Below are 133,902 nucleotides of genomic sequence, written 5' to 3' on the forward strand. Positions count from 1 at the left end.
ATTTCTTTTAGTACCCATGTGGGTGACCTCGCACTTTTCTTTGTTTAGTGCTAATTTCCACTTTTCACACCATGCAGATATTCTCTCTAGATCATTTTGTAATTGGAATTGATCATCTGATGATTTTACTAGATGGTAAATTACAGTCATCTTCAAACAATCTAAGGGGTCTGCTCAGATTATCACCTAGATCATTTGTATAAATCAGGAACAGCAGAGGGCCTGTGACACTACCCTGCAGAATGCCAGATACCACTTCTGTTCTACTCGATGATTTACCATCTATCACTATGATCTGTGACCTCTCTGAGAGGAAATCACGAATCCAGTCACACAACTGAGACGATACCCCATATACACGCAATTTGATTAATAGTCGCTTGTGAGGTATCAAAAACCCTCTGGAAATCCAGGAATATGGAATCGATCTCAGATCCCTTGTCACCAGCACTATTACTCCATGGGAATAAATAGCTAGGTGTGCTGCACAAGAACGATATTTTCTGAATACGGGTTGGTTATGTATAAATAATTCATTTTTTTTCAAGGTGATTCATAATGTTCGAGTACAGTATATGCTCCAAAATCCTACTGCAAATTAAGGTCAGTGATATAGGTCTGTAATTCAATGGGTTACTCCTATCTCCTTTTTTGAACACTGGTGGGACCCGTGCTATCTTCAAATCTTCAGGAAGAGACCCTTTGTCAAGTGAGCGGTAGTAGATGATTGCTAAGAAAGGCGCTATAGTGTCTGCATACTCTGAAAGGAGGCTGATTGGTATACCATCTGGACCAGAAGACTTGCCTTTCTTAAGTGATTTGAGTTGTTTCGCAACACCTAAAGTATCTACTTTTATGCCACTCATGCTAACAGCTGTTCTGGTTTCGAATTCTGGAATATTTACTTTGTCTTCTTTCGTGAAGGAATTACGGAAAACTGTATTTAGTAACTCCGCTTTAGAGGCACCATCATCAGTAATATTTCCATCGCTATTGCGCAGTGATGGTATTGACTGTTTTTTGCCACTGGTGTACTTCACATACGACCAGAATCTTTTTGGGTTTTCTACCATATTTTGAGACAATACTTCATTGTGGAAACTATTAAAAGCACCTTGCATTGACGTCCGCACTAAATTTCGAGCTTCCGTGAAACTTCATCAGTCTTGGGGACTTTGCTTTCTTCTGAATTTGGCATGCTTTTTCGTTGCTTCTGCAACAATGTTCTGACGTGTTTCGTGTACCATGGTGGATCAGTTCCGTCTCTTATTAACTTATGTGGTATGAATATATTTATTGCTGCCATATCTGGTCTACACTTACATAATTAGCTTGGAAGGAATGTTGACTCTCTCTTAGGAAGGAATCAAGCGAATATTTATCTGCTGTTTTAAATAGATATATTTTGCCTTTATTTTTAGTGGTTTTGGTTGAAATGGTTTTGAGCCTCGCTACAATGACCTTGTGTTCACTAATCCCTGTATCCGTCATGACGCTCTCTATTAGATCAGGATTATTTATGGCTAAGAGGTCAAGTGTGTTTCCACAACCATTTACAAAAATGGTTCAAATGGCTCTGAGCACTATGGGACTTAACTTCTAAGGTCATCAGTCCCCTAGAACTTAGAACTACTTAAACCTAATTAACCTAAGGACATCACACACATCCACGCCCGAGGCAGGATTCAAACCTGCGACTGTAGCGGTCACGCGGTTCCACACTGTAGCGCCTAGAACCATTTACAATTCATGTGGGCTCATGAACTAATTGTTCAAAGTAACTCTCAGAGAAAGCATTTGGTACAATTTCGGAAGATGTTTTCTGTCTACCACCCATTTTGAACATGTATTTTCGCCAAAAAATCGGAGGTACATTGAAGTCTCCACCAATTATAGCTGTATGAGTGGGGTACTTATTTGTAATGAGATTCAAGTTTTCTTTGAAGCGTTTAGCGATTATATCATTAGAGTCGGGGGGTCGGTAGAAGGAGCCAATTATTATTTTGGTATGGCTGTTGAGTATATCCTCTACCCATAGTAATTCGCAGGAACTATCTATTTCAACTTCACTACAAGATAAACTACTACCAACAGACGCAAACACACCACCACCTACTTTATTTAAACTATGCTTTCTGATCACTGTTTGTGCCTCTGTAAAATTTAGGCAGAATTTATCTCTGGCTTTAGCCAGCTTTCTGTTCCTATAACGATTTCAACTTCAGTGCTTTCTATCAGCGCGTGAAGCTCTGGTACTTTTACAACACAGATTTGACAATTTACAACTACTGTTGAGTGGTACTTAAGTAAATAAATTAGTGAAATCAAAGTGAAGTAGAAATTAGAATATAAATGAAAAACTTGGTTTAGTTTAGACAGTTACATACTGGCATTCAGCGGGCAGAACAGCAGAACAGAGGAGACAATGGCCGTGAAGTCAGCAAGTTCCACATAAGCGGGCACTGTCGATTCAGCCGTGAGGGCATTGCCCGACAGGCTCACGTGTTTCTCAGTTGTTGCATGTGAGCAAAGGCCCTCGCCTACATCCCAAGAGCCAATGACCGACGTTAAGAAGATTCTTTGAGAAGCTTTTCAACGTGACAGAAGAGGCAATGACCGGCTCACGTGTTTCTCAGTTGTCACATGCGACCAAAGGCCCTCGCCTACATTCCAAGAGCCAACGACCGACATTAAGAAGATTCTTCGAGAAGCTTTTCAACGTGACAGAAGAGGCAATGACCGTGAAGTCGTTCACCTCCAGTAAACTGAAGTGAATAAATACATGAGACGCAGTGGGCCCGACAGATGGAGACGAAGACGAAGACGAAGATGAAGACGGAGGCGGAGACGGAGACGGAGACGAGAGACGAAGAAGACGAAGAAGTGAAGAAGCGTGGCAGTAGTTTTCAGTTAGTTTCGGTGCTGAAGACTGTCATGCAAGAAGAGACTGCATCATGCACAGACGCACCAAGTCCGCCGTTGTAATGGAATAGCAAGCAGCAGCCTCGGCGCCAGAAGACAGAAGTTAAAAGGTATTTGAAGTCTGATTTTTACGTACCCGGGTGACTCGTGAGGACGGGAAGGAGACGGCCTCACATCAGCAGTCACCTGTGAGCTGGGGTGAAGATCTGACAGCCGAAGACTGGCAAGCGGGAGTCCGTTGTTCGACTCCAGGACACTGGCCTTCCCTCGCCGCGCCGCTCCGCTGGCCGACGCACACCACACGCGGCCGCTTAGAGAAGAGAAACACTGGGACGCCACACCCAAGGTATCATCCGATGCACGACTTCGCTCACAATAATTAAACCGGCCACCTCACGCTGCGCGTCTCCAGTCAGCTGGGCGAGACGGCGACACGAGATACACACCGCTATGCGTAATCAGACGCCGCTGCCGCCGCCGCTGCCGCAGCAGAAGGCTACGCAAACGACACAGCTGCCGTTCTCCGAACCAGAACATTCAGTAAGATACAGTTGTACGAAACTTTCAATAAAAGTTATCTTATGTAAAAATGCTGTTTCATTCTACCTCATACCCGAGCCAAGGAAGAACCCACCCTGCCCACATGTTGTTAAGAGAGAAAAGTTAATTTATTTAATATTTTCACTCTGACAGAATGCTTTAGAATGCTCATCCTGACAATTGACAGCATCAAAAGAGAAAACCCAGTTACATTTAGTGACAGAAGTGTTACATTTAGTATCAGAACTGTTACATTTGGTGTCAGAGAAAAAACCCTTGGCTCAATATGAGGTGTGAATGACAGTCACTAAAGGTCCACAGTTAGTATTGTTTAATGTGTGTAAGGATAGAGGTTTGCATAGCAGTCGTAATATTTTCTTTATTTAGAAGTGTATTTTCTCTCATGATTTTAAGAGTTTGTCGAAAATATTTAAACATCCTTTTCATTCAGTGTTGTAAGATTGTGTAACTAACAGTTTGTAAAATGATGACACGAAATCGTACAAAGTCAGAGTCAGCACCACAAGCGGTTTCTACTGATGAAGCTATTCAGAGCTTAGTTAATCAAATAGCACAGCTTAAAAGTGATAATAATGCATTATTTAAACAGTTGTGTAAGGTTAGGCAAACCAGTTCAATCCCTCCCACCCTAGATTCCTCAGCAGCAGCCTTAGTAACTCCTTTTTCAGGTAAACCTGGCGAGGACATAACAGCCTTTTTTGATGATTTAGTAGCAGCTTCAAAGTTAGGATCATGGTCAGATGAACAGCTCTTACAAATGACAAAGTTAAGATTGCTAGGAGAGGCTAAAGCACACGTATTATACCATGAAAAATTACGGAATGCTACAACATTTGAGGAATTGAAGAAAGGATTACTTAAACGTTTTCAAAAACAGAACAGCTGTAGATTTTATAGGGAACAGGTAAACACTATCACTCAGAGGCAAAACGAGTCGTTAAAAAGTTTTGTAGATAGGATTAGAAAAGTTAATATTAACACCTATCAGTTGACAACCAATGATGAAGCAAATAAAGTTATTTTACAAGAGACAGAAAATAGACATCTGGATACATTTTTACGTGGGTTACCACCTGCAACATGCTGTCGTGTCAGGGCAGAGTTTCCTAAAAATTTAGCAGAAGCTGTATCTGTGGCAACGGCTTTCGAAGAAATAGACATTGCCACCAGTTACAAGCAAAAGCGACTTGTATTTTCAGCAGGAGTACGATGTTTTAGGTGGGATCGACAGGGACATGTAGCAAAAAACTGCAGACAACCTCAATGCACTAATTGTCAAAGAATAGGTCACACATTCAAGGAATGTAGGTCTAAGAAAGTTTTTGGAAATAGAAATCAGTTAAACTCAAACGGGAATGTCGGAGCCGCCGCCAGGCGTTCCCAATAAAATTTCATGCCATTAAGGCGAATGTGAAGGCGGAATGCTGGTTATCTGCTACCATACAGGATAAAGAGGCAAGGATACTGGTGGATACAGGCGCAAACGTATCAATAGTAAGTAATGAATGTATTGGAGAAAAGAAATATGACCCTCCAAGGTATAGATTGAGTGGGGTAGGAGGAGGTACAGTGAAGTCATTAGGATGTACATCATTCATTTTCTATATTCACAGTGTACAATTTCAGGAAGATGTAGAAGTTGTAACAAAGGTAACTGACGGGTACGACGCGATCCTAGGGTTGGATTTCCTGAATAGACATCACGCTAAAATCGACCTCAGACAGCAAACTGTAGAACTTGGCGGAATAGTGTTTCAGCTAGGTGACACCGCTGCAAAGGGCCCGCTGCCGCAAGATTTCCCCAACTGGAAGGCGAAATCAACTATACTGCGTGCAACGTCCTTGAAGGTTGATTCGCGGGATCAGATACCATATGGCTCAGGAAAACTTCTCTGGATGGCCGTTGACCCCGAGGTACCTACAGATACAATATGTCTAATAGAGCCATTAGAGGAAAATGAGGAATTAGATGTATCGCATTGTTTTGTACGTAGCAGTGTTGTACGGGTTCAAGACGTTGAAGGAGAAAGAAAAGTACCGGTACATATTGACAATTTCGGAGTGGAGGACAAAGAGTTGCGTAAGGGAATATTAGTAGCTACAGTCAGTACTTTTGAAGAAGAAGATTTCATTTGGTCAGATATTAATGATGGTCAGAAACCAGACGCCTATAAAACCGCATTACGCCAGAAGATTGAGCATTTGCAAGAAAAGGATAGAGACACGATAGAAGCAGTTTTAGTTGAGTTCCAAGATTTATTTAATGCAGAAGGTCCACTGCCAGCAACAGATATCACACAGCATAGGATCCCAACAGGAAATAGCCCCCTAGTTTATAGGAAGCCTTATAGAGTTCCGCATCACTTACAGCCAGTACTGGATGAATTTTTAGAACAGCATATAAAAGATGGAATTATAGAATATTCTGATTCGCCTTATAATTCAAATATCGTAATTATTCCAAAGAAGTCTCCCGACGGTACGAAACGATATAGATTTTGTTGCGACTGCAGACACCTTAACAAACAGACTATCTCAGATGTTTATCCTCTTCCCAACATTACAGATATCATTAACAGTTTAGGTAACAGTAAATACTTTTCAACAATCGATCTACGTAGCGGATATCAACAATTGGAAGTCGCTCCTGAAGATAGGCATAAAACAGCATTTTATACCCCTGGAGGCCACTGGCAATTTAAAAGAATGCCTTTCGGTTTGAAAAATGCACCAGCAACTTTTCGAAGACTACTCGATGGAGTATAGCGAGGACTCAAAACTCAGCAATGTTGTGTATATCTGGACGATATTATTGTATTCTCCAAAGACATTAATGAACATGCTGTGCGTCTGCGTAACGTTTTTCAGAGACTTAGAAAAGCTAAATTAACATTAAATATGGAAAAATGTAGTTTTGCATTGACAGAGGTTACATACCTTGGGCATGTCATTAGTGAAAAAGGAATTAAAACAGATCCTCGATTAATTTCGGCAGTTAAGGACTTCCCAACACCACAACGCATTAAGGAAGTACAAAGTTTCATTGGTCTCGCATCGTATTACCGAAAATATGTTCAAAATTTTGCTGAGATTGCCTGACCCTTAACCCAATTATGGAAAAAGGGTGCAAAATTTCATTGGTCTGAAGAGTGTGAATCTGCATTTCAAACCCTTAAAGATAAGTTAACACACAGTCCAGTATTAGCCTACCCAGATCATAATAAAGAATTTTTTTTATCCTGTGACGCAAGTGGTCATTCAGTAGGAGTTGTTTTGAGTCAGAATATTAATGGCGTGGGACACCCCATAGCCTATGCTTCGAGACAACTAACAACGGCAGAAAGAAATTATTCCACAATGGAGAAAGAATTGTTAAGTGTTATTTATGGTATCAAATACTTTAAATGATACTTGTATGGTAGGAAATTCAAGGTTATTACATACCACGCAGCTTTAAAATGGTTGCTTGGATTAAAGGATCCATCTAGTCGTCTTGCCCGTGTGGCCCTATGTCTTTCCGAAATGGATTTCGAAGTTATCCATAAACCAGGCAAAAAACATACGAATGCAGACTGTCTAAGTCGGAAAATAGCACTTTTGGAAGCAACAGGCCGAGATACTGAGGACTGGAGAAAGGCACAAGATGAGGATACAGAATGCAAAAAATACGCAACTCAAAAACAATTTTGCTTTGAAGATGGTGTATTATGCCGTAAAACAAAACTTGAACCGCGAATTGTTGTTCCCCAACACCTTAGACAAGAAATAATGGCAGAGGCCCACGATCATATCCTTGCAGGACACGGGGGACAGCGGACAACAGAAAGACGAGTAGCAGAGCGATTTTGGTGGCAAACCAGAAAGCAGGATGTTGCGCAGTACGTTCGTAATTGCATTGCGTGCGCACAAGGAGCTGAACTTTCTCGTTCAAAAATACCCTTACAGAGGCTCCCCGAGGTTTCATGTCCATTTCAAATCTGTGGACTGGATCTCTACGGGCCATTTCATAAAACACCTGCTGGTAATAAGTATGTTCTTACAATTATAGATCACTTTTCACGCTACCTAGCCATGGTGAGTCTCCCAGATCAGCAAGCAAATACAGTTGCCCAAGCTTTAGTTAACAACTGGATACTTAAATTTGGCGTACCTGAAGCTATTATCACAGATCAGGGATCTAATTTTATGTCTGAATTAATGTAACAGTTCTGATACTAAATGTAACACTTCTGTCACTAAATGTAACTGGGTTTTCTCTTTTGATGCTGTCAATTGTCAGGATGAGCATTCTAAAGCATTCTGTCAGAGTGAAAATATTAAATAAATTAACTTTTCTCTCTTAACAACATGTGGGCAGGGTGGGTTCTTCCTTGGCTCGGGTATGAGGTAGAATGAAACAGCATTTTTACATAAGATAACTTTTATTGAAAGTTTCGTACAACTGTATCTTACTGAATGTTCTGGTTCGGAGAACGGCAGCTGTGTCGTTTGCGTAGCCTTCTGCTGCGGCAGCGGTGGCGGCAGCGGCGTCTGATTACGCATAGCGGTGTGTATCTCGTGTCGCCGTCTCGCCCAGCTGACTGGAGACGCGCAGCGTGAGGTGGCCGGTTTAATTATTGCGAGCGAAGTCGTGCATCGGATGATACCTTGGGTGTGGCGTCCCAGTGTTTCCCTTCTCTAAGCGGCCGCGTGTGTTGTGCGTCGGTCAGCGGAGCGGCGCGGCGAGGGAAGGCCAGTGTCCCGGACTCGAACAACGGACTCCCGCTTGCCAGTCTTCGGCTGTCAGATCTTCACCCCAGCTCACAGGTGACTGCTGATGTGAGGCCGTCTCCTTCCCGTCCTCACGAGTCACCCGGGTACGTAAAAATCAGACTTCAAATACCTTTTAACTTCTGTCTTCTGGCGCCGATGCTGCTGCTTGCTATTCCATTACAGCGGCGGACTTGGTGCATCTGTGCATGATGCAGTCTCTTCTTGCATGACAGTCTTCAGCACCGAAACTGACTGAAAACTACTGCTACGCTTCTTCACTTCTTCGTCTTCTTCGTCTCTCGTCTCCATCTCCGTCTCCGTCTCCATCTTCATCTTCATCTTCGTCCCCGTCTGTCGGGCCCACTGCGTCTCGCGTATTTATTCACTTCAGTTTACTGGAGGTGAACGACTTCACAGTCATTGCCTCTTCTGTCACGTTGAAAAGCTTCTCGAAGAATCTGCTTAACGTCGGTCGTTGGCTCTTGGAATGTAGGCGAGGGCCTTTGGTCACATGTGACAACCGAGAAACACGTGAGCCGGTCATTGCCTCTTCTGTCACGTTGAAAAGCTTCTCGAAGAATCTTCTTAACGTCGGTCATTGGCTCTTGGGATGTAGGCGAGGGCCTTTGCTCACATGCGACAACTGAGAAACACGTGAGCCGGTCGGGCGATGCCCTGACGGCTGAATCGACAGTGCCCGCTTATGTGGAACTTGCTGACTTCACGGTCATTGTCTCTTCTGTTCTGCTGTTCTGCCTGCTGAATGCCAGTATGTAACTGTCTAAACTAAACCAAGTTTTTCATTTATATTCTAATTTCTACTTCACTTTGATTTCACTAATTTATTTACTTAAGTACCACTCAACACTACAGTACCGACTGTTGCTTGGTCGATTCTCTTTGTTTCTTTGCCCTGCACCCTTTGAGACTAGAGCCTTTTTTGATCTTTCCAAAGACTGTCTAAACTAAAAAACCGCCCACTCCACGCCACATGGCCCCTGCTACCTGTGTAGCCGCTTCCCATGTGTAGTGGACACCTGACCTATTTAGCAGAACCCGAAACCCCCCCCCCCCCCCCCATGGCGCAAGTCGAGGACTCTGCAGCCTCCACGGTCGCAGAACCTTCTGAGCCTCTGATTCAGACCCTCCACTCAGCTCTGTACCAAAGGTCCGCAGTCGGTCCTGTCAACGATACTGCAGATGGTGAACTTTGCCTTCATCTCGCTAGCAAGACTGGAAGTCTTCACCAACTCAGATAGCCGCCGGAAACCAGAGAGAATCTCTTCCGATCCATAGCGACACACAACATTAGTGCTGACATTGGCCTCCACCTGCTGTTGGCTGCACCCTGTACCCTTCATGGCATCTGGAAGGACCGTTTCCACATCTTGGATGAATCCCCCCCTGTATGCACAAAGAGAGCACATTGGCTTTCTTCCTGTTAGCTGCCATATCCCTAAGGGGCTCCATCACCTGCCTGACATTGGAGCTCCCAATGACAAGCAATCCCACCCTCTGCACTTGTCTGGACCTCTCAGGAAGACCGGCCACTGCCGCAACAGGTGAGACCGCCCTTGGTGACTCAGAAGTACTTTCAGCAGTGGGCAGCACCTGGAACCTGTTACGGAGGCGTATTGGTACAGCCTTGTAGCCAGCACCAACTTTCGCCTTCTGCCCAGGGATTTACGGGCGCCACGGTTCGCCAATCACCATCAGGCAAGTGTCGACCAGCAGGGACATCCGAATCCGTGGGCGCAGTGACATCAGAGATCCCAGGTGGTGCTACTTTCATTTTTTCAGGATTGGTGATGCAGATGGAGTGAACAGACACAATGAGGATGAGCAGTCTGAAACAGGGTTATTTAAAGCTAGATATCACGTGATTGTAGCAGGTTAGCCGCTCACCTGCTCTGTTTGCAACAGAACTGTCGGTGGTCCAGTTCAAACTTTGATGTCTCAAGTACTGAGAGTTTTCCCTGCCTCTGCTTTTGTCGTCAGTTCTAGCACACCTCGGAGTGGTGAGACTTGGATGTTGCATATTATTTCTCCGTATTGTAGAGTTTCAGTACGATGTGCTAGGTGCTGTAGATCTGCAGTGTTTGCGTTCCTTGCTATAGCTCTGCTTCCTATGTAACAACAAGGTAAAGGCGTTGCCATGCTTTTGCAATACTGGCACTCTTTCTGTGCCCTAGATTACGATTGTGACACATGGTCTGAGTTGGATATAATTCATTAATGCTGTGTTCCTTCAACAGGATATTCGCCCTAAGTTTGGGGTTACTGTAATCCTAGAACAACTTCATACACATAGGCCATATTTGCAAAAGGTTTACATTTGGTAATTATTGTGTAACAACTCATGGGAATGGGTTTACTGCTCATTACCACTCCATCCCTTAAAATGTAGTTTTAGATTACTACTCGCAGGAGAGCTTCTGTAAAGTTTGGAAGGTAGGAGACGAGGTACTGGCAGAAGTAAAGCTGTGAGAATGGGGTGTCAGTCGTGCTTGGGTAGCTCAGTTGATAGAGCACTTGCCTGTGACAGGCAAAGGTCCTGAGTTCGAGTCTCGATCCAGTACACAGTTTTAATCCACCAGGAAGTTTCAATTTCTGGTTCTTGTTATATCCATTTATCAAAAGAAATTAAAGATAAAAAAGCAGTAATTAACAACAAAATAGAGAAAAAAAGTTTTATTTATTTAATAAAATTGGCATCATATCTAGGAGATCATGATTTGCAGAGCGTTAAAAACATGAAAAAATATATTAGAATCAGTTAAATTTTGGAAAAGAAAAATCAATTTCCTAGTTCAATTAACAGATATTTGCAAGTTTTGAAAAATCAAATATTTCCATTAATGTTTTCCACTTATGATGAAATTTTATTGTATATCCTACTTATCACACAAAAATATAAACAAGAAAATACATTAATCTTCTTTTAATTTCATACAAAAATAATTCGCATTATTTTTGGCTAAAAGATTTTTGAAAATTAGTTCATAATCAACTAAAAATGGTAATCAAATGTATCCTTGTGACAGACATATAAGATAATTTTATTCACAAAAAATTAAACAATAATGAAAGTAAGTGTAAAGAGCATGAAAAAGAAAAATAGTTACAATCATAAAAGGTGAAGAAATTGAGTTTGAAAATCATAATCACTCATTATGAGTACCTTTTTCAATTTTTAGAATCTCCTTTAAACCATGGTAGTACTTGTCAACCAATTCCTGAAAAATCATATATTCATAAATATCAAAAACATTTACCAGTTTCTTTCAGTATTTATATAAAATAATCTTATGGTGATTATAAGCACCTGCAGAGTATACTGGTATTGACCGACAGAGCACAAAAATTTGTGGAAATGTAAAAGGAAGGATCTCAAAAAATTAGACAAATATATGATCGAGAATGAGATTTTTCACTCTGTAGCGGAGCGTGCACTAATATGAAACTTAATGGCAGGTTAAAACTGTGTGCCAGACTGGGACTCGAACTTGGCATTTGAGTTTGAGTCTCGGTCCGGCACACAGTTTTAATCTGCCAGGAACTTAAATATATGATCGAAAAGTATAAATAATAATAACCAAAGAAGATAATTAAATTTTAAAAATTCAAAGTATTGTTTTATTTGTAGAATTGAGAATATTAAAGGATCAAAACTATAAGAGATAATTGGCATTTAATGGGAAAATTAATAGAAGATGTACACAAAGTTGTAATCTCAATTAAAACATCTTACTTTTACTTCTGTTATCTTTCATGATTTAACAAATTACGATTTTGATTTGTTTATCCAGAAATTGGCAATATAAACTCAAAATGCTAACACTATTCCAAACAATGAACAGAAATATATTTAATTCACTATGAAGGTTGAAGATGGATTAACATTTTTGGATGCATTTAAATTTATGGCATCGAGTTTTGTTAAATTGTCTTCTATTCTTACAAAGAACAACTGAGAGACACAGTAAAATATTTTTAAGCTGAATAATTATATTTAATGAATAAACAAGGATTTTATCCATATGAATATATGTATCCCGAAGAAAAATTAAAAGAAACAAAAATACCTAACAAAAATATGTTTTTTCAAAATTTAATATGTGTGATGTGAAAGCTATACATTATTAATGTGAAAAATTGGTTTGGAAGAAAGCATATAATAAACTGAGATGTTTTAATACTAGCTGAAATTTTTGAAAGTTTTAGAGGACATGTATTACATCTTATAAATTCGATTCTACTGCACGTGGATTATCTTGGATGTTCTATGTTAAAAATGACAAAAATCAGATTACTTTATTAAACGATTACGACATAATTACATTTCTTGAAAACAATTCGAGGAGGAATAGCACAAAGTATTAAAAGATATGCTAAATCAAATAATAAATATAAGAAAAATTTTGATCTAGAAAAACAATTGGGTATGCTACATATTTAGATGCAATTAATTTATATGAATGAACCATATATCAATTTTTACCATCTAAGAATTTCGGGTGGTAACATTCAATACATTTTAATTTTGAAAAAAATGATTATAAATATGGATATATTTTAGAATCCAATTTAGAGTATCAAAAAAACAATTCATTATTTACACAAGCACTTACCAGTAGCACCACAAGCAGGAAATAAATTAACAACATTAAATAATAGAGAAAAATATGTTTTACATTATAGAAATCTTGGACAATGTTTAAATCTTGGAGTCAAATTAATGAAAGGCATAGAATCTTGTAACTTGATCAATGGGATTGGTTGAAAAATTTCATTGGTTTTAACACATATATGAGAAAAAAATGCAGCTATCGAATTTGAAAAAGAATTTTGTAAACTAATATAAAACTATTTATGGTAAAACGATGGAAAATATTAGAAATGTACAATATATTAAAATAGTAACAAATGAAACAATACATATATAATATTTCAAAACCAAATTATGAACATACTACAGTATTCTTAGAAAAACTAGTTGTAGTTCATATGAAAAGAATAGTAAATTCAATAAATCAACTGACACTGGAATGAGTGGTCTAGATATTTCGGAAATATGTTTCCATGATAATGTCATGAAACGAAAATATGGTGAAAATAATGATTTTACTTCTTTGGACAGAGATTCTTTTATGTAAGACATAACAACTGAAGATTTGATAAAGATGTGATATACAATGATAAACGAATTTAACACAACCGATTATTCAAAAATGAACATTTATAAAATTTCTCGAATAAACAAGAATGTTACAGGAACTATGGAACATGAAAATGAAGGAAAAATAATGTTAGAGCCTTTTAGTTTATAAAGTAGAAAATGGAGACTATAAAAAATGTAGAGGAGACAAGAAACCTCTTGTACAAAGGAAAATTGCTTTTGATGATTATGAAAATTATGAAGTAAAAACATAAAACAACACAGGAAGATGAAGTTAATCGCATGATTTAAATACAAAGTTCATAATATGATAAACATATTATATTACAAGATGGAATAGGTATTAACCATACAGTCACTATAAAATAAAAATTAAATGTATATACATATGTGTTTTCAATATATTTGACAAGCTAATATTCCTCAAAAACATTTAACCTTTTAATAATAATTTTTTTCTTTCTTTCTTTTTTTTTTGATAATCAAACGCTGGTTTCTCTTCTTTCAGTATATTAGTTTTAGAAATACATTACTAAATTTTTTATCTTCTTTTTTCCTCATTTCACAAGTAAATATTTTGTTATTCCAGTTATTTGTCAATTCTTTTGTATGTTCTGATTAATTTTGTCTCTATTCTCTTTGTTCCTTCTGTATACAATATATCCACCCATTTCTTGAAGGTGTAATTTTATTTGTTATTTTTGTTTCTTTAATAATTTCTTTTTCTTGCTAGCACAACCAGAACATCATTACATTTTCACTTTCCATTGACAAAGAAAAAAAATTATTAGAAATTAAAACATAATAAATTTAATAATATCTTGATATATAAATGGACTCATTTTTAGAAATTAAAAATAACAAACTTATATATAACAACAAGCAAGTTTCAATAGTTTCTGATGAAAAAATAATTTTTGATTTATGCCAAACAAGTCAATGAAATTTTTGATGTAACCATACATGAGATTTTGTAAACTTTATATTAAAGAAAAACATTGTTAAACATATGAATACTTCAGTTATGGTAAGACTTTGATATCAATAAATATTCTTTCTCATACAAAATTTACTAACGATCTTGGTTTATGTTATTGAATTATGAGTTTCAAAGTTTTACTACCAGTTCGAAAGAATCATGAATATACAATTACTTGATTAAAATATGTATTGAGGTGAAGTTACAGAGGTGAAATTACACACTTAGAAAATCTGAATAAAATGTAACATGATGGAATTAAAATAAAAAATGATCATACAGACTATTTAATTGATACAATCGTTCTGGCTTATAAATAATAACACACAAAAACAATATAATCAATGAAATGACTCCCCATGTATTTACTGAAGTAGCTGATGAAAATTTAACACTTGTTTATGTTATTTTAAAAATAAATTGTTATAATTTTGATTGTTATTATGTTTTTCATGTTTTTGTTGATCTGGTCTTCAGTCCCGAGACTGGTTTGATGCAGCTCCCCACACTACTCTATCCTGTGCAAGCGTCTTCATCTCCCAGTACCTCCTGCATCCTACATCCTTCTGAATCTGCTTGGTGTATTCATCTCTTGGTCTCCCTCTACGCTACACAATTTAAAAATGTTCAAAATCAGATAAATGGTTTCATAAATTGACATTCATATTGTGAAGAATTTTTAAGAATTAATTATGTACCTCATTCAGTAAATTCATTCCAGAGAAGGAAAGATATTGTTTGTTACTGAAATTATTGCAACATTAGGGATATTTATTCACGAGAATAATTGTATGCTGATGTATTTAACCTACAGAACGTTTCTTAGAATATAAAACTGAATTTACAAGCACTTTTTTCATAATTTAATTTCATGTAACATTTATAATAATTATGATATACATCATATGAACAATAACTATTAAAACCAGTTGCATAAATTAATTCAGTTTTGAAATTCTCAAATAATTCCGAAATAAGGTCGTCTTATTAACTTGTATTTTATATCAAAATATACTATTACACTTTAAAAAAGCAATAACCATAATGTATATTATATTCACTATGAAACATGTTTAAATTTTCCATAACTAACTTCATTTGTGTATAGTATATTTTGTAGGTTAATTTTATTTTGTGGTAGCTAGAGCAGCTTTATAAAATGACTGTCTTTATCGATCCAATTATTATGTGTGTTATCAAATCCTAACCCTAAACTCTATTATCTTTCTTTTTCAAAAGTTTTTCAAGAGGAAAAATTCGTTTTCAGTAGTTCTTGTTCCTAAAAATTTCCTGTTATTTCATCATTTAAGTGCTTTTATTTATGTGTGATTAGATTAGAAAGTGTAACATCTTCAATTTCAAAAAATTCTGTTGACAGATTTGCTATATATTCTTTTTTGAAAATTCTTTTAATTTACTTATTCTTACTTTCTCACCAAATATATATTTGGCATTAGTATCTAACAAAATTATACGTAAGAATTTTCAAATAGTTTTTCATTTTCTTTGTTTATCTTTTGGTTTCAATTATTATTGTTGAATGTTATGTGTTATTATATTCATCAACAAGATTTTCAACTGTTTAACCCATTTATATCTCCTTGTAAATAAAATTTAAATACATCATTTCCTTAAGTGTTTTATTAAATCTATCAACAAGCGATGCTTTTAATTCAGAATATGTTGTATAATGATTAATATTATATTTTTCATTATTTCTTAAAAATCCTCACTATAAAATTCCTTGCCATTATCTGTTTCTAAATTTTTTGGTAATCGCTTTTTGAAAGGAATCGACTGTATTGTTAGACTGCTTTATTTTTAAATTGTGTAGCCTTGTTTTAAAAGACATCTATAACAGTTAATAAATTGTTATCTCATTTATTTATATCTGATATTCCTTTTAAATTTGTAGGATCCGTTTTGAATAAAGCAGCTTGCCATAAATCATCTATTCCAAAAAAATTACATTTTGTATTATAAAATATTTTCTCATTGGTTTATGTAATTCATAGATAATTTATTCACAAATGCTAAAGATTTTTCTCCATCACCTACTTTATTATAGAAAGTTACTTTTTTTAGTGTTACAAATTGAACAACTATCTTCAGGTCTTTGTTTACCATTTTTAGTTGTTACTGTGTGGTAATCGTTCATTTACATAGAATAAAAATTATAATAATGAATTTAAATTATTCCACCAAATATAATTACTTTTATATCTACAGGCACAGTTTTAACTCTACCATTTGATCTCATAGTTAGAAAAGTTGATTTGTTGCAATTATTGATTAATTATTATTATTTCCTATAGTTTGTCAAATACACTTACTGTAATATCAAAATCATCAAATTTCATATCTTTTTTGTCTTGTTACGAACAAGAATTATTCTTTTAAATGGACAATAGTATTCGAAATTATGCATTCTCTGTTCCTTTTCAGTCATAAAAGTGAATTAAGTTATTTCCTTATTGCATACTTTAAGATTACTTAACTCTTTTAATAGAGGGTTAAATTTGCTTCTGATAACTAACCTGAAAAAACCTTCTTAGTTTCCTTTAATTAAGGCAATTTGGTACTTGGTTTTATTAAGTTTATTAAATTAACCTTTTGTGATAATGTTTTTAAATTATCTACACTGACATACTTATTGAAATGTTTTAAAATACTTATTTACTAAAATTTTGTAGCAAGATCTTTTATTTCTTTTTCTAAGTATCTTATAAATGGTTGGATCACTCACATTAACTATTCTTCGTCCAATAAAACTAGCATAACTCTTAGTTAAAACCATATTTAATTCGTTGTGAAACTGTTTTTAACATAATTTCTACGTTCAGATTTATTAATGAGTGAACATTTAAAATTTTTGTTTCTAAAAACTCTGTTTTTTTATTTTTGTTTCTAACAACTCTAAGGAAGTTTTTATTTTTGATACCATTGACGATTGAAATCCTTTGATTGCTGATTAAAAATCTTCAAATTTTGAAGTCAATTGCTTTTTAATTTTTTCTGATGTTTGAATATTTTATATTTTGATTCTAATATGTTTATCATCTTACTAAGGTTAGCAAATTCGTAATTAGTTTTTGGTTCTAGTGATTTTCTTTTGGACTGAATTTATTTCCAAAAATGTCAGTTTATTATATTTAAAATATCTTGGAATTTATAGTTGCCTAAAAACACTTTAAAACACAAATGAAACGATCATGTGACATTGTTGGCTGGGAGGCCGCATTTGGGGAAGTTTGGTTGCTGAGTGCATGTCTTATTTCAGCTACACCACAATGGGCGACATGTGTGCCAGTGAGGAGGATGAAATGGTAATGACACAGCCTATGAGTGGAGAAAATATCCATCCTGTAGAAACATGTAGTAGGGTGATCAAAGACATTCCTCAGCTTGTTCAAAGCCCCTCTATCCCTCTCAGACGGACTGGGCGCCTTCATATCATATAGGAACGAAACGATGATGGCCTTGCCTTCAACTACCTACTTTCAGCTACTTTTCAAGGTCATCCAACTACCCACGTCCCATAGATGCAGCTCACTGTTAGTATGAATCCTTTTTTTTGGCCTCTTGATGGGGTAGAGAGAATGTGAAAATATATATTCTTGTACAAAATCTTTTTCACTGTCAGTATATACATGTGTATACAGAAAACAACTGTTTCTTTATTTTTGATTGGTGTGTTTTTAATAATGCCCACCTTAATTTTTATCTTACAATTTAAATTTACATTGAACTCTTCTAATTCTTTCTACAGCTAGTAATTTGGCAGATACAAAGAAGGTATGTTCTTAAATTCCAATACACATCTACGTTTTTCCCTGTAAACTATCTCTTTTATGGATTTAACAATTATCTCTGTTCCTTGCATCAGTTCTTCTATACAAGAGCGTTCAATGATTTTAATCTTACCTCTTATTTCTTTGTATAGCCCTCCACATCTGCCTGGGAGTGTGGCAACAGCTCGTGTGCTGCACATTCCTGTGGAATTTCCATACAGAACTTCATGTTTACAACTTTTGCAAATGAGTGTTCATTAAATTGGCTATGCCATTGCTTTTGAGCTCTGCAAACTGTTGTTTTGTTGCTACATGCACAACATCCAGTCCAGCATTCTTAAATACAGTGTAACCATTTTTTCAAACAGATCCAGTTGAGAATGAGGCTTTGTAAGCAGGTTTTTCCTGTGTCCTTTAATGCAGTAAACATGCTCCAATACTTCCTTTTCGGCCATAACTCCAACTTATAGCCACTTATCAGCGTTGTTAACAGTAAATGCAGATATTTTATATTCCCCAGTGGTAGCCAGATTTCGTCAAACACTGCAATTGCTTCTTCCTTTTCCAACTTCTGTTTACATTCTCCTTTATGACAGCCGCTTTCGCCATATATTCCTGTTCGTTTTTTGGCTTCAATCTCTTCCATTTCCAGTTTTCTTTTTTGTACACACAACACAGTAATGGCATTTAAGAGTGTAATTTCTTCAATGGGGAATGGCTTAAGTATGTATGAGACATGTACTCTTTTTCTTAGGACTTGTGGAACAACATTGTTTGTGGATGCCAGTCTAAATTTGCCGATATCCATATCCAATGGCATTGTGGAGAACAATGTCCTGAATTGAAAGAAATATGTTTCTCCTGTCCCAATACAGTGTTTCTGCATGATACTTGTGTTGTCTTTGTTGGAGTTAGCGTTAAGAAGATACATGTATTTTACAGGTATATAACTATACAGACAGAGCATAACTTATAAACCTTTCTTCGTCTGGAGAGTCTGATAGACTCACTCACACACCAGTCAAGTTTCTGGTATTCATAGTACCTCAGTAGACAAAGTCCAGAATATCGTTAAATACCACACAACATGTGTTCTCTAAATTATTAGTTAGCTGGCACTACATGGATTTGATTGACACACACTACAGTGGAACACTTAGCAAATGCTGTTGGTTAGGGTTCAAAGCACTTAACACTAGAATGGCAGAGTTTCTGACATTTCTAAATTGGCAGAAAGGGGCCATTTTGCACCCACATAAAATACTTTCATATTTAAATTAAACAAGTACTTCGTTTTAGAGTTGTTTAATCCATATATTTCCATATATTTTCTCTATCATAGTAATTATTTAATGTAATAATTAATAATTACTTTTTTATTTCAACAAGAAAATATCTTTCAGATTTATTATTGTTAATGCTTACAAGTTTCCTAAACCATAGATACTCATTTACTAACTATTTGTAGAATCTTCTAGACACATTTAGTATATTTGCTCCATATTACATTTACATATGTTCTACATATGGGTTTGTGTTGCTTTTCACTCAAGTCACTGGAATGTGATAGGTGTCCTTAGCAAGGGTGATTTGTATTTTATGTACACATGTTCTGCAGTCCACTTTGCGGCACTTTACATAGTTTTCGATTTTTTGCATTGCAGAGGCTTCTATGGCACTTCCTCAGTTTTCTAGGTGCTAGGTGATTTCAATGTTGTATCATTTTCCTCTGCATGATGTTCTTGCTCTTTCTTTCTCTTGCACTCATTTGCCAGCTGAAGTATGAGCCTCTTCATTTCCATTATACTGTTCGTTACTATTTTGTGGATGATCCATTGCTGCCACACCGAAGATGTTGGTCATCTCCTACGTGCAACTTTTGTACTATATTTATGGGTTGTTTTATCAACCACATCCAAAAAAACATACATTCCATTCTGTATTTGTATACTATGGCCTCCAGTCTGGCAATACCGTGTTCCTTAGCCAAGGAGGATGTAAAAGTTTCTTGTAATCACATCTCTGGACATTTTATAAAATCTATAAGATGGTTACCGATAGCTCTGTTCACACCTGGGCTTATTATTTGACATATAAATTTGTTATATATCTTTGCTGTACAACTGGAGGACGTCCACCTTAAAAAGCCTATTACAACCGTCTTATCTTTGTCCACAATCAAACTGCTGCTTCCCCGGCGTTCTCCTTCCATGCAGAAGTTGTGGTTTGATATTACATAGTCGCTTATCTCCATTTTATTAAAAAATCTAGCAAAGCCTTGTATTATGTCCAAATCCGAAAGACGATTGTCGTCTACATGTAGCTGCTGCAATATTACAAGCATCTCTCCTATTAGAACATCCAATTTAAACGTCGCATAATTCTATTTTATATGGCGTAGCTACAGGATGATTATATTTCCTCGAAATGGTTTCCAGGGCTTTCTTTCTGATTTTATAGAATATTTCTCTTGCTGTCATAGTGCCGTTCTTCTGTGGGAGAAATGGTGGCTTTGCCTTGACATCGTAACTTGCAATGACAAACTTGGAGAATTTAGTATGTAGATAATAGTTAAATGAGTGACATATCTCCTTCTTTAACCTTATGGATCGTTCCTTCTTTAATGATTCCGACAATCTGCTTGATCACAGATTTTAATTACCATAATTTTATCGCAAAACGGATCTGTAACAGGAGTACGCACATTTAATTTCTTCTTGCTAAGGAGTGAACCCCCACCCCCATGAACCATGGACCTTGCTATTGGTGGGGAGGCTTGCGTGCCTCAGTGATACAAATAGCCGTACCATAGGCGAAACCACAATGGAGGGGTATCTATTGAGAGGCCAGACAAATATGTGGTTCCTGAAGAGGGGCAGCAGCCTTTTCAGTAGTTTCAGGGGCAAAAGTCTGGATGATTCACATCAAACAAAATGGCCTTGCTGTGCTGGTACTGCGAACAGCTGAAAGCAAGGGGAAACTACAGCTGTAATTTTTCCCAAGGACATGCAGCTTTACTGTATGGTTAAATGATGATGGCGTCCTCTTGGGTAAAACATTTCAGAGGCAAAATAGTCTCCATTCGGATCTCCAGGTGGGGACTACTCAGCAGAAACAAAACTGACGTCCTACAGATCAGAGTGTGAAATGTCAGATCCCTTAATCGGACAGGTAGATTAGAAAATTTGAAAAAGGAAATGGGTGGGTTAAAGTTAGAGATAGTGGGAATTAGTGAAGATTAGAGGCAGGAGGAACAAGACTTCCGGGCAAGTGAATACAACCTCGAATAATGGTAATGTAGGAGTTGCTTTAATAATGAATAAGAAAACTAGGAACTTGGATAAGTTACTATGAACAGCATAGTAAACATATTATTGTAGCCAAGATAGACATGAAGCCCATCCCTAGGACAGTATTAGAAGTTTATATGCCAACTAGCTCTGCAGATGATGGAGAGATTGAAGAAATGTATGGTGTGATAAAAGAAATTATTCAGTTAGTTAGGGGAGACGAAAATGTAATGGTTAAGGGGGACTGGAATTTGATAGTAGGAAAAGGAACAGATGGAAAAGTAGTAGGTGAATATAGACTGGGGGTAAGGAATGAAAGAGGAAGCCACCTGGTAGAATTTTGCACAGAACATAACTTAATCATAGCTAACACTTGGCTTAAGAATCATGAAAGAAGGTTGTATATGTGGAAGAGGACTGGAGGCAATGGAAGGTTTCAGATAGATTATATAATGCTAAGACAGAGATTTAGGAACCATATTTTAAACTGAAAAACATTTCCAGGGGCAAATGTAGACTCTGACCAAAATTTATTGGTTATGAACTGTAGATTAAAACTGAAGAAACTGCAAAAAGGTAGGAATTTAAGGAGATGGGATCTGGATAAACCGAAAGAACCAGGGGCTTAGAGAGTTTCAGAGAGAGCATTAGGGAAAGATTGACAAGAACAGGGGAAAGAAATACAGTAGTCGGCTGCTGTGGGCAAGTGGTTCTAGGCGCTTCAGTTCAGATCCGCGCTGCTGCTATGGTCGCAGGTTCGAATCCTGCCTCGGGCATGGATGTTTGTGATGTCCTTAGATTAGTTAGGTTTAACCAGTTCTAAGTCTAGGGGACTGATGACCTCAGATGTTAAGTCCAATAGTGCTTAGAGCCATTTTTTGAGATGCAGTAGAAGATTAATGGTTAGCTGAGAGATGAAATAGTGGAGGCAGCAGAGGATCAAATAGGTAAAAAGACGAGGGATGATAGAAATCCAAACCTAACAGGAGAGATATTGAATTTAATTGATGAAAGGAGGATAAATAAAAATGCAGTAAATGAAGCAGGCGAAAAGGAATACAAAATGAGATCGACAGGAAGTGCAAAATGGTTATGCAGGTATGGCTAGAGGACAAATGCAAGGATGTAGAAGCACGTATCACTAGGGGTAAGATAGATACCGCATACAGTAAAATTAAAGAGACCTTTGGAGAAAAGAGAACCACCTGTATTAATATCAAGAGCTCAGATGGAAAAGGCGTCCTAAGAAAAGAAGGTCTATACAAGAGCGATGTATTTGAGGGCAGTATTATGAAAATGGAAGAGGATGTAGATGAAGATCAAATGGGAGGTATGATATTGCGTGAAGTATATGACAGAGCATTGAAAGGCCTAAGTCTAAACAAGGCCCTGGGACAACATTCCACTAGAACTATTGATAGCCTTGGGTTAGCCAGTCATGACAAAAATCTTCCTTCTGGTGAGGAAGATGCATCAGACAGGCGAAATACCCTCAGACTTCAAGAAGAATATAATAATTCCAGTCCCAAAGACAGCAGGTGCTGACAGGTGTGTAAATTACCGAACTATCAGTTTAATAATTCGCGGCTGCAAAATACTAACATGAATTCTTTACAGACGAATGGAGAAACTTTTTACAATTTATACAGAAACCAGATGGCACTCATAAGAATCGAGGGGCGTTAAAGGGAAGCAGTGGTAGAGAATGGAGTGAGACACTGTTGTAGCCTTTCGCAGATGTCATTTAATCGGCATAATGTCCAAGAAGTAAAGGAAATGAAAGAAAAATTAAATCCCATAGAGAAGATATAAAAACTTCGAGGTTTTCCGACGACATTGTAGTTCTGACAGAGGCAGCAAAGGACCTGGAAGAGCAGAAAACTGATGTGTAGACACGCTCAGTACTCGTAAACTGTTGGAGTGTAGGATGTATGATATTCAACTTTACCATCTTCTAGACGACCGAATAGCGAACTAAGTATGTGCTAGGCGGCTTTCATGCGCAAGTGTAACTTTGAGAAGATGGTACGCTTGTGGTGGAGCATTATTCCCTCCCATGTAAATTGTTCAGTCGACTGCTTCTGCACATTTGGTGCCTTCATTTAGTTGAGGAAATATCGATTGTGGTGTGTTGGACACACGTTTGCCTGTTATCTATGCGTGGAAAAGACCCTAGTTGGTTCGCAAAAAGTATTGATCATCTGGAATGTGTTACATCACCGACTTCGGTATTTGAGAGTGCAAATATCATTTACTCTATTTGTTTCTAGTTAGTCAATGGTTTACAGCACACTGCACCTTGTTAAAGTTTGTTGTTTGTCGAGAAATAATTTACAGTCTATGTCTTGTGCTTTATGTTGGGTTAGCGATCGGGAAGCTACTGCTGTGTGCTTGATATCGAAAAGTATAGGGAAAACTGTATAATATTATGGCGAAAATACGGTTGTTCTTTTAATCAACGAGTCTGGAGATGTCTGTAGAAATGCGAGCACGAAAGGGAAAACAGTAACGCGTCTGTGCCGGGGGGAAACGAGTCTGTCTTTCACATCAGTTCTGAGAGAGTGAGTTCGGTTTGCTGATGTAAAGGGGATGATTTGGTATGGTGGGGGACATGAATTGCATGTTTACTAGATCGAGACAGTACTCGGTGATATATTCCCTGGTTGGAGATCAGTTTGACGCTCCAATATTCTTGCGAGTATCGTATGTATTTGATGACCTGTAGACAACTTTGCGATGTTTAGTTGTCAGTGCAAAATGGTGATCAGCGTAAAACAGTTTATTACCACTGAATGTAGAGTCTGTAGAAAGAAAGAACAGGGTGGGGGTGTATAGATTGAGGGAATTGTCAGTGCAATTTAGCAATCTTTATAAAATAACGACAGAAAGCCTCAGAAAGAAAATGCTTGATTGGTTGTTGTGGGATATAGGAATGGTGAGAACATTTGCGTATGTTAAGAGCAGGTAGGCTATCACGTTATGTCCGGGAGGAAGACTGGATTCGGCGATATTTTGATAAACAGGTTCTGTTAGGGCAGGAATTTTGGCGCATACAAGCTGAGACAACAATAAAGCGAGCGTTAACTATTTTTGGGGGGCTATGGAATTTAGTAGAGTTAGACTTGGTTATTATTGTAGATACGAGGGCTATCCACAAAGTACATTACGTTTTGGAATTAAAAATAAATAAGGTATTGGAAAAATTTTCTATTATTTACAGATGAAAGCCACACTTACATACTACTTTTCTACATAGTTGCCATTTAAGTTAAGGTACTTATCGTAGCAAAGGACGAGCTTGGAAATTCCTTCGTCGTAAAATTCGGCCGCCTGCGCCTTCAACGACGTGGCGACTGTCTTTTGGGACAGAAAAGGTGTGATTTTTTGGATTTCCTGGAAAGAGGCACTACAATATACTCTCAAAGGTATTGCCAAACTCTGCACAACCTCAGAAGAGCAATACAAAACAAGCGCAGGGGAAAGTTGGGCTCAAAGATCTTGCTGATTCACGACAACGCCCGGGCCCACACGGCAAATGCCACTCGTGAAGTTCTCGAATCTTTTAAGTGGGAGTTGTTTCCTCATCCGCCGTACAGTCCCGTCCCTGGCACCGAGCGACTTCTACTTATTCCCAGCAATGAAGAAGTGGTTGGCTATGCAGCGTTTTGATGACGACGCACAGCTTCAAGAAGAGGTAACCACGTGGTTGAAGGCGCAGGCGGCCGAATTTTACGACGAAGGAATTTCCAAGCTCGTTCATCGCTACGATAAGTGCCTTAATTTAAATGGCAACTATGTAGAGAAGTAGTATTTAAGTGTGGCTTTCATCTGTATATAATATAAAATTTTTCCAATACTTTATTTATTTTTAATTCCAAAACGTAATGTACTTTGTGGATAGCCCTCGTAGCAATGTGACTTGTGTATAAGATTGATAACATTGCTAGATGCGTTTGCAATGGGATGTAGCTACGCGCAGTGAAATGCAAGTCAAATGTGACATATGGTCTGCTAGAATCGCTAAGGAGAAAGCAGGTTCTGCTATTGTGGAACAGAATTCTGCAGCGTCTTAGCCGGACCACAGTTAGAGTGAGGGTAGCGAGGAACGCCGAACACGCGTGGCTCTGCTTGGAGTGCGCACCCTGTAAATAAGCCCCCGGTCATTAACGGCGCCTACAAACAACTTCGGCCTGCATTCGGCTGCAGCTCGCGGTTGTGCTCCTGCCCGATCACGTCAGCACGTATGGGTAGGTGAACACGTATTTGGATAGGAATTTCTCAGGTGTTACGTATGAATGGGGGTGCCACCACCTCATGGTTGCGAGATCCTGGCGTGGGGCCTGTGTGGTTTGACTGCTGATGGCTTTGTCGACTGTACGTGTGATTGCATCGTTATCGGTGTATAGCAGATAGGAATTTCTCATGTGTTGAGTATGAATGGAGATGCCGCCACCTCATGCTTGCGGAAGCCGAGCAGGGGCTGTGCGCCATTTGACATGTGATGGATGTGTGACTTATCGCTATCTCCTGTGTACTCTACTGGACAGGGGGCGGTGGACTGTGCTTGCACGTGTTGATTGCATTATTTCGCGAGTGGCTCTGTAGGCTCTGCTATGCACTATTTGGGCAGCTTATGAGTATTGAGCGCGTCTACACATCAGTGTGAAGAATTATTTAGGAGCAGTTTGCTATTGTGCACTGAAATTACGAGTTGGTTGCATGTCTGTGGGCTATGCAACATGACCCCAGGCACATCAGGGTGGATGTCATGTACGAGTGTGATAGATATACTCTATCCTTAAATAAGTTGTTTGAAAATAAATAGAGTGCACTCTATCCTTACTCTCCCCAGCAGCCCAGAGCAGGCTGAGTCGTTTTCCCACCATTTTCCCTCGTCATCTTGGTTTACATCACAAAAAGGACGACAGCGTCCTCTGCTGGTGGTACTGAGTACTAGACCTCATGGAGAACACACTGTTTCCTGCCATCATGGATAACTGTACTTGCGTCATCAGCTGGTGTCACGGAGGCGTCCTCTGACGACGCCGACATGTACTAAGACAGCTGGGGTCTACAGCTTGTGGTGAACCCACTAGGTGGTGGCATCTTAGATTACAGCACTTGCATCATCACCTGACATCACTACCGCATCCTCTAGTGGCATCAGTATGAACTACGTCAGTTGAGCTCTGGACTCTGTAGCGAATACACTGGGTGGTGGTGCTGCGTCTAATCCTTTAAATAAAGGCTGGTGTATCATTTCGACAGTTGACGTTTAGCAAGCAGAGTGTTTTAGATGGATTATTATATTGACAATTTTCGGGTTGTTTGGTTATCTTGACGTAAATGCATTGCATTATTTACGAGTGGTTCGCATGTCTGTAGGCTGTGCAGTGCATTATTTTTAACAGTTTACAATATGCTGTGGGGGCATGTCAGAGCATGTGTTCTGTGATACATGTACTCCATCTGTAAATAAATTCCCCCCCCCCCCCCAAATAAATAAAGTACACTCCTTCCTCTCTCCATCAGCCTAATGTGGGCTGAGTCCTGTTACCAGCAACCACTAGGAAGAGGTTGTGCGCTGGAGCCTTAGGTTAGAGGTGGTGAGCTTCATTTGCAACAATTTTCTTAGGTTGGTAGCGAAAGCAGAGGTGACCTTTCTTTACAGCCAGAATTCAAACTCGGCGCCGGTTCCTAGGAAGAGGTGGCGGTCTGGACCTTGAAAAGTAGTTGAAACTAGGTTGTTGAAAGTATAGTGAACCCCATTTCTTACCTGCTTGAAATTGGTTAAATAATAGAGTCAAGTACTTTTTTCGCACCTTTTTCCTTGCTTCGTAGAAATAACAGGGTTGTGACGAATTATCCTGTTGGAATTTGAACTTGTCGCCATTTTTTGTGTAGAGGTTAGGTTAGTGGAGGTAGGCCAAGTGTCCTATCTTCCCACCAAAATCCGCCATCTTGGATTTTATCACAGATGAGAGCACCCTCTGGTGCTGGTGCTGTGTACTAGGTCAGTTGGAGTCCAGTCCCAGTGGAGAACACACCTGCTTGTAATTGGTTAAATAATAAAGACAAGTCCTTATTTCCCGCCATTTTCTTTGCTGAGTAGAGATAAGAGTGGTGTGGTGCATTATCTTGCTGGAATTTGTACTTCGCGCCATTTTTATTGGGGGGGGGGGGGGACGTGGCACTTTCTCGCCAAAATTCAAACTTCCCTCCAAAATCCGCCATCTTGATTGACGTCACTGGGTTTGTGTCAGTGACATCACGGCCGCCATCTTGAATGACGTCACTGGGGTGTGTCTGTAACGTCACGGCCGCCATCTTGGATGACGTCAAGGGGGGGGAGGTGTCTGTGTCGTCACGGCCGCCATCTAGGATAACGGTACTTTGGGGCACAATCGGTGTTTCTCTAATACTGACCACAACATCAACAACATGCAGTGTACAATTTTCAGCGTAATTTATTTTGCCTATGTTAGAAACATGATTGCCCACATTCTCCAGTAATAACCAGAAATTAAAGCGTTCGTCAGTTAGTCTCGTCCTCCTCACTAATAGTTGAGGCATATTAAGCGCTTTGGAGGAATCCATATTGTCATTTTCTACTGCAACAGAATACAGATCGGTTGTGGTTGTCAAGCCTGCTATTGTACTCTAAAGATCTAAGATGACGGCACTTCCGGTCACGTGATCTTTCGGTCATACATTCTTAAACTGGCTGTACTTGCAATCCAATTGTAAAAATCTAGCCCAATTGTGATATTTTATGTGCAAAGTGTCCATGCTAGGGAGGGAGACATGCTTATTGCTTCAAACGCAGCGTGTGTCGAAATCTGGCTGCTACTGGGATATATAAAATATCTGCATTTACTGTTCATAGCGCTGGTAAGTAGCCATATGTGGGAGTCCTGGTCGAAAAGAAGGATTGGCGCGTGTTTACTACATTAAAGGACGCACAAAAAACTTGTTTATAAAGCTTTAATAACAAGTACACTGTTTTTGTTCTACTGATTTTTCTTTATCTCGATATAATTTTCGGCTTATTAGGCCGTCTTTAGGGAACAAATGATTAGCGTCTGTGAGGGATACTGGTTCTTGGGTAACCAAACATTATAGATGAAGATATAAAATCACTTGCATAGAATGTTGTGCATCAAATTTGTTCCTTAATGTTGAAATTACGCTTTACACACTGGACGATGTTAAGCACAATAAATAATTAATCTACACAATATTACAGGTTAAATGGATTTTTTTTCTGTGATATCGTTAAACTGAGTACTTTCCGTTTATATTGTGTAACAAACATTTTTTCCCATTGCACACTAAACTCTAGGCAATGGACGCTATAATACACTGCTTACAAAGCTTCGTTCTCGCCTGGATCTACTTAAAAAGAATGGTTACACTGTATCTAAGTGTGCTGGACTGGATGTTGTGCATCTAGCAACAGTAGAACCGTTTGCAGTGCTTAAAACCTACTGCTTAGCAACATTTAATGACTAGTCTTTTGCAAAAGTTGTAAATATAAAGTTCTATACTGAAATTCCACAAGAATGTGCAGCGGAGTAGCTGGTAGCGTACTCCCAGAAAGATGTGGAGTGTTACAACAGTAATGCTATGCAAGAAATAAGAGGTAAGATTAAAGTTACCGATGTTCTCGTCTAGAACTGCTGGAAGAAACAGAGATATCCGTTAAAGCCATACAAGAGATAGTTTACACGAGAAAACTCAGGTATGTACTTGAATTCGAGAACATACCTTCTTTATACCTGTCAAATTACTAGCTGGAGAAAGAATTAGAAGAGTCCTGTGTAGATTTAACGTATAAGATAAAAATTAAGGTGGATGTTATTAAAACCACGCCAATCAAAAATAAAGAAAGCGTTGTTTTCTGTGAGTAGATGTATATGTAGAAAGTAATGAAGATTTTGTATAACAATATACATTTTCAGAGTCTCTCTACCCCACCAAAAACCCAAAAACAGACTCCTGTTTACAATTATTTGCATGTATGGGAAGCAGATAATGACATTGACAAGTAGTTGAAACTAGATAGTTGAAGGCACGGCAACGCTCATGTTGTAGCTATATGAAGAGGGAGGTTGTCTACTGAGTCCACAGAAACTGAAGAAGCTGGTGTGGTAACCAGGAAGCTGGGATTATGTTGTGTGTTATACCGTTTGTTTGATTATCTTTTGTATGATTTTCGCACTACTGTGTAGCAGTTAAAACGTGCCTGTGTTGTGCTCGTTTGAATTAGTGTTGGACGACCACAACTGTTTCAAGTTTGGGCAAATGCATTGCCGCAAATATCACCATCCTCCATGGGAAAAATTGAGGGGTAGTAGGAGGAAATTGGAGCACAAGAACTTGAAGTGATTTGTGCATCAAATTCCGTGTTGACTGAGATCTAGGAAGCATTGTGTCAGGTACAGTTAAGGAGTTAAGATGGATCATAATGTTAATTGGTCTGTTATTGTGTAAGGTAAGGAAGCTGATGTGTGGTTAGATAGCAGAATTCGGTTGTGAAAGTATTGTTGTTTTGTGATTGGTGTATATTATTTAGTTACTTGTTTCTTTCTGTGTTTATTGGATGGCAGACATTTCCAAAGGGGGGAGGGTGAATAACGGTAGCTGTTTGATCCCAGGCTGTCAGTTGTCTGCGGTCGCGATGAGGGGTATCCTAGTCGTGGCAGTGCTTCGCTTCTTCACCAGAAGTAGCGAGGGGGTGCTGCAAGTGCAACCTTTGAAGACAAAGTTCTTTTCGCTACAAAAGAGGACATGATTCTCACCAGTCACCGAAAGATGCTGTAAGTAATTTTAAATGCATGGGAGATGTGTAAAAAGATGAGAAGTTTGGAAGAAGTATTTGTGGGGCTATAGTGAGCAGTGGAATGCAAGATGTTGTTAGAAAAGATGTGGGGTGAGCACATTAAGTTGTGCAAGTCCTGTGAGCGGTTATGGGACAGATGCCACATACTCCACGCTGCTCATAGAGAGGTTGGCTTGATGCTAGAGGGAGCATATGAAAAACAATGTTCGGGACTGCAAACGTTGATAACGTCTGCGAGGTACATAGTACCATTGGAAGAATAAGGGATATGGCAAGAAGTAATAAAGCAGCTTTGGAATGGCATACTATGCAGCTATCTGGCTTGGAGCAAGGATTTAAATAACATATGCACATTACGAAACTTAACTACAGAGGTGATGCATTTCGTAAAGCCAGTGGTGGATGCCGTGAACTGGCACCTGGGTGTTGGGAGCATTGAACACGAAATTAACAGTCACGAGGCTGATAAAGTTGTTACCCGATAGTATATGGGATGCAGAAGTAGTGGTGTCGGGTTTGCAAGAAGCCATTCCCCATGTTGTGCATGTGCAACTGAGTCCAGCGTTGCTAGCAATGGATTAGTTCTCGCTAAGCTTATAGAAAGTACAGTTTGGGATACTACCAGAATTGGAACTCATTGCAGAATTGAGCAAGCAGGATCTATCGTTGTACTACCACAAAGCAAAATTTTAGGCTAAGACAGATGAGGTACTCCTTTATGTGATGATTCGATTCCTCATTAGCAGTAGTCACACACTGTTTATGTTTTTCACATTTGTCCTTACTTGTTAAGATGTGAGATGTTAGGGAAGTTCGGGCCTTTGAAGCAGGGGAAGTATTGCTGATGTCAGAGGATGGAGACAGATACAAAATGATGTCACTGGGAGAACTTCAGGACTGTCAGAGAGAAAGGGTTACAATTTGCCTGAACAGGCAAGGGCACATGAGAAATTCAGTTGTGCATAGGTAAGACAGATGGCCAGGTTTGTCTGGGTGACATCCTAGAGCTGCGAAACTACTTACACCAAGATGGGGCTACACTGAGTTTATTCCGTAGTGGTAGTGGGTAACTGCTAAGAGCAAAGAAACTCGCAGAAGCAAATTAATTGGGGAACTGCATGGTAGTGAATTGGTTATTATCGGTTAACGGAACAGATTGCGACATTAAGGGCTGACATTTCATCTGTCAGTTACTGTTATGGAAGTGACGGAGTTAAACGTTGAGGAACCATAGTTGAACTATCCGGCTAAGCTGCTAAAAAAACGCTGTGGCCAAGGCACCCATTTCGTTTACGGTGGACAAGGACGTCGAGGAAGTTCAAGGCATTAGACGAGTTTTTGGAACACCTCAATGGCATCAACAGTAATATCCAGTTCACCATGGAGGTGGAAAAAGATAATGCATTGAACTTCCTCGACGTCCTTGTCCACCGTAAACGAAATGGGTGCCTTGGCCACAGCGTCTGCAGAAAACCCACCCACACAGACCTGTACCTGCACGCTACGAGCCATCATCATCCAGCACAGAAGCGCACAGTATTGCAAACATTGGTGCATCGTGCAAGAGTAATATCAGACGACGACAACCTGCTTCACGAACTGAGCCACCTACGCAAGGTTTTCAGGAATAACGGCTACAGCACCAGCGACGAAGAGCAGGAAAAGAAACTTGCTTTGCTGCCATTCTGTGGGTCTGTGTCGGGCGAGATAAGCCGCCTGTTGAAAAGACACAAGATCAAATCGATCTTCAGGCCGCCAACGAAAATCCGTCAATTACTGAGACCAGTTAAAGACACTGTACGTCTCAGAACACCTGGAGTTTATTAAATACCTTGTGAGTGTGGCCAGAAGTACATCGGACAAACAGTGCGCACTGTGGAACAACGCAGGAAAGAACATGAGAGGTATTATCGCCTACGCTATCCAGAGAAATCTGCGTTAGCTGAGCATGCGTTAGAAAACGGTCACCACATAAAATTTGACGATACCTCTGTCGTGGCTCGCACTAACGGCTTCTGGCACAGTTTAATACAGGAAGCTATTAAAATAAAAATTACCACAAACACCCTGAATAGAGACGGTGGCTTACAGCTCAGCGCTGCGTGGAATCCAGCGATCCCGCGGTTGAAGTGGGCACATCGAACGCCGACCCAAAACATGCCCATATATGGCAATGTCACGGGCACCAGTGACGTCACAGTCGGCAGCTAGCGTATATAAGGGCGCACCAACAGCCCACTGCCAGTCATAACACTTGACAATGGCCAAGGAGTGCTTGGCCGAAAGCTCGTGTAGTTTTAACCAATTGACGCGGTTGGAAACCCGAGAACATTTTATTCAAATGAAAAATTGATCAGAGTTTTTTTGTATTTTTAATGGATCGTCTGTTCAAGAGAAGCAGTTTCACAACTGAACAAGTGAATAATGCGTTGATCACTCTCTGGTCCTTAGGTAAGCAGTCATTCGGCTTGGCGTTGCTTGATAGAGTTTTGCGGAGTTATTTGGAACTGGCGTGTTAGATTGACAAAATCTCGAGATGATTGGTGGGCCCTACCCATAATGCTTCAAGCTTTCCCAGTTGGGAGAGATCCGGAGATCTGTCCGGGCAAGGTAGGGTTGCAAACATGAAGAAAAGGAGCAGAAACTCTCGCGTTGTGCGTTTCAGCATTATCTTACTGAAGTATAAGCCCAGGATGGCTTGCCACGAAGGACTACAAAACGTGGTGTAGAATATCGTTGACGTACCGCTGTGCTGCAAGGATGCCGCAGATGACAACCAAAGGGGTACTGCTATGACAAGAGATGGCACCAAAGACCATAACTACTGTTTGTCTCGCCATATGGTAGGCGACAGTCAGGTTGACATTCCACTGTTGTCCGCAGTGTCTCCAGACTCATCTTCGCTGGTCATCGAGACTCATTTCGAAGGAGGACTCATCACTGAAGACAATTCTACTCCAGTCGACGTGATTACAGGTCGAATGTGCCTGACAGCACTGTAAACAGGTTTTTTGGTGTACAAAGATCAATGTCAGTCGCCGAAAGGGGCATTGTGAACTCAGCTCCCTTTCTGTTATCCACCTGTTATTGGTTCTTGTGGTCACTGAATCACCAGTCGGATTGGTGATAATGGTGAATCCACAGCGCTGAGTGACTTTCTGACGATTGATCATTCCTTACATTCTCTTGTCTTTCTAGATCGACTGCTTCCTTCTTGATGCTGTGTTCAGCCATGGTTCACACATTCCTGCCATTACCCTCGAATAGATGCATTGCTCCTATTCAGATGTCGAGCGACTCACAAAATTCTCCAACCAGCTTCTTTGAGCCCAATTACACATTTTCTCCAAATTCTGAATCTGCCTATATCTGTGAGGCATCGTTACTGTCCAGCTGAATACACGTGTACCATCCTTGCCAGCTGCAAGGTGAAATTGCTCTGCAGCTTAACACATTCATCAATCGGCAGTAAAAGTTTACAGTTTCTCATTTGCCGTCGGTACCTGTATGAGTATCAAATTGTGACAGATTTGAATTACTCCTTCCTGATGTGTTTTTCTTTGTCTTAGCGTTTATAGCTGAAATAGATGTCTATTCTAGCATTAAAAGTGTGTGAAACTCAGAGGTCATGAGGACCTGAGGAAATTGTTGGTATGGGCACTGTTGGTTGCTTGAATGGAGAAGAGATGTGATGGAACAGGGAGTGAGAAATGATGTTAGTAGTTGTTGTATCTTGTTATAAGGGATAAGTTGTGGTTAGCAATAAGAGAGGAGGTTCTATGTAATGATGTATGAAAGGGTGAATGAGAATGGATGTGCAACAGCAATTGGGCTGGAACTGTAAACTGAATGTCTGGCATCTGAATCTTGTGGTTCAAGTCGGATAAATTTAAGAAGTGATCTATGAATAATGTATTATATTGCATTCATGTATGTGGAGTCTTTTGTTATATACGAGTTACAACTAGAGACCCAGCGGCCAGATTTTCCTAAAGGGGGGAGGTGTGTAGTACCACAGTTAAATTTTGAGCAGTATCATAGAAATAGCGGACATGTGAATATTATAGGACGCTGAGGGGGTGTTAAAACAGTGATATGCCGATATCATGAAGATGGACCTAGCCACACCTTACAGTTCTTGCAATGTAGCAGATGTGCAGTGCAATTCAGGATGGGACAGGGGTGTCTACATCATTGAGCCACAGGGATATTGATTCATATGTGTCTGGAAGCTGTGCATCGGTGTAACAAATATATCGTTATTCAATATGAGTACTCTCTGATTTGTGATGACTGGGTGTTGTATGATGTCCTTAGGTTAGTTAGGTTTAAGTAGTTCTAAGTTCTAGGGGACTGATGACCATAGATGTTAAGTCCCATAGTGCTCAGAGCCATTTGAACCATTTTTTTACTCACTGATTTAAGGAGAGAGAGAGAGAGAGAGAGAGAGAGAGAGAGATGTATGCAGTCTGACAGCATGCACCACAACATGTGGGCCACACCAGTGATCAGTAGGTTATGGGACAGCAAGCAGATGCCATCAGATGGGGTCACCACCTGCACCAGGCTAGCTCAAAGTGCTGCAGAATTGGTACCATGCAATGAATGAACTGTTCCCAGGTTTCTACAGCAGCAGCCGACTTTCTGCCGTGAAGGGCAATAGTTTGCAGGCATGGTGGTGTGGTGCTGCACACTCTGACACATGGACGTGCGTTCCAGCATCTGACACCTTTACCCACAGGAGCAAGCTCTTCTTTGGGATCTTGACACCTCCACGAGAATGCTGGTAGATGGATGCTCTACTGCCTCTTGCCACATGCCACCGCCCTGTGGAAACTGGGGCACATGTCGCTGAGCAGGCGAAACAAATATTATCCAGTCACGCCACTGTCAATCAGCTTCCACAGGATCAATAGGGCCTCTACAACACACACACGAGAGGGCGTGACTGTGGCGTCACCACAGTACAAATATTGTATGACAGGTTGAATAAAGGTGTTTCACCTCCCATCTGCGTTTTTATAGCCTCCAATGACCACACCAACGTCTCTACCCACTGCCACAACTCAGACTCTACACTGTAGTAGCCTCTCACCCCAGGGCTGTGGTACTCCTTAACTCTTTTCACACACATGTTGTCAGGAGCTCCATTCTCAGCTTACTGAATAAAAGAAAGGGATATATTTTGTCAGACATAATTGTGTAACATACTTATGTTGCAGCTACAGTTCTTTGAATTTCACTTCTTTGTCTTTGTCTCTTTGTAGGATGCAGCAGCTGCCTGTATTTGGAAATGATGTTGATGATGCTACCACAGATTTCCTCTAACACAGTTTCAAAGTATCGTACAGAGTATTGTAATCTTTCGGTACTTTTTAATTGTTTACACAATATGTTACTGTGTGGCATTGTATTGTGTGTGAAGAGGCATGGCACTTCATTGCCCATCACTTGACTGGAACGTGGGTTCTCTGCTGGGAGTGAGGAAGAAGATGATGGGGGTTGTGTATATTCCCGGCGGTGGAAAATGTGCCAGCAGATGCTCACATATGTGCCCACTGATGTGGTTTCTGGTGTGCCAGTGTAACAGGAATCTGCTGCATTGGCAGCAGCACTATGACCTTGTTGGATCATACCACAGCTGCTGGAACCGCATGCTGAAGACCTCTGTTGTGATCGCAACTTGGGGCGGTGGGAGGGGGAGGGGGGCCGTGGCGGTTGAGGCAATGGGATAGGACCATGGCCTGTCCCAGCGACCATCACCGATGGCGGCTGTCGGCCGTCAGTGGGCAAAGGTCCCCAGCAGGTGATGAGTCCCATTACAGGTGGCTGTCTACTGACGGCATGTGACGGTGATGACTACAGTAGCGGCTCACTCTGGAGCCTCCTAGGCGACTACCTGCATTACGACTGTGACTATTATGATGACTGCAAGACACTGATGACTCCGAACTGGTGGCACCGCTGAGTGGCACAGGCTCTGCTTCACTCCAACACCTCACGACGCTCGATGATGACAAGCTGGCTGCCAGTCCTTAAATAAGGCTTTCTGCCGCTGATGTTTGCAGTTTGTTCTCCCCAGTAGGCGAGTGGAATATTCTGGTGTAACTGGCCAGATTACCGCCCTTAATGTTGACACCCTGGCGTGCATCGAGCTGCTTCTTGTCATGTCCTCCACTGGTTGGTGACACAGTTTTTTCCTTCGTGTTGCTTAACTTGGCGCTCTGCCAACCCACTCGCATCATGGTACCATACCACTGAGCTGTGCAACAGAGTGTAACACACACATGACTTCTGGCTCCCAGTATCCTTCACATTTTAACCAATGTTATTACTGCAAAACTCCCACCTTTAACTAACTTCATCGCTCTAATCATTCGACCATCTACTCCCCCCCCCCCCCACCCCTCTACTGAAAGAATATGTCACCCATTCTGCCTCTACATCTATTTCCACTTGACTCTATTTACATGGTTTTGAACCCTCTACCAGTACTGGACTTGTAACATATTTACACGGTTCACTTCCTCTGAAATTCTGTACTGTGGCTTGTTACTACTAATTACATCACAGTTCTCCCTCCTATATACCACTGAAATGCCTGGGCTAGCAGGACAAAGCGGAGTAGGTTGTGGAAAGGGGCCAAAATAAGTTACTGTCAGTTGCACTCAACATACAAACTTTATTCATCAACACACAGTATTACTACAAGAATGCAAAACACTCAAACTTTAATCGATCTCCTTTGATTAACTTTAGATCGGCTGAAGGCCACACTCAAAATCCAAGACACAAGGCCTAAGCAAGAAATTGAAATACAAGGTTCTTCTGAAGGTTTTACCCAAGAATATTTTCTAAATTTTCAATCTAAACAGGCTGAAGAGCTTAGCAATTTAATTTTAATGGAACTTGGCTGGAGGCCACATGTTAAGCAATCAGAAAAGTTTCAATCAAAAGGCAGAAGGCCTTGTCTTAAAACATTTCATGCAAAAATCGGTCGAAGGCCCTATACAAAAGCATAACAATCTCATGCCTTAAGGGCAAGACAAGAACATTAATTTAAGAGATATTGATACTCGGCTGAAGGCCACACATCAACCAAATAACTAAAACGCAAACAGGGAAATTACTATGTAACACACAAGGAACGGCGCTCAGAAGTTTCCAAGGGTCGGCCTGGGATTGTAACACTAACGCCCTTCTAGGTGAGACAGGCAGCCTGTCCAACTACTTCTTAATCTGAAGGCAACCCAATCGACAGACAGCTGACTGACCAATCAACAAAATCAGTTTCGCTCCACGCAACCACCAAAACGACCACAAGATTTTAATACAACGACACACAGAATATTGGCGCCCACAACGGATATTGGCGCCCACAACGACCAACAACACCACAGCTGTCGAACTACACCCCGCGCTGGACAGCAACAACACGACGAGGAAAATACACTGCCAAAAATTACGTCAACGACCAGGGCAGGTAACCGGAACGTCAACGGCCACAAGGCAGAAGATACCGCTGGTCAACTTCAATAACAGGGAAAATTAAGTTAAACTCCACAGGAAAACGGCTGGAATCTTGGCCGACTTGAATACACACACGTTGTTGCTCGCGGGAATGTCCCAAAAGCGACATCCAGGATCAAACGAAAAAATGTAAACAGTTGAGGCTCGATAGTAGGTTAAGTGAGGACTCAACTTTCATGTCCAAGATCGCTGGGTGACGAACTTTGTAGCACTCGCAAGCAGTACCTCACACTCCAACCGCGCATGCACACTTCCATCGGCCCCGGCCAGAGTACGCGCGACGGAGACTTCCTTGCTGCTCCACGCCAACCGACCGACTGGTCGCACACTGCCCAGCCGGAAACTATATCGGCCACACCAAAGATAGTACAGCAGTACTAGTATCGGTACACGCTGCTGCTGCCACTCACGTAGATGACAGCAACATTATTACGATAACCGCGGTACAAATAAAAGCACAGGGCTGCAACCAAGGTTTAACCCAAGACAAGCATGACACGAGCCAGCCACGGCTCAACCATTGTCCATTATGGTCCTTGAGTACACTTGGTCTTTGGTCTTTGCCTTCATGACTGTTCACTCATGACACTGCCTTGCTGGGGTGTGGGGTGCTGTTCTGGTTGGTTTAAACGCGTAGGCTGAAGGTTGGAAGCGGTGCAATTTGGGCAGCTCTTCTCTTGAATGGGAAGTATAGAACTCTGATCACCACAAGGAATACATATGTGGTTTACGTTGATGAATCAGTGACTTCCAACTGCTCCTGCTGCATAGTTATGTAGCTTTTCACGTGCTCTGAGAGATGTTTCATGCTAACACGACCATGTTTGGTGACGGTCATCTAGTCCAGTTATGAAAATATTTTATGTGGGGTCAAAATCCGTAACAACTCAGCAGTGGTGCCATTAGGAAACGAAAGGTGTTCTGGGGGGCAAAACCGAGAAAGGGAAGTCAGGTATATAACTTAAGGAATGGACCATACTGACAGCTACGGTTCCCATTATCGTAGCTGGTAAGCAGAAAATCGATCCAGATATCTCACAACGAGTTCCACTGACTATTAAACCTTGCCATACAGAAGCAACCATTGTGTGCCATCTAATTTGCCCTGCTTGTAACGTGTACAAATAACGACTGCAAGTGTTGTCCTACCCACTGGAAGTATTCTCCTTCCTTTGACATTACTTCCTTAGGACAATCCACGACCCCTTCTCGGAACGAAACAACGTGAACTTGACTTCGGTACTGTATGCAGCGATGGCTCGTAATGGTAGCCAGCGATAGCACATACCAAGTACTCCTTCCTTGCCTGTTTAATAAGACCCAAAGATGGTAGCACAACTGTCTGCATTTCTCTCAAACGGACCAACAATCGTACCGTTGGTGGTAAAACTAGTGTAAGGTGCCCTCGCATGGAGTGCAACTGTGCTTCCTGCAACTCCGCAGTTTCAATACAAGCATCCATCAAGCTGTCAGCAAGGGTGCACAGTAATGTAGCAATAATTAACTGTCCATCAATACTGTCCAAGCGATCACCAATAACATGCAAGTCCCGATTGGTGGGTTTGGCAGATGACCTAATATGCGACATTAAAGTAGCGGCCAATCCACGAAGCTGCCGAGTGTTGTTCAGCACATCGCTTTCTAAACTGGTGAGATGAGCTACGTGCAAACTCACTGCCTGCTGGTTGCTTTCCTCCTCCTTCCGAACTTCCTATAATCTCTTATTGACGTTAGCTATGCCACACACATCGGCTGTACTAAACACTGTCTTTAGAATCTTACCACCTGCGTCCAATCATCCCCTTTTCCATCTGACCTCCTGGATCAACTTCGTAATCTGTCGTAGTTGCACCTGAAGCTTTGCAAACTCCAATATTAGACGATATTCTCCTTGTGTACAGTTATACCCTGACTGGTTATTCATCATGGTGTGCAATTTCCAAGATGTTTCATCCAGTCTCCGAATATCGTTCCTGAATGTCCAGTTGCTGCAATTTACCCCTAATATCCACTGGAGATCCGACATAATCGCGTTCGTTTGCCTGGAAAAACGACACCTCCCGACACAGAACGTACCTTAACTGCTTCGGCCACACGCGCGTAATACAGTAGGCCTAACACTATAATACTCCGTACTCTGTCCCTCCTCAATGGACCGAATGTGCTCCCGGATGGTGCTTCCATCTTCTCCCGTCCCGGCGTAGGGACGTGCATCCTGAGTTGAAACGAAGTGATAATGGATTACAGGAAGTTCGGAAGGAGGCGGTGAATTTGTACTCAACTTGGTCTGCCTATTTAGAAAGCGATGAGTTGAGGACCACTCGGCAGCTTTGTGATTTGGCCGCTACTTTAAGGTCGCATATTAGGTCATCTGCCAAAAACTCTAATCAGGACTTGCGTGTTATTGATGATCGCTTGGACAATATTGATGTACAGTTAATGATTGCCACATTAGTACGCTGTCTTGCTGACAGCTTGACGGATGTACATATTGAAACTGCAGGGTTGCAGGAAGCACTGTTGCACGCCACACACTGGCACCCTACCATTTTCACTACCACCGGAATGATTGTTGACGTGTTTACAAGAAATCCAGGCTGTTGTGCCACCGCATTTGGGACTTATTAAACCGGCAGGGGAGGAGTACTTGACTGTGTACTATCGCTTGGCTACTATTAAGAGCTGGAAGTTAGCATACAAATACTACTGACTTGTAACGACTGCTATTTAGAGTGGAATGCGGTACACACATACCCAGAAGCATGGGAGACCATTTGGAAGTAAGTCCGACTAAAGACCTAAAGGTGCAGGAGATCTTACTAGTAGTACCAGAAAGACCCAGTCATGCATTAATGTTTACACAAGAGTTGTTATGCTGTCACACCGGACATGCCACTGCCAGCCAGCTTCCATGAGGTCAGTGGGGCCTCTACAGCACACATCCAAGGGGGTGTGACTGTGGCGTCACCACAGTACCGGCCAGCACCATTATATCCCCCCGCCCCCCCCCCCCTCCGCTACAACTCAACCTCTAACCTCTAGACTTTAGTCGCCTCTCACCCCCTGGCTGCTGTAGTCCTCAACCTCTATCTCACACATATTGTCAGAAGGGCCGTTTTCAGCTTACTGAATGCAAGAAAGGGACATATTTTGTCGGAAATAGTTGTGTAACATACTCATTTTGCAGCTACAATTATTTGAATTTCACTTTTTTGTCTTTGTCTCTTTGTAGGATGCAGCAACTGTCTGCTTTCGGAAACCGTGTTGATGATGCTACCCAGCTTAGCTCTATGGCACTTTAAAAGTGTACTACCCGGTGTTGTAATCTTTTGGTATGTTTTAATTGTTTGCTTAACATGTCAATGTGTGGCATGGCATGGTCAAGTATAAACAGCCAAAATCGAAATATTGTGTTATCTAATTTTCTAGACAGATCCCTCAAGCTCGACTAGTCGTAGTACTCTAGTGAGATGCAAGCTCAATTTTCCCATGCAGCCTATTCTAAAAACGACTTTTTTCATGTTGATATTCACAGTCCTTGATACTAAATTCCATCTCGTTATGGTAACACGCGGGACTTGCCAGTTCAGTAGCTTAATTAGCATTACCGTTCGCAGAGAAAAACAACAAAGAATGCTGAATCTCACTTACGCCAACAAAAGAATCTAATATCTGTATTCTGACTTGTTGCTTGAACGAAAATCAGAGTCAAATTATGAGCATAAGAATGGTAAAAATAGGGATGTTTAGAGTGTTGTACCAGGAGAGTCTGTACGCCTGAATGACGACTACTCACAACAAAAGAATAATCACAGTTCTGGGAAGTTACTTTATCTGAATGAAACACAATACCGAGTAAAGGTTATCCAGCAAGCAGACTACAATACCTTTTTACATGTTTACCCCAACACAGAACTTATTAGGTGACTATGAAATTGTTGAAATATATGTCTTGTCAGTACTAACTGATACATCTATCAGTAGTAGTAATTTCCTTTCTTTCATGGTAACGGCAAAATCCAGCTAAGAGGTAAGTAAGTATTTTTAGAGTTGCTGTTTAAAACAATAACCCTGGAGATGCGATCACTAAGCGTAGCATTGAATTCAGCTATGAAATAAGACATCGGCTAAGTTCCTGGATTTGACGAGTCACTATGTTAGTCATGTTCACAAAATGCAAGCTCAAATGCACCGCAAAATGTAATGCAATTCACAGTTATGCTTTCTAACTAGGCGGGGGGGGGGGGGGGGGGGTGCAAAGTTTTTAATGTTTTGCAAGATGAATGCCGATTTGAGAGTAGGCAAGGAAAATTTGCTGTTCAATCCCTGTTAAAAACCTGTGTAATACTGACATCATTTAAATAACTTTCTTGAAATAAAAACACCTCACTACACTACGTTTCTTCGAGTTCATTTCACTGTCTATAAGGGCCTTACAGTTGCTAAGTAGTTTTATGTTCCCTTAAAATAGTGTACTCTAGCTGTGCAGTCATAGGAGATTGGCAACGCCCATGTTTTCTTAATCATCTATGAAAAGTCTCCAAGACTGCCAAAACCTATTTATGTCCATGTCTTGAAGCATCCAGCACTCTTTCTTGGAAACGGAAACTACAGAAACCAGCACAATTTGTTTGTAATATCACCATCATTTACCCAGTTTATTTTGTTATACATTTGTGGACAGAGAGTTCTTACTATTTCTTTTATTATGTCTCGAGTTTTCTTCACTAACTTGGTTTTTGAAGTCCGTCTTCTAGGTCCTTAACATGGGGCTTATCTTCAAGGGAGAATGAAGGAAAATCAGTTTCCCGAAGCATTTGCAATGAACGTCCGCACGATTTGTCTTCCTCTGCAGACCTAAGAAATGACAAATTCATACTCAGAGCTAAATCCTCCATCACATCACACAGTAAAAGCCAGTCACAAAATTGGCAACGTAATTGCAATAAATGAGAGATAACTCATGTTTAAAGTTGCTTCTACTTCAGTTTCACAATATAAAAGGTTGCAAGAAAGATTACATATGTTGTAATTCGCGAATATTGTAGATATTAATTTATTTATAAATCTACTAAAATCTGCTATCTACACTCCTGGAAATGGAAAAAAGAACACATTGACACCGGTGTGTCAGACCCACCATACTTGCTCCGGACACTGCGAGAGGGCTGTACAAGCAATGATCACACGCACGGCACAGCGGACACACCAGGAACCGCGGTGTTGGCCGTCGAATGGCGCTAGCTGCGCAGCATTTGTGCACCGCCGCCGTCAGTGTCAGCCAGTTTGCCGTGGCATACGGAGCTCCATCGCAGTCTTTAACACTGGTAGCATGCCGCGACAGCGTGGACGTGAACCGTATGTGCAGTTGACGGACTTTGAGCGAGGGCGTATAGTGGGCATGCGGGAGGCCGGGTGGACGTACCGCCGAATTGCTCAACACGTGGGGCGTGAGGTCTCCACAGTACATCGATGTTGTCGCCAGTGGTCGGCGGAAAGTGCACGTGCCCGTCGACCTGGGACCGGACCGCAGCGACGCACAGATGCACGCCAAGACCGTAGGATCCTACGCAGTGCCGTAGGGGACCGCACCGCCACTTCCCAGCAAATTAGGGACACTGTTGCTCCTGGGGTATCGGCGAGGACCATTCGCAACCGTCTCCATGAAGCTGGGCGACGGTCCCGCACACCGTTAGGCCGTCTTCCGCTCACGCCCCAACATCGTGCAGCCCGCCTCCAGTGGTGTCGCGACAGGCGTGAATGGAGGGACGAATGGAGACGTGTCGTCTTCAGCGATGAGAGTCGCTTCTGCCTTGGTGCCAATGATGGTCGTATGCGTGTTTGGCGCCGTGCAGGTGAGCGCCACAATCAGGACTGCATACGACCGAGGCACACAGGGCCAACACCCGGCATCATGGTGTGGGGAGCGATCTCCTACACTGGCCGTACACCACTGGTGATCGTCGAGGGGACACTGAATAGTGCACGGTACATCCAAACCGTCATCGAACCCATCGTTCTACCATTCCTAGACCGGCAAGGGAACTTGCTGTTCCAACAGGACAATGCACGTCCGCATGTATCCCGTGCCACCCAACGTGCTCTAGAAGGTGTAAGTCAACTACCCTGACCAGCAAGATCTCCGGATCTGTCCCCCATTGAGCATGTTTGGGACTGAATGAAGCGTCGTCTCACGCGGTCTGCACGTCCAGCACGAACGCTGGTCCAACTGAGGCGCCAGGTGGAAATGGCATGCCAAGCCGTTCCACAGGACTACATCCAGCATCTCTACGATCGTCTCCATGGGAGAATAGCAGCCTGCATTGCTGCGAAAGGTGGATATACACTGTACTAGTGCCGACATTGTGCATGCTCTGTTGCCTGTGTCTATGTGCCTGTGGTTCTGTCAGTGTGATCATGTGATGTATCTGACCCCAGGAATGTGTCAATAAAGTTTCCCCTTCCTGGGACAATGAATTCACGGTGTTCTTATTTCAATTTCCAGGAGTGTATGTGTCATAGTCGCAGAATCACGAAGAAGAACCGCATTATTGTGGGCTTCAACAGCAGGAAGGGGGGAGGGGGGAGGAAGATTTGACGGATACACACCTGATGATTACACTATGAAATCGCTAGGTGGTGCACTTGATTATTGGCTAACAAGAAGCTGGGTGGCTTGTATGCCAAAGCTCTCACATGGTGTAATACTTGGAGTGAGGGTGACAGGATTTCTGGGCTGCATAAGTGCATTCGTGAGCAAGCTGGCTGCTCTGCAACTTTTCTTAAACGAATTTAGAGAAAATATTGACGAGAAAAATTTGATTCACTCGCATTTCATAGCCTCATTCGTCAGTTTCGTGGTGAGCTGCATATTATTTAGTTAATGGTCGCAGCTGCTGCGATATTTCTAAATTATGTAACCATCTGCATGAAACTGGAATAGTCTGGAATGAGAAATAGTGGTCCCTATGTGTTTGCTTTTGGTTCATGTTAGGTCACAAAGTTGTTCTTGTTGTGGTCTTCAGTCCTGAGACTGGTTTGATGCAGCTCTGCATGCTACCCTATCCTGTGCAAGCTTCTTCATCTCCCAATTAAATCAATACTCGATGTTAACAAATTTCTCTTCTTCAGAAACGCTTTCCTAGCCATTGCCAGTCTACATTTTATATCTTCTCTACTTCGACCATCATCTGTTATTTTGCTCCCCAAATAGCAAAACTCCTTTACTACTTTAAGTGTCTCATTTCCTAATCTAATTGCTCAGCATCAGCCGACTTAATTCGACTACATTCCATTATCCTCGTTTTGCTTTTGTTGATGTTCATCTTATATCCTCCTTTCAAGATACTGTCAATTCCGTTCAACCGCTCTTCCAAGTCCTTTGCTGTCTTTGATAGAATTACAATGTCATCGGCGAACCTCCAAGTTTTTATTTCTTCTCCATGGATTTTAATACCTACTCCGAATTTTTCTTTTGTTTCCTTTACTGCTTGCTCAATATACAGATTGAATAACATCGGGGAGAGGCTACAACCCTGTCTCACTCCCTTCCCAACCACTGCTTCCCTTTCATGCCCCTCGGCTTTTATAACTGCCATCTGGTTTCTGTACAAATTGTAAATAGCCTTTCGCTCCCTGTATTTTACCCCTGCCACCTTCAGAATTTGAAAAAGAGTATTCCAGTCAACATTGTCAAAAGCTTTCTCTAAGTCTACAAATGCTAGAAATGTAGGTTTGCCTTTCCTTAATCTTTCTTCTAAGATAAGTCGTAAGGTCAGTATTGCCTCACGTGTTCCAATATTTCTACGGAACCCAAACTGATCATCCCCATTTTCCATTCGTCTGTAAAGAATTCGCGGAAGTATTTTGCAGCTGTGACTTATTAAACTGATAGTTCAGTAATTTTCACATCTGTCAACACCTGCTTTCTTTGGGATTGGAATTATTATATTCTTCTTGAAGTCTGACGGTATTTCGCCTGTCTCATACATCTTGCTCACCAGATGGTAGAGTTTTGTCAGGACTGGCTCTCCCAAGGCCATCAGTAGTTGTAATGGAATGTTGTCTACTCCTGGGGCCTTGTTTCGACTCAGGTCTTTCAGTGCTCTTTCAAACTCTTCACGCAGTATCGTATCTTCCATTTCATCTTCATTTACATCCTCTTCCATTTCCATAATATTTTCCTCAAGAACATCGCCCTTGTATAGACCATCTATATAATCCTTCCACCTTTCTGCTTTCCCTTCTTTCCTTAGAACTGGATTTCCATCTGAGCTCTTGATATTCATACAAGTGGTTCTCTTTTCTCCAAAGGCCTCTTTAATTTTCCTGTAGGCAGTATCTATCTTACCCCTAGTGAGATAAGCCTCTACATCCTTACATTTGTCCTCTAGCCATCCCTGCTTAGCCATTTTGCACTTTCTGTCGATCTCATTTTTGCCTGCGTCATGTACTGAATTTTTATATTTTCTACTGTCGTCAATTAAGTTCAATATTTCTTCTGTTACCCAAGGAGTTCTATTAGCCCTCGTCTTTTTACCTACTTGATCCTCTGCTGCCTTCAGTACTTCATCCCTCAAAGCTACCCATTCTTCTTCTACTGTATTTCTTTCCCCAATTCCTGTCAATTGTTCCCTTATGCTCTCCCTGAAACTCTCTACAACCTCTGGTTCTTTCAGTTAATCCAGGTCCCATCTCATTAAATTCCCACCTTTTTGCAGTTTCTTAAGTTTTAGTCTACAGTTCATAACCAATAGATTGTGGTCAGAGTCCACATCTGCCCCATGAAATGTCTTACGATTTAAAACCTGGTTCCTAAATCTCTGTCTTACCATTATATAATCTATCTGATACCTTCTAGTATCTCCAGGGTTCTTCCATGTATACAACCTTCTTTTATGATTCTTGGATCAAGTGTTAGCTATGATTAAGTTATGCTCTGCACAAAACTCTACCAGGCGGCTTCCTCTTTCATTTCTTAGCCCCAATTCATATTCACCTACTATGTTTCCTTCTCTCCCTTTTCCTACTCTCGAATTCCAGTCACCCACGACTATTAAATTTTCGTATTCCTTCACTACCTGAATAATTTCTTTTATCTCATCATCCATTTCTTCAATTTCTTCATCATCGGCAGAGCTAGTTGGCATATAAACTTGTACTACCGTAGTAGGCGTGGGCTTCATGTCTATCTTGGCCACAATAATGCGTTCACTATGCTGTTTGTAGTAGCTTACCCGCACTCCTATTTATTTATTCATTATTAAACCTACTCCTGCTTTACCCCTATTTGATTTTGTGTTTATAACCCTGCATTCACCTGACCAAAAGTCTTATTCCTCCTGCCACCGAACTTCACTAATTCCCACTACATCTAACTTTAACCTATCCATTTCCCTTTTTAAATTTTCTAATCTACCTGCCCGATTAAGGGATCTGACATTCCACACTCCGATCCGTAGAACGTCAGTTTTCTTTTTCCTGATAACGGCGTCCTCTTGAGTAGTACCCGCCCGGAGATCCGAATGGGGGACTATTTTACCTCCGGAATATTTTACCCAAGAGGACGCCATCATCATTTATCCATACAGTAGAGCTGCATGCCCTCGGGAAAAATTACGGCCGTAGTTTCCCCTTGCTTTCAGCCGTTCGCAGTACCAGCACATCAAGGCCGTTTTGGCTAATGTTGCAAGGCCAGGTTAGTCAATCATCCAGAGTGTTGCCCCTGCAACTTCTGAAAAGGCTGCTGCCCCTCTTCAGGAACAACACGTTTGTCTGGCCTCTCAACAGATACCCCTCCGTTGTGGTTGCATCTGCGGTACGGCCATCTGTATCGCTGAGGCACGCAAGCCTCCCCACCAGCGGCAAGGTCCATGGTTCATGGGGAAGAGGTCACAAAGTAATGCATGCGAAATAAGGCTAAAATGCCGAACTATTCTTTAAAATTTGGAGGGGATCTATATCTGTCACCAACGTTGAGGAAATGGATTGCATGTAGCACACTCAGTTCTGCTCATGTGTGGAAAGTATTAAGCAAGAATGAAATATTCATAACAACCCTCGTATCTCATAAATGGCTTGAGATATAGAAACGTGGTTTTGGCAAGTGGTAGCACGCCATATGGTTAATACAAAAAACTGCGTTATCTACCACAGTAAAAGAGGGACTTCAGATTTTTTCCAATGTAATTATGTAATTTTTAAGAACCACCGACAGCCTGTGAAAGACAAATGCAGTGCGCTTTGCAACAACATAAATGAAGAAATTACACGATTATTTTTATACCAAGAATGGGTTTTTTCATAAACTTTTGACCTGTCCTGCTCTCAGTTGCTAGTTTAGTAATGTACTGTTTCAGAATTCCATTGCTGTTTTAACTTCAAGAGGATGTTAGGTGAATCTTTGTAAGCTCTGCTGTTCTTGGCCAAAGAAGGAAAGGTTTACGTGGTAGCAAGGGAAGTGTAGGTGTCACTCAGAGCACGTCACTGCTGGCACTTCCCTGAAGAAGAAAAAAGAGTAAGGAGTCTGGGGAATTTGAGCTGAATCCTATTACCCAGTGCCTTATTAATAATGAGTAAGTGGGTCTGATGCTTGTCAAAGGATTTTATTTCTATATCATAATGCTCTGAGAAGAAATATGAAAGCAATTTAGAGCATGTAGCGTGCCATCTTTTAATTCCTATCCCGATACAGAGAGAAGGACTGTAAGCTTTCACCTCCAATATCTCTTACTTCGTCAAAATTATTGATAGTCAACTTTTAAAAAGGAGCATAGTTCTTTCAGAAAAAATAGGGTTGCTTCCTTTTGTGTGGTACTTGCAACTAGTCATCAAGATGAAAACAGTTCATATGTTTAACATATCAACAGCTGTTTAAGATGAAAGACGTAATAAGATCTCTTTCGATGGAGATAGCAAGAAAAAGATGTTACACTATGTTCTGTGAATTTTTTACATGTTTATCAGATCAGTGAGATATAGAAATAAAGTCCTTTGATAAGTTACATTCCCAGACAATCACTATATAAAATAGTAACACCAGCACTTCTTTTGCTACCTTATTAAAATTACATTCCTTTTCCAAAACACTGCAGACTTTACAAAGATTCATCTCACTAGCATTCTGATGCAACTGAAATTGCAACATAATCGTAAGCATTGTATCATTAAACTATCAACTAAAGGCAAGACAGGCCAATAGTTTGTGAAAAAAACCGGGTCTTGGCGTAAAAACAAACTTGTAGTTTCTTCACTTACGTTGTTCAAAATCCACAATAATTCTCGTTTCACCAGCTATCGATGGCCCTTAAAAATCACATTATTCCACTGAAGAAAATCTGTAGTTACTTGCCTGTTCTGGTAGGTAATGAAGTTCCACATATTAACTATGTGGTAAAATACTCTCCTTTTTCCACGCTGTCATTTGCCAAAATCTCGGTTAGATATCTAAAAATGTTATTGTGGTGGTGTTGGCCTGTGCAAGCCCTTGTGGCCTTAATCACGCTGTTTGCTACAATCATCACACTCATGTCAGTACACTGGCACAATCACAAAGGTCAGTGATGAAGGTACTGCCAAAAGCTGGGATCCTTTAACAGTATTGCGACAAGTAGAATATATGACACCTGGGATTTCTGCTCAACAACAACATCGACTTGACATGTATAAATACTGCCGTGTGGCTGGCAAATGATATTGTATTGATGACCGGCTGTCTCCATTTGCCATCCCATGGGAACACCTACTTGAGGCCTAGCTGTGGCACTGATGGGGTGAGGGTCAGTCTAATGCCATATCAGCTGCCAGTCCACTAGGGAAACAGATGCCTCCACGTTCCTAGCGGTCTAGCTGGATCAGATAGCTGCACCAGCATCTGACACAGCCATACACAACCACCCAAGAAAGTCTGCCTCGCGAGGTCATCACATCAGGAAGCACATTGTTGAATCTTGTGCTCGTATTCTGGTACACATACTGGTTAAAGTGAATGTGGAAAGGGTGACATGGATAACAATTACCTTACAGCTGTACAATCAGACAACATGTTGAGCATATTCTGTCACCTAACTGTGTTGTAACCAGCATATGGTTCAAAATGGCTCTGAGCACTATGGAACTTAACATCTATGGTCATCAGTCCCCTAGAACTTAGAACTACTTAAACCTAACTAACCTAAGGACATCACACAACACCCAGTGATCACGAGGCAGAGAAAATCCCTGACCCCACAGGGAATCGAACCCGGGAACCCGCGAGCCGGAAGCGAGAACGCTACCGCACGACCACAACCTGCGGACGTAACCAGCGTATGTCTAGGTCCATACGAAATGCGATATAGCTCAGGAACGAATAAAATTATGTCCAAATGAAAGATATCATTGTTTTTCTTGAATGGTTCCTACCTGTTTCGTATCTCATATGACCAACTATCTATTTAAAAATTAAGAACTGAATACAGAATAGTGGCTTCCAAAGTGGCCATCATGTTGATAACATAACCTCACAAGTTTTTCTCTTCTCCCATTTCTTACTAATTAATTTTAATTGATGTTTATCCACTTGTTTTTGGTTTAGAAAGGTGCCCTACACCTATGAACCATTCTATAAAACGGTCTAGAAAATGGTGAGATTGTTTTACGTGCTGATGGTGTACTTATCGGGTACTATAAATGAAGCTACGCATACCGATCGTTCCACACAAATCAACTAAGGAATAGAGAAGCTAGAGACATTACCTTCAAAGAACAACTTTCGCGTAGTTTTTGTCAGTTGTGTGACGATCTCAAAGCCCCTGTAGGAATGTATGAGGCCAAACTCTGTTTGATAAAGGAACTGTGTATAGATTAAATGTAGGTAGGAAACACGTTAAATCTCGAGAAAAATGAAGCACCATTGGATCGACCCTATTGAAGCCATTAGATGTAAACTAGAATTGTAGCGTATTAGTCCTACAAGATTCTGTCAGTCCAGACTCTCACAAGATGTAATCAAATACTCTGTACCACTGAAAAAAAGATCATCCTTCAAAAGAGGAAGATAATAGCCCAAGTGTAGAAGGAAGGAAAGAGGGTGGGGTTTAATGCCATTAGATATGGAGCACCAGCTCGCACTGGGAAAGAAAATCGACCACATCGTTTGAAAGCGACCATTCGTGTATTTACGTTCACTGAGTCATGAGAACCATGAGAAATCTACATATGAATGGCCAGACTTAGGCTTGAGCCGCTCTCCTCCTGACTATGATCCCTGAGTCTTACCAGTGTGCCACATCGTTTGGTCCCAGCTGAAGACAATTGAAGAGACTACAGAGGCCGTGTGAAATACAGGGAAGAAATTCTTGTTGTATAAACTTGTCATGAGAGAGAAATGGCCAGCATTATGATGGAATATCATGTGAAATTCCTAGTGATTTCCTTACAAGTATCGCTAAAGGAAGGAAATAAAATGGGGTCCACAATGTCAAGAGTCTTGTTGCCAGTTATTATAAATATAATGATGATAAATGAAAGGTAAAAACATAGTAATGCGACTACGTGTTCAATGAACCCAGAACAGGTGCAGATCCAGAGCTCTGTTCTGGAGGGTGGAGTTGAGGTGGTGGGTGGGCAGTATACTTTGTTACTGTTTCCCTGCCCATAAATATAATTCACTGTCATCACAACTTTTAACATGTGACTGATGTCTAGTATTTTGATAAGAAAATATATAAAATGTTTTAATAGAATAATAATTATAAATTATGTACAATTATGTACAATATGACTTATGGAATGACTCTCAAATAAAAATAATAAAAAATTATTCACTTCATTGATTAGTGTAGTGCTTTAACATAACGTCCAAGAAAATGCAGTTCGGAGAAATATAGCATTTGAAAAGCATTCATTTCAAAATTTGTATCATGCAGTTTAAGAATTATGATAGCAACAAATCCTCACAACTTTGACAACATCATAGTTTACACGATATAAAATCGAAAGATACCATTAATGTTATCAGTATTTCATTTAGCTCTATGACTGTAACAAGAGGAATGCAGCCTATGGAAATGTGGGCAGATCAGTGAGTGGAATGTTGTTTCTTTCAGTAGATTCTGTCCACGTTCAGGAACTCAGCCATTCTGTTATTTATTTTTCTTACGTGGAGATTCTCCTCCCCTGTGTTGCCTTACTCGACCTCTTCTGGTCTGTCAGTTCTACCTGTGGACTCACGAACTGCATTAGATTTGCTGACAGCAGAGGCAGTAAGCCTATGGACGTGGTTAGAATCTTACCAGTGACATCGCATGAATATCCACGTGAGCCAGAACTTTAGTTTAAACTATTTAGATATTTTACTAAAAGAAGAGGATGACACTGTAATGTAGCTGTGCTACTCAATAGGAGGAGGAATAAGAAAATTAATAGTATTTTTGAGTCATATAATAGTGACTGTTGTTCTAATATTTAGTTTCACAGGCACCTTCTAAACGTCGGCACTAAATCCAAACCTTATTTTACTTTAAACGTCAGTAAGTTTGCACGTTTCGCAACTCAGAGAAACTGAAAAAAAAAACTATGCAATGGGGCCAAGAAAACCATCAGTGAGGCTGAGAAACTTGCAATAATGCTAGTTTTCTTCTCAGTCCCACAAATTTGTGTCTAAAATTGTTTAAAAAAGAAGTTTTCTCTTTCTCACTCAGAGTTTTAATGGTATGAATATAATTAGTCACAACGTTTTTATACAGCAGAGGAGTGCGTGTAATTTCTCATCTGTCGTTAAGAGCCAATGTTTCCCAGTAGTAATCGAACCACTCTCTCTTGCACGTCGTATATCTGCTCTAAAATGAAGATAATGGCATGTTTGAAAGAATAATATTTATTGGCACCCTTCCATATTATTTAGTAATGTAGTAATGCAGTAAAAAATTATTTTATAGACACACAAAAAAAAAAAGTTTTGCATCACCTCGGTTCCGAGAGTTCCGGAACCTGTACAGAAAATTGGAATAGAGAAGCTTCGAGAACATACCGCCGGCCGCGGTGGTCTAGCGGTTCTAGGCGCTCAGTCCGGAACCGCGCGACTGCTACGGCCGCAGGTTCGAATCCTGTCACGGGCATGGATGTGTGTGATGTCCTTATGTTAGTTAAGTTTAAGTAGTTCTAAGTTCTAGGGGACTAATGACCTCAGCAGTTAAGTCCCATAGTGCTCAGAGCCATTTGAACCATTTGAGAACATACCTTCATCGAGGAGTCAAGCAGTATATTGCTCCCTCCTACGTATATCTCGCGAAGAGACCATGAGGATAAAATCAGAGAGATTAGAGCCCACACAGAGGCATACCGACATTCTTTCATTCCACGAACAATATCAGACTGGAATAGAAGGGAGAACCGATAGAGTTACTCAAGGTACCCTCCGCCACACACCGTCAGGTGGCTTGCGGAGTATGGATGTAGACGTAGATGAACATAAACATCATTTTCGCCCTGTTTATTTATTGCTCATGAAAACCACACATTGCATGTTGTATAACCATACAGCGAGTCCTTCAGAGGTGGAGGTCCAGATTGCTGTACACAGCGGTACCTCTGATACCCAGCAGCACGTTCTCTTGCACTGATGCATGCCTGTACTCGTCGTGCTACTATCTACAAATTCATCAAGGCACTGTTGGTCCAGGTTGTCCCTCTCCTAAACGGCGATTCGGTGTAGATCCCTCAGAGTAGTTGGTGGGTCACGTCGTCCATAAACAGCCCTTTTCAATCAATCCCAGGCTTTTTCGATAGGGTTTACGTCTGGAGAACATGCTGGCCACTCTAGTCGAGCGATGTCGTTATCCTGAAGGAAGATGTGCACGATGGGGGCGAGAATTGTCGTCCATGAGGACGAATGCCTTGCCAATATGCTGTCGATATGGTTGCACTGTCGGTCAGAGGATGCTATTCACATATCGTACAGCCGTTCGGGGACTTCCATGATCACCAGTGGCGTACGTCGGCCTCACATATTACCACCCCAAAACAACAAGTAACCTCCACCTTGCTGCACTCTATGGACAGTGTGTCTAAGGCGTTCAGCCTGACCGGGTTGCCTCCAAACACGTCTCTTACGATTGTCTGGTTGAAGGCATATGCGACACTCTTCGGTGAAGAGAACGTGATGCCAATCCTGAGCAGTCCATTCGGCATGTTGTTGGGCCCATCTGTACCGTGCAGCATGGTGTCATGGTCGTAATGATGGACTTCGCCATGGACGTTGGGAGTGAAGTTGCGCATCATGCAGCCTATTGTGCACAGTTTGAGTCGTAACACGACGTCTTGTGGCTGCACGAAAAGCATTATTCAACATGGTGGCGTTGCTGTCAGTGTTCCTCTGAATCATAATCCGTAGGTAGCGGTCATCCACTGCAGTAGTAGCCCTGAGCGAGGCATGTCATCGACAGTTCGTGTCACTCTGTATCTCATTCATATCCAAAAAACATCGCTTTTGTTCACTACGAGACACCTGGACACTTCCTGTCACAAAGTAACAATGCGAACGTGATCGAACCGCGGTGTAGCCCTTCTAGGCATGGTTGAACTACAGACAACACGAGCCGTGTACCTCCTTCCTGGTGGAATGACTGGAACTGATCGACTGTCGGCCCCCTCCGTCTAATAGAGGCGCTGATAATGCAATGTTGTTTACATCTTTGGGTGGGTTTAGTGACATATCTGAACAGTCAAGGGGACTGTGTCTGTGGTAGAATATACACAGTCAACGCCTATCTTCAGGAGTTCTGGGAACCGGGGTGATGCAATACGTTTTTTGATGTGTGTATAAAAAAGAGGAACATCATGCTCCTAACACTATCAGCCTCAAATAGAATAACTTCAGTTTGTTTTGACATAGTCTGAAACTTCTTGTTTTCCATTTGCATGACCATCACTAAATTCCATATTTTTATTCTTTTCACTCCCCTAAAATAGTAGGGTGGAATGTCAGAGTCATACCCGTGCTGCATGGGAACACGTCAATGTCATCATCCTTTCCAGTTGTCTCTAGGTACTTCATTTTGCTTTCTTCAAATACTCCTTCTCTTTCAGCCTATCGTTTTTTAGAGCAGGACGTGCATTTTATCCTTGGAACTCACCTTATTCCTCTGTGTAAATCTGTGGCCATGGGATGAGGATGTTGATTCATCTACACGGAAGCTGCATGGTCATTGCAGCTTTACCCGCAGTTACTTGAACTTAGGTAACTAGGCTATGCATGGCTCCGTTTAAAAGGAATTGATCAATGAAATCGTATGGTCGAGCTGCACATTTCTGCCTTCATGCCCAGCAGCTATCTTGCTCCAAACAATAAACCTGTAGCTGTGATCCTACAGTCAAATAGTCTACCTGTTGGCTGTAATTGCGAATTAATAAAATAACCAAAAATTATTACATAACAGACAAATGAATAATTAATAAAGGGGTTTCTATTATAAGCTCTAAAATTGATGTAGACGACATTAGCGAATTATGTTGAATAATGTTTAGTTAAATAAGCCAAATCAAATTAACAAAAAGTGGTCATACGATTACCAATTATAAAAATGCATAGAAGTTGTGCCAAGTGTGTTATAGGACTGATAGCTGAACTTCCAAGCTAAACAGTCATCATAGACCCATAAAAAACTAGGTCTGTATCCTGGTGACAATACATGAAAAATTTGCCCACTCAAAATAATTCAAAGTTCAGTTTAACTAAATATCCATTAACACATGAGAGGTAAGAAGTTCAAACTCATTCTCTGCGTATTCTAAATTTCGTAATGCAAGTGGAAAAGTTAAAATCAGAACTGGAGCACATTCCGACCTCGCAAAAGTTAGATTCCCATTGAAAATCAAGTATCCTTCCTGCTGTTCAGCACCCAGAATTAATCATCCACAAGACCAAATCTCACACGCTACCTCAGGCAGGTGAGACTCCTTCCAGACCTCGACATAAAGTGTTTAGAATCGCTACCTTGAGCTTTCCACTCAAAAGTGTTTCTCTCCACTTGACTACGGTAGTGTTCTCCACTGGCTGCAGGCGTTCTTCACCAAAAATATATCGTTCTTATGTTCCACAGACATGATTTAACTCAACTCGACCACTTTCTGCATTAAACTAATACATTAGAAAAATATTAAAGCAGAAATGCTATAAACATTCATTCACATTCAGACAATATTCAATAAATATAGAAAAATAATTGGTTCATAAATAAATAAACCTGCATTTTTGCACTTGTGGACTCATGTTAAATGACGTCGAAATTTTGCTAAATTTTATTTAAACAGTTATTTATGCCTTCTTATTGGAGTGTCTTTTGGTTCTCTTTTCAATTGTGGTGTCAGCTAACACATGTGACTGGCCACTTTTAAATTACCACAGGTCTTAATATCGATTGTAATCTTATTTAAAAAACGTTACTGGTAAAAGTGGTAACACATTTCTTAAATAATTATTCATTTGTGACAAGATATGAGATGTTCACACTGCATTCAGTTGCTGTGTCATGACGGAAGACACGATGTTTTGACAAATGCTTGCATGATGAAAAAGATATAAATACATAATAAATCAATAAATAAATTAGATACAGATGAGTAGTTTTCAGGAATGCTATCATCTGAGAAATGGTTTGTTGAAATCGCATAAAGTGTTTAAGAGTTGTTAATTCTAAAGTTCATTGTGAAAGTATTCACTGGCTGTAAAATATTAAGTTTTGAAATTTGTACGATATTGAAAATATTATTGTTTCATTGAATGTGTCTCAATTTTCGAGACTGCATACGTATTCAGATTTGCTTTGCAGTGTAACTGTGATTCATTATTGAATTTTTAAGAGCTTTAAGTAGCCATACTTCAGATTGCCTTAATATCTCATGCGTATATTCACACAGACTATATGACCACTGTCAGAACTTCGTGCTCTGGGATTTACCCATTTCCAAATACACACTGATCGCTTTTGTACCTGAGCTGCATGGCATCGGCCACTCAACCGAGCTGGCTAGTGCTGAGCCACACAAATTTACCTTATCTCAAACCAGCTGTTGACGGCCGAATCGCTCGCCAAAATATGTGGAATGTTATATCATCTAACGTAGGTTCCATATCTTTCGTCTCAGACTTTTTATGATTAAGAGATTCAACTTACGTATTGCCTCCAGAACTAGTCACAGGGTACTGTTTGTCTTTTCTCCCAGTTGAGATAGATCTGGAAAAAAATATTTCTTGTTGTACCTCGTTAAATGTATCGATGACGGACCAAATTTATTATTCCCAATCTCAATGACACGAAAATTATTGCCAGATAAAAACAGTATGCATAATATCAACAAATTTACTTAGTGCCCTCCACGTTGCACTGTCTCCAGGAAAGCCAAGTGTTTGGGCAGAATCCATTCTTTGGTTTTGCCGAGCATTTGAGCCTGTTCCACTTTTTCTTTCACCATTTATATCTCCGATATGGGTCCCAAATGTTTCTCCATCTGTTTTATCATATTTAACTTAAGATGCCATAAAAATATAAGTTTATTAAAAATAAAAGTATATAAGTTTAATAAACACTTTTCAGGTTATTATCAACCGGAGATATTTACATATCTGTAGCATTTTCTTTCCGAATCTCTATGGGATACATGATTAGAATTGTGGAAGAAGTACTGTCTGCACTTGTCTACAGACTTTCTCCAGCCTACGTGTCACTTCCTTTAATAGAGAAACTTTTGAAACAAGACAAAGTGGCAGTTCGCCAACAGCGTCGGTGCTACAGGTGACAAGAACTTAAGGATGATTCGCCCACATAATTCTGCCGCCACTCATTACAATCACCATAAGTACTTTTCTACTGTTCTCTCAGCGAGTTTCGATTCAAACTATAAGTCTGTAATGGTAAAAGTGGATTATATGGGAAAGATGAAGACAGCAGAATTTTTCAAAAATCAGAAATAGGCAACTTACTTAGCCGAACGGCGCTTTATTCTCCGCCAAATAACCTTTCACATTCTTACATTCTGACACCATATGTGACGCAGCATTCCATCTTGCCAAGCACATGATGAAACCATGCTCAAAGATATTTTTCAATTACATATCGTGGCGCATCACAGGACTCTTGGAAAACTGTTTTGGACTTGTGGCCCAAGTTTTTAGAGTATTCTATCAACAAACTGATGCGAATTTGATTAATTAGTTATTACAGCAAGACGTTTGCACAATCTGTTGAGGAACACCTACCTTGAAAGAAAATAACTAACCATATTGCACACAGCACAAAAAACTTGTACAAACAACCAAAAACTTCGTTGGTTTCGCACCTGGTGGTGGTTTTCCACAGCTTTAAGGTTTCATTGTTAGATAGAAATTTACAGTTTACTTCAAAAACGAAGTTTCTATTCGCTGGCAATATTGATGTTTAAGTCAGACAAGCGTCTCAAGGTGCGCACCGAAATTGTGAGGGATCTCAATGCGCCTGCAGTCAACAATAATGGGAAAGCGTGTCTTGGTGATTGTGTTGGCTTGTCGCTTCGAGAGTGGGGAGGTGTGCGCGCTGCAGTGCGCCGTGCTGGGTGCGCAGTCGTCGAGTGAGCATATCCACAGCCGTGTGTCACTGGTTGGTTTGAGAGAAAATGGAAACTCTGAGTGGCTTATGGAATTGCATTGAGGCTCGGTAGCCCTAACACTCGGTGCACTTGCCTGCTGAAACGATCGCCAGAGCTACCGAACGATACAGAATAGGGCTGCTGGCATACCTGGCGTAATGTATGTTGTATCTGTTGCAGAAAAGATCGAAACAATTTTAATTTATGACCACGCTGCAACAAAGTTGGACGCTGCAGTTGCTCTTTATGCCGAACGTTTTAATGATAGGTCTCACGCAACTATTCGTCGTGTTGTACAACAATTTACTACCAAAGGAAGTGTGACGCCTAGAAAACGAAATTGTCCAGCGATTGTAACGTGGAAGGTCAATAATAAAACTCAGTACTAGCTTCAGGGCTGATAATCCACTTGCAGGTACTTGAGCTATTACAGCAGTCTGGAATTGCTCATGCAAGTATTTGATGATCCTACTCCACCACAAATACCAGTCCTACCGCACCTCCATGCATCAAGAACATCATGAAAATGATTTTCAGAATCGGATGCGATTTTGCAATTGGGCACTCATACAAATACAAAGAGAACTGCAATTCCTTTGTCAGGTAATGTTCTATGACGCATCAACATTTACGAACAACGGCGAAGCTAATCAGGCTACCACCCATAAGTGGTCTGTTGAACACACACACTGAATAAGTGAAATTACTCGTAATTGTCCTTGGTTTGTTAACGTTTGTTGTGGTATCATGGCGACAAACTAATCACCCCCTTTGTTATGGAGTGCACAATAAACGGAAAAAGATATTATAAGTTATTGCAAGATTAGAGTCCCATTTTGCTGAAACATGCACTACTTGTAGTGTGGCAGAACATGTGATTGTAACGTGATAGCTGTCCAGCACATTACTCCGCTCGAGCCAAAGAAGCATTGAATGGCGATTCCAATGGACACTGGATCAGCTGAAGTGGTCTGGTAACATGACCTGCCAGATCACCAGACCTTACGTCGCCGGATTTTTTCTTGTGGGGTTAGCTGAAGGACAAAGTGTATGCAGAAGTACCAAATACTCGACAAAACATGATAGAACGTATCAGAAATGCTTGTGCAAACATTCCACCAGACATGCTTTTAAGTTAGGTACGCGCATTCCACGTGCGAATTATTAAATGTATCTAAATGAAAGGTCGTCAGTTTGGGCATGTATTGTGAACTACAGATATGGAGGGAGGCAAGGGGACTTACAGAAATCAGCACCACTGTGATGAGAGGCAAGGGCAGTCACCGGTATCAAGCACCCCAATGGGAAGAGAAAGCTGTTACATCCAGATTGTTTTTCCTGGACCACGCTAGAAGTAGTTTCTACCAGATATTGAAATGGCTAACCATATTGTACTGTATAGTCAAATTTGCGACACTAAAGTAGATTTAGAACATAAATACCAACAGCCGGAACACAGGTTTATATTTAAATCGTATATGAAAGGTAGAATCAAAGGCGTCGGCTCGTAACTGCAAAAACAGAAACACTTGATATTTGTAGATAACAGCGCCATTTACTGAGAACGGAAAAAGTGGTTTGAGTGAACCTTACGTATATCTTGGTGCAGAATCCGAATATGCAATAAAAGTGGCGGATTCCCGTTTGAAAGTACAAAGGAGGGGTGGTTTGGAGGTGCCCAGCTGTAGCACAGACAGATGTCTCCTTTAATAATACTAACTTTTCACCTAGAATATTTTTGTCAAACGCTGTGTCATTTTCGAGACATTTAGTTGTATAAAGTTAAGACGAACACCATGTATATTTAACTTACGTGACAGTTTCAACTGAGCACCAGTTTCTTCCCAGATGTCCTTGTACTTAAGATCCCTTATATCGTAGCAGCACTGACGTTATGTCACTAACTCAAAGAGTATTACGTCCTATGAGTGGCTCATTTCCAGTTTTCTTTGCCCTGATACCTTCCAGCAATTCTACATGGCTCTGGGTCGCACCCTTTCCGTCGCAGTACTGGTCACTGGTGCAGTGCTGCGGCCGCAGGTGCAGCAGCTGCGCATCGCAGCCCAAACCCAAAAAAATGTTCAATTGTGTGTGAAATCTTATGGGACTTAGCTGCTAAGGTCATCAGTCCCTAAGCTTACACTACTTAACCTAAATTATCCTAAGGACAAACACACACACCCATGCCCGACTGTGGACTCGAACCTCCGCCGGGACCAGCCGCAGAGTCCATGACTGCAGCGCCTAAGACCGCTCGGATAATCCCGCGCGGCGCCCAAACTCAAACTGGGCATGCACGACCAGGCACTCTCAGAAACACCAGGGTGTCTTGTTGCATCCACAGGTAACAGTCGCATTTTGGACAACGCATCTTGAAACACACCACTGAGAAACGCCACAATTTGAGGACCTACGGTAGTACAGGATGATGATTAGGAGAAGAGGAGAAAAGGAGGGAACAATTAAAGCTGCCCGAGGAAGACCCATTCATGGATAAAATTTATTTTTCATAAATAAAGCTCAAAAACTGTCTTCCTTTGTGATAAATAACACAATTTTACTAAAAAAGTGAGCTGACCGGTTTTGAAAATCAATCAAATGGGATGCATGTTTTCCATGAACCTAAATACATTTATATTCTCATGTGAAACTAGGATTTCCAGAGTTAAATTTATAATTTTAGTAGATTTTATCAGGATGGCAATTATGAAAAAAAGCATAACTGATCAGTACCAAAACACATTTATTTTTTTGACAATGCAAAACCTGAAATATTTCTCACAAGCTTTCGATATAAGATTTGAAGATGTCTTTGACATACCACACATAGATTCTATGAAGTTTTCTAAGGCATATACGTCCCACTACATACAAATTATGTACAAACCAGCAGAACAGCTAAGGTGTGCAGTAATGTTTCAAAACAATATCTATGAAGTATAAGAAAACACTGTTAGTTGCTTTAGACATTCTTGTAGTGGAGAAGATGGTGATGCGATCTGATTTTCATGAAAAAAACTCAGTGCTACCTACAGATATATTCTGCCCCATCTGATCGCTCACGTCGTCCTATATATCCATCCAATGCTCTGTAGTATTTTTCTCCAAGCTAGAAAGGCAACTCGCTATATGCTAGCACTAGACAGATATGAGATATAGACGTCCCAATGCTAAAAACTACGAGTTACTTTGGTGGGACATATGTATCCCGTTAACCACGAAAGGGTTATGCAGACACTGAGGAAACCCTCATGTAAACAAGAATTCTGTTTACTGTTCAAGTTCAGAATTTGCCGACACGAGGGCGTACACTTTATTCAGCTCTCTAGCACTATCTGTTAACTTGTGGCAGTCCATTATACCACCATTTTCAAAACCAATATCTGCATGTGTCACAATGTAGCCCATGTGGGTCTCTGATAAGGACCCACTTCGTCATGTGCTATCTACACTTTCCCACATCAATTAAAATACTGTTTATTGTGTTCACACTCTTTAGAGTACTTAAAAGCCAGATTGATTAGTTGTAGCACCAATTCGATTACAAACCATCTTCATCCAGCAGATTCTCTCTCTCTCTCTCTCTCTCTCTCTCTGTCTTTTGGAGCAATGAGAGTTAGATACATGCAATGTGGTATTCAGGAGTTAACGTGGCTATTGTGCTGTAGAAACTGACGAACTGATAAGTGTAGCCTTTAATGAATGACGTGCCCTATTCTACCTAATGTTCGTAGGTGTCTTAGAGGGTGATGACCTATGAACAGTAGCCAAAAGGGCATAAAATTTGATTTAAATTTCTCCAGACGTTCCGAGACCCTCATGTAACAGTTCCTCCCACTTTCACATAAATCTTTTTTATAGATGCATATAGACGCTACACTAATTTATAAAGAAGGCCACAACAAGAACCATTGAAAAAATACAGAGCAAATGCTATATATTTTATGAGCACTTAGCAATTACTTTTTGTATAAAAGATACCTTGTGGCCCGCTATCCAGTAGGTGTAATTTACTAAGGGTACATTCTGGGTGACTGACTGATCTGGCTTTGTAACACTAACCAAAGCGGTGTTGCTGTGCTGGTACTGCGAACTGCTGAAAGCAAGGGGAAACTACAGCCGTAATTTTTGCCGAGGGCATACAGTTTTACTGTATGGCTAAATGATGATGGCGTCCTCTTGGGTAAAATATTCCGGTGGTAAAATAGTCCCCCAATCGGATCTCCGGGCAGGGACTACTCAGGAGGACATCGTTATCAGGAGAAAGAAAACTGGCGTTCTTCGGAGCGGAGAGTGGAATGTGAGATCGCTTAATAGGGCAGGTAGGTTAGAAAATTTTAAAAGGGAAATGGATAGGTTAAAGTTAAATATAGTGGGAGATAGTGAAGTTCGGTGGTAGGAGGAACAAGACTTCTGGCCAGGTGAATACAGGGTTATAAATACAAAATAAAATAGGGATAATGCAGGAGTAGGTTTAATAATGAATAAAAAAATAGGGATGCGGGTAAGCTACTACAAACAGCATAGTGAACGAATTATCGTGGCCAAGATAGATACGAAATCCACGCCTATCACAGTAGTACAAGTTTATATGCCAACTAGCTCTGCTCATCGCGAAGAGATTGATGAAATGTATGATGAGATAAAAGAAATTATTCAGATAGTGAAGGGAGGCGAAAATTTAATAGTCATGGGTGACTGTAATTCGGTAGTACGAAAGGGAAGAGAAGGAAACGTAGTAGGTGAATATGGAATAGGGGTAAGGAATGAAAGAGGAAGCCACCTGGTAGAATTTTGCACAGATCATAACTTAATCATAGCTAACACTTGGTTCAAGAATCATGAAAGAAGGTTGTATACATGGAAAAAGCCTGGAGATACTGAAAGGTTTCAGGTAGATTATATAATGGTAAGACAGAGATTTAGAAACAAGGTTTTAAACTGTAACACATTTCCAGGAGCAGATGTGGAGCCTGGTCACAATCTATTGGTTATGAACTGTAGATTAAAACTAAAGAAACTGCAAAAAGGTGGGAATTTAAGGAGATGAGACCTGGATAACCTGACTAAACCAGAGGTTGTAGAGAGTTTCAGGGAGAGCATTAGGGAACGATTGACAAGAATGGGGGAAAGAGATAAAGTAGATGAGGAATGGGTAGGTTTGAGAGATGAAATAGTGAAGGCACCAGAGGATAGAGTTGGCAAAGAGACGAGAGCTAGTAAAAATCCTTGGGTAACAGAAGAAATATTGAATTTAAATGATGAAAGGAGAAAATATAATAAGGCAGTAAATGAAGCAGGCAGAAAGGAATACAAACGTCTCAGAAATGAGATCGACAGGAAGTGCAAACTGGCTAAGCAGGGATGGCTAGAGGACAAATGTAAGGATGAAGAGGCATATATCACTAGGGGTAAGGTAGATACTGCCTACAGGAAAATTAAAGAGACCTTTGGAGGGAAGAGAACCACTTGTATGAATATCAAGAGCTCAGATGGAAAACCAGTTCTAAGGAAAGAAGGGAAAGTAGAAAGGTGGAAGGACTATATAGATGGTCTATACAAGGGCGATGTTCTTGAGGAAAATATTATGGAAATGAAAGAGGATGTAGATGAAGATGAAATGGGAGATACGATACTGCACGAAGAGTATGGTAGAGCACTGAAAGACCTAAGTCGAAACAAGGCCCCAGGAGTAGACAACATTCCATTAGGACTACTGATAGCCTTGCGAGAGCCACACCTGACAAAACTCTACCATCTGGTGAGTAAAATGTATGAGACAGGCGAAATACCGTCAGACTTCAAGAAGAATATAATAATTCCAATCCCAAAGAAAGCAGGTGTGACAGATGTGAAAATTACCGAACTATCAGTTTAATAAGTCACGGCTGCAAAATACTAACATGAATTCTTTACAGACGATTGGAAAAACTGGTAGAAACCACCCTCGGGGAAGATCAGTTTGGATTCCGTAGAAATGTTGGAACACATGAGGCAATAGTGACCCTACGACTTATCTTAGAAGATAGGTTTAGCAAAGGCAAACCTACGTTTCTAGCATTTGTAGAATTAGAAAAAGCATTTGACAATGTTGACTGGAATACTCTCTTTCGAATTCTGAAGGTGGCAGGGTAAAACACAGGGAGCGAAAGGCTATTTACAATTTGTACAGAAACCAGATGGCAGTTATAAGAGCCGAGGGGCATGAAAGGGAAGCAGTGGTTGGGAAGGGAGTGAGACAGGGTTGTAGCCTCTCCCCGATGTTATTCAATCTGTATATTGAGCAAGCAGTAAAGGAAGCAAAAGAAAAATTCGGAGTAGGAATTAAAATCCATGGAGAAGAAATAAAAACTTTGAGGTTCGCCGATGACATTGTAATTTTGTCAGAGACAGCAAAGGACCTGGAAGAGCAGATGGACAGAGTGTTGAAAGGAGGATATAAGATGAACATCGACAAAAGCAAGACCAGGATAATGGAATGTAGTCGAATTAAGTCGGGTGATACTGAGGGAATTAGACTATAAAATGAGACACTTAAAGCAGTAGATGAGTTTGCTATTTGGGGAGCAAAATATCCGGCGATGGTAGAAGTAGAGAGGATATAAAATGTAGATTGGCAATGGCCAGCAAAGCGTTTCTGAAGAAGTGACTTTGTTAACATCGAGTATAGATTTAAGTGTCAGGAAATCGTTTCTGAAAGTATTTGTATGGAGTGTAGCCATGTATGGAAATGAAGAGTGGAAATACATAGTTTAGATAGGAAGAGAATAGAAGCTTTCGAAATGTGGTGCTACAGAAGGATGTTGAAGTTTAGATGGGTAGTTCACATAACTAATGAGGAGGTATTGAATAGAGGTGGGGAGAAGAGAAATTTGTGGCACAACTTGTCTAGAAGAAGGGATCGGTTGGTAGGACATGTTCCGAGGCATCAAGGGATCACCAAATTAGTATTGGAGGGCAGCGTGGAGGCTAAAAATCGTATAGGGAGGCCAAGAGATGAATACGCTGAGCATATTAAGAAGGATGTAGGTTGCGGTAGGTACTGGGAGATGAAGAAGCTTGTACTGGATAGAGCAGCATGGAGAGCTGCATCAAACCAGTGTCTGGACTCAAGGCCACAACACGAACATAGGTTATTTTTATAGATATGCATTCATGTCTAAAAATGTTTATTAAATTAAAAACATAGCTTGATGATGATGGTGTGCTGTGAGAGCAGATTAATCTGCTACTGACTCTAAATTAAAGGGTATTTGTTCGAATCATGGAGCTATAAGAAACTGACATCAACAGAGTTTGGTCACGAAGTCAGATGTGATAGCGTCCAGGTTTTACTCCCTTTCCCTGGGTGCACAGTAAAAAAACAGCATATCGGATGAAATGTAGTCATATGATACTTTAGATAAGTAATATGATTTTTAAAAAGAATTTAAATTAATCGCTCAATTAGTGTTATGATTTAATAAACACATATGCAAGTATCAGTCAGTTTTATGAACTCATTGATTGAACTTTCGTCACTAGACATCGAAGGAAATTAGAAATGAACGTGATTGTAATAGAAAATCAAATAGAAAGGCATTATATGAAGAAGTCCTCTATATCTACGCTCCCCAATCTAGTAGGTGAGAAAATGAAAGGCAGATTTGAAATGCTCATTTTCAAGAAAGTTGACATTAAACATGTTTCTGTGAAATGAGAAATATGATCTGACCTCTCAGTCTACTTTCACTCTCTACAATATGCTGATTTATAGCTGTTCATTAGAGATCACGGGCCCTTATTTTTTATTTGAAGTTATATTTAGATGAACGATTGTACAAATTACTGTGTGATTGTCTCCAAGGAAATTTCAATCACCAACTTTCTAAATAATGTTTTGAATCCCACTACAGAGAGAGAAAAGACCATCATAAGAGAAATCCGTACTCGCATGGAATGATTTTGTTTTTCATGTTTCTCACTTACTATTCGAGGAGCAACAGCGGAGAAATAGTCTGAAAATGTTAGTATGAAACCTCTGCCAAACACTTACGTTTGAATTGCAGAGTAATCGTGTCGTTGTAGGTAAGCTGACTGAGTGCTTAACTTCTCTTTCCTTTGCTTCAGTGAGAAAGTTTTGATGCCCTGTGGTACTACTCTTGTCTGCTGATACTTAGCCTAATATTCCAGACCCACGAAGACCTCTTAGACCTCTTCTAGCCAGATTCCTAACCCTTCCTCTGCCCCCCCCCCCCCCCCCGCCTTCATTCCTTGGATTTCTTGAATTATATATTTTATTAATACCTGCCTTAATCGGGCAGGTAGGTTAGAAAATTTAAAAAGGGAAATGGATAGGTTAAAGTTAGATATAGTGGGAATTAGTGAAGTTCGGTGGCAGGAGGAACAAGACTTTTGGTCAGGTGATTACAGGGTTATAAATACAAAATCAAATAGGGGTAATGCAGGAGTAGGTTTAATAATGAATAAAAAAATAGGATTGCTGGTTAGCTACTACAAACAGCATAGTGAACGCATTATTGTGGCCAAGATAGACACAAAGCCCATGCCTACTACAGTAGTACAAGTTTATATGCCAACTAGCTCTGCAGATGATGAAGAAATTGATGAAATGTATGACGAGATAAAAGAAATTATTCAGGTAGTGAAGGGAGACGAAAATTTAATAGTCATGGGTGACTGGAATTCGTCAGTAGGAAAAGGGAGAGAAGCAAACATAGTAGGTGAATATGGATTGGGGGGATGAAATGAAAGAGGAAGCCGCCTTGTTTAATTTTGCACAGAGCATAACTTAATCATAGCTAACACTTGGATCAAGAATCATGAAAGAAGGTTGTATACCTGGAAGAATCCTGGAGATACCAAAAGGTATCAGATAGATTATATAATGGTAAGACACAGATTTAGGAACCAGGTTTTAAATTGTAAGACATTTCCAGGGGCAGATGTGGATTCTGACCACAATCTATTGGTTATGAACTGCAGATTGAAACTGAAGAAACTGCAAAAAGGTGGGAATTTAAGGAGATGGGACCTGGATAAACTGAAAGAACCAGAGGTTGTAGAGAGTTTCAGGGAGGGCATAAGGGAACAATTGACAGGAATGGGGGAAAGAAATACAGTGGAAGAAGAATGGGTAGCTCTGAGGGATGAAGTAGTGAAGGCAGCAGAGGATAAAGTAGGTAAAAAGACGAGGGCTAATAGAAATCCTTGGCTAACAGAAGAAATATTGAATTTAATTGATGAAAGGAGAAAATATATTAATGCAGTAAATGAAGCAGGCAAAAAGGAATACAAACGTCCCAAAAATGATATCGACAGGAAGTGCAAAATGGCTAAGCAGGGATGGCTAGAGGACAAATGTAAGGATGTAGAGTCTTGTCTCACTAGGGGTAAGATAGATACTGCCTACAGGAAAATTAAAGAGACCTTTGGAGGGAAGAGAACCACTTGTATGAATATCAAGAGCTCAGATGGCAACCCAGTTCTAAGCAAAGAAGGGAAGGCAGAAAGGTGGAAGGAGTATATAGAGGGTTTATACAAGGGCGATATACTTGAGGACAATTTTATGGAAATGGAAGAGGATGAAGATGAAATGGGAGATAAGATACTGAAAGACCTGAGTCTTTCTTCAAATAGGGGTAATGCAGGAGTAGGTTTAATGTATGACGAGATAAAAGAAATTATTCAGGTAGTGAAGGGAGACGAAAATTTAATAGTCATGGGTGACTGGAATTCGTCAGTAGGAAAAGGGAGAGAAGCAAACATAGTAGGTGAATATGGATTGGGGGGATGAAATGAAAGAGGAAGCCGCCTTGTTTAATTTTGGCCTTGGGAGAGCCAGTCATGACAAAACTCTACCATCTGGTGAGCAAGATGTATGAGACAGGCGAAATACCCACAGACTTCAAGAAGAATATAATAATTCCAATCCCCGGGAGTAGACAACATTCCATTAGAACTACTGATGGCCTTGGGAGAGCCAGTCATGACAAAACTCTACCATCTGGTGAGCAAGATGTATGAGACAGGCGAAATACCCACAGACTTCAAGAAGAATATAATAATTCCAATCCCAAAGAAAGCAGGTGTTGACAGATGTGAAAATTACCTAACTATCAGTTTAATAAGTCACAGCTGCAAAATACTAACGCGAATTCTTTACAGACGAATGGAAAAACTGGTAGAAGCGGACCTCGGGGAAGATCAGTTTGGATTCCGTAAAAATGTTGGAACACGTGAGGCAATACTAACCTTAAGACTTATCTTAGAAGAAAGATTAAGAAAAGGCAAACCTACGTTTCTAGCATTTGTAGACTTAGAGAAAGCTTTTGACAACGTTAACTGGAATACTCTCTTTCAAATTCTGAAGGTGGCAGGGGTAAAATACAGGGAGCGAAAGGCTATTTACAATTTGTACAGAAACCAGATGGCAGTTATAAGAGTCGAGGGGCAGGAAAGGGAAGCAGTGGTTGGGAAAGGAGTGAGACAGGGTTGTAGCCTCTCCCCGATGTTATTCAATCTGTATATTGAGCAAGCAGTAAAGGAAACAAAAGAAAAATTCGGAGTAGGTATTAAAATTCATGGAGAAGAAGTAAAAACTTTGAGGTTCGCCGATGACATTGTAATTTTGTCAGAGACAGCAAAGGACTTGGAAGAGCAGTTGAACGGAATGGACATTGTCTTGAAAGGAGGATATAAGATGAACATCAACAAAAGCAAAACGAGGATAATGGAATGTAGTCAAATTAAATCGGGTGATGCTGAGGGGATTAGATTCGGAAATGAGACACTTAAAGTAGTAAACGAGTTTTGCTATTTAGGGAGTAAAATAACTGATGATGGTAGAAGTAGAGAGGATATAAAATGTAGACTGGCAATGGCAAGGAAATCGTTTCTGAAGAAGAGAAATTTGTTAACATCGAGTATAGATTTAAGTGTCAGGAAGTCGTTTCTGAAAGTATTTGTATGGAGTGTAGCCATGTATGGAAGTGAAACATGGACGATAACCAGTTTGGAGAAGAAGAGAATAGAAGCTTTCGAAATGTGGTGCTATAGAAGAATGCTGAAGGTAAGGTGGGTAGATCACGTAACTAATGAGGAGGTATTGAATAGGATTGGGGAGAAGAGAAGCTTGTGGCACAACTCGACTAGATGAAGGGATCGGTTGGTAGGACATGTTTTGAGGCATCAAGGGATCACAAATTTAGCATTGGAGGGCAGCGTGGAGGGTAAAATTCGTAGAGGGAGACCAAGAGATCGATACACTAAGCAGATTCAGAAGGATGTAGGTTGCAGTAGGTACTGGGAGATGAAGAAGCTTGCACAGGATAGAGTAGCATGGAGAGCTGCATCAAACCAGTCTTAGGACTGAAGACCACAACAACAACAACAACATATTTTATTATTCTGCGATAGCGAGGAATGTTGGTTCCCTCCTCATCCCTCCCAGTATAGTTAGTATATGGTAAATGCCACCCTCCTATGAGAATGTATCAGTTATGCAAGAACGTCATCTCGATTACAGCAAGAATTTTTCACCTAGCTTTCTGTAAGAAAGCAACAGTAACTTCATAAAATTTGTTCCGAAAACTCAGCTCACATGTAGGCTATTAAATATAGCTCTTGACGAATATGATAAGTAGCAAGAGAGTCTAATGATAATAATGGTTGCTGACTTCTATAGATGTGATTGATGAACTCTGTGAATAATCTATCAGCAATGATATATTTGGCAGTGTGTACAGAGTCTATTCAGTTATATCCCGCTCTCGCCCTTTCCACCAATACGGTACAGCTAGCGCCCATCACAGAAGCCCCTTACTCTCGAAGTGACGGGTGATGTACTTCATGTAAGGCTGCGAGTACTCATTGTCATAGACGCCATAGAGCAAGTCCGGTGATATGTTGAGGTCATGCAGTGCCTGCGAGAACTTGTATCCGACACGTTCCCAGGAAAGCACGAACCCACTGAAGGTGGATGTGAACAGCGCGAAGGGCTGCAGGTCCTCTATATCCCTCAGGAGTTCGTCCAGCGGGTAGGTGTCCGCCGCAGCTGCCATCCCCAGCGCGCGCAGCGACGCCTGCAGCTGTGAGTGGTAGGTCTCCAGCAGCGAAGGTAGGCGCTCGTGCACGTCCACACCAGTGTTCGCGAACAGGAAGTACACCAGGTCGCGCGCAGGGCTGGACGCGTGGGTTAGCTGCGGATGTGGACACAACGTCAGTGCAACAGAACAATATGGAAAGTCTCACTACAGATTGAAGGTGTTGCTAGGATCACCATTCCCGCCACAAAACCTTCGTGAGTAACAACTCGCTTGTAGCACTGATTCATCGCAGCAAGCGCGGCACTGCCTGTACATAATGAGCAGGTATGTAAAGAACATAGAATGAGAGACACTGGTGACCCCGGGGGGGTAACTTCTAGAGAAGAAGTTGATATTGGACCATAAGAATAACAAAAATCAGCAATATAGCAATTTAAACAAAATGAAGAAATATCCATTGTTGCTGGGTTATATAGAAAATATGGTAGCCAAACCGAAAATGGAAATGCTCTCTTCAAGGAAGGAGGATGAGAGGATCTGTACTTAGGACAAGGGGAAGGTGCTACGAAGCAATGATGACAACAGACCCGGAGGAAGAAGGCTGGCTCAATAGAAAGAGATGGACAATGGTGTGAAAAAAGGGGTGAAGGCCACGATACTTGTGATAAGGTCATAATGTAAATAAAATAGTCTCTAAATCAGAAAAAAAGACGCACCGCGAAGGTATTATCCGAATGTGACGGAAATCGATATATACAATGAACATGTACAGACAAACAAATGATAACAATTTCAGAAGACCTGGATGATTTATTCAAGATAATAATATGTTGGTCCACCAGTAGCCCTAATGCAAGCAGTTATTCAGCTTGGTACTGATTGAGAGAGTTGTTTGGTTCCTCCTGAAGGATATCATCCCAAATTCTGCCCAATTAGCGCGTTAGATCGTCGAAATCCCAAGTTGGATGAAGGGGCCTGCCATTAACGTTCCAAATGTTCTCAGTTGGGCAGATATCCAGCAATCTTGCTGGCCAAGCTAGGTTTGGCAAACACAAGCAGTAGAAACACTCGCCGTGTACGGGAGGAAATTATCTTGCTGAAATGTAAGCTCCTATGGTTTGCTATGAAAGGCGGCATAATGGACATAGAATATTTTCGACGTACCGCAGGGCCGTAGTGGTCCCGCGGATGACAACAAAAGTGGTCCTGCTACGGAAATTAATGACACACCAGACCATCACTCCTGCTTGCCAGGCCTTATGGTGAGCGACAGGTTGGTATTCCACAGCTGTCAGGAACGTCTCCAGACACATCCTTATTGGTCACCACGATTGAATTTGAAGTGGGATTCGTGACTGAAGACACTTCACTCAATGAAGTTCCAGGCCGAAGACGTGTGTGGATACATCCCAGACAGTAGTGCGACACGAACAATACTGTCACCCACCATAGAGCCTGATAACCAGGAGTCATCGTCTAGGGTGCCATTTCTTTTCATAGCAGAACCTCTTTGGTCGTCAACCGTGTCACCCTTACAGCACTGTGGTACGTCGATGATATTCTGCGCCTCGTTTTTTGCCCGGAATGGCAAGGCATCCTGCTTTTACATTTCAGCAAGATAATGCCTTGCTCACTTACGGTGAAAGTTTCTACTGCTTGTCTTCGTGCTCACCAGAACCTACCTCAATCCGTAAGGGCGCCATATCTCTCCCCAATTGCGAACGTTTGGAGCATTGGTGGACAGAATTTGGCACGCTATCCCTCAGGATGACATTCAATAACTCTGTCAATCATTGCCAAGATGAATATCTACTTGCATAAGGCTCAGAGGTGGACCAACGCATTATTGAATACAAATATATACAATACATTATTGAATCCAAAAGTTGAAGATGAATAGCTCAGTTTGTGGAGCTCTTTCTCTTGAATAAATCATCCAGTATTTCTGGAATTATAATAACGTACATTCGGATCGTCGTTCGTCGCCTTTTTAAATTAGAGTGCACTAAAGTGGGTCGCAAAACTGTGAAACAATCAGAAAGAGATAGAAGAACGAAAGAGAGAAGATGAGAAACGCTGAAAAGTTCTTCGGCGTTATTAATAAAGCTAAACTGATGAGAAGTAAATGAAAAATAAGGGATAACATCCTAACAGTGAATTAATTTCACGTTATGCTGCTACAAATGTGTACCGCATCAACACTAAACAATCACAGAAAGAAAAAATGATCTCCTACTACCATTATCAAAGTTTACCATTTACAGTTAAGTTTTTTTATATTTGAGTAGGTCACGCTAACTCAAGATGAAGACGAGAACAGTCTTTAGAGCCACTTAAGGCATCTACAATATAAACTGTATTATGACTATTCATATATTTCGTGTAACACAAACTTCATAGTGTTTGCATGTGTGTGTACGCGTATGTGTATGTGTGTGTGTGTTTGCAAAATACAAGGGATCTGAGTAACTAAGTTAATTGGTTGAATTCGCTCATTAGCAGTGTCATTTCCAAAAACATAATTAACTGTAAGAATTATTCAAACAATACACTCCACACTTCACTCCATTATCAGTTTATGGATTTCTTGGTACTTCAGTATGTGTTCTACCAACCTATCTGTTCTTTTACTCAAGTTTTGTCGTTGTTTTTCGCCTCTAATTCCATTCAGTACTTCTTCATTGGTTATTTCATCCATCCCTCCAGTCTTCAGCATTGTTCTGCAAAAACACATTTCGAAAGCTTTTATCCTCTTCTTGTCCATTTCTTTATCATCCACGTTCCACTTCAAAATAAGGCTTTACTCCATACAAATATTTTCAGAAAAAACCTGCTAACACTGAAACTTATATTTCATATTAATATATCTCTCTTCAGCAGAATAGTTTTTCTTGGTATTGCCAGTATGCATTTCATCTCCTCTTTTCTCCTGCTTTAGTCAATTATTTTTCTATCCAAACAGCGTAACTCGTATATTTCTTTCAGCTTCTCATTTCCTAATCCAATTAGTATTAATTTCTGCTATAACAACACTCTCTACGCAGAGATACAGGCGACATTGTCAACTCCTTTTAACAGTATTCTATGTAAAGACTTTAAACGATTGTATATACACTACATTATGTGCGTTACTACCTTTAGTAATTATTTTTGAATAGGTTGTCAGTAAACTGCAAAAGAATGTTGTAAAAGTTGGGTATTGTAACTTCACTGGTCATGAAATACTTTAAGTGTACTGCATCTATAAAAACTGATATGTCACTGAGGGAAAATACAATAATTTTTTGATCGTGGTCTTCTACCACAAAATGAGGGAAGCGCTACTGCTTGTGACATGCCCAGCCTTGGCCCTTGTGGATAGAGTCAGTCAAGGTTTAGCTGTCGTTGAGGACAGTCAGCTTCAAAAAGTCGCAGTGATAGAGAGCAGGGAAAATCTGAGTACAACTGTCCCTGAACTGCGAATATTAAACTGCCTCAGACAAGCAGATCTCATCGAATCTCCATCCAGGATTTGGTGCTGAAAGGCCAAATTAAATATGATGGGAATGCTACAAGTTGGGAACCACCAAATAGTTGTGTTAAACTGGGACATGATTTGTTTTGGAAAATTTAAAAATGCTCAGGTTTACTGACTAAACGCTGTACTTGTACACCATTTCTCTATAAGAAAATATCACTCATTGTTCCTTCTAATTTTGGAAAAGGGAGATTAATTTCTTATATTTTGTCTATGTTTGAAAAAGTCAATTAATATATCTGTTATAGTCTTATCACTCTATTTGCAGTTACTGAAATCTGATTTCTTGTCATAATCATTTTCTCTTTAATATTGTTTAAAAAAACTTTATAGTATAAATGCATATTTGTCAAGTGTACTAGTGTCACTTCAATGTTCTGAGTTACAGGACTAATTTAAATGTGACAACTAATTTTCCAGAGCATGTGTTGTTAAGACTAAACTACGAGAGCCATAAGCCACAGCAATATTTTCTTGAATGCCTTAGTAAAATCAATTCTGATATCTACTGCTGCTTCACAAACGATTTTTGTAGAAAATTTGAAGGATATTGTAGCGGTACATAGAAAATTACCTAAGTTATGAAATAAGGAAAGATACTCAATACTGATGTAAAGATAGGAAACTACTACTTGTACCACCATTGTGATCTTTACTAGAGAAGCTGAACAAAGGAAAATATTTATAATTAATTGGTTAAAACAGGAAATAAATAACCTTCCTATTAGAAGCAGTGTCTGATTTTAAATTTCACTTGGGAATTCACAAGGTGATCTGTGAAGGACTTTGCCCAAGATTTAAATACTGGCACTGAAGCTCTTAGAAAAAAGCATTCAGTTAAATAATTATACAGGTAGGCAGTAAAAATATCAGTGTTCATGTGCTTCAGATACAGCCACGTAGCTGTGTATTAAATTCTTTGGAATTACAAAAGCTTTGAAAGTAACAAATGTTATAGCATTGTGTCTTTATATATATTAAACACTATACATTGATATTTCAATACAACAGTACTGAGTTGTGTGCATGCGTTCATATCGATTCTTTAGCGTAGGGAAACTCTTTAGGTTTCATTACCTAGCTTTGTCTTTTCTGGCGTCTCGGCAGGTTGCAGACTTGCGGCGCCCCGAGCGGTTTTAAGTGCTAACTTCAAAGACTTTTTTAAAAGTTTATGGTGTTATTCATGTTGTGCTTGTAGTAACATTGGTTTTCAAGCAGCCAAATAATTGCGTCCATTGAGTGCCTCTGGGGGGCGATTTTCTATGTTTATCAAGTTCAAAGGTTTTGCTTTGGCACAAATTGAAAAAAAGAATGCCCTGTAGTATTCAAAGGACAGTGACTTAAAGTTTTACTAACTTACTGAGATGTATTGTGGTGTCCCCTTTAGCTTAATTGTTCATCATTGCTTCTGTTGCTAATAAATACTGCTCATCATTGTTCATTTTAAATTTGGCCCCTGTGGCAAATAAAAACGTTGAAAATGACAAAACATTATCCGTTGCTTTCAACTGATCATTGCCGTATCTGCAAAATTGCTAACATCGACAAACCTTAAAATTTGCATTTCTTCTCTCTGAACTTTAATCCCCTTTCCTAATTCCTCCTTAATTTCTTTTGCTGATTGCTCCATGGACAGATGAAATAATGTGGGGAATAGGCTACACCTATGTCTCATGCCGTTCTGAATTATTACTTTCCTCTCACGTCCTTCGACTTTCATAAATGCAGACCGGATTTTCTATAAGACGTAGACAGCTGTTCGCATCCTGTATTTTATCCCTCCTACCTTCAGAACCTCAAACAGTGTTTTCCACTCAACATACACGAGAGCTTTTTCTAAATTGAGAAATTCTATAAATGTCAGTTTAACATTCTTCAGTCTGTCTTCTGAGGTATGTCACAGGGGCAGTATTGCCTCATCTGTTCTCACATTTTCGTGGAACCCAAACTGATTTCCCCCGGGTCAGTATTCACGCAGATCTGGAGGATTTCTGACGCTGACTGTAGGTTTCACATCTAAATGATTCGCTATTTTAGCAATTTTCATCATTGCCCCTCTGTTTCTTCATGCCCCGCTGACTCAGTCGTTTAGGAAAATTGATGTCAATTTGGACGACCACCTAACTTAATTTTAACCATGTTAACCTCCATATATTTTATTTTTATTTTGGGGCCAGTATTTTGACAAAACTGTCTCTTATCGTTTTATGAAGGACTTTGAGGAATACGTCCTCGAATCTGTGGAACGTATGGTGAGTGAATAATACCTTTATTATCAGGCCTTATCACACTGAGAACTTGCAGATTGTTTTTCAACGTTTTAAGTCTATCTACCTAAAATTTCTCGTTGCTGCGGAAGTGGAAAAGGGCGCTACCTTCCATACCATAACGTGTAGATCTGGAAGAAGCATTATAACTCGCTAGGGCATTTTGTTTATAGGTAGCCAAATTACACAGTTTTGAACCTTCGTGCCGATAGTGTTTTCTTTCCTTCTGGTTCAATGCAGAGGAGTACTGTTGGATCCTGAAAAGCTGCCAAGTCAGTTGACACAATTCGAGTGTAATTTTCACCAGAACCGTTATAGAGGGAGACAAACTGGACATACCACACACTTCATAACCACTGTCCAGAGTGTGAGGAGACTGAAGAAGAGGTTCCACGATTTAAAAAAATGGATGAGGAAATATGATGTGAAGCGTGCTTTTCCCATTCTCCCTCTAAGATAGCGAAGTATCGTTCATATTAACAAAAGGCAGGAATTTGTTAAATATCCTGTCTTTCTGACTTGGAAGAAATCCACCATACCACCAGAACTATTGAAGACAGTTGTGTTGAAAATAAGGGAGAGAAGTCTACAATAACCAAGCAAACTGCAGTTCTTGAGTACTGTTTGGACGCTGGACATTCCTTGAGTTCAAAGATTTTGGCCTTATGTTACAAATACTGAGACCATTTTCCAAAAGAATCCATCGAAATATGATTTGTGGATAGTCTTATAAATACGGTGAGAGAGTTTCCACTAAGTTCTGCATGATGTCTAACAAAGGGACTGGCTTGAGTTGGGATCTTCCATCTGTATTTCAGTGTTTACTATATACGACGTAGCTGGTTCTGGTTGGCTGGTGGTACTAATGTGTAACATATTAATCTTGGCCTCCTGCATACTCTATTATACTATCAGGAAGCATACAGCATAACACATAAAAGAGTTTGTCATATTTTATCTACGTGGCTTGCTGCAGTTCTTCCTTTAGAATGACAGGGAGATTACCTATGGAAAAGTTGGCTTCTCTTTTTAACGATTCTGATGAAGTGTTTGAACTGTCGGAAGGTCACAAAACGTTTGGGGTTAACGTATTTTGTAGAATTTTGGAACACGTGTTATGTTCGAGTATAATGACTTTTCTGGAGACTAGAAATCTACTCTGTAGGAATCAGCATGGGTTTCGAAAAAGACGATCGTGTGAAACCGAGCTCGCGCTATTCGTCCACGAGACTCAGACGGCCATAGACACGGGTTCCCGGGTAGATGCCGTGTTTCTTGACTTCTGCAAGGCGTTCGATACAGATCCCGACAGTCGTTTAATGAACAAAGTAAGAGCATATGGACTATCAGACCAATTGTGTGATTGGATTGAAGAGTTCCTAGATAACAGAACGCAGCATGTCATTCTCAATGGAGAGAAGTCTTCCGAAGTAAGAGTGATTTCAGGTGTGCCGCAGGGGATTGTCGTAGGACCGTTGCTATTCACAATATACGTAAATGACCTTGTGGATAACATCGGAAGTTCACTGAGGCTTTTTGCGGATGATGCTGTGGTATATCGAGAGGTTGTAACAATGGAAAATTGTACTGAAATGCAGGAGGATTTGCAGCGAATTGACGCATGGTGCAGGGAATGGCAGTTGAATCTCAATGTAGACATGTGCTGCGAATACATAGAAAGAAAGATTCCTTTATATTTACCTACAATACAGCAGGTCAGCAACTGGAAGCAGTTAATTCCATAAATTATCTGGGAGTACGCATTAGGAGTGATTTAAAATGGAATGATCATATAAAGTTGATCGTCGGTAAAGCAGATGCCAGACTGAGATTCATTGGAAGAGTCCTAAGGATATGCAATCCGAAAAAAGAAGTAGGTTACAGTACGCTTGTTCTCCCACTGCTTGAATACTGCAGTGTGGGATCCGTGCCAGATGGGGTTGATAGAAGAGATAGACAAGATCCAACGGAGAGCAGCGCGCTTCGTTAGAGGATCATTCAATAATCTCGAAAGCGTTACGGAGATGATAGATAAAATCCAGTGGAAGATTCTGCAGGAGAGACGCTCAGTAGCTCGGTACGGGATTTTGTTGAAGTTTCGAGAACATACCTTCAGCGAGGAGTCAAGCAGTATATTGCTCCCTCCTACGTATATCTCGCGAAGAGACCATGAGGATAAAATCAGAGAGATTAGAGCCCACACAGCCCTTCGAATCGTGCACGTACACTACGAGTTGTGTGACATGCTGCACTGCTAGACGCCATCATGCTGAGGAAAAGCAAACTGCATGTTCAAAAAAATGGTTCAAATGGCTCTGAGCACTATATGACTTAACATCCGAGGTCATCAGTCCCCTAGAACTTAGAACTACTTAAACCTAACTAACCTAAGGACATCACACACATCCATGCCCAAAGCAGGATTCGAACCTGCGACCGTAGCAGTCGCGCGGTTCCGGACTGAAGCGTCTGGAACCGCTCGGCCACCGCGGCCGGCTAAACTGCAAGTAAGGGTGGATACAATGCCGAGGACAGATGCATACTTGTGTTGTCCTATTATGACATCCATAATTACGAGCTCACCCAACCAATGTCACAAAAATATTCCTCAGACCCTAATACTCTGTGTTGGTTGTAGGGCGTTTGATTTCAGACATTTCACGCCTTACATGCCAACAGATGTCCAGCGTAGCATTAAACGTGATTCATCCGAAATGGCCACCTGTCGCCACTCAATGAGCGTCCAGTTGCGATACTGGGGTGCAAATTCCAGCCTTCCTCATCAATAAATATCGGTCAGCATAGGTGCTTGAACTAGGCGCCTGCTTATGTGCCCAGACACGTCTCCACAGACATCGGCTAATCATTGTTGTTTATGGCGCGTGGTGAACTACAGTTACCTCGGTGTAGTGTTTTGGATAGTGCCATTCTGCCATGGGCTATGTCCTTCAAGCATGGAGATGCGCGAACGGTTTACAAACTTCGCCGTTTTGGAAATGCATCCACCCTTGGCAAAAAAAGCCGGTGATCATGCCCTTTTGGGGGACAGATAAACCGCTCCGCTTCGACATTCCGACAACGACTGCACTGTTTGCCTTGTCACACCAGCACACTTTATATAACATCCACTGCTACTGTTGCCGCCCGCCGTTTGTCATCGGTTATTGCACGCTGATGTCCAACACAGTCTGTGGTCATGTTAACGTGACTGGCCAATACAGAATAATTTATATAGTCTTCATCAGCGTAGAACAAGCTCTGTGCTTTTCTGAATTCATTATGTGCAAGTAGACCAAGATTCCAAATAAACAGAGAGAAAAAAATGTTCAAATGTGTGTGAATTCCTAAGGGATCAAACTGCTGAGGTTATCAGTCCCTAGACTTACATAACACTTAAACTAACTTATGCTGAGAACAACACATACATCCATGCCTGAGGGAGGACTCGAATCTCTGGAGGAAGAGGCCGCTCATTCCGCGACATGGCACCTCAAACCATACGGCCACTCCACGCAGCGAATAGAAAGAACTGATAAGTGGTAGAACCACTCATTTACATACCTGGAAATCTACAAACCGCACATCAGCAACCTTCTCTTCTGAATACTTGAACATCATATTGTTCTTCCAGCAATCAGCGTGAACCAAAACCTTCAGCTTGGTATCTTGCATTTTACGGATCAATGACTCTTTCACTCGCGGCATTATGGTGTTCGCAAGGTCGATGTACTTCGGTGAATATTCTTCCCAGCCGGGTACCCTTTTTATGAAATCTGCAATAGCAGAGCACGTGCAGCGTATCATCTGACGAAAGAAACCTTCCATGGTCTCAGCTGCAAACATGTCCGTATTGAGTTGGACGCCGTAGTCAGGGCGCTTGCTGAGCACGTGGGCAGTGCCGGCGTGGAGGCGCGCGTAAGCTCGCATCACCACCTCGCAGTGCTGGTAATCGAGCGGTCGATCGGCGTCTGCCAGTCGATAGCCGGCGGCCACCAGGTCGTCCAGCACGAGGAAGGCCCTGGGCGTGGCGCCGTGGTGCAGGCACGTGGCCGCCAGCGGACGGAACGACGCGCCCTCCACCCCCTGCAGAGCCTCGTGCGCTGTGGGCATCACCTCCCCTAGTATTAGCGACTCCGTATCGAACGCCTCCAGCTGTGAAATAAGGTATTTTGTTAGTGGCACCATCCAGTTTTCTACATTACAAAATTTTCCAAGGTTTTCCACATATAAGTGTGCACATGCTCTATTATTTACCTTTACAACTACGAGATACCTACACTTGAGTAGTTCGGACCTTCCTTCTTTCCAACTTGACAGACACCAAAGTCTACACTAGGCTAACATTGACTCACTTCTGTCATCTGATCCAGGAATTCACACCAGAATATGTTCTTTCTATCACCTACAGTTCCTCCATTCCATATCCTCTCCACAAAGCAAGACTCCATTACCTACACTTTCATCACCCAAGTTGTGAAATCTAACTACCAATACTCACAAGCAACAATCTTTACAACAGATGATGATTAACTGAAAACCATCAGCTGCCGACAGGTGTTGTTGATTTACCTCGATGTGGACAGCTGAAAATGTGTGCCCCGACTGGGATTCGAACACGGGATCTCCTGCTTACATGGCAGATGCTCTATCCATCTGAGCCACCGAGGACACAGATGAATAGCGCGACTGCAGGGACTTAACCCTTGCACGCTTCCCGTGAGACCCACATTCCCAACTGTCCACAATTCTACATATGTAATGTACTTTATAGATATTTGCCCATCCACTCATTACTCGCGCACACTTTGGCGATTACCATAAGAGTTTGGGCAATCTGTGCGCATTCGCACAGACGAAGGTCAATGGCTGGGTAGCCTTTAACTATATATATGGAAACAGTAACTGTTCTCAAAAGAACAGATACTGTTGATGACCGTGCAGCTTTTCCCTGGAATACACATAAAGTGCATTATCTGTTCTTTCGAGAACAGTTACTGTTTCCATATACATAATCTTTACAACATTCCCACAAGTTTTACATCAAACTCTCGATTAGTTCTCTCCATTTCCAAGCATCTACCCAACAACTCATTAACTTATACTGGTATCACTCAATCATCAGAATTATCACAATGAAAAGTGTCCTAATTTTAATCTCTCTAAGTATAACAAATATTCACATTAGAGAAGAAAATTAAGTGGAATGAAGAGTGCTGATGTGGCTGTTAACAGCTCTCCCACCTGAGGATTATATTTTTCAATTAAACAGTAATTTGATAACAAATGTTAGCAGATTTCAAAGAGATTGTTATTTTGTGCTAAGTATTTACACACCTATACTACATTAAAAATAAATTTAAGAGTAAAAAATTGTCATCAAGGACTATTTTTTTCGGCTTATGTCACTTATTTCATTTGGTATGTGATTCCCTACATTTCTGTTGGAGAACTTCTGATATCATGACATTCATTTTGCAGCAGATGACAGTTGTTGTAAATGACTGAAGCAGTTTAGAAATTAAAACTAATGTTCCACAGGGTTTAGCCATCAGAAATCTGCTTCTAGCAAGATGTGAATGTTCTGCCTTGTGTGAAACAAGAAGCAGGAATATTTATTCCTATTGGTAGCACAAATATTATTGATAAGCAAAACTAAGATGAAGAAGGACAGTCGTAAGTTTCCTTTTTACAGATCTCCTTGTGCTGATTTAGAAAAGGATGCAGATTATTAATCTCGCATTGAGAAAAGTGTAACACGTTGTTCAAACGAGGATCAGTAGCAACATAATATATTTAAGTTTTTATGGCAAATAATGAGAAAGGTTAAATTAATATACATATATAATGGTCCTTTAAAGCTACTGCCCTCAGATTGTTTTACTACAAGGAAAAGTGTAAATGTTGGAGACATAGATATAATGTAATTTCCTTATTTACAGTGATTAAGTGTTACTATCAGGTAAATGTAATTAAAATGATATTTAAGGTTAATGTACATACATCACATACACATCAAAATCAACTCACAGGTTATTGGTAAAAGATATCTTCACTGTCTGCCGATTTTAGAGGAGAATCTTTAATAAACAAGCGTGGAATGGTAAGATAGACATCACCTAACATAATGACTGCTTTTGAAAAAGATTTCATTTATAGAACTGGGAATATGAACAGACCAATCGAAAATGAATGCACGAAACGCCCTATGCACTGGCTGATGTATCTACAACAGAAGATGGAGAGACACTTCTGTGTTTTTTTTAGGCTGAAGACTTCTGACTAACTTTGCTACATAAATACTCTCTTACATTTTGGTATTTAACATTGAATATCATCAGAACAATTAATATAACCTCTATAATTCTCTATGAAATTCTCATTTAAATATTCACATTGAGCTATATAATTGATCTTGCCGTTGATGGAGAGGCTTGCGTGCCTCAACGATACAGATAGTCGTACTGTAGGTGCAACCACAACAGAGGGGTATCTGTTGAGAGGCCAGATAAACTTGTGGTTCCTGAAGAGGGGCAGCAACCTTTTCAGTAGTTGCAGGGGCAACAGTCTGGATGATTGACTGATCTGGCCCTGTAACACTAACCAAAGTGGCCTTGCTGTTGTGGTACTGCGAAAGGCTGAAAGCAAGGGGAAACTACAGCCGTAATTTTTCCCGAGGGCATGCAGCTTTACTGTATGGCATGGAGAGCTGCATCAAACCAGTCTCAGGACTGAAGACCACAACAACAACAACAACAACAATTAAAGTAATCGAAGCAAATTTCACCTTAAATGCTCTCAGAGACTGAAGCTCCAAAATTCTCGTGTTTCATTTCTTTGTGCCAGCTTGTGCTACCATTAGAGATTTACCTTATATTTTCTTTTGTGCTTCAGACTAACGTAATCGAGTCGGACTCTAACGCAGTAGAGTCGGATTTTACCTCATACACTCTCAGTACAAAGCACGAATTCCAACAACCTCCAAGAACATTCGAAAACACTGCTATAATTTCTTAGACATTTGAGAACATTCAAGAGCTACGTCTGCTCCTTCCCCTTCTTCTATTCAGGTATTAGGCAAAATTGCCTGTTACAGTACCTATCTTTGCTGGGGTCTTACTCTATCTCTTCTTCCTTGGCACTTATAATTTCTGACATTTAAGGGAAGTATTTCACTCCCATTCCTTCTGTGTGTTCATTCCATTTTCTCCTGACTTGACATTTTTAGTTCTTCTCTAATATCTTGATACATTAGTCTGACTTCTACTGTGAAACCTTTAAAATACGGCTTCCTTGCTTTTTGAAAATTACTCAGGTCATGCTTCCACAGAGCAGTGAGCGGAATGCAACAATTTGATAGAATTTAATTTGAGTACCTCTCCTAGGTTTGTTCTTAAGATTTAAGGAACTGTTGCACCTAAAATTTACAGAAAACTAGAGAACAAACCTGGAATATAGCAAAGTAGTGCACCAGGACATAATCTGCGTTATTTCTGTACATACGTATATAATAACCGGATTTTAAGGGGACAACTATTTGGAAATCACGGATATTTAAATACCATACACAAACATGTTAAATGTCAAGCACTGGCCAACAACAAAAATGATATTGTCTCTAAAACTATATTGTGGGAGAGGATATTTTAATAGGAGAATGGTAGGTCCAAAGAGAAATGATTACATAATGTTACAAAGAACTTGAAAGTAATGAATGTAGTGCCTATATAACTGGGAGAGGAAGAAGGAAGGGGAGTGGTAAATAAATATGAACCTATTGAAACGGCTGTAACACCCTTAGATTTTATAAGTACTCGGGGATACGACTTCTAGCAGTCTCTATCCTTAAATATTTGCCACTTTGACGGGAAGGAGACTGGTTCAATTCGCCTTTTGCCTGAACATAGTATTTAACCATGAAAGAGCAAGAGGCGGTAGAAGATAGAAATTGGAAAACAGAAAGAGAAAGAGAGAAGGCTAGAGTGGGTAGGTGGCATGAGATGGAAATGATGGTGTGTATTTATTTTTGAACCAGAGGAAATTTTGTTCACTGTTTCTTGTGAAACTGTTAAGAGAACCATTAGAGAATACAGAAAGTACTTTGTTATGTTGAATATCTGTCTGTTCTTTCAGTATATGATTGGGCTCCAGATCTGTTGTGGGTATATTTCAAGTGCTTGTAGTAAACTAAATATTGTAACTGAAGGTTGTTTATGACAAATTGTAAGACATTTATTGATGCCTGGACCGTTGTGTTTGCTGTCATAAAGGTGAGTTGTCACTGCAGATTTGAGATGTACATTTAGCCAAAGAGCTGATATGTGTTCATTATTTTGTATGGAAAATAATATGTCTCTCCTACTTATGTACAAAAACTGGGATAGTCTTGATATGTAATCTTGCAAACTCTTGGTTGTTTACGTTTGTCATATTTCTTACAACTGTGAGGCAGGACATGCTTTATCTTATGAAATGTGTCATAGCTCATTTTGTTGCCATATCTTTTGAACTGAGTGACAATTTTATAAGAAGCTCTTCCAATGAATAGAATACTGAAATACTTTATATTTTTTGTATCTGTTGATAATAAGTCTGTTGTCACCTTTCTATTGTCTTTGTTTTGGTATGTGATTAAAGAGGTGATCAGTTGTGGATAGTGAATATCAGTTATTAGTGGCTATTTGTTTCATTAATGCAGTTTCATTACCAAGTTGATGTGGTACCATTGGATAGTCACTGCCCTATTAATCACACTTCTGTATGCTGCCAGCATGGAGTGAAACTGACTGAAAGGGTTGCATAACTGTTCTACTTCAGTTTTGTTGCCCTGCAAAAGTATGGCGATGTCATCAACATATCTGTAATAGTAAATTATTTTACTAGCTAATGCATAATTAGAACAAAGAATTTGGGTTTTTAAGTGATCAGTATAAATGTCAACTAAGAAGCCAAAGAAACTTGACCTCATGGCTAACCCATCTGGCTGTTCATAAAATTTGTTGTTAAGCTACAAGTAATTATTTTTCAGTACATGTTCAAGGAGATTCTAAAACTCTTTAATTTTTGTTGCTGTAACAGGTTTAAATTAATTGAAATTTTTATAAATGATGTCTAATGTTGTCATGATTAACACACTGGCATACAAACTCACGAATCAACAGTCTTCTTGAGGATGATGAACAATTTCTTGTTTAGTTGCAATGCTGGGCTTTTTCTTGGGTTAACAACAGACATGACCAGGACGTTTTCTCTGTGGACCTAAGGCTGGATTCTTAAAACATGTGCTAAGGGTTCACCATGATTATGTCTTAAGTTTCTTGAACTCTGAAGAGGAAATGCTGCTGTTCATTGTTTCTTTGATCTGTCTCTGAAAACAGAATGTGGAATGTTCCCTAATTCCTTAATGTGTTGGTAAAACGCTCCTCTTTTCCATACAGTAGTAGGCCAACAAGAGCATCAGTGTGTTTTGTTAGTGTGGGTTGCCTACATCAGGGGCAAGCATGCACTCAGGTGCAAACCTATTTTTCTCTTTTAATTGACAGGTAATGACACCTTCCTTTTGATTGACAGGTCTTTAACCTGGTGTTCCCTCACTCCTCCCTCTCTCTCTCCTCCTCCCAATCACTCAGGAAACCTCCAACCCATCCCCCTCCTCCTCATTGATAAAGGTACACTTTCAGGCCTGAGTTATTCGAATAGCCCCATCACTCTTATATAAATTTGGTTGGCTTCTTAATTAAGTTGATCAATTAATTAACTCCTCCCCCTCTGGTAAACCCTTCAACACTCACCCTCCCCTCTCCCCTCCCCACCCCAACCTGGGCATTGGCGGCTCTGTGCTGGAGAGGATCTAATCATAGGTAATTCAATACATAGCAGAGAATATATTGTTTATTTATAAAAAATTCAGTTTGCAGGGGTTGAATTTCTCTTGCTCATCATTCTCCGCTGTTTGGGAAGATGCAGGTCTTGTAAGAAATAATTACACTGATTGCGTTTTTTTTTTATTCCGATCGCACAAGGAATACCGTCATGAAACACCCATCACACGTAATTATGCTGTTAAAAGTCTTTGGATCGCGAAGCACGCACCGTCCGCCACCTCCTGTCCGCTGGACAACACCCAATGGCACCTCATACCACCGCATATGCAGCTCACTGGGAGTTCTGCGAAGCGCAGAGGCACCATGCATCTATCTGTGCAAGAGTGACCGCTTGGGGCCCGCGACTGACACACAGGATGTCACACTAATACTGAATCAAAAGAATATGACAAAATCCAGTGAAACACATGTTCTTTCTCGGTTTTCCTCATGTCCTGCTGGGCCTGCACGCACCGTCAATCACTGTCGGACCACCCTGCAAACAAAGCAGTGTTTCAGTGTTTACCTGGTAAACCCCTGCAGACTACTGATGCAACTGAGATGCCTTCCTTCCAAGGCAAATTCTTGACTGAGGATGGATACCGCCATCGGCTCTAAGCTGCCATTTGTGCTGTACAGAAAGGAACTCACTGTAAGAAATTCAATTATATAGCGTAGGATGTACTGTTTATTTATAAAATTCGATTTGCAGGGGCTAATCTCACTTTCATTTTGTGGGAATACCTCACATCAGCAACTACATGTCCTAATTACACAATTGCACTGTAACAGACTGATGCTGTTGTATTACTGGAAAATTTTCCTGCGTGTGCTCATCTTGACATGCAGGGATCGACTGAGCTAGTGCACAGTGCCAACACCAGAGGAGGTTCCACCTCCTGTACCCCTCGCCCCCTTATTCCCCACCACTCCCAGAAAAATTGATAGAGTGACGACTCACTCTGTGCTGGAGAAGAAGGATCTCATGACACGAAATTCAAATCAAAGTCAATAATATATTGATAGATATTCTTTATTTAATCACTTGGGAAGACATCGTGACAGCACCCGCCCCCCCCCCCCCCCACACGCTTGCTCTCCATGGCATAATAACTGTAATCACAAGGGAATGGAATGAAAAGCGATATAGTAACCACCGTTTGGGCTCTCTCCCGCGCATGTGTCTATCGTCCGGGCGTCGCACGAAAGTCCTAATTACGGATCATGTCACTAAATACCACAGAACACAGACCGTATATCGGCCGCCTTTGATCTCGTGGCCCCCAAACAAAGCATCAAGTGGCAGCATTCTGTTGATCAGCAAATTCTAGACTCGCTTCCGTCTCTGTCGCTCCCAAGACGCCACTCCATGCTTGTCTGCTTGTCTGCGTGAACCAGTGTCTCAAAACACGAAGAGGGAGGTTTTCATCTCTCCTCAGTGTACTGTATTCTCATTATCTATGCTGGAAACAAAGGGAAAGCTGACGAAATTTCGACATCATAGATAATCCGCCGCGCATTATATCCAGAGCGATGTTGGGATGCAGATCTACAATATACCACGTCCAGGATAGGATCTGGAGGTTGATCTGCCACACATAATATCCGGAGTGAGATTCAGAGGTGGATCCAGACTCGAAAAACTCGGACCTGCTCCAGGTCATGGGAGCCATCCAGGTCACATGCACGGACACAGAAATACAGCAAACATAGAAAATGCGCTGCAACTGTAGAATATATGGTTGGAGGTGACTGGATGCATTCGAGTACAGTGATATACTATGCCGACCAACCGGAAAATAGTGCATTTGCGGTAGGTGTTGGCAGCTGTACAACTTTTACAAGCAATTTTACAATACGGAACGAGAACTGATGTCATGATCGCATGGGTAGAAGTGATATAAAATTTATAAAATTACGACAAATAATGGAAAATTCGTATAAATTGAGGAAGAATACGACAAAATGCGTGGGAGTTGAGGGAGTACTTGCATCTCTTCTGCTTGATGCAAAACAATCCTTGTACATGGGAACGATTATGTGACAGTAAGAGGAATGCAAGAAAACGGTGACATGGATGCACTGGGAAAGAGCCTTTTTGTCGAGGCAATGTGCTAATGTATGTCCATTGAGGTAATAGTGATACACGCGAGTTGACAGCTGTCTCTGATGCTTTCCTGGAAAAAGGAAGACCATCTACCTCTAACCATACTCGCATCTGGGTTAAAGGATCGTCGAGAGTGGATGAAGGGATCGGTTGAGATGGAGAAATAACGAGGTATGATTTAATGGTAGAGTAATTAGGAGAGAGAGGGCGACGTTGCTCCAGATCATTCGATCATTTTTTTCCGTTGTTCTGTCATAGTGCATGTTGTGTGACATAACCTGCGTTCGACTCGTATAAAACTGCATATTCTGTGTGTGACTTACAGCACTGTCAACTTGCAGTCATTAACAGAAAACCTCTCAGTCATCAGAGGACTTCCATCTCATGAGTGATGAAAGGTGTGCATCCTGTTTCGACACATTCCTCTAGAAGAACGATGATTTATGCGACGTTCTCCATCCCCCTGCCGCATCTTAGGCATAAAATCGAGTATTCAGTTTCATAACTGCAGTGATTCTAAGTTAGCGATAAGTGTTTGTGAGGTACTGCACTCCCTGTGTATACATCTGCTTGACAGATGTCCTGTTTACGGAGTTAGTGGCGGCATGACGTATAATTTCACATGACAAACACCGTTGCTACGCGTTTGGCTCTTTCTTTGTAGGACGTACTCTCCGTTACTAACGATTATTTTACATAGGACTGACGCGAGCATAGTATAATTTCTGAACCGAGATCGGATGTGAACAGTGGGGGCTATACACCTCTGGAAAGCTATATTGAGTTTGTATCATAAACAATCGGTGTTTTACAGAAACAGGTATTTCATTTCACAGTTTCTCTCCATAGTTTGTCATACAGAAACCTACAAAAAGCTTTGCATCACCCCAGTTCCCAGAACTCCTGAAGATAGACGTTGACTGTGTATATTCTACCACAGACACAGTCCCCTTGACTGTTCAGATATGTCACTAAACCCACCCAAAGATGTAAACAACAATGCATGAGCAACGCCTATTAGATGGAGGGGGTATGACAGCCGAACAGTCCCAGTCATTCCACCAAGAAGGAGGTACACTGCTCGTGTTGTCTGTAGTTCAACCATGTCTAGAAGGTCAATTTCGCGGTTCGATCGCGTCTGCATTGTTACTTTGTGCCAGGAAGCGCTCTCAACAAGGGAAGTGTCCAGGCGTCTCGGAGTGAACCAAAGCGATGTTGTTTGGACATGGAGGAGATACAAGGAGATAGGAACTGTCCATGACATGCCTCGTTCAGACTGTCCAAGGGCTACTACTGCAGCGCATACCGCTACCTACGGTTTATCGCTAGGAGGAAGCAACGCCACCATGTTGAATAATGATTTTCATGTAGCCACATGACGTCGTGTTACGACTCAAACTGTGTGCAGTAGGTTGCATGATGCGCAACTTCACTCCCAACGTCCATGGTGGGGTCCATCTTTGCAACCACAACACCATGCAGCGCGGTACAGATGGGCACAACGACATGCCTAATGGACGGCTCAGGATTGGCGTCATGTCCCCTTCCCCGATGAGTGTCGCATATGCCTTCTCCCAGACAATCATCAGAGACATGTTTGGAGGCAACCTGGTCAGGCTGAACGCCTTAGACACACTGTCCAGCGGGTGCAGCAAGGTGGAGGTTCCCTTCTGTTTTGGGGTCGCATTATGTGGGGCTGACGTACGCCGCTGGTAGTCATAGAAAGTGCCGAAACGACTGTGCGATACGTGAATGCCATCCTCTGAACGATACTGCAACCATTTCGGCAGCATATTGACGAGGCATTCGTCTTCATGGACGACAATTCGCACTCCCATCGTGCAAATCTTGTGAATGACTTCCTTCAGGATAACGACATCACTTGACTAGAGTGGCCAGGTGGCCAGCATGTTCTCCAGACATTAACCCTATCGAACATGCTTGTGATAGATTGAAACGGGTTGTTTATGTGCGACGTGACCCACCAACCCCTAGGAGGGATCTACGCCGAATCGCCGTGTAGGAGAGGGACAATGTGGACCAACAGTGCCTTTCTGAACTTGTGGATAGTATGCCACGCCGAATACAGGTATGCAGGTGTGTACAGAAATCTGGACCACCACCTCTGAAGGTCTTGCTGTATGGTGGTACAACATGTAATATGTGGTTTCCATGAGAAATAATTCCAGTTTTCTGTACAGGTTCTGGAACTCTCGGAACCGATGCGATACAAAACTTTTTTGATGCGTGTACGTTTCTTACATTTGGATAGTAGCAGCGTTGCATTCCACACGACTGATAGGTCAGAAACCACACCACTTTAATTTTATAGCCTGTTTTAAGTGCAGAACAGTGTATCTTTAGAAGTGTATGTGTTTATGTTCTCTCTTACCAATACCTTTTTCGACTGACCCCAGACACTAGAAGAATACTAGGAACTGAAGGGCAGTCATAAGGAGTCGGCAACCGGAAGTACCGGATTAGCTCAGCCTTTGACGTATACAAAGGATGCAACTACCTGTCTGAACTTGCCCGCAGCAGCAAGTACTGGCGAAGAGACCAGTGTGATGGGTGAGCGCGACAAAAGCGGACATGTGTGTGTTACATGAGCGAAGATTCAGAATGATGGACGTTTGTGCTGGACGTATTGATAACATACGAATTTCTGCCACTCCAATCATCCCAGGATACCCTCCGTGGCCGGGGGTGGTGCACTCTGACCTACACACACGTCCACGACTGCGACTGCAGCCCGTAAGGTAGCGTTCTCGCTTCCCGTGCACGGGGTCCCGGGTTCGATTCCCGGCGGGGTCAGGGATTTTTCCTGCCTCGATATGACTGGGTGTTGTGTCGTCTTCATCATCATCATTCATCCCCATTAGGGTCGGAGGAAGGCAATGGCAAACCACCTCCACTAGGACCTTGCCTAGTACGGCGCTGCGGGTCTCCCACATCGTCCCAACGCTCCTCGGAGTATGGGACCTCATCATGATCATCATCGTCATCTTTACGTTGGCGCTAGCAGTGTACATGTGAATGATAGCCGCGTGGGGCGCGGAGCGTATGGACCTTGGGACAGGAGTGCCCGGGATGTGTGAGTGCTTCCAGCTGTCTGCGGCATGAAGCCCAGACAGCTTATTGCTGCGGACTGGATCATAGTTTAAGTGTGTCGTGTTTAGTGCTTCTGAATACATCGCAGTGGACACTGTCTTACAGTGGTATTTGCTGTTATCTATTCTATCACGCTGTAGAGCCTTCCTCTGTCCTTCCGAGAGTAGCAGAGAGAATCAATTTAGGAAACTTCTAAAAATCCAATCGCAATGTTAAATTAGCGATTGATCAATTTATTATTTCCGATAGTTGTAATGCGTGCAAGCGTGCATCCAGTGCGGGCAGGCATGGTCGGCGGGCGACAGGAAACAATAGTGGTTCTCAGAAGCAAGTGGCACGTGCTTCATGATTGCGAATTTGGGTGATCATCAAGATATTTTCAACAGATATGTTTAGTGGAAATGTTGTGGTGGATGAGATTGCGTACAACACTTCGGATATGTTTAATGCTACGATTTATTTGTGTCGCAAATTTCATTACGTGATTTACATAATGTTTGCATGTGATACTCAAACGTCGAAAATATATTTTATTACGAAGTAGGATCATTATAGGGTGGAAGTGAGCGTTTTAAGCGATCTATTTGACTCTGGTAAATTGTTGAACAATTAATTTGACAGGGTAGTGCAAATAGATTATTTCACTCTATTTTTGATATCGAAATTTCGTCAGCTTTCTCTCTGTCTCCAGCATGAGCCAATAGAGGTACAGTATTCTGAGGAGAGATGAAAACCTCCATCTTCGTGTCTGGAGACGTTCGTTGACGCAGACAAGCATGGAGTGGCTTCTTGGGAGCGATGCTTTGTATGGGAGACTCGAGATCCAATCCATGGTCGGTGATATTTAGTAACATGATCTGTAATTAGGAAACTGGACTGTTTTGACTTTCGTGGCGGTGCCCTGACTATAGACACAAACGCAGGAGAGCTTAAACAGTGGTTATTGTATTGCACTTCATTCCATCCTCTTGTGATTGCAGTTATTATATCATGGAGAGCAAGCGTGGGGGGGGGGGGGGGGTGAGTGCAGTCACGCATCTCCCACAAAGTGATTAAATAAAGAATATGTATCAATATATTATTGACTTTGATTTGAAATTAGTGTCGCGAGGTCCTGCTTCTGAGTCGTTTTCCTACCAATTTTTTCTTGGAGTGGTGGGGAGCGAGGAGGCGGGGGTATGAGGTGTGGAGTGTCCCCTGGTGGTAGCACTGTGCACTAGCTCAGTCAATCCCTGCATTTCAAGGTGAGCGCAGTGTAATTATGTAATTAGAACATGTAGTTGCTGGATGAGAACTTTTCCTCCCAAATAAAAGTGAGATCCAGCCCCTGCAAATTGAATTTTATACATAAAAAGTATATCCTGTGTTATATAATTGAATTTCTTGTAGTGAGATCCTTTCGCTACAGCACAGACGGCAGCTTAGAGCCTGTGACGGAATATATTCTCGGCCATGAATTTGCCTCGGTTGGAAGGCATCTCGTGTGCGTCAGTATTGTGCAGGGGTTACTGGGTAAATACTGCTTTGTTTTCGGTGCCATCCGGCCTTGATTAACGGCGCATGCAGGCCCAGCAGGACACGGGGAAAACAGAGAAAGAACATTTGTTTCTATTGCAATTTGTCATATGCTTTTGTTTCAGGATTAGTGAGACATCCTGTGTGTCAGTCGCGAGGCTTGAGTGGTCACTCCTGGAGAGATGCATGGCGCGGCCGCTCTTCGCAGAATCCCCAGTGAGCTGCATGTGCGGTGGTGTAAGGTGGCATTGGGTGTGGTCCAGTGGACAGGTGGTAGCGGACAGTGCGTGCCTTGCGATCGAGACTTTTAACAGCATAATTACATGTGATGGGTGTTTCATGATGGTATTCCTTGTGCAATCAGAATAAAAAGACGCAATCGATGTAATTACTTCTAACAAGACCTGCATCTTCCCAAACGGCAGAGAATGATGAACAAGAGAAATCCAACCCCTGAAAACTGAATTTTTTTTATAAACAATATATCCCCTGCTATATACTGAATTACCTATGATTAGATTCTTCCTCCCCAACACAGAGCCGCCAATGCCCAGGTAGGGGTGGGGATGGGAAGAGGGGAGGGGGAGTGTTGGCGGGTTTACCAGAGATTAATTGATCAACTTAATTACGAAGCCAATCAAATTGATAAGAGTGAGGGGTCTATTCGAATAACTAAGGCCTGAAAGTGTACCTTTATCGGTGAGGGGGAGGGGGAAGGGTTAGAGGTTTCTTGAGGGGTTGGGAGGAGGCGAAAGATGGGGACAGGTGGGGGAACAACAGGTTAAGGACCTGTCAATCAAAAGGAAGGATTATCCAAAGGGAGTCATTACCTGCTCCTGAGTGCATACTTGCCCCAGATGTAGGCAGCCCACACAAACAATACATGCTGATGTTCTTGTTGCCCTACTACTGTAGCCATCTAATTTCGTTATGACAGAGACATTTCTTTAATCAGACACGACTGCAATGGCTTACCATTAAATTATAGGCAAGCAGTCTGTGCAAGTGATTCTTCAATTGATATTTCGGCCTGGTACTATCCAGCCATCCTCAGAGTGATAAGACAGTGCCAAGTGCGTCCGTTTGTGTTGCACTGCAGTGGTATTACGCATACGGGTCACAGATGCCGGTCGGCGGCAAAGAGGTACACATACACATGCGTTACCGGAGGTAAAAGCGTTCCGACATTCGATTTGTTTGTCGACGCATATTCAGCGGCGGTAACACCTTGACGACTTCTCTGCAGTTTAATTACACCAAGAGCCAGATTCTATGCGTGACCCTAATTTCTGTTCATTAAATTATGTTTATTAAATTATCAGTTAATCTGATTTCTATGGCTTCCTTGGAAATAGAATCCCAAAAGTAAGAGGTGGATGTTAAAATCTTCATGTCACTGTAGTCATGACCTTTATCTATGCAACGTTCAGCCACAGCTGACATATCTGGCTGTAGTAAGCGTGTGTACCTTCGGTATTCCACGCACCGCTCATGAGCGATGCGTGTTGTCTGACCTTCATATCATTTATTAGAATTTCTGCATGGAATCTGATATATATCCGCCTTACGAAGCAATAAATCATCTTTCACAGAACCGAGTAAGGCTGCAGTCTCCGTAGGAGGCTGAAAGATCACCTTAACACGACGTTCCTCGAGAATATGGCTTTTCTTCGATGAAAGAGCACCCACGCAAAGTAAAAACACTTTTCATCTGAAAGTAAAACTTTCTTCTTCCAAGGCATGTACTTGCATTCTAGGGTTCACATTGAATGGTCTGTGGATTTGTTTCTGAGAGTATCCATTTGCTTTAAAAATACTTTGAGACGTGTGAGCTCTTCCTGCAAATTATCATTATCGTGTATACAATGTGCTCTGCGCGCTATGGTCCTAAAGGACACCTATGATGTGTGATGGGTGATGTCAGTTGTTGGCATTTAAATATAGATTCGCATGAGTTGCTTGACGATATACAGCATGTTCTAATGTGCTGTCAATTTTACGACGAACGAGAGCACCCAAAAAAGGGAGTCAGCCATCTTTTTCTATTTACATAGTAAAATTTAATGCTGCATAGAAAGAATTCAGATGCTTAAGAAAAATGTAATTCATCCTGCCCTTGAGGCCGTACTACAAAGATGTTGTCCACGTACATCCAGAAGACTGGTGGTTTAAAACTTGCCAAGTCCGGTCTCTTGTCCACGAAGTCTTCCATAAAAAAATTAACTACCAGAAGAAAGAGGGGGCTTCTCACAGCAACTCCATCAGTCTACTCATAAAATTCACCATTGAACGAGAAATAAGACGACAGGAGTAAATGTTCAAATAAGGTTGTGATGCTTTCGTCAAAATGCTGGCCGATAAGAGACAAAGAATCCCTTAAAGGTATGAACGCTTTCACCACAATTGGGGCGTGTGTAAGTGTACCTCTTTGCAACCGACCGGCATCTGTGATCCGCATGCGCAGTATCGCCGCATGGAGTAACTACACTAACGCCATGCTTGGCATCTTGTCGTCAGTCTTGTGATTCGCTCTGGTAGCGGCCGGACGATACGCGGCCAAAATATGAGTTGAAGAAACGGTATTTGCGCTGAAGCATGCCCGAAAATGGTTTACTCATTATGCCGTGAGAAGTTATTTTCTTTCAATTTTTGACTGAAATTACTGGCTGTTTACGTGTCTTTAAATGTCACAGTCTGTTGCTGGTCTTCCTGAAGTGCTTAAGTGCTAAGTTTGCCTTATGAGTCACTATTACCTGTTTTGTGTGTCCTTTATTTCAAAATTTGCAGTTTTTATAATGTTATTGATCATGTGATTCATTGTTTGTTGGTCTAACTTGTACCTAATGTTACGACTCAGGCCTTTGTCAAGAAGACAGATTTCATCCTTTTCAAAGTGGATGTCTCTTGTGTTGTTGACTGAAGGCTGAAACTACCCTATGGCAACTTTTACATGAAATGTTAATGGATTTTGTTATGTTTCGAGCTTCAGGAGTTTTCTTGGAATGGGCTTCTTCGACTTTTTTCATTGTTTCCTACCCAGTTACACGCTGAATGAGAAGACAGATAATGAAGTCTCAAAAGATTCCGAGATATATTAACATTTACATTTACACGAACTATTTTATCACGGTCATTGTTTAGTGACATCTCTCACCTGTTCTGTCAGCTCCTTGATCCCACCACGATCGTGATCAGCCTTCACGATCAGCGACTGGTGCTCGACATCCCCACCCTCGCCAAGTGTGAAGCTGACCTGCACCCTGTACATCTGACTACCGTAGCCAGCACCAGTTTTGCACGCTAGTTCCACTGAAATGGACTGCACTGTTACAGCTTCGCACGACCGATGTTTCTTCAGCGCCGTCTCTATCATGGGGTTGTCGATCCATTTGGCCGATGCTGACGTACTGCTTCCTGATGCATCCATTCTCCTTCTGTAAACAGACTGAGTATGGACTGAAGATATGAAGTAGCAGTGAGCTTTTCTTTATTGCCAAACATCTGTACCAATAAATGAACAATATATGAGATGTCTTCCAGAACGCACATTTCGTTGGTAACTCTAAGAAAGACTATATTGCAGTTAACATTCTATGTGTGCACCACAAAAGGTGGCTTCCTTGGTATTGGTCACGGTTTTTGTATTTTGTTGAAGGCACTTATAAAAATAAAATCATGAACATTGTGTGAACTTCCTGCAATGTTTCCTTTTCTGAAGACATGTAACATGGTAGCAGGAGACAGTGTGTGGTATTTATATTGCCAAGACAAGAACTGAATCATTATTTATTAGTTAGTGGGTACATTCACTTCTGGTGGGTGGGGTTAGTCAAAACTGAAATTTTTAAATCAAATACTGGTTAGTAATAGTTACTTAAATGTGTACTTGAGTGTGAAAGTAGCAAATCGACAAGTAGAAACAACTAGGTAAGCCAACTGCAGGGATGGATTGGTGATCTATTGCAGTTAATTTTATTCTGTGTGAGGTATTGACTTTCGAGTTAAGACTGAAGTTCTTTTTATCTCTGTTGCCCGTTTGAAGAGCTTCACTAACATAGACAAACGCTTTTGAAAACATTTAAAAAATTAAAATGTTGCCAGAATTAATTAACATTTAATCAGTTCTTTTTCGATACTGGCTACTGTGAAGTCTGGCTGCAGGAAGTTGGTTCAAGCCGATGTAGGTTGAGGTAGTCATGAAGTGATAAAGAGCCTTGAACAGGACAGATTAGCGTGAAGTGCTTCAGTCTCTGGACTGAAAGCAACAAAAACATGTTGAATTACTTGGATTTTCATTTATTATCGATTTTAGATAAGACTAAGCATTAGCAGGCTGAGATAGTGTGTTATGACTGGGCTGCAGAGCATGAGTAAAATAACATGGGGAATGTGGATTCTGCAAAACAAGTACAGCACATTGATATCAGGACTGGTGTTACCTATCAGCTGCGGACTCCCATTCTAGAAATAGCTTTCCAACAGGTGACGGTAATATTTAGATCCCATTATCACAGACGTGAACTAAGAGTCTTCATAAAATGAAGCTTCAACCAGAAATCTCGAATACAAGTAGAAACCAAAACATTTTTCACATGTATTTCCAACTGTTAGTTGTAAAAGAACCGTCACATTAGGTGACTCACTCTCCCAATCCATGCTGTATTATAAGACATTCTTCTTTGAATGCTTCCTACAGCAACATTCCATTTCAGCAGTATCATTTTTGCCATCCACGTCGCTTCGTCAGGGATGTGGTCAAACGTTAATAAATATTTGAATTTCAGCTGGTTTCTTGACTACAGGCTTCCAGTGTCTCAGCTAGTTTAGAACGGATATAATCCTCATATAACTTCTTTCCTCCTTTCGATTTTCAACAACGTAGATTGTTGTCAGTCAGTGTAGGTAAACTGGAGTGCAATAAACGTTCCATTGAAACAAGTTATTTGATATTATGTGGCCAGATGCAGATCCTCAGTGCTCTCTTGACCTTACATATCGTACAGTTCCCACAGAGAGAAAATGTAGCATGTTCCTTCTCTACTAATTCCTCGATTTTTTTTGGTATTGTCATCCTCAGGTTCACCTGTTACAGGAAACCGAAGTTTCGGCTACTGCACTTAATTTCATGAGGACGACGAAGTGAAAGACGCTGTTATTAGGTTGATCTGGTTGAAGACAGAAAATTTCCACATTGATTATAGACGTAAATTAGTCACAAGGAGGACCACTAATCTAAACAACCCGAGTATTGATGGTATAGATAGCCACAATAAGAATATTTTCAATTTAACATAAAGTAGATATACTGTCAAGACTGATCAGTAAAACCCCGCGAATGGGGAATAGGAGGGTTGTCCAGAAAGTAAGTTCCGATCGCTCGCGAAATGGAAACCACAGTGAAAACCAGAAACGTTTTATTAGCAACAGTCAGGTACACCTTCCACCTAGTTCCCAACATAGTCGCTGCTCCAACTTCATGTTTTGTCGTAGTGTTGTATCAGCTTGCCAATATCCTAGTCATAGAAAGCAGCCGCCTGTGCTTTCGGCCAGTTATCTGCACTGGCCTGCAGCTTGTTGTCTGTGGAAAAATTTTGTCTCCATAGCCAGCGGTTCTTGTGAGCAGAGATGAGACTCGGAGGGAGCCAATTACGGACTGTATTGTGGGTGATCAAACACTTCTCAACGGAAACGCCGCAGGAGCGTCTTCATTGCCCCTGCACTGTGCGGCCGAGAATTGGCATGAAGAAGGAACTGCTCGACGGTTGTGTCATGTGGGCTGCATGACACAGGCGAAATCTCTAACCAGGCCCTCATACTTGGTGGGAGGCGCTATTCCCTACGCAGCTTTACGTGCTCACCGTTCACTCAAAACTGAAAAGAGCGACGCGACACGATCGACGGGCATACTAGAGACACTGCCCAACACACCTGTGCAAAGCTTTACCGGATTTTCCCAGTGGTTTCCAATTCGCGACCGATCGGAACTTACTTTCTGGACAATCCTCGTAGTTTCAAAGTCTTCTGTACCGGTTCCATAGTAGTGATGAGGCAGTTTTAATACAGAGTATAAGGAAACGAATTCCCAGTAGTTATTGTAGTCAGACCATGGGATGGTGAGCTGAGAACCACCACACCTGATTAGGCTTGGCAAGCTCATACTGGGTGGTTATAACTAAAGTACAGCTATTCACTGAGGTCCGGCGTGGGCTCTAATTATCCTATGGCAGCAATACGTGGTAATGTGCTAATGCATTAATGTGGAACCGACTTACACTAAAAAACAGGTTCCAATTTTGGTCGCCAGGTGCAAATCTGGCGCTGTACGCTGTATGACAGTATGACATCCACGTTATCATTTGACAAGCCATACAGTGATGAACAGAATAGCTGTGAATAAGAGAGACTGTGCTCTGTTAGTGAAGCTATTTTATGTGAACAGCAGCAATTACATCAACATCTACATACATCTACATGACTGTTCTGCAATTCACAGTTGAGTTCCTGACAGATGCTGGTTCAACAGCAAAGTAAAATGTCTCACCTGTATGAGAATATACATAATGGATGTACGAGTACAGGTAGCAGATTCATGGATGATAGCCAAGTGGTAAGGCTACAGCTCGCGATAAGCGAGAAGTCCAGGTTCGAGACACGGTCTGCCACAAATTTTCATCGACGTCATTCCATTCTACAGCTGTTGGTTCTCTAACCTTAACGTAAAACACACTTAGGTTGATTACCACAACACATCAAGTCACTTTACTGTGGTGTTGGGTTAGTGCGACGTACTATGTCATGTGCCTCCATTTTTCTTTTAAAAAAATTGCAGTCTATAGTGTCTTTATAGGCAGAAGAATACGGGGGATGGCGCCATTGCCCTATAAATAATAAAGCGAGAATGGTGGGTGCTGTGTAGTACAGAGCACATATATGTGACTAAAAAAAAAAACAACAAAAAACAAAAAACATGCAGCTCCTCATTAAGCTCTTAAGTGCAGTTGGAGTACATTAACCCAAACATTACGTATTAACCAGGTCGAGGTGATCACGCATTGACAGTTGCCTCAGTAGCTATAACCATGCAAAACAGTCATAGGGTTGATAGACAAGTATGCTTACAGATCTCCGACTGCGAATCGCAAGCATCGAAAACACTTCAGACAGACTTGCTTTTGTGATGTGTACTTATTTATGGGGTTCAAATGGTTCAAATGGCTCTGAGCACTATGGGACTTAACATCAGAGGTCATCAGTCCCCTAGAACTTAGAACTACTTAAACCTAACCAACCTAAGGACATCACACACAGCTATGCCCGAGGCAGGATTCGAACCTGCGACCGTAGCGGTCGCGCGGCTCCAGACTGAAGCGCCTAGAAGCGCTAGGCCACACAGGGCGGCTGTTTATTGGGCAATGATGCAATGTAGCTGTAGCTTCAGTAAATACATAATGCTAGATTTACTGCCTAAGTACATGTATTTGGGAGGATAGTAATGGCATGTGTACCAAAAGACAGGTATGCTGCTTATAGCAGTGCTGGTAGAGTGTAGCGATCGGGAGAGGATCGATGATTAGTACAGAGACTGAGAGTGGTAGAAGGATGTAAATACATGTGACATAACGTCTACATGGAGGTCGTTTATTTGTAATAGAAGTTACCATTTCACTTGTTTTCTTTTGTCCGACTTATTGTGCAGATCAGTTAGATTACTTCTCACAATTTGTCCGTCTCTAATGACGAGATGTTAAACCCAGTCTTCCTTCCTTATCACATTTTTTGTGTAACTGTATACCGGAGACCCTCAATTGTAGAAGGGGGGGTGGGATATGTCAGGATGTTGGCGACGTTTCATTCCTAACACACTGGCTTTGGGTTTATGTACGGTGGTAGACTTTCCAACTAATTTGGAGAATGCTGTATCGAATAGGCACATAAAGTTCACGTTTAAATTATTTGGTTCGTTTGTCAGCTTAGCGGGTGAGTTTGTGTGTGTGTGTGTGTGTGTGTGTGTGTGTGTGTGTGTGTGTGTGTGTGTGTATTTGTGTGTGCGTATGTGTGTGTTTGTGAGTGAAGAAACGTAGAATATTTCACCATCACCATCACCATCACCACCACCACTTAGTTCTTTATGTGAACTACCATTGCTGAGATCCAATGCGTATAATGAACACAAATAACATTATGCTGATAAATCGTGCAGCTTCTTCCTCGAGTGTCCGAAAAAAACATATAATATTTCACAACCGTCGCTTAGTTGTGCATGTAGTTGAAAGTTGTCAAGACATCATTGTACAATAAGAGTATATAGTGTTTTGCCAAAGTATCATGCAATCTTTTTTTCACATGGAACCATGACGTGAAGCTGCTAGTGCGCGCCACGGGCTGCTAGCTGATATCCAATGACACCACACTTGTCCATTGCTGACAGAAGGACTGTGCTGTGGACCCCGTCGGAAAAGGCGGTTCGTGAGGCAGGGCGTTTCAGATCGTGGTAGTCTCATGTCAGCCATCCAAGATACTAGTAAACGGTAATGGAGGGATGTGATCGTTTGTCAGTGCGCTTACAGAAGGTATACGCAGTGCTGTATTTGTCGTTATATTTGTCCCAATAGGTCTGCTGGTGATTCGGTATAGTTCACTTGTAAGGGAATAAATCAGTTTCGTCCCTGAAATCGCAATGCTTCACTCCTGCACATGTTTCCTACAGGTTAACATTACCGAGGTGATGAACGCAGAAAAGAATTCTGCGGACGTGTTTCCTTGAAGCAATAGTTTATTTGCCGTACAGTGTCGTACTCAGAGCGGATTTCTGCAGAGTGCTTACAGAAAGATGCCGAATACTTCGCTGCATAGGACTCGCAGCATCATTTTCCCCAAAACAGGGATAGTTATGTTTTTGTACATTCGTCCATTATTCGTCATCGAAGCGCAAATGTGGTGCCTCAATAAAGTGATTATGAAACACAGTGCAAATGAACAATGTGGTCACATTAACATGGACACGTTAACATGGACATGTTAACGTCATTTTTGGTGTACCTGCACTGCAGGAGTATAATACGAAAAAAGCCACAGGGATAACATTACCCAGTTAATGTTAACTGAAATGTTCGTTTTGACTAATTACAGTCTTAACTGCAACTTGACTGCTAAACAGTTACACTAACCATTGCTTTTAATTGTGTGAAACAAACAGTACGCCTTACTTTTGACGAAAGTATGAAGTAGGTCTTTGGTGCAGACAAAAACTTAAAACTGAAATAAAATACCAGAAATTCTTAGATGCTTTGGAGTTTAGAATAAAGTGCCAGGTGGTTATAACTGTGCAGCTACTCAGAGAGGTCCAATGTAGGCTATAATTATTGTATGGCAGCGGAACTTGGTAGATATGCTAGTGTGTTAATGCAGAACCCATTTAAGTTAGGAAAAAATTAATTCCAACTTTGGCTATCAGGTGCAAATCTGGTGCTGTGAATGCAAGAGAGACATAAAGAAACGTTTCCGTATGTGATGGATTAAGAATGGGACATGATCAGAAAAGGTCAAAACAAGTGAGAAATGCATAATATCGACTTTATTATTAAATGCCGTTTATACAATTTGGTCAATATGAAAACGGAAGATGTCGACGAGATGCTGAATCCATAAAACGACGTAATCAACACTTGCTCACAGTAGTTCCGGTGGAATTTGGTCAACGTGTCAGTTAACGAGCATTTCGCTCTCATTTAAATATATGGCCGGAAGAGTCTGCCTTCAGGAATTGTGAAAAGAACCCTGTCGTCCAGGACCGTGTGCCACAAAGGGCGCAGATTCGGCACGAGATGGGGAAATTCACAGCTGTCTGTTGTGCTGAATGAGGCCTAGGCACTGTAGTGTGCGAGTGAGGCAGACGAGAACCTGTGTCATAGGGAAACCCCATAGAAGCCGTTTGCGGCTAGGGAGATGTAGCAGCTTTAAATATGGCGGACCTAAGATCGCCCACAAAGAAAAACATTTATGAAAACTATTTAATTCTGTAATAGTTCAGGGAATAGAGCCACAGTAACTTCAATCTACCATTCTTTATAAATTTTCATGGTGATCCCAATAGAACTTGAATATTGATCATATCTATAATAGTTTAGGATTTCTGTTAAAGTGAAATTAACAAGTTTTGTAACAAAGACCTGAATGCTAACATCTGAATGTTTTGGTCTATCTTAACGATCGACATTTCATGTAGAAGCGCACCATTAAAATGACAAATGTTGTAAATACCAACTCTGCAACTTTATTTGTTTAAAAGATATAGTAAATTTAAATGAACAGTATTTTCAGTTAAGCATGAGATCATCATTTCCTCCACACTAAACACATTGAACGATGACAACATGACACCTTATTGAATCATTAGGTAATAGAATGTTTGTTGTAAAGCTTAGTGCATAATAATTACTTTTGTTCTTTATATAGAACTGGTTCAACAGTAGGGGGCGTACGGCTGTATCGTCGTCTTAGCCCTTTCACATCTGGACACTTCTCTCAGAAACACCTTTGTCAACACAATTCTTGCTGTTGAAAGAAACTCTTATAAGCAATCACACAAATGGAGTTCTGTTTTACACGTACGAGTAGAATGCATGGATTGTAGTAGAATGACTGATGCTCTTTTTTCTTATCACCTTGCCATCAATTTCCCTCTATAAATCACAGCTGTTGCATCCCGATCAATCTACAGTTATATGTCTACGATATCAGAACTTCACATTCTTGGCTGGATATATGTCTGGCGCTAATTTGACCTGAGTCGGAAATGTATGAAACTACTGTTTTTCCAATATGCATCTAAAGCTGTAAAGCCGTTTGCTGAGTTTTAAAACCGACGGAATTACTATATTTAATAATCAGCCGTTTGCTAAAGGTGGTTAACCTGTATGTAAACTACGTGGGTTCTGACAGCATTTCACATTCCGACAACCATCACCACCAGAGCTCTTTCAGGGTCTCATCTAACAAAGGTGACATCTATTTTACTTACCCCTGGGCCGAGTGTGTGCGTGTGTGCGTGTGCGTGTGTGTGTGTGTGTGTGTGTGTGTGTGTGTGTGTGTGTGTGTGAGTGAGTGTGTGTGTAAACGGATACCCTACAATACTGTTCGTTTTTTGCCTAAGTGTAATTAATTTAAAATCGGCATACCCGTAGTGGAACTTTTCCCACCTTAATCACCTTATCTCACACATCTCCCTATAAATGACGGCTACCGCATTCCAGCACAACGTTACTCTACGCGCCAAAACACCTTCTTTGGGAGAAAACTCCATTGTATGCTCATTCTCCATTGCTATTTACAGTAACCACAGATTTTTCCAAACATGGTGTGTGAAGTAATTTGCAAGTTTATCTGCCATTGCAGGCTGGTTCACATTGAACAGACTTACCGTTGCTTGCAATAACGTTACCGTCTCCCAGAACAAACACGTCATGGCTCCCTGTTAGTTAGTCACACATATCCATTTCATAATTCCTTGCATTTGACAATATTGTGACGAACAGTGCTTTGAAATAAGAAAAAAAGGTGTTTCTTCAGCTATAACACATCCACACTGCTAGCATTTAATACGTGTATATTTCAACATGCCTCCACAGCGTCAGACACATAATTCATTCCATAAATAGAAATCATAGTCCGTAGTACGACAATACCATGATTATTAGCCAAGGAAGATGTAACAGTGTCAGAGGTCTTTACAATAACATTACCGCCTGCCTTGGCAGTTTTCCTCTTGCACACGGAAGTTTTGGCTTGATATTAGATAGTCACACATCCACAACTTTTTTATAAAAATTGCCGGCCAGTGTGGCCGAACGGTTCTAGGCGCTTCAGTCTGGAACCGCGCGACCGCTACGGTCGCAAGTTCGAATCCTGCCTCGGGCATGGATGTGTGTGATGTTCTTAGGTTGTTACGTTTAAGTAGTTCTAAGTTCTATGGGACTGATGACCTCAAATGTTAAGTCCCACAGTGCTCGGAGCCATCCGAACCATTTTTTATAAAAATACCACCAAAGTCTAGCTTTATATCTACATCCGTAAAGTGACGACAGTCGGCATGAAGCTGTTTCTGTAGTCCAGGCACTTGAGCCACTAGAACATGTAACTGGACGCCCGGCAACCTCTCTTTATATAACACAGCCACAAGCTTTTCATATTCCCTCGAAATGATTTCTAGAACTTCCCTGCTGAAAAGCTTTTTTTTTTTTTTTTTTTTTTTTTTGTATATATATATATATTCGCCTATTGCTGATGTATTGGCCACATGTAAGGGAATATAGCACTTTCGTCTTGACACCGCGTCACCAGAATGCGACGTCACCAGAGTTGTGACGAAGGGTAAAATATTCATTAGTAAAATATTAAGCTTAAGCAGGGGCGGTGGCAAGGGGGGTGGTATGGGGGCTATAGCCCCCCCCCCCCACCGCCCCCATGGAGTACCATATTACACCGGATAAAATGACGTCAGAAATCTGCGAATATCTTACTCCAACGGATTCAATGTTTTTTTTTAATAATTATGTAGTAATATAGGTTACAATGTATTTCAAACAAATTTTAACAAATGAATAAGAGTGGAAAATAGCTTGCTATCTAAACCAATAAATATCATTTAACTTAAAATAGGCGTCTTATTATTTATTAAAACACATTTTTTACCCTGAACTCCATAACAGTTACCAAAAACTACTTTAAGCAACACTAAATTTTACCAATTTGTCGCTAGAGGACCCAAACTCTCCTTTTGTTAAGCGATATTCCATTCCCCCAACCCCCCCCCCCCCCATTAGCGCCGCCCCGCCGCCCCGCAACCCCCTGCCCCCCTCCCCCCCCTCCCCCCTTGACCAACTTATAGAATCGCCTCTGAGCTTAAGATAGTAATAAAGTTGGGAAATCGTCTCTTGGCAAGAGGAAATGAAATATTTGTGTGACGAGTTAGATGCAGCTAACAAGAAGGGGACATTGGAACGTCACAAGGCTAACAGCGAGCTAAGCAACTTGACCCTTGAACGGTACAGGCACCAGCGCCGACAAGTATACGACGGAAAAGTACGGCGGACGACATGCGGCAACCGCATGACTGTCGCAGTCGACACAATCATCTTGGAACACGCCAGAAGGGTGGTGAAGTGTGCAACGGCTCCTTACAAATAGGCCAACCACCGACTGGAGTGGAAGAGCAAATCGGATGTTGTCTGGGACACTACCTCTGTGTCGCTCTGTGTCAAGGGCTGGATGTGTATTATTTGGAACAGGCAGTACTTAGAAAGATTCACTAGCCTCCACTTGTACTTTGAAGACAAGAGTAGTACGATCTAATATGAACTGATCTGCATACTTGTAAATAGTAATCTGTGCGTAGGGAATGTGTCGGGGTGTTCTTTCAGGGAATGAATTCCTTCCTACCAATATATGATTTACATCCAGTTCCCGACCGATCCCTACCAATTCCCACCACTCAATAGTCTACTTTCAGCCAAGGTCGGGGCAACAGTACGCGGCCCACAAGCAGTTCCTCACCGAAGTCTTCGAACGAGGTAAGTGTCCGTGTAGCGGTTTGTGCGTTCTTTCTAACTCCCTCTTCCACTAGTAAAGCACATGTATGTGGTGTCATTCCTCTCCTACATCTAATGCATACACTGAAGTCCTACAGCTAACGACACAAGTCACATTTCGATTACTGTCTCTACAGCTTGGCAACCAATTTGGCATCAAATAAAACTACTGATACACACTTCAGTGACAGGCTGGCTCTTGTATACACCTGGGTTGAATTTCCCGAAACTCTCTTACACTTAGCATTTTCTCCAGTACAGAATTACAATTTTTATTTTCTTGATGCTAAGTAAAATATAATTACACAGGGCTATTCTCACATTCTCTGACATTGCAATTCTGTCAGAGACAGCAAAGGACTTGGAAGAGCAGTTGAACGGAATGGACAGTGTCTTGAAAGGAGGGTATAAGGTGAACATCAACAAAAGCAAAACGAGGATAATGGAATGTAGTCGAATTAAGTCGGGTGATGCTGAGGGAATTAGATTAGGAAGTGAGACACTTAAAGTAGTAAAGAAGTTTTGCTATTTGGGGAGCAAAATAACTGATGATGGTCGAAGTAGAGAGGATATAAAATGTAGACTGGCAATGGCAAGGAAAGTGTTTCTGAAGAAGAAAAATTTGTTAACATCGAGTATAGATTTAAATGTCAGGAAGTCGTTTTTGAAAGTATTTGTATGGAGTGTAGCCATGTATGGAAGTGAAACGAGGATGATAAATAGTTTAGACAAGAAGAGAATAGAAGCTTTCGAAATGTGGTGCTACAGAAGAATGCTGAAGATTAAATGGGTAGATCAAATAACCAATGAGGAGGTATTGAATAGAATTGGGGAGAAGAGGAGCTTGTGGCACAACTTGACTAGAAGAAGGGATCGGTTGGTAGGACATGTTCTGAGACATCGAGGGATCACCAATTTAGTATTGGAGGGCAGCGTGGAGGGTAAAAATCGAAGAGGGAGGCCAAGAGATGAATACACTAAGCAGATTCAGAAGGAGGTAGGCTGCAGTAGGTACTGGGAGATGAAGAAGCTTGCACAGGGTAGAGTAGCATGGAGAGCTGCATCAAGCCAGTCTCAGGACTGAAGACCACAACAACAACAACAACAACAACATTCTCACAATCGTTCTGATTAATTTAAAGTGGAGCAATAAGCTGTATGATGGATGGTTCATTTACAATCAATAAAAATATATTTAGCTTGATTTTAGAGAAATAATAATAGTGCCTTAAATTTACTAGTGACGAAGTAAGTGGCACAACACTCGAATACAAAATTATCTTCCCTTTCTGCTGGTGCAGTCAGTTTTCTCGGAAATTTTGTGGAATTTAAGTTACAGGTTATTTTAGTTACTAAAACTTGATTGGCAAAAATATCTTAATAAAAATGTGAAATGTTTGATATACAAATAGCGTGTGGCGTGTAGGACTGTATCATAGCAGATGCTACCTTGCTATTCCGTGAAGTTGTCTTCTTGTATTAATTAAGCAGTCTTCTGATTAAATTTGTGTAAAATGTATTTCATAAGAGAAATGTGACATCGCTGACAAAAGTGATTATCTCAGCAAATGGGTCGCGCCACCCTCTTTAATCTTGAACCTTCATTGTTACAGTATCTTGTTGGTTATATACGGTATAACGGGTGTAAGTTCAGATATTTTTATATGTGGTACCTTAATATGCACACAAGTCAGTGTATTGGCTGCTTTTTCTGGGTCGAACAGTCTTCATGCAAAAAGTCACATAATTTGCTACCTTATGTTTCCTGATGGTAGAAACTGTGCCACTAAAGGGACTACGCCTATCAGTATAGACTAACCCTTTTGCTTCCACGCAACCACATATCAACACCTCACCTGCTGCCCCAGGAAAAATAAGCGTTGATGGCTTGCTCTTGCCACATGTACTTTGCGGTACTACTATACCTAAAAGCATAAGACTTGTAATAGCTGTAATTATGTCTTCAAAAGATGTAAATACTGATGTAATGATGTTCAGTACACCGCCTCCAGTCACTAGTAGAAATACATGTACTTGTACCTGTTACATCCTGTGTAATCATTAATTTTACGGGATAAATTAGTTACCATTTTCTTCACATGAATGGTTATCGGTTAATTCGCATGGTATCGATATAAATATGATCTCGAAGTGCTCGGCGTTTTGCACTCTTTGTAAAGATGTGCTCACTGTTTCCCGGTACGGTTGCTTTGAAAAGAATCCCACAAATTTCCTTCCTCATGTTCTCGGCCACAAGGAGATTTATCAATTTAGACTTGAATCTGCTGGAATAACTGTTAACATCTATTAGCAACTTACCGAAAATGGATGTAGACCAATACAATATGCCTTTCTGTACAGAAGTCAAGAAAGTGGAATCTAGGAGGAGAATTGGAATCCCGTCTGCTATTAACTGAGTCAGAACTGTTAATTCTTGGGAGTAAATTTTTATCGTTAACGTGTTAACAAAAAACAACATTAAAGAAAATATACAGGGCGTCTGGGTTAGAGGTATACAAAACCACTTTATGTTTCAGTACCTATTAAGGCTTATAACTTTGTTTGCCCAGTATTGTGCAAAGGAGCTCAATTATTTTTATGTATGTTGGTATTTTTCATAGTGGGCACCACTCGTAGCTCGACAGATATCGAAACGATACTCCACTTCTCGTCATATGGTCATAAGCGTGACAGGTGTTATGGCCTACACTGCGGCGTAGGTAATTAATGCAACACATTTTTTTCTCAGAATAGGTTGGTTTTATTCAGGATTCCTTACACCACATTATCCTCACTCTCCTGGCTGCGAAACCCTACTGTTCAACATAATCTCCGTTCAGTGCGACGGCCTTATGCCACGTTACTAGTTAAGCATGTATGCCCGCATAGTACCACTCTAATGGCCGACGTCGGAGCCAAAGTCTTGCTGCATCAATACCTTCCTCATCATCCATATACTGTTTCCCTCAGAGTGCATTCTTCATTGGGCCAGTCAGATGGAAGTCGGAAGGTTTGAGGTCTGGACTGTAGCATGGATGAGGAAGAACAGCCCAATGAGTTTTTCTGAGCTTCTCTCGGGTGCGCAGACTTGGGTGAGGTCTTGCGTTGTCATGAAGAAGTAGAAGCTCGTTTGCATTTTTGTGGCGACGAACAGCTTGAAGTAGTTTCTTGAAGTTCCTGAGAGTAGTACAATACACAAAAGAGTACCAAAATACAGCGAGAACATCAAACAGAATTACCCCTCAGAGTTGCAGAATACTGTCGCCATGACTTTGCCGACTGAGGGTGCGGCTTTGAACTTTTGCTTCAGAGGAGCGGTGTTGTGGCGCCACCCCATGGATTGCCGTTTCGTCACCGTTTGGAAGTGGTGAATCCATGTTCCATTGCCTGTGACGATAATCGACAAAAAGTTGTCTTACGGATGGCCCTTTGTTGCTCTTATCGTCTTCTGTTAGATGGTGAGGAACACAGTGGGCACACACCTTTGAGTAACCCAACTGGTGGACGAGTGTCTCAGCGCTATCAGCAGAGACGTGGAGTTGTGCAGCGGGGTGTTCGATTGTGATCACCACGAATGAGAATGTCCACATGTTCCAACACTGCCGAAGTCGCAGATGTGTGGCACCAGCCGGCACACAGGAGTTCGGGCAGGTTTGCACTACCTTGCTGCAAAGATGACAGACGTTTCGCCTAGCGACTCACCGTGCTTTTCTTCACTGCTAGGTCTTCGTAGACATTCTGCAAGTGCCTATGAATATCTATGATGCTTTGTCTTGCTACCACAAAAAACTCAGTGACAGCTCTCTGCTTGGAAAACACCTCCGTTACAGAAGCCATTTTGAAGGCTACGTCTAGCGCCACCACCTGTCGGAACATCATGAAACTGTCTATTACGTCACACAACAAATTTCACATTTCTTAAACCGAAACAGACCGAGAAAAAACGTATTGCATTACTTATTGAACGACCCTCGTATCAAGAGGTCAATGATAGTATTCCCAGACTCTTGAACAGTGGTTTGGAACTTACACCACATATTGCTGGGACTGACTCAAAAATAAGCTTTGCGAATGGGAAGAGCTACCCAACAATATAAAGCCGTGTGTCATACGTGAACGATTAACACTCCGATCACAGCACAAGACATTAAAGTTATCCTCTGGTCCAAATGCAACACGGCTCCTGGTCACGACTGTGTCACCTACCGCCACCTTAAACAAAGCCCCTTCTCCTTCCTGACTGTCCTTGGCCATCTCTATAACGTCATCCTCTCTATCGGCTTCTACCCCAACCTGTGGAAGACTTCCCGTGTCCTCTTATTCCTCAAACCCAACAAACCTCCATCTGTCACCTCTTCCTATCGTCCCGTCAGCCTCACCTCCGTCTTCAGTAAGGTCCCATCCTCTCTCATCAAGGTCGGCCGCGGTGGTCTCGCGGTTCTAGGCGCGCAGTCCGGTACCATGCGACTGCTACGGTCGCAGGTTCGAATCCTGCCTCGGGCATGGATGTGTGTGATGTCCTTAGGTTAGTTAGGTTTAAGTAGTTCTAAGTTCTAGGGGACTGATGACCACAGCAGTTGAGTCCCATAGTGCTCAGAGCCATTTGAACCATCTCCCATCATATCCATCAGCACCTTAACACCACCTCCTCCCCCTTACCCAGTGGGGCTTCCAACCCTCCTTCTCTGCTGATGACCAACCCCTTAACCTCATTCACCTTCTCTCCCTCCAGCTTAATTCCTGTCGCTCCGCCATTTTTGTTTCCCTCGATCTCTAAAATGCCTATGACAGTGTTTGGCATCCCGTTCTCCTCTTTAAACTCCAAACCGACGCCCTGCCTGTCAACTTTGTCCATCTGGTCGCTTCCTTCCTTCAGCGCCGTCCCTCCTCTGTCACCCTCCACAACACTGACTCCCATACCTTTTATCCCACTGCCGGCATCCCCCAGGGCTCCATCCTCTCCCCTCTCCTTTATCTCTTGTACATGGCAGATATGCCCAAGCCACGCCCACCTGTCCCCCTTCTCCAATACGCTGAAGACACTGCCTTCCTGGCTCTCTACCCTACCCTTCAACGGTCCCAACGTACCCTCCAAACCCTCCTTGACTAGTTCACCACTTGGTGTAACCAGTGGTTCCTTTGTCTCAACCCCTCCAAAACCCAGGCAATCATCATAGGCCGCACCACCTATTCCTTCTGTCTCCATGATTTCTACCTCACCGTTTATGGTCATCCCATACAGCTCACCCCTACCCTGAGATACCTTGGCCTCACCCTTGACCAACACCTCATGTGAACGCCTCACCTCCTGACCATCCAGCGGAGAACCCATTCCCGCCTCCGCCTCCTGAAACTCCTTTCTGGCCAGATGTGCAGATTGCATCCTTCCACTATCCTCCACATCTACAAATCCCTTATCCATCCTATCCTCTGTTATGCCAGCATTGCCTGGCTCTCCACCCCCAGCCACTTTTACAAGGCCCTCCAAATCCTCGAACACCACATGCTCTGCCTTGCCTTCTGTATCTGTCTTCCTTCCCCCACACGGCTCCTGTATGACCTCATCCCCTTCCTCCACCTCCTCCTTTTCCTCCAACATCTCCACATCGTTTACACTGTCCACAAGCTTGATCCCCCCACCCCCTGGTTTCCTCCTTCCTCTCCACCCCCCCACCCATTGCTGCACCTCTATCACTGTATCCCTCCCTCTCTATACCTCCACACCCTCCTTCATCAGGGCAATTTCCAGCACCTTCCCAATGCTGAACTTTGCCATGACATATACCCTTCCTTCCTACTGTAACCTTGCCTTGCTCCCTCCCCTCCCCAATTCCCCGCTTTTCCTCTCCCCTCCTTCTCCCAGAGTGGATTTTCCTCCTTCCCCGCCCCCCCTCCCTGAGTCCCTGCACCACCTCCTCACCTGTGTCCCTCCCACGTCCTTCCCTCCCCAGCCCTCATCGACGCACCCCCACCTGTCTTCCCCCTCTCTCCCGCCCTTCTCCCTCATCTGAATGCCCCTGGCAGATCCTGTGGTTTGCTCATCGTCATCAGTTCAAAATGGCTCTGAGCACTATGGGACTTAACTTCTGAGGTCATCAGTCCCCTAGAACTTAGAACTACTTTAACCTAACTAACCTAAGGACATCACACACATCCATGCTCAAGGCAGGATTCGAATCTGCGACTGTAGCGGTCGCTCGGTTCCAGACTGTAGCGCCTAGAACCGCTCAGCCACTCTGGCCGGCTCGTCATCAGTGTGCTACATCAGTGTTGTGTTTGGTGCTGTTCTCCTGTGCGTCGCAAGCTCTGATTTTAATTGAGTTCTGGACTTGAACATAGTGTTACTGTCACTGATCGTTATGTGCTATGCTGTCCCTCAACATTTTTATGCTGCAGCCATACTGTGCCTTGTGTTCTTTTAATTGTCCCAGTGTGTGTTTTTTGTGCTCAATACTTTTTAAGGTTTTTGTCTCCGTTTTACAGTGCCCCCCCCTTTTCTCTGTTCTTGTCCATTATGTTTCCCCTTTTTTATGTTTTTATCGACCATGTTTTCTCCTTTGTCATTTTAAATGTCTTCTGTTGTATCCTTATTGTCTTTTGGCTGAAGAGCAGCGCATATGCTGCTGCCAGCCCGCCCCGGATGGGGAACTGAAATTCAATAAAGAAAAAAAAAAAAAAAAGTGAACGAATATAAGGAAAGTGGACTGGGTTTCTTGGTGGACTAGCACTCACAGTAGATACTGTTCTAATAATGAACATAGTAGCGTTCAGTTTTTGGACAAGAACTTGAACGTGGGCTTTCCATGAGAGCTTACCAGCTGCCTGCACACCCAGGAATTTGTGTTGTTCAGACTCACAACCATATGCCCATTCTGTGTAATCGATATGCCAGTTTTAGCTGAATTATCTGTTATGACCTCGTCGAAGAAACTCATGTCAATGATAATGTTTCTTTCTTATGAGGCGGTCGATCATAAATGCTTTCTAAGATGTATCAACTGATGGTGCAATGCCTGTGGAAGGCAAATGGCGTGGTTTGTGACTCTGCATATAGTTAAGCTGGATCAGCTCTTAGATGTTGTGTTAATTCATACTAGTACATAGCACCTTGTAACAAATTCTCTTCAGTGTTCCCTGACTTTGATCACACAAGACTGGGTTTTGTGTGCCGTATTCTACACTGATAACGAAGTGCAAGAAGTACTGTATGCCACTACCTTGTGCATTGTTGCTCTGGTACATTTAAAATATTAATGGATTTCATATTTTTGGCTCTAAGTAACACTCGTCCAATAATTGAACTCCTTTAATGTCCTTTGCTGAAACTGATGAAACACAAGAGTAAGTGCACTTTAAATCGTACTGAACACTAATGTTCTTCACTTCATTAGCAAATGGTAATCGTAGTCAATGAATCATTAGTACGCAATGCACAAATACAAAGAAGCTAGTGTATATTCTGGTAGATAAGTATTAACATTTTTTTACGTGGAACATATAATGGATACTGGCTAGTAGAAAGTGTACTCTGAGGAATTTTGAACCATGTGACGTCAGATATCAAACTATTTTGTCATACAATGTGAAAATAATTTGGGTGCCCCGCTTTCCCCCTCCCCACGTAGCACAGATGTGCGTACGCTCTTGAGCGAATCCTATTCTGTCTGACACTACACATTTTTTTTGTTTATTTCACATCGACAATTTGTGTGGGATTATTTTCGTATGAACGCCCATTGGATTTTAATATAATTTGCATAGTTAGAAAAACATTTGTCCAGTCAGTGAGGTGAAACCAACAAAGTAAGTACACCAAACAGACGTAACATATTTATTTCCAATAAATTGGTAATTTGTTCCACAGTAAAAAAATAGAAGACACCTCTTCTAGAGCAAGAACTATCAGGGAAAGATGGAAAACTGTTCTCCCGATATATTTGGTCGGAAACTGGACAAGTACTGTGTGTTTTATTGTGTTTACATGAATGTTGAGTGGTGTCTATAAGCACTATTTCATCAAAAATATTCGGACAGCTATTAGTGGACATTAATATGTGGTGATCCACCCTTTGCCTTTATGAGGGCTTGAAATCATCTGGAGAGACTTTCTGTGCGGTGTTTAAGTGTCTTTGGGGGAACGGCAGTCCATTTTTCCACAAGAGGCGAACCGGAGAAAGTAGAGAAATTAGATACTGGGTTCTGTAGCGAAGTCACTTTCTGACTCATCCCAAAGGTGTTACACTGCGTTCAGATCTCGATTCTGGGGAGGTCAATCCGTTTGAGGAATGTTATTGTCTGCGAACCATTGCCCACCAGATTCCGCTTTATGACAGTGTGCGTTATGATGCGTTTTTAATCGGGTCTTTTCTCCCGTTTTACCTGAGCACCACGACCATGTAGCTGTTTTTACGGATGGGTCTATGTAGGGTGACTCTGTTGGTTGCTCTGCCGTATTTTCGGATCGTACCCTCAAGGTCAGACTGCCTCCCGAATTTACCATCTTTGACGCAGAATTATATGCCATCTTGTGGGCACAGGAGCAGATGAGACTTTCTCCCAGTGTTAGATTTCTCGTCTGTTCAGATACTTTGAGCGCCCTTTACTCTCTCCAGCGTTTGTACCCAGCAGATAAAGGAACCCAGACTATCCACGACGCCCTCCTCCAACTACAGTGACTGGGGAAGCAGGTGTCTTTCTGCCCTCACCTCGCTGTTGAGGTATAAAGTCCTGTGTCGTTGGGAACATGAGTGGCTAGAAGTGACCGACAACAAGCTCCGTGTGATCAGGCCCACAACTCGGCTGTGGCGTACTTCCTTCCAGCCACGCCGACGGGACGAGGTCATCCTTACTCGTCTTCGCATCGGCCACAGCCCTACGACGCATGGATTTTTACTCCGGCGCGAGGACCCTCCGATGTGTGGTGCATGTGGCGTGCGGATCACGGTGCACCACATTTTATTGGACTGACCAGCGGACTGCAGCGGATTTGCCGGCGGATCTGCAGTCCATTTTATGCAATACTCAAACGAATGTGGTTCGCGTTTTAAAGTTCTGTGAGTTGTCCCACATTTTAACAAGATTTTGGGGAGACATTTTTAATGTGTTAACGGAGTGGGTGGCTCACCCAAATTTTTTCATTAGTGGTCAGCCAGTCTCATTTCCCTGTGCTGTTCTTTTAGCTCTTTTGTGTTTTGTTTTCCCTGTGGTTTAATTTCTTGATTAGCTATCTTGCTTCCACATTGGTTTTAATGCATGGGAGAGTGCCTGTGCGATAGTCATTGTGTGGTCGATTCGTGTGCATGCGTGTAAGACAGATTTCGTTCTTATCCACATTCGTTTGTTTTCATCGATATCAGGGCGCTCATAACCTCGCCGTCGGGCGCCCGTAAGTTCCCAAACCATACACACACACACTTCTAACTACCTACACACAGTCATTGTGCTAGCTCGACTGTTGGTAGAACTTTGAAACTCACGAGTGATTTCTTATGCCAATTTGATCCGCTTTTCTCACAGCCACTCTCCGCAATTCTCGACGGTCCCTGTCTATCAGAACATGTGCTCTGTCTGGTTCTGGTTTAGCTGTGGTTGTTCTTTTTCGTTTTCAGTTCACAATCAGATCGCCAACACTAGGCTTGTGCAGCTTTAGAAATTGGAATGTTACTCAGCTGACAATCAATACTGGGCTACGTTCGAAGACGGTGAGCTGTTCTGACCAACTCATTCTGCTGTTTTTGCTTCTCTATTGACAACACAATACTTTCCGCCCCATTTCATAATATCGGGTTCACCTCTATTGGCATCTAGTGGTCAATGACGCATTACGTAGGAGTGTGCGAATACTTTCGATCAAATGGCGTAATACACATTTTTAGAGAAAAGACCTATCCACCAGTGATGCGAAAAAAACCAAAAGAATTGCTCCCACACAAGTAACACATTTAGCTCCAGCAAATCCGTAATTTATTACACGTGAAACAGTCATAAATGCAAACAACGATCAAAAAACACAAGACAGCTGTTCTATAACAGTAGCTGTCGGGGTAATGGGGGCGGAAGGGGGGAGAGATGGTAAACTTCTTTCGTCATATGACGTGGTTAGAAGGAATGGGGTGTAAGTATTGATTCCACATTTTTATACACTCCTGGAAATGGAAAAAAGAACACATTGACACCGGTGTGTCAGACCCACCATACTTGCTCCGGACACTGCGAGAGGGCTGTACAAGCAATGATCACACACACGGCACAGCGGACACACCAGGAACCGCGGTGTTGGCCGTCGAATGGCGCTAGCTGCGCAGCATTTGTGCACCGCCGCCGTCAGTGTCAGCCAGTTTGCCGTGGCATACGGAGCTCCATCGCAGTCTTTAACACTGGTAGCATGCCGCGACAGCGTGGACGTGAACCGTATGTGCAGTTGACGGACTTTGAGCGAGGGCGTATAGTGGGCATGCGGGAGGCCGGGTGGACGTACCGCCGAATTGCTCAACACGTGGTGCGGGAGGTCTCCACAGTACATCGATGTTGTCACCAGTGGTCGGCGGAAGGTGCACGTGCCCGTCGACCTGGGACCGGACCGCAGCGACGCACGGATGCACGCCAAGACCGTAGGATCCTACGCAGTGCCGTAGGGGACCGCACCGCCACTTCCCAGCAAATTAGGGACACTGTTGCTCCTGGGGTATCGGCGAGGACCATTCGCAACCGTCTCCATGAAGCTGGGCTACGGTCCCGCACACCGTTAGGCCGTCTTCCGCTCACGCCCCAACATCGTGCAGCCCGCCTCCAGTGGTGTCGCGACAGGCGTGAATGGAGGGACGAATGGAGACGTGTCGTCTTCAGCGATGAGAGTCGCTTCTGCCTTGGTGCCAATGATGGTCGTATGCGTGTTTGGCGCCGTGCAGGTGAGCGCCACAATCAGGACTGCATACGACCGAGGCACACAGGGCCAACACCCGGCATCATGGTGTGGGGAGCGATCTCCTACACTGGCCGTACACCACTGGTGATCGTCGAGAGGACACTGAATAGTGCACGGTACATCAAAACCGTCATCGAACCCATCGTTCTACCATTCCTAGACCGGCAAGGGAACTTACTGTTCCAACAGGACAATGCACGTCCGCATGTATCCCGTGCCACCCAACGTGCTCTAGAAGGTGTAAGTCAACTACCCTGGCCAGCAAGATCTCCGGATCTGTCCCCCATTGAGCATGTTTGGGACTGGATGAAGCGTCGTCTCACGCGGTCTGCACGTCCAGCACGAACGCTGGTCCAACTGAGGCGCCAGGTGGAAATGGCATGGCAAGCCGTTCCACAGGACTACATCCAGCATCTCTACGATCGTCTCCATGGGAGAATAGCAGCCTGCATTGCTGCGAAAGGTGGATATACACTGTACTAGTGCCGACATTGTGCATGCTCTGTTGCCTGTGTCTATGTGCCTGTGGTTCTGTCAGTGTGATCATGTGATGTATCTGACCCCAGGAATGTGTCAATAAAGTTTCCCCTTCCTGGGACAATGAATTCACGGTGTTCTTATTTCAATTTCCAGGAGTGTATTTCCAGAAGGCTTTCGGCACCGTTCCTCACAAGCGTCTTCTAACCAAATTGCGTGCCTACGGAGTACCACCTCAGTCGTGAGACTGGATTCGTGATTTCCTGTCAGAAAGGTCACAGTTCGTAGTAATAGACGGAAAGTCATCGAATAAAACAGAAGTAATATCCGGCGTTCCCCAAGGAAGTGTTATAGGTCCTCTATTGTTCCTGATCTATATTAACGACATAGAAGACAATCTGAGTAGCCGTCTTAGATTGTTTGCAGATGATGCTATCATTTACCGTCAGATGATCAAAACGACTTGCAAAATGATTTAGATAAGATATCTGTATGGTGGGAAAAGTGGCAATTGACCCCGAATACAGAAAAGTGTGAAGTTATTCAAATGAGTACTAAAAGAAATCAGCTAAATTTCGATTACGCGATAAGTCACACAAATCTGAAGGCTGTAAATTCAGCTAAATACTTAGGGATTACAATCACAAATAGCCTAAATTGGAACGATCACACAGATAATGTTGTGGGTAGAGCAAACCAAAGACTACGATTCATTGGTAGAACACTTAGACGATGCAACAGGTCTACTAAAGAGACTGCTTACACCTCGCTTGTCCGCCCTATTCTCGAGTATTGTCGTGCGGTGTGCGATCCGCATCAGGTGGAACTGACGGATGGCATCGAAAAAGTACAAAGAAGGGCAGCTCGTTTTGTACTATGGCGAAATAGGCGAGACAGTGCCACAGACATGATACGTGAATTGGAGTGGCAATCATTAAAACAAAGGCGTTTTTCGTTGCGACGGGATCTTTTCATGAAATTTCAATCACCCGTTTTCTCCTCCGATTGCTGAAACATTCTATTGGCGCCCACCTACATAGGGAGAAATGATCATCACGATAAAATAAGAGAAATCAGGGCTCGCACAAAAAAATTTAAGTGCTCGTTTTTCCCGCGTGCCGTTCGAGAGTGGAACGGTAGAGAGACAGCTTGAAGGTGGTTCACTGAATCTTCTGCCAGGAACTTTACTGTGAATAGCAGAATAATCACGTAGATATAGATGTAAGTGATGCAGACACGATTGTGAGAGAATGAGCTTCAAAGTTTTTTTGAAATTTAAAATTCCATGTTCTTTTGTTGTACTGTATACAGTTACGATCATATGCAGTGGTTACAGATGAAGCTGTCCATACAATAACATTGAATTAAACTCAAGATGTTGTGTTCAGTAATGTTTTTGCCAATAATGTGGTTAACACTGACACCGCTCTGCCTCCAAGGATGTCACTTACATCGCTTGGTCTCTCATTTATAGTAGGTTTGGAGTGACCCACAGCAATGTAATACAATATTTTGTCCCATTTTCACGTATTACATACACATATACGTAACTTTTATTGATTACACATTTAATGGAGTGATTAAGGCAAAGAGTAAACAATGTTACATATAGAAATATAGATTTCTAAGCAAGTTCGTAGCACATGTATATATACAAATACTCCCATTTGTTTTTAGTACGGGAAACGGATCTTCCGAGTTCCAGATAGCATCATCAGAAGCCACAACATCATTATCAGACTTTTGCTTCGTTCACTACTTACTGGTCACCTACTGTATGGTTTGGAAGCAGATGTTTTTGACTTGTATGTGTTCCTGAATCTCTTTGCATCCGGAGAGAAAACTAGTTCTTCGAATAGTCTATGGGAAGCAGCTCAAATCACCTGATACATCTATAGCCCTTTCCTACCAAATAGTTTAGTTCTCCCACAGCAATATGGTGCACATATCTCCAAATATTCGGTTTTGTCACTTATACCCCTCTGCTGCTAACCACATCATATCTGATTGGAAGTTGGACGAGTAAAGCACGCTTCATTCTGTTTACACGAATGTTGAGTAGTGTCGAGTGATGGTCTAAACATTTACAAAATCGATGGAAGGTTTTCTTACCTCAGATGTTTCGGAGCGAGAAGGTCTGTATGCAGCGACAAGAGCCCGCAGACTGGCGCGCAGATCGCACGTAATGTTTCACTTCCCGCCAATTCAGTCTCAAGGACGAGAGCCTGATGCGTTTATCCCTGCGAGGAAAGCAATGAAGATGCACACAGAGTAACACTACGCAGTGATGTTACGTATAACTGGATGTAAATAAAGTAGCTCTGTTATCTGACTGTTGTGTCCCAAGTTCTTGTAAGCTTATGTGACACACAATGTGAGGCGTTGTGATCTTCCGCGTAAGAGGTCATAGCTGCCTCATCTCATGAAAGTTATCAGCCAGTGACAACAGAAAACGATGCTACGTTGGGTACGAATAATGATTCTCCTCCGTACCCTGCTGTATCCTAGTATCAGTGCTTTTAATTGTCTGATATTTAGTGATAGTCGCGACAGTAATTCTGTTAATGAAACACAATTATTCCATGAGGTTTCGCGATTGTGGTCGGATGATGTCGATTTATTCCCTCGATATTTCGGCTGACAACCAAGCAAATGCCTTCAGATGCGTTATTGCAACAGGCTAACAGCCGAAATATCGTGGTAAGAAGTCAACGTCATTCGGCTGCAATTCCGAAACCTCGTGAAAATACTCATTACATAGGGGAAACCTCAAGACACGAAGACGTAATTATATTGCTGTTGTTACCGACTCTACTATCATTACTATTTCACTGAGTTGTCTTCCGATGTTTGTTTTAATTTGTTCGGTTTTTAATGTCGAAACAGCAACGCTACTTAACACTGCCGTCTCCCCTTGTGCTATGTGCGAGCTGAGGGCTTTTCTTGAACATGTAGCTCGTCGTTCTAACCTTTGGTCTATTGTTTGATTTCGCGATTCAGTATCCACCTCTTTGTTACATATCTTGTCAAATATAGCCCTTTAATCTCGTCTGCATTGGTTATATCTAACGGACAAAACTGTGTTGCGTTCACAGAAGAAGAGGAAGACAATATTTCTTATTGTCTGGTGATCATCGCTTCAGCACAAATGTGTGTAATTATACAAAGGAGCTTGGAAATCCATACAATTTGTGCATTATACCACTTTCCTATCTGACTGGAAGACATCACCAAATAAGGCGGAGTGGGACAGGAAAAAAATATATATATGTATATACTGCTGGAGTACAGCTCTTATTATGGGTGAATCTCTTATCACGGGTAAAACTACTTACTCCATACGATCCTCCATTTGTAAGAGACTACAGCCCCACAGGGAGTAGCACCTCACTAATTAACGATATAAAGTAGATAATGATTAAGTTCGCCAGTTGCTACCATCATACATTTCATCGAATTTACAGCTTATGATTTCCCCAAACAGAACACTCTCATTGAGTAAAGCAAACAATTACCCCAACCATGTGTACATAGACTTTTAATCAACATATTGTCATTTAGTGCACTCGACATACGTACTCAAACATCTATGACAGATGCAAGAATCATTCTGACCTAAAATTTTTGTACGTCAAGCAGATAGCAGGCTATTCGTTCCTCTGTAGAGACAATACATACCGCTTTCCTCTAAACCTACATTTGTCAGGAAGATCAACACCTGGAAGAGTGTCACCTACATGAGATCTGCCTAAAGCAAACTAGGTGCTGTACGAACGTTAGGCAGTGCTTGACAACAAGACGGCTTCCAGCAGATAGCGAGAAATTTGCCAAAAACAGTTCATTGCATCAGTGTTACATTCTTGCTCAAACTCTACGGTTTGCCAAGAGGGCTGCTTTCTCTACTGTACATCAGTAAATGTCAATGGACAATTAGAGACGGGTGTGTGATACTCCAAGAACAACTGAGTGGCAAAGAGTATACCATTTTCTGTTATTAGAGAACAGTGAAATGACCTAGATAAAACGTAAACTTCACTATTACACTGCTGGCCATTAAAATTGTGGCCCCATGAAGACAGCACGCAACGAAGGTCAAACTGACAGGAAGTGTACTCCAGGCTTGGATATGTAAATTACTAGCATTTCAGCACATCTGACCAAAGCAGAAGTAGCCTCCTCTACATTTTCTATATCAGAAAATATTACAGCGTGAGTATATACTGCACAAATCGTATTTGAATGTTGGCTGTGTGTGAGAGGACCGCATTACGCATCCTGTAAGAAGAAGAAACGTCTAGCAGCAAGTGTCGGAATTCAACAGTGGCCGAATCTGTGCCTGTGGAGACTGCAGGTTATCTTTCCAGGTTTGTATTGGTCGGGATTCCATGACTCTCATGCAATTGTGGAATCGATGGTTTCAGAATGGCCATACTCAACGCAATGCGGAATCTCAATGTCGCTGTACACCTCATGCCTGAGAGGACAGACGTATTGTTCTCTTGATTATGCATGGTCGTACAAGCGGGTATTGTCCTCGAATAAGGAAACAAGCTTGTGTGCAACAAGACAAGTATCCACGAGGAAAGTGCGACGATGACCAGAGCAGCATGGACTGTCAACGTAGCGACCATTGTTGCAGCTTTCCTGGGTGCGATAACAGAGAGAAGGGCGCTGAAAGTGGTATGTCCGGCAACAACACTGAAGTGGCCCAAGCCGCGTTCGAAATAGAGAAGCCAAAGTCCAGGTCGACAATGAAAAGCAAGTCTATTTAAATGAACGTGAAACTTCAATTCTTCATCTTCAGAGCGAAATTACACAAGAAATAGTTCACGGTTCGCTCTCGGTCTCTGAAGTGGGTGAGATGCTTATCGACTGGCAGCCACTGAAAACTGAATCACTGTTACCAAAGTGCTGCTTTCAGTGGCGTAGCAATGTAACTAAGAACACCAGAGCAGAAATGAAATTGGGCCCTATTTAACCTAAGCTAAGTGCTTTACAGATGCAAAACTACATCATCATCAGCTCCTTACCGCCCACGGTATCGCATAAGATGGCAAACCTACTTACTAGTAGTAACTCCTCATCGCCCCCGCCCCCCCCCCCCCCCTCAGATATAGTTAGAAGTTGGCACAGTGGATAGGCCTTGAAAAATCTGAACAATCAATCGAGAAAACAGGAAGAAGTTGTGTGGAATTATGAAAAAAATAAGCAAAATATACAAACTGAGTAGTCCATACGCAAGATAGTCAACATCAAGGAGACTGTGAGCTCAGGAGCGCTGTGGTCCCGTGGTTAGCGTGAGCAGCTGCGGAACGAGAGGTTCTTGGTTCAAGTCTTCCCTCGAGTGACAAGTTTAATTTTTTATTTTCGGACAATTATTATCTGTCCGTCCGTCCGTCCGATGCGAGGTAGCTGCGCCGTAGTATGGGGACGCTACACCTAAACAAACATCGAAAGGTAGAAGAATCTTTTTACCCATTCGCCAAGTGTACAAGTTAGGTGGGTCGACAACATATTCTTGTCACGTGACGCACATGCCGTAACCAGTGTCGTATAGAATATATCAGACGTGTTTTCCTGTGGAGGAAACGGTTGACCTATGATCAAATATTTTCGGTTCCCATTGGAGAGGCACGTCCCTTCGTCTACTAATCGCACGGTTTTGCGGTGCGGTCGCAAAACACAGACACTAAACATATTACAGAGAACAGAGACGTCAATGAACGAACGGACAGATCATAACTTTGCGAAAATAAAGAAATTAAACTTGTCACTCGAGGGAAGACTTGAACCAAGGACCTCTCGTTCCGCGGCTGCTCACGCTAACCACGGGACCACGGCGCTCCTGCGCTCACACTGTCCTTTATGTTGCCTATCTTGCACATGGACTACTCAGTTTGTATATTTTGTTTATTTTTTTCATAGTTTCACACAACTTCTTCCTGTTTTCTCGATTGATCTGTGTTCAGATTTTCAAGGCCTATCCACTGTGCCAATTTCTAACTAAATCTGAGGGGGGTGAGATGGGGAGGTTCCCTTGTAAGTTAATTATGACGTGTAATGTAGCAGTTAATATTTAATCGTACTTCCTAATAATACAATAAATGTGAAAGTTTGTCTGTTACGCTTTCACGCAAAAACTACTGACTGGATTCAGATGAAATACTGTACACGGATAGTGTTCGACCTGGGTAGAACATAGGCTACTTTCATGCCGATAAAAGGATCCTGTGGGATAATTTTCAATGTTGGCCCATACTAGGTGAATGAATTTGCGGGCAGAGGCTAATAAAAAAATAAACCATGATGAAGTATTACTCAACCACGAAAACATGGCCCCTTGACGCGAAGTACACTGGGAACAGCCAAGTCAAGACTTGCGCGTCCGCGGCGGCTCAGAGGTGAGGCGAGGTGCCGGCTACTCACTCTCGCAAAATTAGTGCGCTGTGAGATCAGTGCGCCGTACCGGTCAGCCTAATTTCGTTTAGAGCTACGATATCCGATCAGAAACTGTCGGTAAACGTCGGAGGGTGGGGCCATGTTTTCGTGGCTGTAGTAGATTACAGTTAATAATATAGGAAAACAATAAAACGAAATAGACAATTTTATTTTAGTAACTTATTTTACAGTCTTTTCCTGGCTTTAGTTTTGCAAAATCATCAATAAGTACCATTAACTCTGGACTTGATGAGCCTTGTTTTGGATTGCCATGAGTGCCAAATGTCGGAATCGACCCTGACCCTTAAATAAGTTTTGATTATTTTTAATTTGCTGAATGAACTTTCGGCTGTTGCAGAAGTGGCAGGTATTGTATAAAATAATAAAATTGCTCTAAGATTTCTAGCGTTGCATACTTAGTTATAATTTCCTTACCTAATTGGTAAACAGTCCATGTCAGTCAGTTTAGGTTGCACAGGGTGATAAGTATTAATAAACTGAAGTGAAAAAATAGGGCCTATAATATCAAAATATTTACTTTAGAACTGATTACATTTTTTTAATAAAGTTGCTTAATCTAGAATGAGCAAAAATGATGGTGTGAGGAAACTAAATATTTGACAGACTGCAAAAAAATGTTCAAATGTGTGTGAATTCCTAAGGGACCAAACTGCTGAGGTCATCGGTCCCTAGGCTTACACGCTACTTAAACTGACTTAGGCTAAGAACAACACACACACCCATGTCTGAGAGAGGACTCGAAACTCCGGCGGGAGGGGCTGCGCAGTTCGTGACACGGCGCCTTAAACCGTGCGGAAGCCTCGCGCCGCTCAGACTGCTCTCATGTCAGTAACACATGTATTTAACTGAGCTATTATTATGTCTAGTACATTTCTGAAAATATTAATTTTGTATATTTCTTCCCTATTTCGCAATTGATGGTCAGAACCTAGTTCATCAACATGTTTTTTAACTTTCTTTATCCGTTTTTCTTGAAAATTGGGATCTATGTCAGAACTTTTTCCAGTTTCACTGGCTTTGTACTTGAATGATTCGAAATCATTTCCATAAAATATCAGTTTTGTTTTAACATCTGCTAAAGCTCTACTTGCCTTGTCCAAATCGAGATCGCGTTTTTGTAAAATTTTGGATGCTAAATTTATGTCATTTATTACTTGGTTCATGAATGCACAAAGGAATAGGAACTCGAAATTAACATTTTTGTTTTCGTACATGCTGCTTCGCTCCGCTCATCTTAAGGTGGAATTCTTCAGTACTATTTCTGATAATGCCTCGACTATATAACGAGCTTTTATTGCAGATATCGTATGAGCTCTACTAAACCATATAGTCGAAATTAAATTTTTTAGGTGGAACTCAATTATTTCTGATAATGCCTAGATTATATAACGAAGTTTTATTGCAGTTATCGTATTAACTCTACTAAACCATCTAGTCGAATTCAATTTTTTTAGAGTATTTCCGATTCGCCAGTCAATTTCGACAGTAGATTCCAACGGTTTATACTATTCCGGGAAAAATTATATGTCTGGTATTGTTGCCAAAAAAATCTGCACTTCCACACAACTGCTAACTGAACAATGTACATACTCCGCATCTGGCTGAACAGTTTTTGTACACTGTTATAAACACCACTCATCGCACTAACCCCGTCATAACGCTGACCCACACACCTTTTTAAATCAATAGAAAATAATCTAATCATCTGACTGACTAAATCTGCTGCGCCATGTTTGATGATTGCATAAAAGCCGAGAAATAATTCTTTTACTTCCATATCGATCGGTTTTCCATTTTCCGGTCTGGTTATTACTGCACACCTCAAAACAATGCTTAGCTGCTCCACCTTCGATATATCCTGCGCAGTATCCATTATGATAGCGAAAAACGATGATGCTCTAATTTGTTCCAGAAGCTGAATTTCAAGTTTTTTCCATAAGCATTCAATCAGTTTTAATTGTATTGATGGACTCAGATACCTTGTAGATCCTAAAAACAAAACGGTGTGGTTTTAAAAATGTTTTGGAACGTAAGCAATTGAAAAAAATGAACAAGAAATAAAATACTGAAAGAATTTCTTAGAAGTGAAAATGATTACCTTTGAGCATATCCAAAACTTCCAGCAAAATGTGATAATACTGGGCGCCGAGCTCTATAATGGACAGAAAATTGCCGTGGCGTTATTTCTTCTGACTTAAGGTCTCTCGATGTCCTCTGAAAGACAATGAACTTTTTGCTAGAGTAAGTACGATGTCGAATAACTTTGTAAAATCCATTTTCCAAAATTATGCTTCTTTAAGAATTTGATTTTCAGCTTCCTTGCCTTTTTCCAAAGTTTGTACACAGCACACGCTACCGTATGGGCATTTGAGACACTATGTTCTTTAATTGTTTCTGATAAGTGCTTCCAGTCCCGATTACCCGTACACTATACATTATTCCTTTGAGACGCAAACAACCAGCAAGGTTGACAATAGGCAGCACCTAGAATTTTGGGTTAACACAGCCAAAAACGATTAACTGGTCTATACTTGGAAACTGAAAAATAGTACGATGTTGCAAAACAACTGTTGTTCTGGTGAGGATCTTCATGAAATGGCCCTGAAGGCTTAGCCGCCCCAACTCAAGATTTAGACGTTTTTCTTTATCACACAATGTCTTGTTCGCGAAGTTTCCATAGTCATAGGAAGTTTTATTTACCTTGTCGAAGAGGGTGTAGGTCGATGGTTATTTCCCTGTTTCGTATACCATGCAGATATCGTGGACATGATCGGTGGTGTCGTCGTGGCTGGCGGTATTTTAAACCGCAAGTATTGTCGAAATCTTTTATAGGCTTCCCAAAAGAGACCGCATTATCTGAGCCATAATCAACAAAAATGTTTGGGCCCGAAGTACTTGTAGAAGGCTGAGTAAAAAGTCTGTCAATTTTTGTTTACGCTCTTGTTTTTCATGACGTTGTTTTCGCCTAAACGCACTACTGGGTTTCTTTTTCTTTATCCACGATTTTAGTTCACTTCTACAAAAAATTTTAAACTAAAAAAACAGTCCTAATGTTTGGTTACCCGTATGTTCCCCAAGCTTAAGGGCCCCCTCGGCCTCCACGACTTCACTGACTTTATATTGTATGTTGTTAAGAATAAATCTGATGTAAACATTGCGCTGTATATACTTCCGCGTTTGCTGTTGGCCTGTAGTTAAAGTGGAGCTTGAAGCACGCCCTATCGAGTGCACTCAAGTAATCACAAGACAAATTGTGTTATAATGTCGCCGATTAGATAAAAAAAAGTCAGAACCGCACAAATATTACCGGCACATTTTCGCTGACTGGCCAGCCGTTCCAGCTAACTCATAGTTATGTGAATACCTGCAGATAATTTGTAGAAACGACGACCAACAGAGAAAGAACAAAACAGCAAATACTTATTGATTTTAAGCCAATGAATTAAAATACGGTAAAACTTCGGGAATACTCACTTTAACAGCCAGGTGGAAAGCCTATCAGCTCAGAAAAAGAGCAGGTAAAAAAGTGAAGCCACTGAAAGCAGTACTTACCGTCATTAGCTCATCCTGTAATCTTTTAACTTCCTCGATGGAGAATTCTGGGACCGTGCGGATAAAGGCACTGACAGACGCGGGGAGAAAAGGTAGGTGCGCGCAATACGTATCGTTTTCGACGTTAGAAATGACGCGAGGCAGCAACAATGGTCCGTAATAATACATTGCAGACACTTCATATTCAAATGTGATCATACACTGCATTGTCAAACATACAGCTAGTAATTCAGCGCCCTTCACTGTTAGTTCGCAAAGACTGGCAGCCATGGCAACTCAGATCAACAACACCCGAACGGTGACAGGGTCCACGTCTTAGCGGACCCTGTTATGATTATGTTCTGGAGGTGGGGGAAATTTTTGTGATTTCGGTTCGAGCCGTTCGAGGTTTTTTGGTCAGGGTCCAAAAAGTTAAAAGTCGAAAGTTCTTGATTCAACTAAGATATAATTTTTTCAAACGTCGTTCATGGAGGCCGAGGATCCCCTTGAGTTTGGGGCCCTGGGGCACAGCCCCACTTAGCCCTATGGTAGCGACGCTCCTCGATGCTTCACAAGGAAATGACTGTCTCTAGTTACACAAACACAGCGTTGGGACAAAATATCAAAGTCACGGAGGTGTGTGCTACAGAGTCCAAGTTTCGGCGTAGCCTAAGGATGACTCCTGGCAACTACAGGTAGGTTCGGAAATGAAGAATCCAAGCAGAGAGACTGGTGTCGGACGACAGGTCACCTAAGGATTCCAGGAATGCTTCTAATTCAGGAACCGTGGCAGCAGTCAGCATAAAGCCCAAAGAGCTTGTCCCTGGGGAACTGACTACTAGTAACTATGCGCAAGCCTAAATACTGTCGAGGTGCTAGAACATCGTGAGATCTATTTTAGAGCACACGATCCTGAGGGAGCTAGTAGGTGTGTACTGACTACGCCCTGCTGGAATGATGCCGTTGCCACCTGTCGGTGAGGCATGCCTTCGAAACTGCAGTGGCAATGTTCGCCGTTGTAGCCCCTGAGGCTTTTGACATAGGCCACCCGTCGTGCAGCAGTGCTATACAGGAGGGCTGTGAGTTCTGACAGCATGATGACACATCTTGGTGTCCCAGGAGATTCTAGTACTTGTGCCCGTGTCCTGTGGAAGAGGAGAACACGTGGACTGCTGTCAACACTCATGAGACTAGGCGTCTGCTTGATAGACTTTCTGCAGTGGGAGCCATCAGGCAGTTTGACTTCGATCATCAACCTGCCCAAAAGGTGTGAGACGTGAGCAGTACCTAACGTTGGCGACCCTGGGAAAAAAACTAATACCCAATCTGCATCCCAAATAATATAGTGATGATGGCAAAGACATCAGGTGTGGAGTGGGAGAGAGGTAGGGTGGATGGGAGACAAATAATGGATGCAGCTAACCATGGAGTTTTTCATCCAGGCTGGATCAGTCCTGTGGAGAGGAGCAGTAAGAGGCAAGAAATAAACTGAAGACTCTATTGAGATCATGATGTCAATGTAGTTGTGTCAGTTGAGTTTTGAAAATGTGGATGACCCTCTTCGCCAGTCCATAGGAAGCAGGGTGAAATGTAGCCATATGTGCCAAACTTATGTTATTCTTCACAAAACAAATGCAAAATTCTGCTGATGTGAAGTTAGGGCCATTATCTGCCACAATGGTTTCTGAGAACCCTTCATTTGAGGAGACATGAGATACGGGCCTGGATGGTTTTTGTTGATGATACTGAGTACATCCATGAAAAGTATGGAAACTGCTGTCGGTATCTATCACAACCAACCAAGACTAGCCCAGAAATGGTCTTGCTTAGTCTGCATGATTACAAGACCACAGGGACGTTGTGTCAGTCCAAGGAAAATACTGACAGGCTGGAGCCACCTGCTTGTTTGAACCTGTCATGCATATCGCAACCATGTATTGTGTCTCTTTGTTGCTCTCTCTCCAGGAGACATGTTGACAGGCCAACTTTTTGGTGAGGACCAGGTCTGGGTTCTCCATCAACCAATGAGCAATGATTGCAGCATGAGTCAGTAAGCTGGCCACCACTGCCTCAGCTTCTGCAATAATATGAAAGCAGACTTTAGGAGGTGCAACGAATTCACTGTCTTGTCCCGCTAGGAAATGTGATAGGATGTCCAAGGTGGCACAGTGGACCGATAACGAATGTAATAGTGACATCACAAGAGGAACAGTGTCCACCTATGCAGGCAACAGATGGTCCTGGAACAGTGGTAACAGAAGCTTACGATCCATTAATTGTATAAATCGCTGCCCATATATGTAATCAGGAAATTTCTTCAATGCAAAAATTTTTTCGATTTGACTGTTATTTCGCTGTGCCTCCATTAATATTCAACTCGTCGAGTCTGTGAGAAAAAAGGGCGCCAAACCACAATCGGATGCATCTGTCATCCCTACTGGGAACTTGGAACGGTTGCATGTCATGAGGGAGCGGGCAGAGTAGAGCCTACCCAGTCTCAAGAAACCTTGTCGTATGTGGAAGACCATTGCCACTTAAAATTCTTGTGAAGGAGCTTATGTAGTGGTTCAGCACTATCCGCTGCTTGACGAATGAGTTTTATGTAGTAGTTCAGTTGACCTAACACGGATTTAGGTTGTTTGGCATATCTCTGAGCTGGTAGGTTTTGTATAACCTCAGTTTAATGTGTAGTGTGACGTATCCTGATGTGGTGAAAACATGTCCCAGATATTTCGCTTGTGGCACGAAGAAACAGAGTTTTTTCATTTTAAATACACCCATTGGAACCCGCTGAACAAGGAGTCTAAACTGATTTCCCGATCCTGTGCATTTTTGCTAGTGGTAATGATATCGTTTAAATAATTCGAAATCCCCAGTACGTATGACGTGAGGTCTTTGAAATAGCTTTGGAATGTGGCTATTTCTAGTGCGCTGGCGATGCTGAAGAGCAGGAAATTACACCGAAAAGACCAAATGGTGTGTTGAGGCTTCGTCTAAGGGGAGTTGCAACTATCCTCCAGGAGAATTTTTGCAAAAACTTTGCTTCCGACAAGGCGCGCCATGATATCCTCCACTACAGGACTAGGGTATGCATAAACTACGGCCTGGGAATTGATAGTTGACTTAATATCACCACAAATCCTCAACGGTTCCTTTGGTTTTTCACTGACTGTAATGGGGGTCACACTTCTTTCTTCTTGTAGGCGTTAAAGCTTGAGACGAAGCTTGTCGTGCAGACCAAAAGGAATTTTCGTGTTTTAAACAACCTGGACGTCACCGAAGGCAGGAAAGAGAAGTATGGTTCAAAGCTGGTGCATGTGAGAAAACAGAGGCATATTTTGAACAAATATTCCGCAGGTACAAGCTCGGGACGAATAGTTGGAAGCAAGTCATTGAATCGTGAACTTCTAAATGAAGGACACTGAAAATATTCAGACCCAAAATTTCGTGACCTCCATCACACTGACGAGGAGAATGCAGGCTGACAGGGACTCTGATTGGTACTGAACCCAAGTACTGGACTGACTCTTTACCTCAATGGTGGTGTTACTGCAAGCTTTTCAACTACTTAGAAGAAGGTTGTAATGTGGCTGAAGGACCAGTAATAATATTAAAAACAACTGGATGGCATTCATGACCACTTCCATTAATAACCTATCGGGGCTGCACTACGTAATCAAAAGTATCCGGACACCTGGCTGAAAATGACTTACAAGTTCGTGGCGCCTTCCATCGGTAAAGCTGGAATTAAATATGGTGTTGGCCTACCCTTAGCCTTGATAACAGCTTCCACTCTTGCAGGCATACGTTCAATCAGGTGCTGGAAGGGCAGCCCATTCTTCACCGAGTGCTGCACTGAGGAGATGTATCGATGTCGGTTGGCATGAAGTCGGCGTGCCAAAACATTCCAAAGGTGTTCTGTATGATTTAGGTCAGGACTCTGTGCAGGCCAGTCCATTACATGGACGTGATTGTCGTGTAACCACTCCGCCACAGGCCGTGCATTATGAACATGCTCGATCATGTTGAAAGATGCAATCGCCATCCCCGAATTGCTTTTCAACAGTGGGAAGCAAGAAGGTGCTTAAACCATCAGTGTAGGCCTGTTCTGTGATAGTGCCACGCAAAACAACAAAGGGTGCAAGCCCCCTCCATGAAAAACACTACCACACCATAACACCACCGTCTCCGAATTTTACTGTTGGCACTACACACGCTGGCAGATGACGTTCACCGGGCATTCGCCATACCACACCCTGCCATCGGATCGCCACATTGTGTACCTTGATTCGTCACTCCACACAACGTTTTTCCACTGTTCAATCGTCCAATGTTTACGCTCCTTACACCAAGCGAGACATCGTTTGGCATTTAACGGTGTGATGTGTGGCTTATGTGCTACCGCTCGACCATGTCCAAGTTTTCTCACCTCCCGCCTAACTGTCATAGTACTTGCAGTGGATCCTATTGCAGTTTGTAATTCCTGTGTGGTGGTCTGGATAGATGCCTATTACACATTACGACCCTCTTCAACTGTCGGCTGTCGACAGTCTCTCTGAATCAACAGACGAGTCGGCCTGTACGTTTTTGTGCTGTCCGTGTCCCTTCACGTTTCTACCTCACTATCACATCGGAAACAGTGGACCTAGGGATGTTTAGGAGTGTGGAAATCTCGCGTACAGACGTATGAAACAAGTCACACCCAACGACCTGACCACGTCCGAAGTCCGTGAGTTCCGCATTCTGCTCTCTTACGATTTCTAATAACTACTGTGGTCGCTGATATGGAGTACCTGGCAGTAGGTGGCAGCACAATGCACCTAATAAGAAATAAGTTTGTTTTTGGGGGTGTAGGAAGGATGGACTGAACGTGGAGGACGCAAGTACCATTGATGAAGACGTCATTCAAATCTGAATCCAAGGAGCCCAGTCTGGCACAATCAACTTTCACCTTCAAGGACGACCGGCACGCTTCAGCTTCGTGTTCTTTCCAAAGGCTGTGGATTTGGCCCTACGAATGCAGCACTGCTGGGGCCGATGTGCTGCAAAACAAGTACCGTATGAAGGTAATTGATGGGGGCACCATTTAACCACAGCATCTCTGCCAGAGAAGGGCTTGTCCAGCAAAGCAGGCTGGCTTGGAGGATGGAGCCCAGTATTGGTCCAGTGAGTTGGCTGGGCAGCAAAGAACTGCGATGGGTCCCACAGAGCTGCTGAGGACCTGGTAGTTTGTTCAGAATCCCAGATGAGGGGAAGGTGTGTATGTAAAATGTAAAGATGGATCATCCAGCTTGAAGAGGGCATTCTAGAGTCCTTCATCTGAATCATATCTCTAACTAGCGATTTCAGCAAGAATGTTTGCGTGGAGGATTAGAATACTAGAAACGACAAACTGTAGAAACGCCTTGCAAACGTGCCATCCACTCCGTGTACAACGATCGCCTTTTTAAGGCAGCTAAAAAGCTGAAAGCAGGAGGCTGCCATGTGCATTTGGGCATCAAAATACACCAATAAACAGGAATTTAATAGTTCATAAACCAAAGTATGAGGTTCGACCTCAGGACTAAGATACTGCGAGAGGTGGGAGATTTCTGCTCCTGCGAAGGCAAAAAAAAAGAAAAAAAATGCCACTGGTCATCACCTAAGATACGATGGGTAATAAAGTGCTGCTTAAGGCGGGCAACAACTGCCTTTTTGCCAGACTCTTGGAACTGTGGGAGCTCCATCTGGGACCCATTTACTAACGAGTCGATGTGAGACAACAGCTTGAAGATTTCTGGTGGTATGGCGGTGATAGCAGCCAATTTCTCTAACATCAGCTCCTGAGACTTTTGACGTAGGCCGCCCGTGGTGTATCACTGTTGAGATGAAGGACTAACAGCCCTGATATAACAAACGATGCACTCAGAAGTGGTACGGTGAGTAACACTTCTGGGTACAGCATCAAGAAGGACGCCTCCGTATGTGAAGTATGTTAACGTTCATACATTGTACTCATCATCGTCATGTGAGCACATTACTTGAAAAGATGCTATGGGGTGCCATGGTTACCTC

General features: G+C 41.7%; 1 protein-coding gene and 1 long non-coding RNA gene across 2 annotated transcripts; both read right to left on the reverse strand.

The window, feature by feature from the left end:
- Nucleotides 1-61,173: 61,173 nt before the first annotated feature.
- On the reverse strand, nt 61,174-66,611 carry LOC126458037 (uncharacterized). Its single transcript, XR_007585564.1, has 2 exons — nt 61,938-66,611; nt 61,174-61,465 (listed from the first exon to the last, which is right to left on the reverse strand). It is a non-coding gene; the product is annotated as an uncharacterized LOC126458037 (long non-coding RNA).
- A 3,523-nt stretch (nt 66,612-70,134) lies between these two features.
- On the reverse strand, nt 70,135-120,010 carry LOC126458036 (uncharacterized). The gene is made up of 4 exons (XM_050094829.1): nt 119,971-120,010; nt 96,026-96,316; nt 79,840-80,430; nt 70,135-70,647 (listed from the first exon to the last, which is right to left on the reverse strand). Exons 2-4 carry the CDS (start codon nt 96,296-96,298, stop codon nt 70,255-70,257), a joined length of 1,257 nt encoding a protein of 418 aa, XP_049950786.1. The 5' UTR covers nt 96,299-96,316; nt 119,971-120,010; the 3' UTR covers nt 70,135-70,254.
- Between the last annotated feature and the right edge of the window lie 13,892 nt (nt 120,011-133,902).

This window comes from Schistocerca serialis, chromosome 2 (assembly GCF_023864345.2).
Source record: "Schistocerca serialis cubense isolate TAMUIC-IGC-003099 chromosome 2, iqSchSeri2.2, whole genome shotgun sequence".
NCBI classification, from domain to species: Eukaryota; Metazoa; Arthropoda; class Insecta; order Orthoptera; family Acrididae; genus Schistocerca; species Schistocerca serialis.

Bases quoted from the DNA above. Each gene is read 5' to 3' on its own strand.
- LOC126458036 (XM_050094829.1), bottom strand. From the start codon at position 96,298: ATGGATGCATCAGGAAGCAGTACGTCAGCATCGGCCAAATGGATCGAC. The intron at 80,431-96,025 runs GTGAGAGATGTC...CTTATTTCACAG, and splicing joins TCAAGGAGCTGACAGAACAG to CTGGAGGCGTTCGATACGGA. The intron at 70,648-79,839 runs GTATGTAAATGA...CCACATCCGCAG, and splicing joins TGCGGTTTGTAGATTTCCAG to CTAACCCACGCGTCCAGCCC.